The sequence below is a fragment of the Pan troglodytes genome, chromosome 23, assembly GCF_028858775.2.
Source record: "Pan troglodytes isolate AG18354 chromosome 23, NHGRI_mPanTro3-v2.0_pri, whole genome shotgun sequence".
Taxonomy (NCBI): domain Eukaryota; kingdom Metazoa; phylum Chordata; class Mammalia; order Primates; family Hominidae; genus Pan; species Pan troglodytes.
Window position 1 is genome coordinate 31,465,719 of NC_086016.1, and position 142,320 is coordinate 31,608,038.

The 142,320-nt window shown below is 49.1% G+C and overlaps 2 protein-coding genes, 2 long non-coding RNA genes and 1 other non-coding gene across 19 annotated transcripts in view; 1 reads left to right on the plus strand and 4 right to left on the minus strand.

Annotated features, from left to right (window-relative positions):
* Positions 1–5,322: 5,322 nt before the first annotated feature.
* LOC134809663 (uncharacterized) lies at positions 5,323–6,915 on the minus strand. Its single transcript, XR_010155935.1, has 3 exons — positions 6,827–6,915; positions 5,665–5,728; positions 5,323–5,434 (listed from the first exon to the last, which is right to left on the minus strand). It is a non-coding gene; the product is annotated as an uncharacterized LOC134809663 (long non-coding RNA).
* Positions 6,916–9,660: 2,745 nt separating this feature from the next.
* Positions 9,661–70,601, minus strand: AP1B1 (adaptor related protein complex 1 subunit beta 1). 12 transcript variants are annotated; one of them, XM_054675659.2, is made up of 22 exons: positions 70,249–70,405; positions 49,034–49,097; positions 44,826–44,931; positions 41,632–41,767; positions 40,534–40,779; positions 38,220–38,410; positions 36,444–36,665; positions 33,500–33,620; positions 32,965–33,060; positions 31,829–31,944; positions 31,012–31,177; positions 24,084–24,182; positions 23,305–23,564; positions 22,460–22,661; positions 21,558–21,578; positions 20,797–20,940; positions 16,070–16,215; positions 13,592–13,721; positions 13,254–13,338; positions 12,428–12,514; positions 12,183–12,337; positions 9,661–10,700 (listed from the first exon to the last, which is right to left on the minus strand). In XM_054675659.2, exons 2-22 carry the CDS (start codon positions 49,068–49,070, stop codon positions 10,626–10,628), a joined length of 2,841 nt encoding a protein of 946 aa, XP_054531634.1. In that variant the 5' UTR covers positions 49,071–49,097; positions 70,249–70,405; the 3' UTR covers positions 9,661–10,625. The 12 variants fall into 12 exon arrangements, with proteins under 12 accessions (XP_054531634.1, XP_016794407.1, XP_063663724.1 ...); XM_016938918.3 differs by lacking the exon at positions 21,558–21,578 and having other exon boundaries at positions 70,249–70,601; XM_063807654.1 differs by lacking the exon at positions 44,826–44,931 and having other exon boundaries at positions 70,249–70,395.
* On the minus strand, positions 14,968–15,063 carry LOC112206820 (small nucleolar RNA SNORD125). The gene has a single exon (XR_002941289.1). It is a non-coding gene; the product is annotated as a small nucleolar RNA SNORD125 (small nucleolar RNA).
* LOC112206734 (uncharacterized) lies at positions 70,420–98,431 on the plus strand. Its single transcript, XR_002941202.3, has 7 exons — positions 70,420–70,606; positions 89,296–89,360; positions 89,825–89,852; positions 90,368–90,432; positions 90,971–90,998; positions 92,398–92,878; positions 96,654–98,431. It is a non-coding gene; the product is annotated as an uncharacterized LOC112206734 (long non-coding RNA).
* A 2,669-nt stretch (positions 98,432–101,100) lies between these two features.
* RFPL1 (ret finger protein like 1) overlaps positions 101,101–142,320 on the minus strand; it is a 50,313-nt gene continuing 9,093 nt past the window's right edge. The window contains exons 2-9 of one of the 4 annotated variants that reach the window (XM_063807665.1): positions 138,545–138,712; positions 125,194–125,280; positions 124,788–125,078; positions 119,898–120,270; positions 112,070–112,503; positions 107,991–108,281; positions 105,236–105,299; positions 101,101–101,126 (exon numbers count right to left, since the gene is read on the minus strand). In XM_063807665.1, coding sequence (XP_063663735.1) covers positions 105,265–105,299; positions 107,991–108,281; positions 112,070–112,166 — 423 coding nt within the window. In that variant the 5' untranslated portion in view covers positions 112,167–112,503; positions 119,898–120,270; positions 124,788–125,078; positions 125,194–125,280; positions 138,545–138,712 and the 3' untranslated portion in view covers positions 101,101–101,126; positions 105,236–105,264. Of the gene's footprint in view, positions 101,127–105,235; positions 105,300–107,990; positions 108,282–112,069; positions 112,504–119,897; positions 120,271–124,787; positions 125,079–125,193; positions 125,281–138,544; positions 138,713–142,320 lie in introns of those variants that run through there. The other 3 variants (XM_063807666.1, XM_063807667.1, XM_063807668.1) reach the window with 3 other exon arrangements.

Below are 142,320 nucleotides of genomic sequence, written 5' to 3' on the forward strand. Positions count from 1 at the left end.
TGAGGCTCCCACGAAGCCCTGCAAACGTGCCATGTTCCCTAGGAGACTCTCACAGCAGCGTTCCTAGCAGCAGTGCCCATTTATCAAGGGCCTGCGATGTGCCAAGCCTGACCCACAGCCTCACGCTCACTGAGTCTCCCTGGGACGCCATGATTGGGCCACAGTTGCCTAGCAGGAAAATGGCAGCACAGGGGCCGGAACCCAGGCCCTTGGGCTCCAGAGCCTGGCTTTCTGAGAAGCCTGGCTTCATCTGGACCCAGAGGGTTCTCAGGAAGTGCTCAACTGAAGCTCAGCCCCCAGTGACCACTCAGCCCCCTGTCGGGAGGGACTTGGGGAGGCCTCTAGGTCCCGTGGAGCCCCCCATCCACAGGGGCTGAGCTGAGCCCTAATGGGAGTGTGCAGCCCTGTGCCAGGCTTCCTAAAGACCAGCAGGTTGGGGGGCTCAAGCTGCCTGTCTGCCTGGGATGTGGATTTCAGGGTTCTCTCATCAGTCCCCTCATTCCTTCCCCAAGGAAAGGCTGTAGGCCTCCTGCCTGCTGCCCCCCTCCAATCCCTATTCCCCAGGGGCCTCCCGGGCACTCCTTGAATGCCCCTATCCAGGGCTCCAGGGACCACCTGCCAACTATGCACGCATCTTCTCCTTCAGCAGAGGGGACTGGCACTAGGCACACAGTGGCCAAGGTGGTCCTGCCTACCCTCTGTGGCAGGGAGAAAGAGACAGACATGCAGCTAGGCAGGGACGGGTGAAGACAGGAGCTCTGGGCTGGTTCAGGCCTGGGGAGATGAGGAGGCCTAGGGGAAGCACCAGTCCAGCGGGAGTTGAGGGGCTTATACTGAGCCCTGAAGGATCAAGCCACAGATAGTGGGGAGGGCTGGGCAGGGGCAGGCACCAGGTGGGGAATTCTGCTTTCCCCAGTTCATTGCCCATAGGCTCCTAACACCAGCTACCTGGCCTTCACCCATGTGTTTCTTCCCAACTGGGCCTGATTCCAGCCCATCCCTGAAGTCAGGCACCCAAGACTGCATCCAGCTCCCAGGGGGTGTTGGTTCTGGACTCCTTTGCTAGGCCACACCAGTCACCACTAATTATGGTCTGTCCTGGCCACGAATCATGGCTCCACACCACCAGTAACTCACCTCCTGGACCCACGAATGGAGGGATCCTCCACAGCTCACATGCTTGGGGTGTAGTGGGTCCTTGGACATCCTCATGATGACTCCCACTAATCACAGCCAGGCAGCCTCTTGAGGGCTGGGCTGGTCTTCCAGCCATCAGGACACAAGGAGGCTGGGCAGGGCTGGGCTTCCAAGCCTCTGAAAGTTTCTTTTCTTGGGTTTGAAACCTCCTTCCAGGGCTGTGTCATCTGTGCAAGTTACTTAAATTCTCTGCACCTTGGGCTGGGTGCAGTGGCTGACGCCTGTAATTCCAGCACCTTGGGGAGGCCCAGGCGGGAGGATCGCTTGGGCCCAGGAGTTCCAGACCAGCCTGGGCAACACAGTGAGACCCCGACTCTAGAAAAAATTTTAAAAATTGGCTGGGTGCAGTGGCTCACGCCTGTAATCCCAGCATTTTGGGAGGCCGAGGCAGGGGAATCACGAGGTCAGGCATTTGAGACCAGCCTGGCCAACATGGTGAAACCCCATCTCTATTAAAAATATAAAAATTAGCCAGGCATGGTGGCGGGGGCCTGTAGTCCCAGCTACTCTGGAGGCTGAGGCAGGAGAGTCACTTGAACCCGGGAGGCAGAGGTTGCAGTGAGCCGAGATTGCGCCACTGCACTCCAGCCTGGGTGACAGAGTGAGACTCTGTCTCAAAAAAAAAAATTAAAAAACTAGCTGGGTGCTGTAATCCCAGCACTTCGGGAGGCTGAGGCGGGTGGATCACGAGGTCAGGAGATACAGATCATCCTGGCTAACATGGTGAAACCACGTCTCTACTAAAAAATACAAAAAATTAGTCGGGCATGGTGGTGGGCGCCTGTAGTCTCAGTTACTCGGGAGGCTGAGGCAGGAGAATGGCGTGAACCCGGGAGGCAGAGGTTGCAGTGAGCCAAGATCGCACCACTGCACTCCAGCCTGGGTGACAGAGCAAGACTCTGTCTCAAAAAAAAAAAAAAAAAATTAGCTAGGCCTGGTGGTGCACACCTGTGGTCCCAGCTACTCAGGAAGCTGAGGTGGGAGGATTGCTTGAGCCCTGGAGGTCGAGGCTACAGTAAGCCATGATCACACCACTGTACAGCAGCCTGGGTGACAGAGCAAGACCCTGTCTCGAAAAAACAAAAAACAAACAAACAAAAAAACACCTCTGCTTCTCAGCTTCCTTCTCTGTGAAAGAAATATTAATTTTCTTGACTTCACTGAGCTGTGGGATGCAATGAGATGATACAAAGAGAAAAACAAGACAACTTGTTAAGTTTGGGGAGACAAAATTGGTACATATAAAACTTCCATTTTTATATGTAAATGGCTACAAATACAAGACATAATGGAGGCATATGTGTGTATATGTGGGTAAACAGGCACACATATATTTTCTAGCTCTGTCAGCAGAGGGCCTGGAAGAAGTGACACCCAGTGGCAGTGAATACATCCAGCATCTAGCTCTTGGTTTCTGTCCTTTTTATTATTTATTTATTTTTGAAACAGGGTCTCATTCTGTTGTCCAGGCTGGAATGCACAGGCACAAACATGGCTCACTGCAGCCTGGACCTCCAGGGCTCAAGCAATCCTCCCACTTTAGCCTCCCTGAGTAGCTGGGACCACAGGCATATGCCACCACACCCGGCTAAATTTTTGCATTTCTTTGTAGAAACAGGGTTTTGCTGGTCTCAAACTCCTGGGCTCAAGCAATCAGCCTGCCTGGGCCTCCCAAAGTGCTGGGATTACAGGTGTGAGTCACCACGCCTGGCCGCTCTTGGTTTCTTTCTGTTTTTTCTTTTTTTTTTTTGAGATGGAGTCTCGCTCTGTTGCCCAGGCTGGAGTGCAGAGGCGTGATCTCAGCTCACTACAACCTCGGCCTCCCAGGTTGAAGCAATTCTCCTGTCTCAGCATCCTGAGTAGCTGGGACTACAAGGCGCCTGCCACCACGCCCCGCTAATTTTTGTATTTTTAATAGAGACTGGGTTTCACTTTGTTGGTCAGGCTGGTCTCGAACTCCTGACCTCAGGTGATCCACCCACCTCGCCCTCCCAAAGGGCCGGGATTACCGGCGTGAGCCATCGCGCCCGGCCTGGCTGCTCCTGGTTTCTAATATGGTTTTCCAGTGAAAGGAACCACGCTCCTTGGAGAGATGACTGTTTCTAGGGTTGGCGCAGGACCAGTACAAGATGATCCTGGAGCCACTTATGGTGGCAGAAAGGAGGGAAGTGCTCAAAAACGAGGATGGTGGTATGTCACAGGGACATAGGAACCTTCCGGAAGGAGCTCCCAGTGGCCAAACCTGCAACAATTCAGCAACAAAGTAAATAATGTTGTATGGGATTAAGCCCAGATTATAAAATAAATATCCATGAGTCCAAACTGATATAAATGACTGAGTAAATAAATAAATAAATGTGATCATTCAGCTTGCTTGCTCCCAGGGGAAAAAAATACATCTGAGAAGAAACCAGTCTTGCTTAAAGAAGAATTCCAAACACTTCCATGTAGCTACTCCCCCACCCCGCTTTCCAAAGTGTAGGCTGCATTTAGTTATTTGCTTCCAAAGAATAGAGTACAGAAAGGAGGATGGCCGGGCACGGTGGCTCATGCCTGTAATCCCAACACTCTGGGAGGCCAAGGTTGGTGAATCACTTGAGCCCAGGAGTTCAGTACCAGCCTGGGCAACATAGTGAGACCTCCTCTCTACTAAAAATAATAATAAAAAAAATATTGAATGAAATTAGCCAGGTGTGATGGTGTGTGACTGTAGTCCCAGCTACTTGGGAGGCTGAGGTGGGAGGATCAACTGAGCTCCAGAAGTCAAGGCTGCAGTGAGCTGTGTTTATGCCTCTGCACTCCAGCCTGGAGGACAGAATGAGACCCTGTCTTAAAAAAATAAATTAAATTAAAAATAAAGAGGGGAAAAGTAACTTCACAGTAGAGAAAACTGCAAACATGCAAACATTATCTTGGCTAGGTGATCCAGGCAAACGTGAGGTGACAAGAAATGTCGATAGCATGTCACCCTGATTATGATGCGTAGGAAAAGTCACCTGTGTGGTATTCTTTCTAAAAAACCATAATCCCAGGCTGACCATGAGAAAAACGCCCAACAAACCCAAACTGAGGGACTTTCTACAGAATACCCAAGCAGGACTCCTTGAAAACAGTCAAGGTCATGAAACACCAAGAATAGCTGAGAAACTCTCACAGATATAAGGAGGCATGAGTACCACGTGGAATGTGGGATTCTGGAACAGAAGGAGGACACGAGTGCACAACTAGTGAAACACGAATAAAAAACCGAAATGGGCGGCCAGGCATGATGGCTCATGCCTGTAATCCCAGCACTTTGGGAGGCTGAGGCAGGCAGATCACTTGAGGTCAGGTGTTTGAGACCAGCCTGGCCAATATGGTGAAACCCCGTCTCTACTAAAAATACAAAAATTGGCTGGGCGCAGTGGCGCATGCCTGTAATCCCAGCTACTTGGGAGGCTGAGGCAGGAGAATCACTTGAACCAGGGAGTCGGACATTGCAGTGAGCTGAGATCGTGCCACTGCACTCCAGCCTGGCAACAAAGGGAGGCTCCGTCTAAAAAAAAAAAAAAAAAAGAACTTTTACATGAAGAAAACTTAAAATATTACAGAGACATAAAAGAAAACCTGAATCAATGGGAAAGCATCTACTCCTGTTCTTTACATATAAAGATCCAATATTGTTATTGACATCATAACAAGAAGGCCATTCTCCATAAACATTTGATGTGATCCAAATGATACGATCAATTTTTTTTAAGGACAAACTAGTTCTAAAGTTCAAATAGAATGAAATAAGAGGGTACAAGAAGTTATCAAAACATGGCTGGGAGCTGTGGCTCACACTTGTAATCCCAATGACTTGAGAGGCTGAGGCAGGAGGATCGCTTGAGCCCAGGTGTTCGAGGCTGCAGTGAGCTATGATCATGCCACTGCACTCCAGCCTGGGTGACAGAGTGAGACCCTGACTCAAAAAATAAAAAATGATTGGGCATGGTGGCTCACGCCTGTAATCCCAGCACTTTGGGAGGCCAACGCGGGTGGATCACTTGAGTTCAGGAGTTCGAGACCAGCCTGGGCCACGTGGGGGAAACCCTATCTCTACAAAAACCACAAAAATTAGGTGTGGTAGCTCTCACCTGTAGCCCCAGCTATTTGGGAGACTGAGGCAGGAGGATTGCTTGAGCCTGGGAGGTGGAAGTTGCAGTGAGCTCAGATCACACCACTGCACAACAGCCTGGGTGACAGGAGTGAGACCCTGTCTCAAAAATAATAAATGAATAAAAATAAAAATAAAAGTTATCAAAACATGAATAGACAAATTATCTTGTATAGAACAGAGTCCAGAAAAACACCCAGATATATGTGGAAATTTAGAATATGATAAAAATGGCATTTCAAATCTGTGGGGAAAAGATGAATTATTCAGTAAATGGTGTGGAGACAAGTGGGGAACCATCTGGGGAAAAAGGGAAGTTGGATCCCTACCTCATTCCTACAGAAAGCCCAGATGGAACAGGATTGAAATGCAAAAATGAAGAGCAGACAAGTACTAGAAAGAAAAAATTAAAAGAAAATTACATCTTCAAAAGCCCAATTTCAGCATGGAAAAGTAAAAAGCAGTAACAAAATAGGGAGGAATAATGGTAAATCAGTAAGAAAAGGATCAATAATCAGATAGAAAAATGGCAGAAAATGTGAAGACAGCTCACAGAAAGGGACATACAAGTGGCTCAAAAACACATGCAAAGAGGCCCATTGAAAACATAGGAAGGGCCAGGCGCGATGGCTCATGCCTGTAATCCTAGCATTTTGGGAAGCTGAGGCAGGCAGGTTATTGAGCCCAGGAGTTTGAGACCAGCCTGGGCAACATGGCAAGACCCTGTCTACAAAAACATACAAAAATTTACTTGGTGTGGTGGTGCGCATTTGTAGTCCCAGCTACTCAGGAGGCTGAGGTGGGAGGATCACTTGAGCCTGGGAGGTTAAGACTGCAGTGAGTGGTAATCACATCACTGCACTCCAGCCTGGGCAACAGAGACCCTGTCACAAAAAAAAAGAAAAAAAAAAAAAGGAAAGAAAAGAAGAAGAGAAAAAAGGCCAGGTGCGATGGCTTACGCCTGTAATCCCAACAATTTGGGAGGCCGAGGAGGGCGGATCACCTGAGGTCAGGAGTTCAAGACCAGCCTAGCCAACATGGTGAAACCCCATCTCTAATAAAAATACAAAAAATAATTAGCCGGGTATGGTGGTGTGCTCCTGTAATCCCGGCTACTTGGGAGGCTGAGGCAGGAGAATCACTTGGGCCTGGGAGGCGGAGGTTGCAGTGAGCTGAGATTACACCACTGCACTCCAGCCTGGGCGACAGAGCAAGGCTCTGTCTCAAAAAAAAAAAAAAAAAAAAAAGGCAGCTGGGTGCAGTGGCTCACGTCTGTAATCCCAGAACTTTAGCAGGCAGAGGCGGGCAGATCACCTGAGGTCAGGAGTTCAAGACCAGCCTGGCCAACATGGCGAAAATCTGTCTCTACTAAAAATACAAAAATTAGCCAAGCGTGGTGGCGGGCGCCTGTAATCCCAGCTACTTGGGAGGCTAAGGCGGGAGGAACACTTGAGCCTGGGAGGCAGAGGTTGCAGTGAGCTGAGATCACACCATTGAACGCCAGCCTGGGAGGCAGAGGTTGCAGTGAGCTGAGATCATACCACTGAACGCCAGCCTGGGCGTCAGAGTGAGACTCCATCTCAAAAAAGAAATAAAAATTAAAAAATGAAAAAATAAAAAAAAGGCATGAGGACACTCTCTATAATGGGCTAATAATGGAAAAACCTCTGCGATATAAGCCCAACATGTATTCCACGCTACTATTTCCACACAAGAAGGGAAAAAAATCCAATTAGGCACTGCCAAGTCTCTTTGGATAATTACGTTGGTTTCCTTTGGGGAGGAAAATGAGGGAAAGGGGTAGGTTTTTACATCTGTCTTGTCTTTAGATTTTGAGTCATGTGAATGTGTTACCTTTTCAAAACAAGAACTAAAATAGAAAATGCATCTTGGGTATACCCTCTGGTTCAGCAGTTCCGGGGCTGGATCCTACAGCTACGTCCCTGCCCAGGCAGGAGGGTGTATGTGGGGAGTATTCGCTGCAGCATTGCTTAGGGTGCAGAAACAGCCTGAATGCCTCGCAGCAGGGACTGGCTAATGGTGGCCCATTCACACAAGGAAGCCTGAGGCGGTCTGCTCCTACTGATAGGGAAAGAGCTCCAGAAACGACTGTCAGGTCAGAGAAGCGATGTGCTAGCAGTGTCTAGGTAGGCCATCATTTGTTTAGTAAAACTCTATATGGATTTGCTTATACACATGTGCAGAATATCCCTGGAGGAAAATCAAAATCTAGTGACAATGTCTGCCTTCAAGGGAGGAAAATTAAGGACTGAGGATGGGGTGGGAGGGAGAACTTTATTCTCTGGCTGGCTGACCTCACCATGGTCCTGAATTACTTGCTCCACAAAAATGAACGCAAACCACTAGCTGAAAATTAAACAACGTAAAACCAGGTCCCGCAACAGCCTTGGCAGTGTCTGGTGCACAGAGGAGCCCATCGGCCCTTGGGTATGTGTTGGACCCTCCAGAAATAACTGGTTACTGTTGTTGGATTTCCTGATTGGCTGGGAAGGTTCAAGACGCTTGGGAATCTTCCCAAGAAAAGTCTGGGAAGTTCCCCAAGCTGCGGGATGCCAAGGCCTCCAAGAGGCAAGATGGGGAGGCCTGAGCGTGTCAGGACCAGGAAGTGCCACATGAGCAGGAGGGAGGCGGCCTGTGATGACCCTCAGAGGTGAGGGAGGGACAGGGAAGCTGAAGGGCACAGACTGGCTATGCCCTGAGGTACTCTTCCTAAGGCAGGGGCCCAAAGTAGCATCCTGTGTGTCTATTCTCCTGATGCAGTAGTGTGGGGGACTGGGAGCATGAAGGCCCTCCCTGCCTCAGTTTCCCTGCATGTAAACTAAGCCGCATTATATGCTTAGTGCAGTATATGCTGGGTCGCCTTATGCTGAGTGCTGTGGGGGTGAAAGAGGGGCCCAACTGTGGTGAGGCACCGCTCACAATCACCTGAGGCTTGAGCAGACTCATTCAAACACAAGGTGTCTAGGGATGGTCCTCCTTTCTTGCCAGCTCTCCTCACCCGGGTGGCTTGTCCTGGGCCTCCGGTGGGGACAGCGATCCCACACTTGCACTCTTCCGACCTTGCGATGGAGGGGTGGGGAGGTGAAGTGCCAAGCTCCCTGAATGGCTGAGCTGGCAGGCCATGGGCGTGGTGGCCTGTGCAGCTGCTTCCCAGGCAGAGTGCGAAGGTGTTGGGCTCAGGGGAGGCAGACGACATGGCAGGGTGAGAGTCCCTCTCATTAAGGGCTCACCAACCTCTAGTTCCATGGCAGGGCAGGGACTCCAGATGCATTTGGGCAGAGACTCTCAGGCGAGGCAAGAACCAGGGTTGCACAGTCAAGGGCCTTGGTTGGTTCTGGACTCTTTGGAGGGGCCACAGCTGGGCACACAGCTCGAGCCCTTGACCCTGGGGTCCCCAGGGCAGCACAGTGACACCACAGAGGTCAGAGGTGGGGCAGTGGAGGGCCAGGTGCCCCTGTGATGCTCTGCAAGAGGGCAGGCTGTCTCACCCAGCTTCCAGCAGGCAGGAAGGCAGCGGTGTGTGTGAGGTGGGCAGCACGTGGGGGGACTAAGTGCAGACAGAACACGAGGGAGCGGCTGGAGCTGAAACAGGCTGAGGGACACCTGGGCTGCTCCTCCCTCAGAAGCAGGCTGAGGCCCACCAGCCAGGAGGCAGCTCAGCCGACGAAGCCCTGCCCAGGGTCTGGCCACCCTCACTAGGAGCCAGGCCAGTGCCAGGACTGGGGCCACACAAGGTGTCCTCGGTGGCGGCTGGCCTGGTCCACATGCCCACCCCCTCTCCCACGGCTGCCCCTGACCAGGGGATCTCCCACGGCCCCTGGAGCCTCCTAGATGGCAGGGAGCTGGGGAAAACCACAAGGGGAGCCCAGCCTTCTGGCCAGCATCACAAGGCGAGGCAGTGTCAGCTCTGGGGGAGGTGGGATCAATGGCAGGAGAGGGGTCAGGGACAGCAGCAGGCTGCAGCAGTCAGTTTGCCAAGGATAGGATGGAGGGAAGGCGCTATCCTCAGAGTGCCACGGGAGGGGCTGCTGCCGCACATACCAGTGGAGCCTTTGACCCTGGGGTCCCTGCAGCCCGGGACTCCTGCCCAGAAGAGCCTCGGGCCTGACACACTGGCTGGGGACACACTTGAAGTCATCATTTTTATTCATTTTCTCTTTCTGAAAATAAGAGTAAACATACAATATATATTTTCTGATGATATATATTAGATCTAGTTACCGTAGGGTCAGAAAACCATCCCCAACCACTCGGAGGCAGCTTTCAATCCTGACATTCGGTGGAGGGGAAAAAAGTGTCTGTGATTGCCAAAAGCCGAATCTTTCTTTATTATTACACAGCAGTAACAGGAAAACCTAATGCTCTGTCAGACACAACTGAAACCTGGGAGGCCAGGAGGAGGGCAGCAGACACTACAGAGAAACCCCGAAGAAACCCAAACAGGAGGCGCACCCGCTTACCCAGCCCCATCTCTCGGCCCAGTCTTTGTGGCAGGAGGCCTGGGCTCAGAGGCGACACTGAGGAATGTATCACAGGCAGTGACCACCCTTGGGGCAGAAGTGGGGAGTTGGGGATAGTGCAGCTGCCAGTCGGTGGGGAGCCCGAGACAGGGGCTCTGGGAGCTTCTGCCTGGTCTTGACCATGTGGGTCAGCACTCGGGAGGCTGTGGCCCAACTGGCACAGCTGCAGGGCACCAGCCTGGTGGTTGCAAGTGGGTGGTGCAGGCCCTGGGCTCCTCCGAGCCTAGCTCTGCCCCTCTGCCGGCACCTACAGCTCCTTGAGCCCCAGGCCCTAAGTGAGCAGCTCTCCTGGTACCAAGGGGACCCCCTCCCTGCACACCCAGGCCAGGTTGGCAGGGTCCATCCCATGAGAGGTGGCAGTGGAGGGCCCTTTAACACCAACCGGAGAGACCAAGGAGCCAGGGGCTGCCGGGGCTGTGAGCCGGAGGGGCAAGCTCCACACTCACCCTTCAGGCACAGCTTCTGTGGCTGCTCTGGCTCTGTTTCCTTTGGTCCCCACCTCACTTAACCCCACATCACAGCCACAAGAGCAGGGGTGTCCCAGAGCACGGGAGTGCACTGCGCTCTCACCCCAGGAGGGGGTGGTGCCCTACCCCAGGGATCGGGTAGGTTCTGCCATCAGGACCAGGGAGCCCACTGAGTGGCCTGGAGCCCCGCCTGGTCCCTCCTGCGAGGAGGAAGATGTGCTGCCCCCGAGGGGCCTCCTCGATGGGGCGGGCAGAAGGCTGGGGCGGGCGCTGGCCGGGGTCTCAGTTCTTGAGGATGGTCTCGTAGGCCTGGTACACGTGCTGGGACACCTCTGGTGCTCGACACTTCAGGGACAGCTGCAGGGGAGAGAGGGGTCGGGGGAAAGAGCGCTCATCCCTGGGGTTCCTCTCAGGAAGGAAAGGGGTGGGGAAGAGAGCAGGAATCAATGGGACAGCGTGGAGTGCACACAGCCTGGCGGCAGCTGCGCCTGGCACAGATGTGAGGTAAAGCGGAGGGGGCGGCTGTCGCAGCCAGCCGGGTGTGGACCAAATATACTTGCAGCCCACACACCTGCTGTCAGCCCAGTCACCAGAGCCCTGCTGGCGAGCAGTGTGAGTCACGAGCCGGAGGCTGCCAGGGAGTGCCCGGCCCCCACCCTGAGGGCTGCCCGGCCCCCCAGAGTCCCTGAAGGTCTGGGGTCCTCAGGACTGAAGCCTGACAGAAAATCCCGAGGGGGTGCGGAGGGCTGGGAGGGAGCCTGGAGGGGTGCTGGGCTCATTCCTGGTTTCCTGCGTAGGAAGCAGGCACGGTAGAGACTTTGCCTCCGCTCTGGGGCCTGAGCTTGAGATCACAGGCAGAGGAGAGAGGAGCCCCCACCCATCCACTCTAAAGCACTGGTTCTGCAGGGTGCAGTTAGGAAGTGGGAACAATGGAGTTCCGCAGGTCAGCAGCAGCCCACGGGCCCTCCAGGTCTCCTAGGAAGGACTCTGTGCACACTGTGAATGTGTGGAAGTGGGGTGTCAGCACCTCAATCAGGGCCACCTGGCTGAAGCCCCCCGGGTGAGGTGAGGCCAAGAGATGAGGTGCAGACAGGAGACATGGGGTGCATGGGGGCCATGACAGGAGACAAGACTGGGGAGGGCGGACGGGGAAAGAGAAAGCGATCTGCTAACCTCTAAGTCCTGCACCACGGGCACCAGCAGGTAAGGTGACATGCAGCAACCAAACACAGGGAGACGGAAGTTACCACCACCGAAGCCACGCCACAGCCCCCCACCGACCAGCACTGCCAGCAGGACCCAGGAGGGGCAGTGTCTGGAGGGCCATGCCTGCCAGAGACTCAGGGGTGTGGGGGAGAAGCAGAGCTTGGGGCTGTCCGGGGCCCTGGAACAGCGGTGCAGGCCTCCAGGACAACTGTGTGCCCCAGGGAAGCCATTCTCTAACAGGTCTACCTCAAAGGCTGGGAGGTTCAGGCTCTTGGGAACCACTGTCCTCCCAGCTGGACATGCAGGCACTCACAGGACAGGGCCAGGGCCTGTGCCCAGCAATGTCACTTCCCAGTCAGGGGTGCCAAACCAACTGCACCACCTTACAGGGCCCAATTTTACACAATCTTCTAGTCCAACTCACTGTTCCGAGACCCAATTAGTGTCTTATCTGGGTAACCTGACGGGGTTGACTTGGAAGCTTTCTAGAAAGGTCCTTCTCAGGGACCAAACTGATTCTAGTTCAAGCCAGGCTTGAAGGGACGCTTGGACCGCATCCTCCACCAGGGCCACCCCCTGGCATGGGACGAAGGGGAGGCTCCAAGGTTGCAGGGCGGGTGCCGGGGCTCTCACCGTGCAGCTGGGGTTGCCCGGCTGGATCCGCAGCTCCGCCAGCACCCAGATGCCGTTGGTCAGCTTCAGGGACTGGTAGAGCATGTCCTGGCCCTCCACGTTCCTCTTGGCGACAGTGAAGATGTTGCTGCTCTGCAGCTTGCTGCTCGCAGCCTCTGTGGGGTCACATGGCCGTGAGAGGCCCCAGTCAGCGCGGGGGCCTGGGTACAGGCGAGGGGCTGGGGTCGGAGGCTCGGAGTCCTCACCTGCATTGAGGGGGCAGTCTCTGATCTGGAACTGGGCCTCATTCTCATTGGGAATATCCTTCCATGTGGCCAGGAACATCTGCCGGTCTGCGGGGTGAGTAGGGTGGGGATGAGAGGCGAGCCCCTCATAAACCTGTGGGCCCTCTGTAGCTCAGCAGGAAATGGGTCTGGCCTTTACTGTGCCACGTGAAAGCTGACAACAGGCACTAGCTGCCGCACAGCCCTCCTGCTTCCCTAAGGACACCCTCCGCTCTGTGAGGGAGGCCCCAGTGCCGCTTCCAAATGACCCTGGCTTCCTGCCTCCAGGCCTTGGATCTCCCCTCCCCACCCCCACACGCCTTCCTCCTCCTCCGTGAGCAGCTTGCTCGTTAGTCACAGCCTCCCATGCAGGGCTTCTGTGGCAAGCAAGAGATGACATGGGCCAAGGGCTCCACGCAGCCAGGGGCAGGGTGCAGGCCGTCTGTGTGCTGTGATCAACACCCTTCTTGGGGGTTCCAGAAAGGGCACAGAGGAGGGGGTTACCAGGTGTGGGGCATGACCTGGGCTCGCTGCAGCCCATGGGACAAGGCTGAGGAGCGAGCAGGAGAGCCTGGGAGTGGGGTGAGTTCCATGTGGCACAGCCCACCTGCCAGACCAGAACTGGCCACTAAGGCCGGGGGGGTCCTGGGTATACCCCTCACTCCAGGCCCTGCAGGGAAGCAGCAACTCCCTGACTCCATTTACGGGCAAGGCAGTCCATCCGGACCTTGGTAAAGGCACCACCTTGGCCAGGTTCCCAAGCCACAGCCCCATTTCAGGCACCCCAGCGGGCTCCCTCATGACTCACCCATCTTCCCGTCCTCCACAAAGAGGATGTGCAGTGGGTACAAGGTGCTGAAGTAGAAGACATCGATGTTGTTCTTCACGGCCACCTAGGCACAAGGGGGTCCCCAGTCAGTCTCTGGGGCTTGACGCCACCTCTGAGGCCCCAGGAAGAGTGTCACTGAGCAGATTCTCTCCCAGGGCCTTCCCTGGTAAACACACCCCTTCGTTCCCCGACCTGGGCCTCCCCAACACATCTGCAGCTAAGAGCATGACTCTGCAGACACGACCTTCTACTGACCCCAGTGGGGCCCGGCTGGTAGGTGAGTAAGGACTGGGGTGCCTGCCCTGCCCGGAACCCACCTGGAGGTTGTTCAGAGGCTCCATCTTCATGACCGAGCCCACCGTGCTGAGAGGCAGGGAGATCTCCACTGTCTGGTTGGGGCTGAGTGGCGCGTGGACCTGGAGGGGGGCGGCGGGGGCCAGGCCAAAGCTGGGGAGAGAGAAGCCCCACAGGGATGGCAGGGGGAGTAGGTGCTGATGCGGGACAGGTGAGCTCCTCCGACTCAGGAGCTGGGACTGTGGTTGGCAGGGAGCCTCTCACCATGCCAGCCTTCCCATGTTCTGGACCCTGGACAGAAGGATGGGCTGTGGGTCCCCTCCCCCAGATGGCCATCTGGACAGAAAGAAAGAGCCCCAGGCCAATTGCTCTGCTCTGCCCCAGCCTGGCTGCAGGCCTGAAGCCCAGCTCTGTTCCTCTCCTCTGGGCCAGGCACTGGTGGGCCCAGGTAGGCAGGCCTTGCCCTGTCCTGCCCTCAAGGAGCTCTGTCTAATGCCAGGGGCCTGGAGTATAAGCTGCTTCTACCTTGAAAACTCTGGGACCACCCAAGTCTCTGCTGCCAATCCTCAACTCCCAGAAGGGATCTGACCATCCCAAGCAAGACGCTAGATTTTACTCTCTTGGCCAGAACTTGCCAGGTCACACAGTGGCCACAGAGAGATTCAGGAAAGCTCTGCTTCTCTGCAAAGCAGCACAGTGACAAATTAGGAAGATCCTCATGGGTGTGAGACACGCCAGCCGCAGGCTCTTGGAAGGTAAGTCACAGGGCATGGGACTGGGGGCACAAACCGAGGGCTCAGTATACCTGGGCTGCGGATTCAATATTATACCTGTTCCTAGCCTCATAAAAACAGAGCCAGGTACACCTCTTCCTATCCTCTAGATGAGGACACCGTCTCAGGGAGGAGCAGGCCTGTGTCAGACCCCATAGGGTGAGGGCGCTGCTGAGAATCAGAGTTTGGGCTGTCTGACCCCAGCCTGTGCTCTGCCCAAGAAGCCATCAGCCTGCCTGGGACACAGAGGGAGACCATTTGGGGAACCCCAGGTCCGCTTGGTGGCTCAGCACACTAGGCTTTCCTGGGATCTCCACTACTGCTCACTATGTGAGCTGTCCAAGGAGCCCAGGTGTCATTACCTACTAAAAAGGGGTGATGGCAGTGACTTTGCTGGGCCATCAAGTGGCTCAAGTGAGACAATACTCCCAAAGCCGGTGCCACAGGGCCTGGGTGCCCAGGAAGCATTCAGCACACAGTAAGTTTGCTAGAGGCAACCATTGGAACCACCTCTCGGAGCCTGGTGCACTTCTGTGGCCTCCAGGGTCACATGAGGGTAAGTGGTAGAGCCACCCCTAGCCCCGGTCTGCCCAAGGGTCAGGACCTACTGGCCCCCAGGCTTCCTTGGGGAAGCAGCCCCTTCAGTCAACTTCTTAGAGGCTCAGTTTGCTCATCATGAGCGTGCTCAGGAAGAAGAATCATCAGGAGGGGCTGCCAGGGGTCCCCAGGGAGTCCTAGCCTCACTGGCTGGGTCCATGACGCAACCTTCCCACTGACACCCAGTGTAGCGGACCCGGTGGGGAGGGGCCTGAAGCAGCTACCGCTCCCAGAGGCCCCATCTGACACTTTAATCCTCTGCCACAATGGGGAGGCTGGTAGGCAGGCCTACTCCCCACCAGCCTTCTGAGAGCTGGTCCCTAAGATGGGCCCCTCCTATGTGGGGTGTTTGCCAGAGGTGGGCTTCTCAGCTGGAGCAGGGCGTTTCTGTCTGTAAAACACTCCTTTGGACTGTGGAGGCAAAAATAAGGGGGGCCAGGTGTGGTGGCGTGCACCTGTAGTCCCAGAGACCCAGGAGGCTGAGGCAGGAGGATTGCTTGAGCCCAAGGGTTCAAGACCAACCTGGGCAATACACTGAGGCCATCTCAAAAAAAATAAAAACTAAAAAGAAAGACGTCCTTTCCCACTCAGCCTGGTACTTTGGAGTCCATATGAAGAGGCCACTTGGGGGTAAAAATCCCACTGCTTGGCTGAGCACGGTCGCTCACACCTATAATCCCAGCACTTTGGGAGGCCGAGGTGGGCAGATTGCCTGAGCTCAGGAGTTCGAGACCAGCCTGGGCAAGATGGTGAAACCCCATCTCTACTAAAAATACAAAAAATTAGCCAGGCGTGGTGGTGTGCACCTGTAGTCCCAGTTACTCAGGAGGCTGAGGCGGAAGAATTGCTTGAACCCAGGAGGTGGAGGCCGCAGTGAGCCGAGATGGCGCTGCTGCACTCCAGCCTGTGTGACAGAGTGAGACTCTGTCTCCAAAAGAAAAAAAAAACAAACAAAACCCAGTGCTTCAGAGAGTTTTGGCCTGAGCGGTGGTGGGGAACATCCTTCAGAAAAGGGGCACTGCCCTCCCCCCTACAGCCCCCACCCCTGCCTGCAGTCCCCAGAACAGACTCCGAGTGGGTTCTCTCACAGGCCTCCTCTTGAGAGGTGCGCTGGCCTCAGGGAGCTCTCACCTGTTGCGGTTGAACTGGATGGCAAAGTCGGTCATGACCTGCAAGGCCTTGTTGGTCAGCTGCAGGTCCATGGAGATGGAGCCCACCTGGCGGGTGAAGGTGCCTGAGATCTCCAGCCCCTTAGCCTTCATGGCTGGGAGCCAGACCTGCAGGGAAGAGGGTGCGGAGGGGGCGGGTAGGTGCCTCTTCCTGCAGCCGAAACTCAACAGCCCACCTAAGGGTGCTTTTTCTCTCTCTCTCCTGCAGGGGCCTCCCAGATCCAGCACCCCCACCTTTACTGCTAGGGGATGAACAGGTGTGTACTGGGAACAGAACAATCCCATGTACCATCTAGGGCCACCGCCATGATGGGCTGCCTCTCGGAGCAGCTCGGGGTAGGGAGGCACTTCAGCGCTCCAGGGCTGACGTTGAGTCCTCAGAGGGCAATGGAGGGATCACTTGGGAAGTAGGGCTGAGGGAGGCCATGAGCTGGCAATGGAGGGATCACTTGGGAAGTAGGGCTGAGGGATGCCATGAGCTAAGGACAGAGCTCAGTGCCCAATGGCATCCTGGGCCTCGGCCAGAATCTGGGCCTTCCTGGCCATCACCGCCTGTCCTCCCTTGCAGGAGGCAGGGCTGGCCTTTGGCTGTAGAAACTGGTCTGACCAAGGACAGTACCTAAGAGGACCCCTCGCCTGGCAGGCCTTCTGCTGCTTGGCTGCCCTTGTCATTCAAGTCTCAGCTCAAGAACCACCTCCTCCTGGAACCCTGCCCCCAGGCTCCCTCGCCCCAGTGATGTTATGGCAGATAAATATGAGCTTGTGTCTGTCTCCCCTGTACTCAGAGAGCTCGCTGAGGGAAAGGCTGTTTTTCTGTCTTTACCACCTTGGCTCAGAGCCTGGTGTGAAACCAGTGTTTGGGGAGTGTTTGCTGAGCAAACAGCATGAGTTAGAGCCCTGCCATGGAAGACATCCACCAGCGGCATCCTGTGGGCTCACAAACGCCTCTCAGGCGGTTACTCTCCTGTGGACGGCTCACAGGCCCCTTGAGGTGAAAAGGCTCAGACCCCACCGACAGCTTCCGCAGCGCACTCAGTGCCAACAAAGGTCCCACTGTCTCTCAGGTTGCCAGGCCAGAAACCACAGAAACATCAGGCACCAGCCCCCCACCCCACCCTAACCCCCTTGAGACAGTCACGCAACCCAAGTCCTGTGAAGGCCACCTCTTACATCTGCCTCCAGGACCTCCATTTCTCTCCATCTCCAGAGGTGCCACCAGCATCTAAGCTGCCACCAGATTTCCCAGGTAAGACAGCAGCTGCCAGGTGGCACCCCATTTCCACCCTCTCCCCCTTTCCACAGCAGCTGATGTTACCTTGTGAAATGCAAATCTGATCATGGCACCTCGAGAAACTCCTTCCAATCCTGCAATGGCCTCCACGGGCCTTGGCCTCCACAGCCTGGTGCCCATCTGCTCCCCAGGCTTGGCTTGCCCCTGCCCCTGGGACCTCACACTGGCTGTTCCCTCTGCTTTGAAAGCGCCTCCCCACCCCCATCCTGCTCGGTTAACCCTGAGCACGCCCCCGGACAGATCTGTGAGGACAGAAAGCACCCTGCTTTTGTTCTTGGCTGTGCCACGGCGGCTGAGAGAGTATGCAGAAGCTGGCTGAACCTGACCGGGGGCATGGCTCTCTCATGGACAACTCTCCAGGGGCCCCCCCATCAGGCCTCCTTTCCCCTGGCCCTCTCTCAGTCGCCCATGGCTGGGGATGCAGACCACACTGCTCTTGGTCACTGTGGGTTCACGGCGTCTCACACAGGTCCCAACAAAACAATCTTCAATCTTTACTGGATGAACCAATGAACTGTCACCACCAGCAGACTCAAATGGTGAGGAACCCAAAAGTTCTTATGCACAGACAGCCTCATTCCTTAGACCAACATGGTTGGCCAATGTCTGTAACCCCACAAGCAGGGTGTGGAAATGCATGAGGAATGAACAATTCCAGGTGGCCACAGCGCTGTTAGGAAGATGTGGATACCTACTGAGTGATTCTGAAGGGATAGTGCACCCACACCCTAGAACCCTCCCATGACCAAGGCAGTGGGGAAAGTCCTGCCCGTGGCAGAAAAACTCCTCCTCCAGGCAGCCTGCCCTGATGACTCTTGACTAGGAGATCCCCTCCCCTCTCCTTTCCAGCATGCTCTGTTGGATACACTCATCTGACCCTTCACGAAGACAAAGCAGGGATAACACTGGTAAGACAAACACATGGCTGGGCGCAGTGGCTCACACCTGTAATTCCAGCACTTTGGGAGGCCGAGGCAGGTGGATCATCTGAGGTCACGAGTTCAAGACTAGCCTGGCCAACATAGTGAAATCCTGTCTTTACTAAAAATACAAATAATTAGCTAGGCATGGTGGCAGGTGCCTGTAATCCCAGCTACTTCGGGAGGCTGAGGCAGAAGAATCGCTTGAACCCCGGAGACACAGGTTGCAGTGAGCTGAGATCACACCATTGCACTCCAGCCTGTGTGACAAGAGCAAAACTCTGTCTCAAAAAAAAAAAAAAAAAAAAAAAAGATGAACACACAAGCCTAGTGCCAGCTTGCCAAAGGCCAGCTCCAGGCTTACTTTTCCTGGCAGCTCTGCAGTGCCTGGCAAGGGCTGGCACCCACAGGGTTACAGGAGTCTTTGCTGTTCTCTGTCCCTTAGTCCTGCTTTGTATGCCTGTGATATTGGGCTTCTGGCGAGTACGGGTTGGCCTCATGCCTTGGTGCAGCTAATCCAGGTAGTAAGTCAACTGCACATGCTGTACGTTATGCCGCAATTCTACGTTCCCGTGGCCCTGCTGGCCCTGACACCCCACGCATGAAGGCAGGTGCACAGGTGGTTCTCACGCTCTGTGGGGACCATCATATAGGGGTCTGGAGCAGAGGCTTTAGTGTCACTTGCTTTCACTTCCAGACTCTGTCACCAGCTATGCGACCTTAGGCAAAAGCACTAGGATTTCTCAACCACGAAATAGGAGGAAGAGCCACAAAGGGCTGCTGGGAGGAGGACGTGCTGGCGGTGGCTGTGGAATGCTGTGCTGTCCCTACAAGGAAGTGTGCGGCTACTAGTGTCCGAGTTGCTGTCTGCTGTGGGCCTCTCAGTGCCCAGACCCTGCCAGGGGCTCCAGTCACCACCACTGCAGGTGCAGCTGGCATATGGTGGGGAAAGCCAGCTCAGGGGGTGGGGAGGTGCTGGCTCATGGCTCCCTAGTCATGACAGAGCTGTCACTGCCCCTGACCGCCAACTGTATCCTACTTTGGGGTGGGGACCTCAGAAGAGAGAGGGGAGCTCTGGCAAACACAACTTCTGATCTGAGTGTGATGAGGGGATCAGGCCTGGTTGGTCCCCTCTGGCAGCTTCCTTGACACTGACAACATGGCCCACACTGAGCTCTCCTCAGTGCCAGGCCCGCATGTCCTCACTCCCCAAACTCAACTCTCCTTCCCTCAGCCCCGGCTCCTCCCTCCCAGGGAGCTCTCAAGTCTGGCCGCTGTTTCCACCCACAAGAGCCCCCGTGGTCCAGCTGCCCCAGCACTCCTCCTCCCTGCCACGGAATCCCCCGGGGCCGGTGCTTCTGCCCCACCCCTTCCCTGCAGACGCAGCCATCTTTCTCAAGTGCAAATCAGACTGGTTCATCTCTTTGCTTAAAACTTTCCAATGGCTCCGGCTGTGCCAGGATCAAGAAGAAACGCTCAGCCTGGCCCGCCAGCCTTGCCAGCTTCCTCCTTCACTGATCCCTAGTCTAGCCAGGAGTCTTGGGGGTGTGCCCTAGGTGGCATAGTGGGCGTCTGTGGGCATCTTCAGGTGGCATAACATGTAGTGGGCTGGAGTCAGGGATGCTGGACATCCTACCATGGGGACAACCACCCCACAACAAGCAACTGTCCTGCATCCTTCCAGTATTTTCTGCATGGTTTCAACATATCCTGAGACTTCCAGGAACACAATTCTCAGGAAAATCGAGGGAAGCCTGTTCTTTATCTTACTCCAAACCTTACTGGGAGTCAGTGACCACTTCAGAAACAAATGGCACCACTGGCCAAACCATTCACGGGGTCCAGGCTACAAACACCCAGACTGTGGTTGCCACAGTCACAGTGACTTTGCCCTGCAGCAAACACCTGGCAACTTCATGTCTTCTGGGGTGAGCGGGCAGGCGTGCCCAGACGTTTATAACATTGATACATACACTTGTATTCTCTTCCTTTTATGTCTCCTCCATGCAGTGAAAGCATCTGAGTATTTTTGGAATGCTATGTGTAGGTAGGTTACACAGCCCACCAATTGCATTTAAGGAGAGGAATGGTGACAATGTAAAATGTCTATGATGACTAAGGGGTTCTGAGTCTGATGGCACTGAGAACTACTGCTCCCACCTGACAGGCCTCTGCTGATTCCCTCACAAAGGCCGGGGTCTCCCTTCCCTCCAGGCCTTACCACAGACTGTTCCCTTGGTCTGGAGCCCCTATCCGCTTTTGTTCAGCTAATGAGGTCCTGCGACTCCTCTGGAAAGCCTTCCTAGGTACCCACCAAGCTTGACTTAGCTCCTCTTCCTCGGTGCCCCTGTGGCCCCCAGCTTCCCTCATCACTGCTGGCCTGAGCCAATTCCACAGCCGAGGCCATTTAAAGGAGCCCACATGCCAGTCTCCATAACTTCTCTCTGCTCCTGCCAAGACAGAAGACAAGTGACTTACTGCTTTGGGGGCCACATATGATCCTGACAGGGTGCCCACGCCACTGGTCAGGTCAAAGAGGTCACTCAGGCCACTGCCGATGGGTGCTCCAAGATTGGCTGGTACTGCTGCTGTTGGAGGTGCCACGAAGTTGGTGCCCCCAATCTGGAAAGGGAGGGAAAGAGTCAGAGGTGGGCGTCAAGAGGCAAAGACATCAGGGTCTGGGAATGAGTAGAGCCACCTGGCTCTTTAGAAGACACTGGGGGCGGGGGGCAGGACAGCCTCCATATCAACTCTAAATTACAGAAACAAGACAGAGAGAGGTGGGTGGAGAAGAGAGGCTGAGCCCTCCCGTGCCCTGCAAGCCTTGAGCCTTAGGAGTAACCTCTGGGAAAGGGCTGGGGACACTCCCAAATTGATGCTCAGCCTATGGATAAGAGGTCCCAAGACACACGGCTGGGTGGAGACATGCTACGCAGATGGGTGCTCTCCCTCCAGGACATCAGAGAAGGGTTGTGGGACTGAGGGCTGGCAATCCCCGGGATGACAAGGCGACGTGTCATGGGGTGGTGAGGACTGGGCAAGAATCCATGGCTATGGGGCCCAGTGGCAGCCGGATGCCAGGTGGTCAAGACAGAGGCTGCCAGGATGCTGGACCAAGGCAGGGGCTCAGCAGGTGGGGGCTGCTGTGACATCACCCGCCCCTGCCCCTTGGGATGCTGGGCCAGCGCTTTCGGGAGGAGCAAGGATGAAGGCTTGGTGACGCAAGGGTTGAACCATACCCCTTCAGGCTCATCCCCCATCTCCAAGCAGAAGCAGGCAGGTGAAGAGAACAGGCAGCCACATGCAGAGAGAAAAAGCCAGGAAGGAAGACAGAGAAACAAGAGAGAGAAGGGAAAGAGGGAGATTAGTCAACGGTAGCGCCATCCGAGAGGAGTGTGGTGTGAGGTCTGGCGAGAGGCCCAGACCCTGTCTCTATGAAAGGCACTACCCCACACCTTTACCCCAACACCCGTCCTGCACCACAGCCCTTCCTGCCTCACCCTAGCAGCACTGATCACCAGTGTCCTGCCCCCGTGCTGCCACCGTGCGGACCTGAGCCGAGCACAACCAAATGAAGAGGTTTAGGCGCCCCCACACATGGTCCTGCCAGTTGCCTGAGGAAGCCCCAGGGAGATACCCAAGTCAGTCTCACCACTCCCCTCCCTACTGTCTTCCCACTCCCCTCTCTCCCCGGCCTCCCATGCCCTCTCAAATAGGCCTGGATGGGCTGCTATTCCCAGCTGGTGCTGCATAAGGGTAAGTGGACACAAGTCTGATTCCTCAAAGCCAGGAACACCCTAGCCTTACAGGGCAAAGGTGACTGTGATGCCAGGATCAGGGCAAGGGCTAGGATGTGCCTCCCTGCCCAGGGTCTCCTGGGACTCGAAGGTTCAACAAGGGAGTGGAATCCTGTCTGCCTCTCAGGGGCTGTGCGACCTCGGAGGGAAGGCTGCCTGGCCTCTCTAAACCTTGGTTTTCTCATCATAAGTAGGGAGCTACACAATCACCTCCAAGGGTAAATGGTAAAGACTCTATATAATGTACCTGAGGCACTCAGCTGGTGCCTGGCATGGAGGGGCATTCAGTGACTGCTCCTCTCAGGATCATTATCAACATCATCCAGAGGGGGCCCACAACATACCAGGCTGTCAAGGCCACCGCCAAGAAGGTCCACAGCTCCCATCTGCACCGAGGAGGTGGCCAGGGGTGGGCCGCTCACTGGGGGGCCGAGGTCCAGGTTGAGGAGGTCACCCAGCAGGTCGCCCTGGGCGGGGATGACATCTGGCTGCTCCCCAGGAGGTGCTCCAGTAGGGGCTGTCTCAGGGCTCTCTGCGCTCTCACTCCTGCCGGGACACAGAAGTAGGGTGGAGGCATCAGGATGTCTCAGGAAGGTCAAAGAGACCCCAGCCTCCAGGCAGAGCTGTCCCCCAGGACAGGCACTGAGTCTCCTCACTGTCCCCGACAGGGCTGTCCACACGGCCCCACTTCTTCCCCATTCCCATTCCCACAGCAGGTCCATCTTTCAGGTCCTCCGTGAGGATGAGTGAAGGGAGAGGGCCGCCTGCTTCTAGCCCTCAGCCCATGCTAAGAAGAAAACTGGATGCCAGTGCCCTAGGACAGTGCCACCAGGCCACACCAACCACCTGGGAACAACAGAGGAGGAGGCGCAGACAGGGATCTGGAATGAGACAGAACTGGTCTGAGTCCCAGCTCTGCTAGCTGTGAGATCCTGGACCAGTCCCTCAAGCTCTCCTTGTCTCTTGTTCCCACCTGAAGAATGGGGACATCTGCTCTCAGCACTGTCGTTAGGCTGGAATGAGGTCATCTAGCAAATACCTTGTGTACAATAAATAGCTGATAAAAGGTTGTCAGTTTTCCTCAGACTCAGGTCTTGCTGGGGGACAACACGCCAGGCCTGAGTGCCTGTGCTGCTAAACTGGGGAAGCAGAGTGTGGAGGCGCAGGCCGACTGGCCAGTCTCACTCACGAGGCCGTGCGAGGTGGCAGGCTCTTGTGCACGACGCCCCGGCCCCCCTCCACAAAGGCACTGGGAGGCTTATGGTAGACGGAAGCCAGCGTGCCGATGTAGCAGATAAGCTCGTCTAACAGTGTGGGCTCGATGAGGTCCGTCTCTTCAGAGATGAGTGGCTTCTCAGCCAACACCACCTCCTTGGCTGCCACCGGGTCCGTGGACAGCAGGCGCCAGTAGATGTAGCCACGGTCCCGCAGGTCTGGGTTATCTGAGTCCTTGTGGGGGTGAGGAGAAGCCCATGAAACTCAGAGTAGCCAGGTGAGAAGGGAGGAGACCTTCCTGCAGCCATGAGCCAGGTGCGGCACAGGGGTGGCCAATGGGGACAGCAGTCCTGAGTGCTCCCATGAGCCTGCCCCTATACCACCTACAGGGCCATGCCCTGGCCCTGGGCTCATTCCCCATGGTACTCTACTCCAGCCTGGCCATGCCTGTCTCTACTCCCAACCGCCCTCTGTGGCCTGCCCTTCCTGCCCCCAACACACACCCTCAGGTTTCCATGGGCCCTCCTCCTCTGTCTAGTTTGTCTCAACTTCACTACTTGACCTCACTGCACTTTGTGTTCTAAGCGCCCTGAAGGCAGGGAGCTTGGGTAACTCTGGGGCTGGAAGCCAGTCCCACCCACAAGATACCTGTCTTAGGAGCGGGCCTGGCTTCCAGGTCTAGTTCCTGGGACAAAAGTTCCCCTGCTTGAGTGAGGGCTATGCTGGGCACAGCGGGGAGGTTGGGGTACCCACCTGAGTGGCCAAACTGAGGACCTGCTGCACCAGCTCCTGGGTCTCTGTTGGCTTCTTTAGAAAGAGTTTCACAATGGCTGTCAGCAGCTGCAGCTGGACCTGCAGGGAACAGCGGTGACGAGGAGGAAGTGTGGGCCTCACATGGGGATAGAGGGAGAACAAAAAGGCTTGAAGAGGAATAGGGTGTTCGAAGTCCCTGGAAGCCAAGCATAGCTATTCTAGGTTTGGGGCTGTCACGGCACACAGGCAAAGGGCTGCCACAGGTGTTGGTGCCGCTGAGCAGCCAGACCTCGGCATCACTCACTCAGGAAGGAGCTGAATACTGGACTATTTGGCAAACCCAAGTAGGCCAGGGGCCGCTGCCCAGCCCTAGGGTTTTAGAAACCTGTTGGAGCTCTAGAATTCACAGAACTATGAGAAGCTCACATGTGTGGCTGGAGTGCTTCTTATCAGGACCATCTGTCAACAAGTGGCGACAGTCCCATGGAGGCCCAGGGGACTGGGGCAGCAGGGCCCACAGAGCCTGCCGTCAAGGACCTGTGCTTCTACCAGAGGGTTGGAACTATTCCTGGTGGCCCTCCACCGGCCCTTGCCACACGCCTGGACATACCCAAAGCTGCCCTCATCCTGGCCAACACCTCCTCACCCTTCAGATCTCATGCCAACCCCACCTCCAGACCCCCCATGCTTCTGCAGCCTCTTCCACCCCGTCACAGCGCCACCAGTTGCTGGCTATCCTGTGCAGTGAGCCCCCTGTGGGCTGGAGTGATGTCTGTCTTGCTTACTGTCGTGTCACTAATTACTGCCCAATCTAGTGCCTGGTGTATAGCAGGCACTTAAGAAATACTTGCTGACTGAAGAAACATCTATGCGAGAACAAGTCTCTGCACATAATCCTTCCTTAGTCACGGTCTCATTTTTGCTAGTCCTAGGACAAGGGGGCAGCCTGATGCTCCCGGAGTCAGGGGCAGTGGGAGCCCATGGGCTGTGCCAGGGACAGGTCTGCAGCAGGAGGGCAGGAGTGGCAGTGCAGGAAGCCCAGCAGCAGCCGTGCTGACGGCATCTCTGGCACCTGCCCAGCAGGAGGGCACTTGTGCAGGGAAGGCTGACAGCGGCAGGCAGAATGGAGGGCATGTGGTCCTCCAATTCTGGGGTGAACCAGAGTCTGCAATTTGGTTACATTGGGGCCAGCAGCAGATGAGCACTAGGCTGGCTGTTTCCAAGGCAGGAGGCAGCCCAGCATCTGGCTTCCAGACTCTAGCCCTGCCTGGGCAGCCAATGGGAAGCCGTTTACCCCCATCTGTAAAGGAGAGGTGTGGCCTACTTCAGGGATTCTTGTGAGCTTTAAAAACAGCAACTTATGGCAGCTTGCTTGGAGCTGGAGTCAGATCACACCTTATGTGAACTCCAGTTCTATCACTTCTCAGCTGACAGACCCTCGGCAAGTCATTTAGCTTCTCTGAGTCAGTTTCCTAATGTATAAAACAGTCATTACACCTCACAGCGTTAATGGAGAGTTGATGAAACCACAAATGTAAAGAAGTGGCCAGGCGTGATGGCTCACACCTGTAATCCCAGAACTTTGGGAGGCCTCGGTGGGTGGATCACCTGAGGTCAGGAGTTCGAGACCAGCTTGGCCAACATGGTGAAACCCTGTCTTTACTAAAAATACAAAAATTAGCTGGGCCTGGCGGCAGGCACCTGTAATCCCAGCTACTCGGGAGGCTGAGGCAGGACAATTGCTTGAACCCGGGAGGCAGAGGTTGCAGTGAGCCGAGGTCTCGCCATTGCACTCCAGCATGGGAGACAAGGGCGAGACTTTGTCTCAAAAAAAAAAAAAAAAGTAAAGAAGCATTGTGTATTCTGCTCACTACAGAACAGCTATCATCATCACAGTCATTATCACCACTACCATCACACAGGGACTCTTGAAAGAGTTCTTCCCAGTCCAGTCAGCCGGATGCCTGGAATTATTCATCACTGTCAGATCTGCTGTGGTTCCAGTCAGGTATGCCTCAGGCTGTATTGCCAGAGGGAGGTCTGGCCAGGTGCCCAGGGCCCTGGCTCAACAATCCGTTCCAGTTCCTCTCAACACGCTCAACACACTCAGGCCGTTAGCCTGCATATTTAGGGCAGCCTTCTGCAATAATGCCATTGCCCCTGCCATCCAGACAGGATGGGATGGCAGGACAGGGCCAGACGCTGGGCTGATATACCACCCTGGCCAAGATTTTTTTTTTTTTTTTTTTTTTTTTTTGAGATGCAGTCTCACTCTCCTGCCCAAGCTGGAGTGCAGTGGGATGATCTCATCTCACTGCAACCTCCGCCTCCTGGGTTCAAGTGATTTTCCTGCCTCAGCCTCCCGAGCAGCTAGGATTACAGGCACACACCATCACACCTGGCTAATTTTTGTATTTTTAGATGGGTTTCACCATGTTGGCCAGGCTGGTCTCGGACTCCTGACCTAAAGTGATCCACCCACCTCGGCCTCCCAAAGTACTGGGATTACAGGCGTGAGCCCAGCTGCTGACCAAGACTTTTTAAGTCTGCTGTCCATGGCTAGAGAGGCCTAGGAGCCAAGGATGAGAAGATTCAACAAGACAATATAAAATGAGTTCCATAATTGTCAAGCCCGGTGCAGTGGTGCAGGCCCATAGTCCTAGCTATTCAGAATCCTTTGAGCCCAGGAGTTCAAGGCTAGCCTGGGCAAAACATAGTGAGATTTCGCCACTAAAACAAACAAACAAAAAACTCCAAATCGTCAAGCACTAAACAAGTATTCTTTTTTTTTGAGACAAGGTCTCGCTCTGTTGCCCAGGCTGGAGTGCAGTGGTGTGATCTTGGCTCACTGCAGCCTCAACTTCCCGGGCTCAAGCAATCCTCCCACCTAGGCCTCCCAAGTAGCTGGGACTACAGGTGTGTGCCACCACACCCAGCTAATTTTTTTTTTTATAGAGACGAGGTCTCACTATGTTGCCCAGGTTGGTCTCGAACTCCTGGACTCAAAAGATCCTCCTGCCTCGGCCTCCCAAAGTGCTGGGTTACAGGCGTGAGCTGCTGCACCCAGTTAACAAGTTTTGTTTTGTTTTTTTTCTTTTTTCTGAGATGGAGTCTCGGTCTGCTGCCCAGGCTGGAGTGCAGTGGTGTGATCTTGGCTCACCGCAGCCTCAACTTCCCAGGCTCAAGCAATCCTCCCACCTAGGCCTCCCAAGTAGCTGGGACTACAGGTGTGTGCCACCACACCCAGCTAATTTTTTTTTTTTATAGAGATGAGGTCTCACTATGTTGCCCAGGTTGGTCTCGAACTCCTGGACTCAAAAGATCCTCCTGCCTCGGCCTCCCAAAGTGCTGGGGTTACAGGCGTGAGCCGCTGCACCCAGTTAACAAGTTTTGTTTTGTTTCTTTTTTCTGAGATGGAGTCTTGGTCTGTTGCCCAGGCTGGAGTGCAGTTGTGCGATCTCGGCTCACCGCAACCTCCGCCTCCCGTGTTCAAGCGATTCTCCTGCCTCAGCCTCCTGAGTGGCTGGGATTACAGACGCACACCACCATGCCTGGCTAATTTTTGTATTTTTAGTAGAGACGGGGTTTCATTATGTTGGTCAGTCTGGTCTCAAACTCCTGACCTCAAGTGATCTGCCTGCCTTGGCCTCCCAAAATGCTAGGATTACAGGTGTAAGCCACTGTGCCTGGCCCTAACAAGTATTCTTAAAAGAGCTTTGAACTGTGCTGTGAACCAAAGATGCAAAGTGAACAGGCTACTGAATTACATCACACCCCTACTTTACAAACAATGCCCAGCAGTCTTTGCAATAACTGCACTAGAGACAAGGAAATGGGTTTGGTGAGTTCAAGTAACTGTGCTCCAGGCCACACAACAGGGAGGAGGAGCTTGGATCTCAAACTTCAGAGCTCTGTTTCTGTTCACACCACCAGACTCTTGGCTTACCTCTCCCTGTCCAGCTTCTCTCATTCTAGCTTTTTAGCAGGCTTAGCTGCAAAAGACTGACCCTATTATAGGGGCAGAAGCACACCCCTACAGCAGCGGTTCCCAGCCTTTGTGGCACCAGGGACCAGTTTTGTGGAAGACAATTTTTCCACAGATAGGGGATGCGGGTTGGGGGATGGTTTCGGGATGAAACTGCTCCACCTCAGATCAGGCGTTAGGTTCTCATAAGGAACGCACAACCTAGATCCCTCTCATGTGCAGTTCATAATAGAGTTTGCGCTCCTATGAGAATCTAATGCCGCCGCTGATCTGACAGGAGGCGGAGCTGAGGCAGTAATGCTTGCTTGCCCGCCGCTCACCTCCCGCTGTGCAGCCCCGTTCCTTACAGGCCATGGTGGCCCGGGGGTTGGGGATCCCTGCGCTACAGGACATCCTTGCAGTGATCCCAGGCAGGACTTGACTGCAGGAGCAGAACCCAGCATAGGCAAGCTTTGCTTCTGAGACAGAGGGAAGAGGCTGGTATTGCAAGCAAAGGCAGTCTGGAGGCAGGTGGCAGTGGGGGGGGGGGTGACGGTGGGAATTAGTACTGTGATTCTGAGATGGACATCTGTTGTTTTTGCTCACCCAGCATCTATTCTGTCTTCTGGGAACAGAAACACTGGCTTTCCTTCAGAGCCTCGCCCTTCTTTCTGTCCCTTTCAGTCCACACAAACTGGGATCGGTGCCTGAGAGACCTCGCCAACCAGAGTCACAGTGCCTGGCTCAGGATAATGCAAATAGGTCCTGGGACTTTTGCTGGAACTACTGAGGGGAGGGGAAAAACTCTTCCCATGGGAGTTATTGTGCCATAAGGACATAGCCTGGAACTGTTGACTCCTTACAGCTCCCACTCTTGGGAGCCTATCCATGGCAGAAGATAGCTCAATGCCACCATCCAAGCACCCTCAGCCAGGAGTCCCAGAAGAGAGCATGCTACCCACACTTGCCAGCTACCGGAACCAGTTGGTCTCCTTTTTGGCCTGGACTAGTTTGCTTTTGAAACCAATTTGGCCCAAACCAACACTACCATGAACGAGTGTTTATTATGGGCTGGCCATGTGTCAAGGACATTACACAAAGCACCCTAATTTAACTTTCGTAGCAAGAGGATAAGGGAAGATCTAATGATTCTCATTTTACAAATGAAGAAACTGAGGCTCAGAGAGTTAAAGGGCTAAGCATAAAGTTACTGAGCCAGGAAGGGGCAGAGGAGGGGTATGGACTCTGGGATCTCTCATTCTAAGTCCCACACTTGGACCCACGGGGTTACACAACCCCAGCTGGGCAGCAAAAATTTCTGTGCTCACGAACAGACTAACAGACAGTTCCCAGTTAACTGAGAAAAGGGAATACAAATGACAAGGCAGACATTCAGCCTCATTCGTAACAGAAATGCAAACAGAACTACAGTGAGGTACCCCTGGTAGCTACTGGACTGGCAAAAACAAAGCAGAAGTAAGGAGAGGGCAATCCCAGCATCTGAGATAGGAGTCTAAACCAGCACAACCTCCACAACAGGAATCTGGCAACGGCTACCCAAATCTCAAACTCACATGCTCTTTTCTCTAAGCATCCTGCTCCTATGAATGTATCCTCCAGCTATGCGTGCAGATGTGCATTACACAGGTTATTCTCGGCAGTACTGTTTCAATGAGCACAAGACTGGACACCTAAATACCCACCAGGAGAGGCTGGTTAAATAAGGCATAAATGAATGAGAGCACGGTCTTTGCAGGTATTGGTAACAGAAAAAGGCAAGGTGCTAAACAATTTGAATTTACAGAGATTGCTACAGCAGTGTTTAAAAATAAATGAGAGGGCAGTGTAGATACAGTTGATTCTCACTACTTGAGCAATCCATGTTTGTGAATCTGCCTACTTGCTAAAATTTACTTGTAGCCCCCAAATCAAGACTCATGGTGCCTTTGCAGTCATTTGCAAATACGTGCAGAAACGTGAAAGCTTTCAGTTGCCTGACACACACATTCACAGCTGAGGTCAAATAAGGCAACACTCATGTTTCAGCTCTCATCCTGTAAACAAGCATCCTTTCCACCACCTATTTAGTGCCATGTTTTTCACATTTTTGAGCTTTTTGTTGATTTCCTTGTTTAAAATGCTCCCTAGCACTGAAGTGCTTGCCTAGTGTCCCCAAGCACAGAAGGCTGTGATGTGCCTCAGAGAAAACATGTCCTTGATAAGCTTCGCTAAGGCATGAATTACAGTATCCATGGCCATGAGTTCAATGTCAATGAATTGACAATATATATTAACTAAGGTGTTTTTAAACAGAAACACACATTTAAAAAGGTTATTAACTGATCAATTGACAAAAACATTGGGTCTAGATGCTCACAGAAACTGAACTCTATATTTCTCCTAGGAGCTATGGTTCAGTACTTGCTAATTCAGTGTCTGCCATGACTATGGAACAGAAGCACCATGAAAAATAAGAATTGGTTGTATATGTGTGTGTATGTGTGTATAGGAAGGATGGGTGCATGTGTGTGTATCTGTGGGTCTACTGGTGTATTCCTAAATGATCTCCTGAAGTTTCCTAAGAAATCAAAAAAGTGGTGACTTCTGGGAGGAGAATTTGTGTCCTACAAAGTGATGAGAGGGAAACTTTTCACTATATATGCTTTTGTATCAATTTTAAACCAAGTCAATGTATTTCCTACTAAAATATGACTATGGAATTAAAACAAAATGAAGAACTTTTGCCTGCCTTCCACGCACACCACCACAGACTCTCATGTGTCCCCGACTCGACTGTACTGCAGTGAGGAGGAAAAGGGGCGGTGTCCATTACACGCACATCACTCATCTGTCTGTCAGGGCTGTTTACGAGGTAATAGGAAGGGAGGGTTTCATGGCAGTATGGGCCACAGCGGGGCTGAGCTGCCAGTCATGACTCACACCCTGGCCAGCTCGCTGGCTCACCTGTGTGCTCTCGTCATGGAAGCCCTCGAGGAAGCTCTCCAGCAGCTCATCTGCGTTGTCGATCCGTTCCGCGTACTCGCCCACAATCCAGATCATGGCAGCCCGGGCCTCAGGCTCATCCAGGGAGTCCAGATTCTCACACAGTGTGGCAATCACACTCTCATACCTGGGAGACCAGGGCACAGTTGGTATGGGAGCCCTCAAGGAGAACGGGAAACCCAGGGAAGCCAGACAGGGGCCAGGAGGGAAGGGGACCTGCCTCCTAAGACCCCAAGGTGGCAGGTAAAGGGGATCTGAGTTTTGTTTTTTTTTTTGAGATGGAGTTTCACTCTGTTGCCCAGGCTGGTGTGCAGTGGTGTGATCTCACCTCACTGCAACCTCCACCTCCCTGGTTCAAGCAATGCCCCTGCCTCAGCCTCCCAAGTAGCTGGGATTACAGGGACATGCCACCACATCCAGCTAATTTTTTTGTATTTTTAGTAGAAACATGGTTTCACTATGTTGGCTAGACTAGTCTTGAACTCCTGATCTCAGGCAATCCACCCGCCTCGGCCTCCCAAAGCGCTGGGATTACAGGCATGAGCCACCACACCTGGCCTGGGGATCTGAGTTTCATCTGTCACACGTTAGCCCTTATTTTGGCCTGGGGAGCAGAGGAGGGGCAGTGTGGACGAAATAAAAAACAAAGGGTTTCTTTTGAGAATGCCGCTTGTGGCCAAGAAGTAAGGAAGAGGAGATTCCTCCTTCCTTTTCCGCCCCGCCATCCCTGTCCCCAGGCAGAGCTAGATGCCCTCTCCCTAGGAGGGCGGGCACGCACTTGTTGGGGTACTTGCGGAAGATGTCCTTGATGACCACGATGGCCTCCTGGACCACATAGTTGACCTTGGTCTGGATAAGGTCAAGCAGCGTGCTCACACAGCGCTCCGCAGATTGCTGCATGGGAAGAGAAGAGTGTGGGCGAGGTCCCCGCACCCCATTTCCAGTAGAGCCTCTGATGTCCACGCCTCGGCCAAGGGCTGCAAATCACTTCTGGCACACCTTCCTCATCACAGTGGGAAAACAGGAGAACCCTCTCCCCAGGTAACGGGAGAGAACCAGTACCAAATCATGGCCCTAGGATGGTGGGGACATGGGGAATGAGACTGAGGAGAAGCCAGAGGAAGAGTTCCTAAGAGCCAGGAGGGTCCTTGGAGCTCCTCTAAGTCAGGACCTGAGGGCAAGGTGACTACGCTGCAGTCCAACCCCACCTCTCTTTTTACTTGTTTCAGAAAGGGGGCTCCTATGTCCAAAAACACTCACAGAACCTCTGACTGCTTCTGCCTTTACTTCCACACACTGCTCTCACGGCCTGCTCTGAAGGAGATTTCTCAGGACGGCATCATAGGCTCCAGGGTGAGCACGCCTCAAGGGGATAGGTCGGGGGCGACCACCTATCCTAGGACACTGTAGCCACCAGTGGACCCATTTAAGGAGAATCTGGCTTAGTGGTCAAGGAACATCTCCACAGACAGAGAAAGGACGGGGATAAAATGCCAGGACACAGGAGTCTAGAGTGGCCCTGGGACGCTGGGACACAGAGGCACGTGGGCAGCTGAATGATGACAATATTTGCCAAGAAGTGTTCAACAGGCAGGGCCCTTACCCCAGAGCTCTGTGAAGTGAATGCTAAGTCCATTAACTTGTGGCTGCCCCAGCATCTTAACAAATGCTGCAGGAGAACCATGATTATGATGGGTTAATTTGATCGGCAGCAACTCGAAGGCCTAAAGGATACTATAGAGTGAGAAGGAATCCCACCAGATCTGCACAATGCTTGCCATGGGGGCTCCAGTGATGAGCCTCAGGCCTTCCCAGACCACAAGCAAGCTGGCAGATTCTGCTTGAATCAGACTGGTTTCCCGGTTTCAGCCCCCTTTCCCTTCTCCAGCCAAGGACAGAGTCCCAGAGCCTCACCTCCACCTTGATGGCGCAGCGGCCAATAGCACGCACAGCCTTCCGTACAAAGTCCACATCCACTTCTGTTGCGTACTCTTTCAGCTCTGCCAACACCTGTGGCCCAAACAGAAAAGATGGGGCTGGGGGGACCTGATGGGGCAATCTGCTGGAACACTCCTGGGCAGTGAATATACACAGACTCCCTAGGAGAATGGGATTCTGCCTCCTGCTCCAGGTGGAAGGCCCAAGGGAGAGAGCTGGCAGGTGCCTGAAAAGGAAAGAAGGCCTGGACAACCTTGTTTGGGGTTGATTTAGCTAACATATCCAACACCACGTTGTAAGGGATGACAGGTGATAACATGGAGAAACATTCTTTAGTAATAAAAACATCAGTTCTTTTACTTGCTTACGAAGCCCCATGTCCCATGCTAAACACTCTTCATGAGATAAACCGTTAATGGTGAGACTGGTCACCTGGGCCAGAGCCTACAGTCTGGTGGTGGTGGAATGGTCCCACACTGAGCCCGTGTCCTGACCATCACACGCGGCTGACCTGGGCGATGTTGGCCTGAGAGGCCAGGCGGATCATGATGTCCAGCTTCTCCAGCTTCACGTAGATAGGGTCGTTGTACTTCACGAAGAACACCTTCATCTCATGCTTCAGGATCTCAGGCCTGGTGGTGGGGCAGGATGCCCAGAGAGCAAAAAACAAGGCTTAAGCCCTGTGAGAAAATGCCCTCCACATTTGCTGGGACATTTCTGGGGTCTGAGGTGGAGCCTGATGTCTGTGAAGGCAGAGTCACTGCCATGGCTGCAAGCTCCTGGGTAGAGGGCCCAGCAACCGGCCTGAGCAAGGCTGTGACTGCTCCTGTGTGCCTGAGCACGTCGCCGGAAGGGAGACGGAGCGCAGTGAGAGACGGCTCACTCACTCTCCAGAGGCAGCAGGCCCCATGGGACGGGCTTGGGAATCAGACATATCTCAGTCCCAGTCCCAGCCTGTGACCTCAGGCCTGTTTCCTCACCCATGAAATGGGAATGACGCTGTACAGAAACATGTTACTACTGCAGGTCTGGGACTGCTAGCCTCAGAAGGCCTGGCACGTGGCAACTTGGATTTTGAAGTGTTCTCACTGTTCCCTAAATGATAAAGGTATTTAACTGTGCCTAGACCATTTGTACAAAGAATACAGTTTATGCTGAACACATGCTTCCCTACTGGGAATATGGAATTTGTGTAGGTGCCCCCAATAACAAACTTGGGTGCCGAGTCTCAAATAGGCTTTCCTGGGCAGAAACATTACATACATGTTGCTGCATTTTGTTGGGGGAGGAGTGTGCTCTGTATGACTCCCCATGGGAAGGAGGAGGTACAAGGAAGCCTCTCATGGAACCCTCCAGACTCCACCTGTGTCCTTCTCCCCTATGACCCAGCCGGGCAGCCCTGCTCTGCTGCTGATAGATCTTTGCTGTGGGTATAGCTATATGCTGAGTCCTGGCTGGGCACAGCAGCTCACGCCTGTCATCCCAGCACTTTGGGAGGCTGGGGCAGGAGGATTGCTTGAGCCCAGGAGTTCAAGATGAGCCTCGGCAACAGAGTGAGACCCTGTCTCAAAAAATATATATATTTAAAAAATATATGCTGAGTCCTGTGAGTACTGCTAGTGAATCCTGAGCGTGAGGGTGGTCTTGGGACCCCAACACGGACACTGACCTAATCGGCCTGCTGTGAGAGTGAGATGAGAAGCATCCAGCATGATCGATGCCTGCCTCAGAGAAGGCACCGCTAGGCAGGAGCTGTCACTAGCTGAGCCCTTTCACATGTGTCATTGTTCCTCCCTCAAAGGCAACATCCTTCTGCCTTCCGCGAGTATCACCCACCACATTTTTCCTGAACAAGGAAACTTCAGAGAGGGTGAGAGGCTGGTACTAGGTCACATGGCTAATGTCAGTAAAGACGAGAGTGGGGCGAGAATCCTCTGCCTCTGACTCCTACTCCTATGCCCTTCCAGAACAGAGAGGAGGAAGGAAAAGATACGAGGACAGATGGTGAGGAAGGGAGAAGACAGGACAGAGAGAAAGGAGAAAACTGGGTACTCTGTGCTGCTGTGCACACTGCAGGGAGGTCCTGGCCAAGCAAGGAGCCTTTGTCGTGCCCCATGGGAGAGGCAAGACCCCGAGCTGGGTAGCAGGAAGATATTTCTGCGATTAGGACTTGGCAAAAGCTGCCCAGCCACATCTCAGGACCAGGGCAGGGCATGTCTCAGTGACGTGGACAAATTCTTAAGAGATTTACCATGTTAAATATAGCACAGGGAATCCTGCATGCTGATCTGCTCTACTAGTCACTACGCCGCATTAAATCCGTGACCCAAGGGCACTGGCGTATAAAGACCCACACTGCAACCAGGAAGCCCTAGTTTCATCCCTTGGTTTAGGAACTCAGAAGGCTTTCCCATATTTACCTCCCTAATAACCCAATTCGACCAATATCTCTGGGTCCCCCGGGAGAGTACTAAGACCCAGACTGAAGCTACAACCAGGAGGATGTGCTGTCTTCCAAGAGAAAATGACTAATGAGGCCCCAGTTCTCTGTGTAGCCCCACTCCCAGCCACAGGGCCTGCTGTAACATACGAATGATCAATGGTTGCTACTGTCAAGTCCCCACGAATGATCAATGGTTGCTACTGTCAAGTCCCCACTGCTGACTGAGCCATTTGACCAAAAGCTGTGAGGAGAACTCAAGGTCAATCCCCCTCCCCAGAGCTGCAGGGCTCTGCCACTCAGAGCCACTTCAGAGGAAGAAGGGGATCATGCCATGAACCCCTCCGATCCAGCACTGCTCAATGGTTTTTCTGCTCTCGCCTACCCACCACTACCATACCACGTGCCCTGGGAGCAGCAGCTCACTGCTCAGCAATTCTCATGGGAGGGAAGTGGGCGGCACAGCATTTGGAGTGAGTCCGATGTACCCCTCCCCCAGACCTCAAGGTTCCAACCTCAGAGAGTTTGACTAGAGCTACAGACTCTGTCCCCCGAAGAAATGCACACAGATACACAAAACCTGACAGCCCATTTCAGGACAGCTCGTGGACTATGAAGACAATATCTAGTTTAATCACCAAGCTAGTCTTTACATAGCCTGCTTCCTAGTTAGGTTAAGCCAGGGCTTCTCAACCTCAGCACTGCTGACATTTCGGGCTGGACAGTTACTGTGAGGGGCTATTCTGTGCACTGTAGGATGCTGACCAGCACTCCTAGCCTCTGCCCACTAGAAGCCGGTAGCATGCCCCCCTCAGCTGTGAAAACCAAAGTATCTCCAGACACCACCAAATATCCCTCAGGGGGGCAAAGCTGCCACTTTGGTTAAGCTATTCTGGGTTAAGCTATTTGAGACTTCCTGCATGGTGACAGGTCAGTTTCCTTTGAGAGCCCCCATTCCCAGCAGAAGAGGCTCCCCGAGGGGTACGCATGGACGTGTGTGTGGTGACCTCAGTACCTTTTCTGCACGATGAGATTGATGTTGCGCAGGGCCACATACTGCAGCTCTGGCTCGGCTGACAGCAGTGTGACCAGGGGTGGGGCCAGCTTCTTGAGCAGTGTGCCGTAGTAGTCCAAGTCCTTAGACAACATCTCCATGAACTTCATCAGCACCTTCACAGCAGAGAGCACCACAGCGGAGTTGGCATGGGAGAGCCTGGGGGTGACCCGCTCACAGATGCTGGGGTCCGTCCATTCCAATGGGGCAAACAGGAAAGACAAGGGGAAACATTCTGTTTTTAGTTACCAAAATAGCATGTCCAGGCCAGGCGTGATAGTTCACGCCTGTAATCCCAGCACTTTGGGAGGCTGAGGTGGGTGGATCACTTGAGGTCAGGAGTTTGAGACAAGGCTGGCCAACATGGTAAAACTTTGTCTCTACCAAAAAATATAAAAATTAGCTGGGCATGGTGGTAAGCACCTGTAGTCCCAGGTACTCGGGAGGCTGAGACACGAGAATCGCTTGAACCCAGGAGGTGGAGGTTACAGTGAGCCGAGATCGCGCCATTGCACTCCAGCCTGGGCAACAGAGTGAGACCCTGCCTCGAAAAAAAAAAAAAAAATAGCATGTTCAGCCTGGGCGAAATCATGAGACCCTTCTCTACTAAAAATAATTTTACACATTAGCTGAGTATGGTGGTGCATGCCTGTAGTCCCAGCTACTTGGGAGGCTGACGCAGGAGGACTGCTTTGAGCCCAGGAGTTTGAGGCTGCAGTGAGCTGTGACTGTGACACTGCACTCTGGCCTGGGCAACAGAGCGAGACCCTGTCATAAACAAACAAACAAACAAACATGTTTTTTGTAGGAGAAAGATCTAAATCTTGGTTCTGCTGCCTGATAACCCCCAGCAGGTTCAAATCACTGAGCCTCAGTTTCTTCATTTATAGAATCAAGATGATGATGCCTACTTCACAGGGTTGCTAGGGGCTTAACTGACACAACGCATGTAAAGAACAAGGCTGGGTGAGGCTGAGATGGGTGGATTGCTTGATCCCAGGAGTTTGAGACCAGTCTGGGCAACATGGAGAAAACCTGTCTCTATAAAAAATATAAAAATCAGCTGCTCATGTTGGCATGCAGATGTCTGTAGTCCCAGCTATCTGGGAGAATTGATTGAGCCCTGCAGGTTGGGGCTGCAGCTCCAGCCTGCAGAACAGAGACCCTGCCAAAAAAAAAAAAAAAAGAACAAGCACAGTACTGGCATGTAGTACATACTGTATAGATGGCAACTCCTCACTTCCTCCGACTTGGAGGGTATCTTGTTGGTTAAGACCATGAGTCAGGTGAGCCCCAGCCAGGGGACCTGCACTATTCCCTCCACCTCTCTAAGCTGGAGCTCCCTCATCTGGAAAGTGGGGGATGATGATGAAAGTTGCATTAAAGACTCTAAAGTGTGGAAAGCACCCGGCAGAGCCCCAGACACCCAGTGAGAATTCAATGAGCAGTGGCTCTGGCGCTACCCACCTATTGAACTCAAAAGAGGTGCCCTGGGCTTCTGCGCGCTCCAAGGCCAGGCCATGCGTGTGCCCATAGCTGCCCAAGGCAACTCTCCTGTCTACCTGGCTCTGGAGAGGTGGGAAGCAGGCAGGCCTCCCTTTAGGTGTGTCTGAGGGTGGGTTATGGGGCAAAGCACTAGAAAGGGGCCCACTAAGGCCCAAGGCCCAGTGCCTGGTTGGAGCCCCTGAGGACCAGGGTCCTCAAGCTGGGCTGGCAAGCAATGGGCAGCCCGCTCACCTCTGGGCCTCGCGGTCGTCCTTGGGCATATAGTTGGCGAGGCAGTCCAGGATGAAGATCTGGCCCCACTCGGTGCACTCATTGAGGGCTGTCAGCAGCTTGTTGATGGACTGTGGGTTCAGATCGAGCAGGTTGCTGCTGGGGTGAGACTCGGCAATTTCTGAGAGCGCTGCCACTGCATTGGCCACCACCTGGTTGAGAGGGTGGGAGGGGCAGAGGCTGGGGGTGCTGCTCACAGGCCAGGGGGCAGTGCGTTAATGATGCTGGCTGGTCAGAGGTCAAATATCCTGAAAGGAATATGACCCAATGGGCAGGGTCTGCAGCTGCAACGAGACCCACTCCAAGCACTCACCCTGCTTACTCCTCTGCAAACTGGAACAAAACAAGTGTGCCCGCCATTTAGAAAAACAAGAAAGACCTAGCTCCAAGTGCTTAGCCACAGAAAGCATTCCCAGCTTCCTAACACAGCAGCGCCTGTCTACCAGCAACAGCAGCTCACTTCAATGCTTGTCAGCTGTGCTTCTCAGAGCTAGGGGATTCCTGCAGAGCTCCTCGAGGCTACTGGGAGTGGATGGGGGCTTGCCAGGTGAAGCTCCAGGCCCTCAATCCATTTCCACTAGAAAGGTGTTTTTTTTTTGTTTTTTGTTTTTTTTTTTTGAGATGGAGTTGTGCTCTGTCGCCCAGGTTGCAGTGCAGTGGTGTGATCTCAGCTCACTGCAACCTCCACCTCTTGGGTTCAAGTGATTCTCATGCCTCAGCCTCCCGAGTAGCTGGGACTGATTACAGGCATGCACCACCACACTCAGCTGATTTTTGTATTTTTAGTAGAGATGGGGTTTCGCCATGTTGGCCAGGCTAGTCTCAGACTCCTGACCTCAGGTGATCCTCCCACCTCAACCTCCCAAAGTGCTAGGATTACAGGCGTGAGCCACTGCACATAGCCTGTTTTTGTTGTTTTTGAGATTGAGTCTCACTGTGTTGCCCAGTCTGGAGTGCAGTGGTGCAATCTTGGCTTACTGCAACCTCTGCCTCCCGGGCTCAAGCAATCCTCCTGCCTCAGCCTCCCAGGTAGCTGAGATTACAGGCACGCACCACCATGCCCAGCTAATTTTTATATTTTTAGTAGAGACAGGGTTTCACTATGTTGGCCAGGCTGGTCTTGAATTCCTGACCTCAGGTGATCCACCCGCCTCAGCCTCCCAAAGTGCTGGGATTACAGGCATGTAATCCTGTATGAGCCACTGCGCGTGGCCTCAGGCAGCTGTTTTTTTTTGATTTTTTTTTTTTTTTTTTTGAGACGGAGTCTAGCTCTGTCGCCAGGCTGGAGTATAGTGGCGCAGTCTTAGCTCACTGCAACCTCCGACTCCCTGGGTACAAGTGATTCTCCTGCTTCAACCTCCTGAGTAGCTGGGATTACAGGCACATGCCACCACACCCGGCTAATTTTTGTGTTTTGAGTAGAGATGGGGTTTCACCATGTTGGCCAGGATGGTCTCAATCTCCTGACCTCGTAATCCACCCACCTCAGCCTCCCAAAGTGCTGGGATTACAGGCGTGAGCCACTGCACCCGGCCCAGGCAGCTGTTTTTAAGGGTGTTCTGCATTGTTTCCAACTTTTCTCTGTGAACCATCCAGTGCTCCAGTACCCATCCCTGTACTGGCCGCTCAGTACTGTGTATGGCAGTTGCTCAGTGTTTCTGCTCAGAGTGGGGAATGGCTGGGTTTGTGCATTCATTTTAAACAGGCCCTGCCAAACTGCCCTCCAAACTGCTGCCACCATTGTGGGTAAGGGGACTGTGGAGTTCCACATCCAGCTACATCCTGATGTCCTGTCTTCCAGGCTATGCTACTTCAAGGGTGACCCTCTACAACCCAGCAAAGATGGGGGAAGGGAAAAGCACCACACATGCAGCATATTGGCTTGGTGAGAAGACAGCAACAATAACAGTGACTAGAAGGGGAAGGAGGGCACTAGTATTGATGGTGCACCGTTACCAGGCCATCCCAGGCACGTCACCTTCACAGCACTCCTGCCAGCCATGTAGAATGAGATCCATCTCACTGATGAAGAAAAGAGAGCCTAGGCAGCTTGCCCCAGGTTGCGCAGCTAGTCAGAGGGTGAGGAGAAGGGAATCCAGGTCTAGCTCCCTCCAGAGAGGGTGCCTGAACCACCAAAAGGCACAAGAACAACTGGCACCCCTAGCCAGGCTCCGACTTCTAGGTACTCAGGACTGCCTGGTGAAGAGTCAAGCCAATGTCTTCCCAAGCAACCCAGGAGGTGGTGGAGGTGGCACGGTGGGTGGCAGTGGCTTACCATGGGGTTAGAGTCGGAGATGAGGTCTTTAAGGGTGTCCAGGAAGCCCTGGTCCTCCACCAGCTGGGCGTTGATGTCGTGGAGCTTGGCCACGCACACAGCTGCTGTCTTGCGCACATATGGATCCTCGTCCTTCAGGCACTTCCGGAGTGGCTCGCACAGGTACTCTGTGATCTTGTCAACGCGGATGCAGCCCATGGTCCGCACTGCCAGGGCTCGGATGAGGGGGTTGGGGTCCTCACAGTCCTGGGGGAAACCAGCCATCGGCCAGGGCAGGGGTGGGATGAGCCATCTGTGGCTTCATATTCTCCCTGGCCTGCAGCTCTGAGCCCTGCTAGGCTGAGCGACATCAGATGGCTGCTGTGGATCTTCACCAACTACAGCCAACAGCAGCAAAAGTAAATGCTATATAACCAGCACCCATGCCAGCTCTGCACACCGTCTCCTCTGATCCTCACAGTAGAAATACAATACAGGTCCCATTTTATAGATGATGAAACTGAGGCTCTCAGAAAGGCTAGGAGCTCATCTGAAGCCACAGAGCAGAGCCGTGATTCAAACCCACATCCACCTAGCATCACAGCCCTCGGTCTTTCCACTGGGCCACAGAAGCCTCATTTCCCCATATCCGAGCACGGACAGGACTCAGGGGAGCTAAGGTTCTAAAGGTATACAAATTCAGAGGTACTGAACATTAGGAGAAAATAAAATTAAAATATAGGTGCACAGAGCTGACAATTTAATCTGAAGGACAGAAAATGGAGAAAGCAGCAGTCTGTAAGGGGAACAGAGAAGCTCTCGGGCACCTGCTGATTCCTGCCCTGGCAAAGCATGCAGGGCAGGGTCCAATCAGGGCAGTGACAGGATCAACAGGCCTGGCAGGACCTCACACAGGATGAGTTACGCAGGGTCCTTAGCATCTGATTTTCTGGAGAGTGGGAGCCCTCTGCTGGAGGAAGAGGCCTGCAGGCTGGGCGGGCGCGGGCAGTCTGAAGGTCTGGACTCCATCCAGTGCCACAGGGCCCCGCCCCAAAGAGACTGAGGGGAGACAGAGCCTTAAGCACCCAATGTCCCCACGCCCACCAAGCGTCTGCTCACCTTCACAAAGGTGTTGACGGCCATAATGGCCATGTCAGGCTGACTCTTGGCGTAATTCATCAAGTAGAGGTATACCAGCTTCTTCAGCTCCAGGTTGTCCGTCTGCATGCAGTTGACGACATCGGGGAAGAGGGCACTGGAAGGTCAAAATGGTGTCAGCATGGGAAAGGCTGAACAAAGGAAGAGGAAGATTTTCAGGCTGCTAACTAGGGGGTGAGAGGACAGTGTGTAGGAGAGAAAGGAGAGACACACTGGACTTCCTGGTAAAAGGGAGGGTTTCAGGTCTGCTGTTAACAATCAACACCTATTGATAGAAAGGGAATCCCAAAGGGTAATTTTAAAAGCAGGGAAGTCCTTGATTCTTTTCACATAGTTCAAACATGAGTTCTGGAGCCCATCAAACCCACCACTGCCTCTTGCTACCTATATGACATTGGAGAAATTCCTTTGTCACCTGCCCCCTCGCCCTGAGTCTCAATTTCCTAACTTCCAAGAAAGACGCAACAGAAACTCACTTCACAGGGCCTTTATGATAACTGAATGAGACAACATACTTAGGTATCTGGTCCTTGATATCTGGGAGATGCTGAGTAAATGAAAATGATCCTTTCTCCCTCTCTGATACTTAATGTGGCCCCTTACATTAGGCTGCTGGTTCTGGAGGGTCGCAGGGAAGCAGGATGGCTCATGCTGCTTTCTCCACAAGCTCTGGCACCCAGTAAGAACCAGCACAGCATTCATGGAGCACACACCATACACCAGGCTTGGTGCTAAGAGCTTTACATGCTTGATCGCATTTAACTGCCCTTAGAAGTCAGGGGATGATCCCCATTTCACAGAATACTGAGGTTCATAAATGTCAAATAACCTGCCTGGAGGAGCCAGGTCTGAGAACAAGGTCCGTGCTCATGACCACTGGGTGGAACCCTTCTCAACATGGTACCAGTGGTCCCAGAGTCACAGGCCTTCTTAAGATGTGAAATTTGGTTAGAGATCAATTTTCTATCTCTGAAATCATCATATCCCCTCTCAATTCTTATGTATTTACAGTCAAGGACGTGTCAACATAGAGACTTAGGAGGTCAAAGTGAACTTCCTGATCCCCAACAGGCACGAGTCCTGCCAAAGCCAAAATGTATGTGTCACCTTGGAAGATGATGCACCAGGAAGAATGGGGAGGAGGGAGGAGGAAAAACTGCTGATGAGGCCGACTCGCTCTTTGGGGCTTATCATATCAGCAAAGCCAGCTCTTTTGAGATGGAAGAACAAAGATGTTTCTCCTCTGTGAGGAGGTGACAGTGGTGTGCTGGGTGAAGGAGAGCAGCTTTGTCCTGGAAGGAATCTGACTTGGAAGGAGGCCCAGTTGTCCAGCAGGTACCTGTTTCCTTTCTGCTCTGGCTTCCAAAGGGCTCTCTGCAGAGCCCCTTCCCAGAGCTGCTGGCAGGAGGTCCTTTGCTTGGGGGGTGATCCATGGGGACGTCTGGAGCAGTGGGAGCCTATCTTGGGACCTGGATGGGAGCTGCTCCACCTCAGCACCCGGGTTATGAGGCACAGGGCTGGGCACCACAAGGGCATGGGTGAAAGCGGCCTGGATTTGGATTTCAGAAGAACTGGGCTTGAGTCCTAGTTCTGCCATAAACCATGTGACTCTTAGGCAGTCACTTTATGTTTTTATTTCTTTGGCAGTAAAACTGTCATTACCTACAATATGGGAATTGTAAGGAACTACTGAGAAAACAAATCTCAAAATGTTCTGTGCAGACTCTCAAATACTGTGCAAATATCAAGCTGTTTCAAAATCCAGTCTCTGCCTTTGAGATTTTACAATCTGGTGAGCAGGTAAACACAAGTACACATAACAAGAGAACAGTTTCCATTTAGAGCTGGGTGATGGGAACAGACAGCAAATGCTTTGAGTTTGAGGTAGTGGGCTGGGGTGATCAGGGAAGGAAACACAGGGAAGGCAGACCTTGAATGTTTTTTTTTTTGAGACGGAGTCTTGCTCTGTTGCCCAGGCTGGAGTGCAGTGGCGTGATCTTGGCTCACTGCAGCCTCTGCCTCCCAGGTTCCAGCAATTCTCTGCCTCAGCCTCCCAAGTAGCTGGGATTACAGGTGCCCACCACCACGCTTGGCTAATTTTTGTATTTTTAGTAGAGACGGGGTTTCACCATGTTGGCCAGGCTGGTCTTGAACTCCTGACCTCGTGATCCACCCGCCTCGGCCTCCCAAAGTGCTAGGATTACAGGTGTGAGCCACCGCATCTGGCCTCGAATGGGTTTTTAAAGATGGGAAGACAAGCTGGGTCACTGGGCGCTCCCACAGGGGAAGCATGAGCCAAGGTGCAGCAGCCACTCTACACACAACCGGCTTTAGCCATCAGGTGCGACAGAGGCTGCACACCGGTGACAAATTAGAGAAATCCAATCTGCACGTGTGTTTTACTTGCACCACACAGTGTTTGTTTAATATCATCTGGCCACTTAAGACAGGGAGATTTAAAATGAAAAATTCAGATTTCCCATTCTTCTTCGTCTTCTTTTTTTTTTTTTTTTTTTCTGAGACTGAGTCTCGCTCTGTCACCTGGGCTGGACTGCAGTGGCACAATCTCAGCTGAATGCACCCTCTGTCTCCCAGGTTCAAGCAATTCTCCTGCCTCAGCCTCCCGAGTAGCTGAGATTACAGGCATGCGCCACCATGCCCGGCTAATTTTTGTATTTTTAGTAGAGACAGGATATCACCATATTGGCCAGGCTGGTGTCGAACTCCTGACCTCGAGATCCGCCCGCCTGGGCCTCCCCAAGTGCTAGGATTACAGGCGTGAGCCACCGCGCCTGGCCCAGATTTCCCATTCTTTTTAAAAACCAGAAGACCTGGGCACACTGGGTCCTCTTCCCCAGCCAGTACTGATCCTCTGGAGTTTCTGAGAGGGTTCATGCCACACCCACTCCATCGCCTGCTGCCTTTCCCACCTACTCCAGTTAACTCACTCCATCACCACCTGACCTGTCAGTGTCTGGGCTCGTGATTCCTGTGTAAACAAAACCTTCTATTGGGAAGAAAGTTTTATGAAGGGAGCTGTATGAGGGGAGACATGGGTCCCTAGACACCCTAAAGGAGAGACTGAAGTGGACCCAAGCTATAAACCCTCCCCTGTCAGCCAGCTTCTAGCTGCCACCAGGCCTACTCCTGCACACCTGACATCTTTGCCCACGGTCATCGATGCAATCACTTTCTTCACTGCCTCCTTCTTCTTCTCCTTCTTGTCACTGTTGAGCTCTGCCTTCAGCTCGAAGATCTCCCCTAAGGAAAGGAGGCAAGCATGAGTGATCCCTCCCTACCCTGGCAGGGGACAATTCCCAGTATCTAACTTCCAAAAGAACCAGAGGGAGGCACGTAAGACATCCTATGCTGTTGGCTGAGGGAAGCTTCAGGCGCCTGGCCTCAGGTGGGCCAGGCAACAGTGAGGGATGACTGTTAGGACAGGAATTAACAAGATGGAAACTTGTAGGCCGGGTGCAGTCGCTCATACCTGTAATCCCAGCACTTTAAAATGCTGAGGATTGGCCAGCACAGTGGCTCATGCCTGTAATCCCAGCACTTTGGGAGTCCGAGGCAGGCGGATCACGAGGTCAGAAGATCAAGACCATCCTGGCCAACATAGTGAAACCTTGTCTCTATTAAAATACAAAAAATTAGCCGGGCATAGTGGCGCGTGCCTGTAATCCCAGCTACTCGGGAGGCTGAGGCAGGGGAATTGCTTGAATCCGGGAGGTGGAGGTTGCAGTGAGGCAAGATGGCGCCACTGCACTCCAGCCTGGCAACAGAGCCAAGACTCCATCTCAAAAAAAAAAAAAAAAAAAAGAGGCTGAGGATTACTTGAGCTCAGGAGTTTGAGATCAGCCTGGGTAACATAGTGAGACCTCGTTTCTACAAAATAATTTTTTTTAATTAGCCGGATGTGGTGGCATGTGCCTGTTGTGCCAGCTACTCTGGAGGCTGAGGCTGAAGAATCGTTTGAGCCCAGAGATCGAGGTTGCCGTGAGCCATGACACCACTACACTCCAGCCTGGGGGACACAAAGTGAGATCCTGTCTCCAAAAAAAAAAAGTTTAGAGGCCACTCTGGATTGAAGCAACAGGAACCATGGAAGCTACAAAGGTTCTGAGGAAGACAAAAGCATCAAAAACATGATGGCAGGCTCTGCTCAGCCAGGGAGCTAAAAACCCAGTGGAAGGCAAAGCTGTCCTCAGCTACCCTCACTCAACAAAAGACCCTTAAAAGGCTCAGTGCAATAGAACCTGAGTACTTAAGGCTTGCGGGGTGAGAGCAGGATTTGTGGATTCCCACATGGAGGCTTTTCCTGTTTTCCTCAAACCTCTAATTAAAACAGCTTGTTCAGGGTTTCACTTCCTGAGACACAAGTGGTTGGTTGCTCAGCTCTGAAAACAGGAATTCAGCTGCTCCATGAGAGCTCAAGCACGAAATCAACTGTTCTGAAGAACTTCATGACATGAAAAAAACAAATGAGGAAGCAGGGTTGTCTGGCCCTGCCATGGACAGATAGTCAGGACCCTGATAACAGGTTAGGAGGGCAGATGTCATTTCCTGACCCCTTCTCTTTTATTTTTTATTTTTCTGAGACAGAGTCTTGCTCTGTCACCCATGCTGGAGTGCAGTGGCCCCATCTCAGCTCACTGCAACTTCTGCCTCCTGGGTTCCAGCAATTCTCCTGCCTCAGCATACCGGGTAGCTGGGACTACAGGCGTGCGCCATCACACCCAGCTAATTTTTGTATTTTTAGTATAGACGGGGTTTCACCATGTTGGTCAGGCTGGTCTTGAACTGATCTCGTGATCCGCCCGCCTTGGTCTCCCAAAGAACTGGGATTACAGGCATGAGCCACCACGCCCGGCCATTTTTTTTTTTTTTTTGAGACATAGTCTCACTCTGTCACCCAGGCTGGAGTGCAGCGGTGCGATCTCGGCTCACCGCAACTTCCGCCTCCCGGGTTCAAGCAATTCTGCTGCCTCAGCCTCCCAAATAGCTGGAACTATAGGCGGGCACCATCAAACCCTCCTAATTTTTGTATTTTTAATAGAGACGGGGTTTCACCATGTTGGCCCGGCTGGTCTCGAACTCCTGACCTCAGGTGATCCACCTGCCTCAGCCTCCCAAAGTGTTGAGACTACAGGCCTGAGCCACCATGCCCGGCCCCTCTAAGCCCTTCTCTAAGCCTAGTCCCATACTAACTTGTTCCCACACATTTTCTTATTTCATCTTCACAACTCTGCATTTCCCTCCGTTTTGCAAATGGAGGCTGTGAGAGGCTCAGTAATGTAGAGCCAATGCTGGTAGGGGGCCGGGCTGAAACTGAAAACCAGGTCTGCTAGCTCCAAAGCCCATGCTCTCAATCCCTATGCTTGGGCCTACCCAAGATACCCACTTTGCTTTCCTAAACCTGTTTCCTTGTCTCTTTGACTGGAGCATTGAACCCAGGCATGTCTGTCCACACATCTCTCTTCCCAAAAGAAATCCACTAAAAAACCAGACCCCCAAAATAAAAAAAATAGCTGGGCATGGTGGCATGTGCCTGTAGTCCCAGCTACTTGGGAGAATGGCTTGAACCCAGGAGGCTGCAGTGAGCAGAGATCTTCCCATTGCACTCCAGCCTGGGTGACAGAGACTCTGTCTCAAAACAAACAAACAAACAACAAAACCCACCCCTGGGACTCCAATACACTCAGCACTACGTTCACCCTGTGGCTCACCAGGCTCCACAAGACTGATCCCTGTGTACCTCTCCAATTGCTTTCTCTTTTTTCAATTAGTTGCCCAGGCTAGACTCGAACTCCTGGGCTCAAGCAAGTAATCCTCCCACCCAAGCCACCACCTGGGGCGCCACTGTGCCTGGCTCTAACCTCTTCTTGTATCACCCTCCTCGGTAGCTCATGCCCACTACCTTCCTTTCCCCAAATGTGTCACAGGCACAGCACTCACTCCTTCCCCTTCCTATCCCCCATTGATCTGGCCAGCTCCACCCAGAGCTCTCCCACAGTCCCCCCTGGACCCACTACACTTCAGTGTGGTTACTACTCTACCCACTGTCTTCCCTGCTCAACCTTGAGCAACACCAGGTCAGAGGCTCTGTTTCTCTTCCACTGCACATGGTAGGTTCTCAGTAAAAACCAGCTAGACCAATACATGAAATGCCTGATGAGGGGCAGACTTCGGGTCCTGGATCAGCTGATCCAACAACAGACTCTTTTCATCTGGTCCGCAGGCATGTGTCAGTATCACTTGGAAGGAAGGAGGGAGGAAGGAAGGGCTGGCCAGAAAGATGCTTACAGGGTTAAAGCACATTTGTCAGCCACGACGACATCCTCCATTTCCTTAAAAGCAGAAACAACCAAAATACCCAATGATATAAGCCTAGCTTAGCAAATTTCAGTGTAGCTACTCAATAGACTTAATAGTGAGTCATTAGAATTGTTGGGAAATGTTTATGATATCAAAACGTCAAATGAAAAACAGGATTAAAACGATGAAAATACATGCCTGACCGGCCACGGTGGCTCATGCCTGTAATCCCAGCACTTTGGGAGGCTGAGGGGGCGGATCACCTGAGGTCAGGAGTTTCAGACCAGCCTGACCAACATGGAGAAACCCCGTCTCTACCAAAAATACAAAATTAGCCGGGCATGGTGGTGTAATCCCAGCTACTTGGGAGGCTGAGGCAGGAGTATCACTTAAACCTGGAAAGCGGAGGTTGTGGTGAGCTGAGATCAGCACCATTGCACTCCAGCCTGGGCAACAAGAGCGAAACTCCGTCTCAAAAAAACAAGAAAGAAAAATTAGCTGGGCATAGCAGCGGGCGCATGTAATCCCAGCAATTCCGGAGGCTGAGGCAGGAGAATAACTTCAACTCGGGAGGCGGAGGTTGCAATGAGCCAAGATCGCACCACTGCACTCCAGCCTGGGTGACATGAGTGAAACTCCGTCTCAAAAAAAAAGAAAAACACGTGCCCTTGGATAAGGACACACAGATACGTGGATGGACACACACACACACACACACACAACTGCTGTGGGGGTGTTGATAGGATTCTGTGTTTTCTTTCCCCTGGAAAAAAACATAATTATTTTAAGCCATGGGAAATAAAAGGGCACTTTTTTTCCCCACACTTGGAGCTAATATTCTTCCCTTTCTGAGCTCTAAAAGGAGTGGTCAATTTCTTATATCATCAACAGTTCAATTTTCTAGATCTACCACAAGCTCTAGGCCATTCCTGCCACATGTTTCCAGGCCTTCATTCCCACCCCTACTCCCTACCGCCACAGGAGGAAAACAGAAGGGACAGGAAGAGAAAGCATAGGACAAGGCCCATTATTAAACAAGTAATACCTTTCTTGGTCGTGGTGAAATATTTTGAGTCAGTCATTTTGGTCCCTTATCTGTAGCCAGGCTTCTGCAAGAGAGAGAAGAGAGGGGTGACTTTCAGTTATGCTCCATCCCATCTTCAGTTATGGTGCAGAGGGAGGAGAAGGATCCAGAACACATGTGGTACAGGAAAACAGCTGCTTATCTATTTCCTGGAGAAACGAACTTTAGATCATGGCAGATTAGATTTTGAAAAGTAATTCTGAGGAATCTATCAACTTTTTTTTTTTTTTTTTTCTTCAGAGATGGGATCTCACCATGTTGCCCAGGCTGGTCTCAAACTCCTGGGCTCAGCCAATCCTCCTGCCTCGGCCTCCCAAAGTGCTGGGATTACAGGCGTGAGCCACCACACCTGATCCCATCAAATTTTTGAATGTGCCTCTTCTAGAAATCTTTCCCACAAAAATATCTGCACAAGGATGGATGGGCTTACAGCAGCCCCTTTGTGGGACCCACTTTGCTCAGCACTGTCCTAAATGCTTGGCACACATTAACTCATTAGAAGCCTCATCACAGCATCATCAAGGCACGATATTACCCTATACAGTCAAATGAGATTAGAAAATACCAAGCTTAAAAGGCTAGGGAGACTTCTTCTCCCCACAACTTTTCTAAGCTGCTAAAATAGTAACATGCCTGATTCATCTCTGGAAAGGGCTAGAATCTGTACTCTACAGCAGTTCCCAAATCTACCTGGCCAGTTTTCTTAAAGGCTCTCTCAGGACATCTCCTAGCGCAAAGCTCACAGCGTGAAGTACTATTGTAGACAATAGGGGCTGGGCACCACAGCTCATGCCTGTAATCCCAGCACTTTGGGAGGCTGAGGCGGGTGGATCACCTGAGGTCAGGAGTTTGAAACCAGCCTGGCCAACATGGTAAAAACCATCTCTACTAAAAATACAAAAAATTAGCCAGGCGTGGTAGTGTGTGCCTGTAATCTCAGTTACTTGGGAGGGTGAGGCAGGAGAATCACTGGAACCCAAGAGACTGAGGCTGCAGTAAGCTGAGACCACACCACTGCACTCCAGCCTGGGAGACAGAGCAAGACTCTGTCTCAGAAAAAAAAAAAAGACAATAGGACAAAGAAAGTACTGAAGCTCCGCCATTCATTTAACAAAAATCATTTAACAAAAATTTACTGAGCATCTCCTATGTACCTCAGTAGTTCTTCTGGGCAACAGATGAAAGAAAAGAAGTTACACAGGAACCAAGATACCCTAGATACATTTATTAAGAATCTATCATTTACCGAGCCCCTATTAAAGGCAGGGGCTTCGCCCACATTATCTCACTTAATCTTGTCAATAATGTAACTGCTTTGAATCCCATTTTACAAATGATGAAACGGACTCAGGGATGTTACATGACTTGCCCAAGGTCAAATGGCTTGTAAGTGGCTGGGCTGGGAGACCATCTCAGGCCTACCTGAGCTTAGTTCCTATGCTCTATTGAAGGAATTCTGTTTCCCCCTTCTGACAAGGAGGACAGTTCCCTGATAGTGGCTAAAGGATTCAGTCAAAAAAAAAAAAAAAAAAATTGAGGCCAGACGCAGTGGTGCACACCTGTAGTCCCATCTACTTGGGAGGCTGAGTGGCACAAGAAGCACTTGAACCCAGGAGGCAGAAGTTGCAGTGAGCTGAGACTGTGCCACAGCACTCCAGTGTGGTGACAGAGCAAGACTCTGTCTCCCCGCCCCACCCCCGCAAAAAAAAAAAAAACACATTGAGACTTTCAAGTACAGCCTTCCAATCCTACCTGCAGTTTTATGTGGTATAGAAAACCACACAACTCCAAAAAATAGACATTTGAATGGAGAAAACCCACTTCACTTTATCTCTTTTGTTGCGTCTATCGAAGGGACTCAAACAAATAACCCACCAATATCTCCTTTCAAGTCATTACTATACGGGGGCAAGATGAAAGTTACCAGTGCAACAGATGTGAGGGATCAGGAGTCATTTCACAGCCTCTGGAAACCAAGCCAACACAGCACCTCCTCTCCAGCCCAATTGGATTTTTCCAAATTAAGCTTGTATTTATGGCAGGATGGCACTGAGCAAGCCTCCCAACCGAGAGACACCCATAGATTTTGTTTCAGTAATCACTGGGAAACAAATACGTACTGTCTTGGGGTCACCTTAAATCCTTTGTGGATCCTGTAGGAATAAAGGAATAAAGGCTTCACTGACAAAACAGTACAAAAAAAGGCACAATTCTACTTCCCTTTTGCTTTGCAAAGTTGAAAAGGAAGGATGGCACTTTTCTATGGGAGCTGCAGGAAAGAGCAGAAGAGCCCACTGCGTCTGATGTTGCAAGTCCCACAGTGGGGACTCTAAACTTGCTGGTCCTCCCAGCATGAGTCATGGCTGTAGACAGACCCACAAAGGAAGGCCCCGCATGCGCCAGGCTCACAGCTCCCGTTCGCCCTCCTCTTTCATGCCTGGCCCAGGCCCGGCACATAGCAAGTATTCAATTGATAGTTGTTGAAAGAAATGAAAAGGGGCCACTGAAAATCCCAGGGAGCCTCAGCCTGCTCTCTGGCAGCCCTGTTACGTAACTAGTTAGCATTTGTTTCCAACAGGAATTTACTGACATTAAAAACGATTTTTGTTTTTTTTTGTTTTTTTTTTTTTTTTGCACACACATAAAGCCATTTTCTCAAAGAAACCTCACCGACCTAGGGGTTCTTTGGGGACCTCTGAAAATGGGCAGGTAAATCAGATAATGGGATTTCTGTCTTACAATAAAGATCTGCATGGTTCCAGAAGTCACAGACTTGAGAGTGTAACTGCCAAAAGTATCCAAAATAATAGGATAATATCATTTCTCAAGGTTGAGTGTAAGAGGGATAACTGAAGACAAAAGGGGCTAAAACTCACAGGCCACAAAGAAACACAGAAAGTAACACAGAAACCACTCCAACATTAAATCTAAAAAGAAACAAAAGTGGCCGGGCATGGTGGCTCATGCCTGTAATCCTAGCACTTTGGGAGGCTGAGGTGGGCAGATTGCCTGAGCTCAGGAGTTTGAGACCAGCCTGGGCAACATGGTGAAACCCCGTCCCTACTAAAATACAAAAAATTAGCTGGGCGTGGTGGCATGTGCCTGTAGTCCCAGCTACTCGGGAGGCTGAGGCAGGAGAATTGCTTGAACTCAGGAGGTGGAGACTGCAGTGAGCTGAGATCGTGCCACTGCACTCCAGCCCGAGCGACAGAGTGAGACTCAGTCTCAAAAAAAAAAAAAAAAAAAAAAAAAAGAAAGAAAGAAAGAAAGAAAAGTGAATAAAACAAACAAAATACCTTAGATAACTAATGTGAGAGCTGCTCGGAATTTCTTGCCTCTCCAGAAGAAAAAGCTGTCAGAGCCTGTCCCCTCCCCTGAAGGCCCAATACAACATCAGAGGGCCCTAAATTCCCAGGACGCAACCTGCTGGTGACAGATGGGTGCTGTATGCAACTGACCAAGAGGAGAAACGGGTGAGAAAGCCTTTCTTTCTGGGGATTTAAAAAAAAAGTGACAGAGCTGCAGGGTAGCTGGTCAAAGCACAGCTGCAGATACCCCAACAGCGCTGAGCTTTCCGTGACAGTCTTCCTTTTACAGGTGCTAAGCAACTACTCACAAACTTAACTGCCACTCAGTGCACTGGTGCTGGCTGCAGCTTTTTTCTGCAGTATCTGTTTCACATATCCCTCTGCAGAGGGCCCAATGGGACTGATGATGCAGAAATGTATCCCTCTGAAGTTGTTTCATATGCAGGAAATTAAAGTAGAGAAGGGAGGGGATGCGGAGAAAAGTGAAACGCTTTGGAAAGCCACCCCAAAACACAGATAACAAAACAAAACAAAACACCTCGCTTCACCATGAATGATTCCCTACCTACAGCTTAGTGATGTACTGAGGGCAGCTATCTCCTCGTGTCCTTTCTCCATTGTGAGCACCTAATGCTGGGACCTGGTCTTGCAGTTGCCTCTTGGATGGATATCAGTGCAAGAGATTTCTCATTCTCTCCGCAGGAATGGAAAAAACCCTACAGTTCAGTCCTAACGGGGCTCAGACTCATAGATGCCATGAGAAAGACTGGTGCTTTTCCTGGCACCTGCTCGGCTGTTATCATGCACTGTATCCCTACCCCATAGAGGCCAAAGGGGCTGAGACCTTGTTCTCTGATGAATCTGATCGGGTACACGAATCATATTTGAAAGCAGGCAGCGGCTGGGCGCGGTGGCTTATGCCTGTAATCCCAGCACTTTGGGAGGCTGAGGTGGGCAGATCACGAGGTCAGGAGATCGAGACCATCCTGGCTAACATGGTGAAACCCCATCTCTATGAAAAATAAAAAAAATTAGCCGGGTGTGGTGGCACGTGCCTGTAGTTCCAGCTACTCAGGAGGCTGAGGCAGGAGAAGCATGAACCCAGAGGCGGAGCTTGCAGTGAGCAGAGATCGCGCCACTGCACTCTAGCTTGGGCGACAGAGTGAGACTCCATCTCAAAAAAAAAAAAAAGCCAGCAAATTTAGGCAAGAAAAAGCTTAGGGTTTGGATTCCATCTTTGGAAGTGTCAGGGCAAATTTTTTAAAGTGGTTAATTACGGGGAATTTTTGATTCAGAAACTGCTCTGGCCAGTATAATGAGTCACTTTGCTAAGGAGACAGCATTCTGGGCTGGGATCCCCCCTCAATTTCAGCATTTACAGGCCAAGGAATGCCTCAAGGGGATGGCATGGTCAAAATTAAAAGAGGGGCATACCTGGAACAACTGGTTTCACCCTTGAGGAGCCAGTGTGGCTGTCCTCTCTTAATCTTAATATTTCTCACACCCACATTTGAAAGATTATGACTTTGATGTCGCATCCCAGAAACAGTTCTGGTTAACTTCATTTTTTAGAATTAAAGAAAGGGAACTGAGGCTGGGCATGGTGGCTCACGCCTGTAATCCAAGCAGTTTGGGAGGTCCAGGTGGGCAGATCACCTGAGGTCAGGAGTTCGAGACCAGCCTAGCCAACATGGTGAAACCCCATCTCTACTAAAAATACAAAAAATTAGCCAGGCATGCTGGCGGGTGCCTGTAGTCCCAGCTACTCAGGAGGCTGAGGCAGGGGAATCACTTGAACCCGGGAGGCAGAGGTTGCAGTGAGGTGAGATCGCAGCATTGCACTCCAGCCTGCGCAACAAGAACGAAACTGGGTCTCAAAAAAAAAAAAAAAAAAAAAAGAAAAAACAAAAGAAAAGGAACTGAGCAATAAAGCCTAAAATATAGTAGCTTTCTCTCTTATGTTTTCTAGATGTATAAAGAAGCCCTTGGTGAGACTTTTGGAAACAGTGTCCAGGGACAAAGATGTAACATGATCTAAGAGAGGGAAAAAGAGGTCCTAGGTCCTAAGGAAAAAAAAGGGAAGAAGAAAAAACATTTCCATCTAAAGACTTTGGTTTTTAGCTGCTGAAGTTAGGGTTAGGCTTAAAGGAAAAAAAGTTCTCAATATTTTTCAAATTTTGTCTTCATATATCTAAATATAATTTTAGGAACAAGAAATATAGACTATCTTTCTGTGTTTTAAGCTAATAAAATGAATTTATATCTATTTTTAAAACATAAGAAAATCACCTCCTTTGAGAATGAAAAAAATAAAAACATAAGAAAATGGGTACTGAGTATAGTATTTCAATTTTTCTCCAATGTCTCAAAATTGGTGACAACCTTTAAAAGGAAAGTATGCTGAACTGAGTCTACTTCATCTCCATAATTCAATTTCCCTCTTTAAAATGGGGAGATCAAGCTGGGTGTTGTGGGTCACACCTGTGAATACCAGCACCTTGGGAGGCCAAGGCGGACAAATTGCTTGAGGCCAGGAGTTTGAGACTGGCTTGGGAAACATGGTGAAATCCTGTCTCTACCAAATTAGCATGGTGGTGCACACCTGTAGTCCCAGCTACTCAGGAGGCAGAGGTGGGAGGACTGCTTGAGCCTGGGAGGCAGGAGGTTGCAGTGAGCCAAGATCGCACTACTGCACTCCAGCCTGGGTGACAGAGTGAGACCGTGTCTCAAAAAAAGAAAAAAAGAATGGGGGGTGGGGACTGCTGTACCTGCTATTCTGTGTATTTCACATATTTCTTCTGACAAGGGCTAATGTGAGAATGAAAGCACGTTGACAAGAAAAAATGTAAACATCATAAATATCACAAGATTTCATGTGTACAAAGCTCTAAGAGGCAAACCTAAGCTACGGTGATAACAGTCAGGTCAATGGATGCTTCTGGGTGGGAAGGACTGAAAGTGGGCATGAAGGGCCCCTGCAGTAAGGGAAATGATCTGCATCCTGATGCAGATACTGGACACACTGGACACTTAAGAGCCAAGCATGTCACTTGGTGTAAATTAAACAGACATTTCAAAAAATGTGCTGGGCGCGGAGGCCTGTAATCCCAGCACTTTCGGAGGCCAAGACGGGTGGATCACCTGCGGCCAGGAGTTCGAGACCGGCCTGGCTAACATGGTGAAACCCGTCTCTAGTAAAAATACAAAAATTAGCTGGGCCTGGTGGTGGGCACCTGTAATCCCAGCTACATGGGAGGCTGAAGCACAAGAATCGCTTGAACCTAGGAGGCAGAGGTTGCAGCAAGCTGAGGTGGCACCACTGCACTCCAGCCTGGGCGACAGAGCAAGACTCGGTCTGAAAAAAAAAAAAAAGGCAGGGCACGGTGGCTCACACCTGTAATCCCAGCACTTTGGAAGGCTGAGGGGGGTGGATCACCTAAGGTCAGGAGTTCAAGACCAGCCTGGCCAACATGGCAAAACCCCATCTCTACTAAAACTACAAAAATTAGCCGGGCATGGTGGTGGTGCATGCCTGTAATCACAGCTACTTGGGAGGCTGAGGTGGGAGAATCGCTTGAACCCCAGAGGCAGAGGTTGCAGTAAGCCGAGATCGGCGCCATTGCACTCCAGCCTGGGCAACAGAGCAAGACTCTGTCTAAAAAAAAATTTTGTTTTTAAAAAAATAACAAAATAAAACTCAAATCTGGAGAAGAAAGGAAGAATGAAACATTGCATCCAGAGGAAATAAAGTCTTTGGAGTGTGACATCAAATCTGGAAATCTTAAAAGAACCATGAATTCAATTCCATAAAAATTGAGTTTTCCTGCATGGCCAAAACAATAAAAAGCCAAAAGCCGTATGATAAACATACTCACTAACATTTGCATCACATTGCAGACAAGGCCTATTTTCCTATATAAAAAGTGACTACAAATAGGAGAATGGCAGAGGATGTGGACAGTTCACAGAAAGTGAATTAATATAATGGTTCAAGCTTATTTCTAAGAGACACAGAAACTGAAACTACGGTGAAATATAACCTGTCAGCTGCTGAACTGATAAAGAGCCAAGAGTCTAATAACACCCCATGTTGGAGCTGACATAGGTAAATAGGCGCCCTCATTTGAGGCTAGTGACAGTCTGAAACACTACAACCTCTGAAGCAAATCGGTAACAGCCATTAAAATTGCAAAGGTCCTTACCCGTTGACCCAGTAATTCTGCTTCTAGGACTTTACATGTGGAAAACTACATAGATACAAAATTATTCATGCAACATCCTTTCTAATAGCAAAATACTGTAAATGTCCATCCACAGGATTGTTTTAAAAAATGACAGCACAGTAGAGTTGGGCACATCTGTGGCTCCAGCTACTCAGGAGGCTGAGTGGTGAGGATAGTTTGAGCCCAGGAGTTTGAGGCCAGCCTGGGCAACACAGTAAGACCCCAACTCTATACATAAATAAAATGACAGCACAGCATATGGACATATGGAATACTATGCATCCATGCAAAAGAATAGGCAGTTCTGGCCGGGCGCGGTGGCTCATGCCTGTGATCCCAGCACTTCGGGAGGCCGAGGCAGGTGGATCACAAGGTCAGGAGTTCGAGACCAGCCTGGCCAACATAGTGAAACCCCGTCTCTACTAAAAACACAAAAAAATTTGTCGGGTGTGGTGGCACACGCCTGTAGTCCCAGCTACTCGGGAGGCTGAGGCAGGAGAATTGCTTGAACCTGGGAGGCAGAGGTTGTAGTGAGCTGAGACTGTGCCATTGCACTCCAGCCTGGGTGACAGAGTGAGATTCCATCACAAAAAAAAAAAAAAAAAAAAGCATCTCAGATTTCCCCACAGACTTCCTCCCCTAATTTGGGATCTGTCCTGTTGAATGCTGTCAACCCAGTGACTGCCACGATGCCTGGCACATTCTAGGAGCTCACCAAATGTTTGCTGGCAAAATGAATGAAAAGACAGTTTCCCAGAGAAGCTACAAAACCAAGGGCCCAAAACAGATTAAGATGAGAGAGCTGTGACAAGTGCCAGACAGTGATGACTGGGCAGACCAGACTGGGAACATAAGGCTTTGCAGTTAACATGGCAAGGCTGATGCAATGTCAAGATGGCTGCCAGGAAATCTGGCCCTACTACCAACAGCTGTGTGACCCTGGGCAACTACCCCCATCTCTGGGCCTGCCTTTCTCCAAATGTCAAACAAAAGAATATGATTAATCAATGGCTCAAGTCCCTCTCTACTCTTAAACCATTTCAAACAGATAAAAGTGGAACTGTTCTGGTGGAAAGAAGGGTGGGAGGCCTAGAGCCTGGCTCATTTCACTATGCCTACCTCTCCCCATCCTCACCACGGCCCTTCAGACATCCCGTGGTTCTATGGAGCAAAGCTTGAAAACCAGTCTACTGAATGACAAATCTCTCCCACATCTCACATTCTATGATTCTCTGCTGGATGAGGGGCCCATTTCCCTACCAATGAGTGTTCTTCCCAGGTGTCAAACACGAGGAAGTAGAGTATGATCATTCTAAGAACATGACATAAGATGTTTCCAAAGGGAAAAAAAGAGAACAAATTCAGAATGCAGCCAAGGCCAGCAAACCCCATTAGGTCTTCTGTAGGAAGGAAAACAGTAAGAAGCCAAACAACAGAGTGTTTCAATTTCTCCAAATGGCCAGCCAATGTCAGGGGAAGGCCTTTTCTAGTCTCCGGGCAATGATTCATGTCAGAGCAGCCCATGCTCTTCAATCAGATGAGAAGTGTGAAGTTGGTGGTGGCAGCACAAGGCACTGCACACTCTTGGCACTCAGTGAATTAATGAAGGAGACCATCAGTGTGGTGAGATGAGCCAGAGAAAAAGCTTTAGGAAAGGAAAAGGGGAAAGAGACGTTTCACAAGGTCAGATCCAGTTGCATCTCTATCTCTGAACTCAAGGACATTCAAGCAGGGAAAACTGATCTCTGAAGGTCTATGTTGGTGGCTTCCAACTTTGGTACTGGAACTGCCCTGTTAAACACTTCCCTAATGAATGAATAGCTGTCAGAAACCTGCTCCATAGAACCTGTTAGCTCATGGACAGTCAAGAGGAAGTTAGGGAAGAGTGAAAAAAAGGGGCTGGGGTGATGCCACTGTTTCTTCTTCATTTGGAGCAGAAAGGCCAAACTTTGTTCATTCCATGTGTTTTGCTGCTTTGGTTCTGTTTCAAAGGCAGAGGTTAATTCATTTGACAAGTATTCCTCTACTCTGTGCCATGCCCTGGACTGTGTACCTGCTCCCACAAAGCTTAAGAGTTCGTTAGAGATGATGACGCTATTCACCACTCCTCATTTGTCTGACAATCTCCTTTTAAAAAGGAAAAGGGGCCGGGCATGCTGGCTCATGCCCACAATCCAGCACTTTGGGAGGCCGAGGTGGGAGGATCACTTGAGGTCAGGAGATTGAGACCAGCCTGGCCAACATGGTGAAACCCTGTCTCTACTGAAAATACAAAAATTAGCTGGGTGTAGTGGCAGGTGCCTGTAATCCCAGCTACTCGGGAGGCTGAGGTGGAAGAATCGCTTGAACCTGGGAGGCGGGGGTTGCAGTAAGCCGAGACCGTGCCACTGCACTCCAGCCTGGGTGACAGAGTGAGACCCTGTCTCAAAAAAAAAAAAAAAAAAAAGGAAAAAGGTCCTTATAGGTAAATACTTAAGTTCACTTTATAGACAGGGAAACAGGTAAGGCCAGCTGGAAGACTAAAAGGTGAGTCAGCAGTAGAAAAACCAGATTTCAGACTTTCTCTCTGAGAAAACGTGGTTACCAAACTCAGACAGGCTCTTCCAAGTCAGTTCAATCACTATGAGAAAATAATCTGTGTTCTTTAGGCTCAGCATGAAATTTGGAACAAAGGTGGCAGTGGTAGTAGTAATGGTAAATGGATGTGCACCATGTGACAGACACTATGTAAAGACCTTTAAAGTTAGTCCTCGTGGAAAGGCGTGGTGGTTCACATCTATAATCCCAGCACTTTGGGAGGCTGAGGCTGGCAGATCATGAGGTCAGGGGTTTGAGACCAGCCTGGTCAACATAGTGAAACCTGTCTCTACTAAAAATACAAAAAAATTAGCCAGGCATGGTGGCGGGCGCCTGTAATCACAGCTACTCTGGAGGATGAGGCAAGGAGAATCGCTTGAACCTGGGAGGCGGAGGTTGCAGTTAGCCAAGATCGTGCCACTGTACTCCAGCCTGGGTGACAGTGCGAGACTCTGTCTCAAAAAAAAAAAAAAAAAAGTTAGTCTTCACGATAATCCATGAAGGTTTTAATATTATCACAAGTTTACAGGTGAGGAAACTGAAGTACCAGGGAGGTCAAGGCATTTGTTTGGAGTTACACAGCTAGAAAATGGCAGTGCCGGCACTCTCCACTGCTGCCCCCTAATAAGGTCACACATGTCCCACTCTGTCCAGCAAGGCAACTAACTGCTCCTCTCTGAATGAAGCCCTGGCAGAAATATATATGCTCTAGGCTAAAGGGTATGTGAAATGGGTTGCCACACATCCCTGCAGAGTCCCTCAGATGTTGAATTACAGGTTATTTTAGGGCCAGCCCAGCCGGTTTGGACAACAGGGAACGTCAAGTTTGGTCATGTGCCTAGTGAAAGCCTATCTGGATGCGCTTGCCAAGTTATGGGCCTCCTGGGATTTGGATGAAAACTGATTAGTCAAAATCAATCTCCTGGCCGGGCACGGTGACCCACACCTGTAATCCCAGCACTGTGTGAGGCTGAGGCAGACAGATCTCTTGAGCGCAGGAGTTCAAGACCAGCCTGGGCAACATGGCGAAACCCCATCTCTACAAAAATACAACAATTAGCCAGGTGTGGTGGCATACATCTGTAGTACCAGCTACTCAGGAGCCTGAGGTGGGAAGATTGCTTGAGCCTGGGAGGTTGACGCTGCAGTGAGCTGTGAATGTGACACTGCACTCCAGCCTGGGCAACAGAGAGAAAGAAACTCCGTATCAAAAAAAAAAAAGGCTGGGCGCAGTGGCTCAGGCCTGTAATCCTAGCACTTTGGGAGGCTGAGGCAGGCGGATCATGAGGTCAGGAAATCGAGACCATCCTGGCTAACACGGTGAAACCCCATCTCTACTAAAAATACAAAAAATTAGCCGGGCGTGGTGGCGGGTGCCTGTAGTCCCAGCTACTCGGGAGGCTGAGGCAGGAGAATGGTGTGAACTCAGGAGGCGGAGCTTGCAGTGAGCTGAGATCGCGTCACTGCACTCCAGCCTGGGCAACAGAGCAAGACTCCGTCTCAAAAAAAAAAAAAAAAAAAAAGTCAGTTTCCTGAGGCCCACTAGCAATTAAAGACTTCAGAATGAAAAGGAACTAAAGGCAGACAAATGTCACATGCAAACGTTCTTATATTGGCTTTGAGTCTCTAGAACTCCATTCTAGAATCAGGTACCAGTTCTGAACTGATCTATAAGCAGTAATGTGCGGAAAGATCTGCTGTGAAGAAAAAAAAGTGATGGGCGCAGTGGCTCATGCCTGTAATCCCAGCACTTTAGGAGACCGAGGTGGGCAGATCACTTGAGGTCAGGAGTTCGAGACCAGCTTGGCCAACATGGCGAAACCCATCTCTACTAAAAATACAAAAACTAGCTGGACATGGTGGCTCGCACCTATAGTCCCAACTACTCAGGAGTCTCAGGCAGGAGAATCGCTTGAACCTGAAATCGCACCACTGCACTCTGGCCTGGGTGACAGAGCAAGACTCCATCTCAAAAAAAGAAAAAGTTCCTCTGGACTTGAAAATAAAGTAAGTAAGGCTTCTTCTGAACAACTTAAATTAATCGAGATGAGGAGAAAGAGGCCAGAGACTACAGAACAAGGCTCTTTGTGATCTCGGTTTTCCCATCTATGTAATGGGAACACTTTCTGAAGATCTGTCAAATTAACAGTGTAGAGCACCATCCGCTCCATGCCTGGAACTGTGCCCCACACGGAAGCATGCACACAGTAAACAAAGGACAGTCTTTTCTCACTGAGCTCTTACAGATTTAGAGGCCAGGTAAAGGACTGCAGGGGAGGCAGTGATCATGCCTCCAGAGGAGGAGGGTTCTGAGATAGGTGGAGCAGCAAGGGAAGTTCTCTTAGATGAAGAGGGGCTTGGCTGACACAAAAAGACAGGTCAGATTTAGAGAGGCAAGAGTGGAGGTGGCAAAGAGACGCACCACGAAATTGCCAATGTGACAACGGAGGGAACTGACAACAATTAAATCAACACTAGCTGGGGAACGGCTTCTTGCTAAGTGATTTACAACCCTTCTCATTTAATTCTCAGGGTAATTCAGTTAAAAAACGAGGAATTAGAGACACTGAGAGATGAGTGATTTACCTAAGGCCAAAACAAGAAGTCTGTGAGCCCCGCTGCCTGGCTGAAGGAAAGGACCTGGAAGGGAAAGGAGCAGACGAGGCTAGGGAAGGAAGAATGAGATTCAGAAATGGTCCTGGATGCCAGGTGTGTTGGGTCCTGCCAGCAGAAGACACAATGGTCATGTCAAATGACAAGTCTCATGCTGATAAGCATTTGACACTACTGATCACTCCCTCCTTCCTGAAAACCTGTCTTCCCTCAAATGCTAGGATGCCATGCTCTCTGCCTGCCCTCCTACGCCACTGTCTGCGCCTTCTCAGTCTCCTTTGCTTGTTCCTCTCCTCCTCCTTCAACACTGTGTGCCCCAGGGCTCAGGCCTGGTACCTCTTCTCTTCCCCATCTATGCTATTTTGCCTCTTTGGTGGATCATCCGGTATCACAGCTTTACATACCATCCACATAGCCCAACCTCTCCCCAGAACCCCCGGCACACATGTCCAAACTGTGTAACTGACATCTCCACATTACTGTGGAGATGACTAGCAGGCAGCTCAAACAATGGGATAAAAACTGACCACCTGCTTCCTTCCTTTCCCCAACTGGCTCACCCTGCAGTCTACATCATCTAGTTCCTGCCAGCACCATCTTTAAGAGGGCCTCAGGCTAAAAACCTGAGTCACTCTTAACAACATACTCTCCTTTAAATCTATCGGCAAATCCTATTGGATTCCGACCTTCAAAATGAATCTAGAATCCATGAGCAGCTTCTCACTAGCTCCATCACTAACCCCAGCTCCAAGCCAGCATCACCTTCCATTTAGAGTGCTAACAAAGCTGCTCCCACACTGCTTTGCTGACACCCCATCTCAGCAACAGCCAGGATGATCCTCTTACAGTCTAAGTCAGACAGTAGCACCCCTCTGCTCAACGTCTTCCAACAGTTCTCTGTCTTACTCATAGTAAAAGCCAAAGTCCCTACCATGGCCTCATAGCCCACAGGTCCTATAAGAGATGCATGCCCCTCCTCTCTCACGCATGCACCCTGCTGGCCATTACCCTTTGAACTCTTCTCCCCATCATTCCCTCAGCTCCAGCTGCACAGGCCTCTTTACTGATCCTCGAACACAACATGCATCCACCCCAGGGCCTTTGCCCGTGCTATTCACTTTGCTAGGAAGGCTCTTTCTCCAGAGAGCCTCATGGCTCAGTCCCTCACCTCTTTAGGTCTTGGCTCAAATGTCATCTTCTCATTGAGGCCTTCTTTGACTATTTTATTTAAAATTGTATACCCCTCCCCCATAATCCCCACCACTTCCTAACCCTCTTTGCCCTTTTTCCCTTCGAAGTACTTATTACCTACTACCTACACACTGTAAAATATACTTATGTTGTCTATTCTTTCTCCCCCTATAAATTCCCTAATGTAAATGGGGGTAAGGATTTTGTCCATTTTGTTCACTATCATATTCCTGACTCCTAGGCTGGTACCTGGCAAACAGGTGTTCAATAAGTAGCTGAATGACCAGTGCTCAACTCTCTTCTTGGGCAAATTTCATGTTTTGTAAACCAACCTCTGCTAGAGCAGCTTCTCCATGTTCCATTCACGGGGTTATCCAGGATCAGAGATACATCTGCTCTGATTGTCAAGCTATTCTAACTATACTGAAATTGAACATGCCAGACCCCTAGCACGTTTACAGCCAATAAATGGAAGTTAAGTGAATAAATTATGAGAGAGAGAAGAAATGGCAAGGGTAGAAGATCAGGTGGCAACATCTCCAGTGGGAGAAACGTTCAGTGAGGCCAAGTCACTCTCACCTGCTCCCATAGGTATCAGCTCAGAGTGACAGAGCTGCAGAAGGTGGGGGGCTCTGGCACAGGATATAAGTACCAGGTCCTTGCCTCCAGGCCCACATGCCTTCTTTGTTCCTCTAACAGCCAACTCTTCACTATCTCTACCCTTGCTGATCCTTCTGCTTGGATTATCCTCTCCTAACTGCTCCAATTTATCCTTCAAATCTCAGCTTAGATGATCTCATTTCAAAGATAACTTCCCTTCAGCGTGATACCTCTGATGCTTAAAAAAAGAAACAAACAAAAAAAAATACCTTTCCTACATGTACTATCTTTTTTGTTGTTGTTGCTAGAGACAGACAGTCTTGCTCTGTCACCCAGGCTAGAGTGCAGTGGTGTGATCATAGCTCACTGCAGCATCAAACTACTGGGCTCAAGCAATTCTCCTGCTTCAGCCTCCTGAGTAGCTGGGACTACAGGCGTGTGCCATGCCCAGCTAATCTTTTCAAGTTTTTTGTGGAGTCTCGCTAAATTATCCAGGCTGGTCTTGAACTCCTGGCCTCAAATGATCCTCCCACCTCAGCCTCCCAAGTAGCTGGGATTACAGGCATGAGCCACGGCACCTGGCCATGCATGTACAACCTTAAGAAGGTATTTCTCTGTCCACATCCCCCAGTGTTCTTATTCATATATTTCCTGAGCATCTTTCATGTACCAGAAACACTTCTACATGTTGGGAATGCAGCAGTGAAAGAAACAGACAAAAATCCTTCCCTACATGGAGTTTATGTCCTAATGGGGGAAAGAGACCGTAAGCAAGATAAGTGAGTAAAATACATAACATCTTAGATAGTGATAAACACTATGGAGGCAAAAAAGAGGAGGGAAGGAGGATAGGGAGGGGAGAGGGGAGGAAGGGAAGTTAAAATTTAACTAGGGTGGCCATAGAAGGCCTCCTTGAGAAGGTGACAGGTGACACTGTCTGCGAAAGAGCCTGCCAAGCAAAAGAGATCGCCAGTGCAAAGGTGAGTATGTGCCTGGCATGTCTGAGGAACAGAAGGGAAGTGAATGTGGCTGAGTGAGCAATGAGGAAACAGTGGGTCAGGAAGTCACAGGAGAATGCAGGGGGCCTTATGATCAAGCGTGAGGTCTCTGGCTTTTACTGAGTGAGCTGGAGCCACTGGAGGGTTTTGAGCAGAGGAGTCCTGACATCTGACCTATATTTTAATAAGTTCTGGCTGCTATGCCTTTTGTTTCCCTCGTGGCTTATTGGTTTTTCTAATCATTGCATTTTTTTCTCTACTTCTTTGTCTCTCTCTCCCATTAAAATGAAGTAAGCAACTAGAGGGCTTATTTGAAGCCTGAAGCCATATCTGGCCTGCTGACCTATCAGCATAGGCCAGCACCAGGCATTAGCAGGCCTCGATAAATACTGAATGAATACTGGACTTAGAAAGTCTCTGTCCTCAGTGTCCCAGCAGCCAGCCACCCAATACTCGGAGATCGGGCAATGAAGACCACCACAGCAGCAGACCCAAGGCTGGCTCTACTGAAATTGTGTTATTCCGCTCCCAATAGGCTTAAGATCCTAAATGTAAGGAGGGTGTGGTAAAAAGTATCTGCCACCCAAGTCTATTCCTCTACGGAACTCAGCTACTGAAATGCCAAAAATGAACACTGAAGGTTCAGTTTTAAAGCTTTTGAGACCTGGGCCGGGTGCGGTGGCTCACGCCTGTAATCCCAGCACTTTGGGAGGCTGAGGTGGGCGGATCACAAGGTCAGGAGATCGAGACCATCCTGGCTAACACGGTGAAACCCCGTCTTTATTAAAAATAGAAAAATTAGCCGGGCGTGGTGGCGGGCGCCTGTAATCCCAGCTACTCAGGAGGCTGAAGCAGGAGAATGGCGTGAACCTGGGAGGCAGAGCTTGCAGTGAGCCGAGATCACGCCACTGCACTCCAGACTCCGTCTCAAAAAAAAAAAAAAAAAAGCTTTTGAGACCTGACTTTCAAACCTACCACCTTCCAGCTCCGAGTCCACAGGGTAGACTGTGGTAATTGGTGGTAACCTGGGGGATCAGTGACTAAGGCATCCCAGTAACTGATGAATTCTGGGCCTTGTGGGGTCAACCCAGAGTTAGGCCACACTCATACCACAACTAGGAGAGGCCTCCCCTCCTGACAGAGGTCAGAGGTCAAGTCGAAGGCTAAAGACCCAGACAGCATGAGGCGTAGGAGTGTAGAACCATAGCCAAGTCCTTCCTCAGCTCCACTATATAAGAGGGGACAATCTAAACACAAGGAGTGGGTAGGTGAAGGTAGCCATTGCAGGTAGGACAGGGGCTCTCCCAGGTTCTACAAAGCAAACAGGCACAACTGCAGCACAACTGTAAAATGGGAACTACAATGTTACATGCCTGAAGGGTTTGTGAGGCTAAAACAAGTCAATACATACCTAGCCCTTAGCAGTGCCCGGCCCACAAAATGCCTGATAAATGTTAGCCACTATTACTACTACCGAGAGAGAGAGAGAGAGTTTACCACTTCCCTGCTCCGTACCAGATTCCCAGGTCTCTGGAAGCCCTGAAACACCCTGATGGCTGTCTGGTGGTACCAACTGTAGTTTGAAAGTAGTCTCAGCACTGATCAGATTTCTCCCTGTCTCTATGAGGTGACATGAGGATGGACAGGAGATAATCTAGAAAGTGCTTTGAACCCCTTAGGAGTCAAGGAATCCTAACAATTCAATGCAATATTCATTCATTCACTCATTCAACACCTGCTGAGCACCAACTATGTACCAGACACCTCACTAGGTGCTGGAGACATAGTTAAGGCAGGTCTTCGTCAAGGATTAAAAGCTATTTACTGGCCAGGCACGGTGGCTCAAATCTGTAATCCCAGCACTTTGGGAGGCCGAGGCAGGCGGGTCACTTGAGGTCAGGAGTTCGAGACCAGCCTGGCTAACATGGTGAAACCCCATCTCTACTAAAAATACAAAAATTAGCCAAACATGGTGGCAGGCGCCTGTAATCCCAGCTACTCTGGAGGCTAAGGCATGAGAATTGCTTGAACCTGGGAGGCGGAGGTTGCAGTGAGCCAAGATCGCACCACTGCACTCCAGCACGGGCGAAAAAGCGAGACTCTGTCTGGAAAAAAAAAAAGAGCTATTTACTTAGAAGAGAGCCAAATAAACAATCACAACCCACTGTGACCCTTGCCAGAGGGCATCAAGGAGGGGCATCTAGCTCAGACCTAGGGGTGATGATCAGATGGGAAGAACCAAGTAGCACTCCAGCTAGGCAGGTAAGGTTGGGAGAGCAGGAAATGGTGTTCAGGCAGAGGGAAGAGCACAAAGCAAAGACAGAGAGGTATAAAGAGTTGGGAGGCCAGGTGTGGTGGCTCACGCCTGTAATCCCAGCACTTTGGGAGGCCCAGACAGAAGGACTGCTTGAGGCCAGGGGTTTGAGACCAGCCTGAGCAATATAGCAAGACTCCATCTCTACAAAAAATAAAAACAATTTGCCAGGCTCAGTGGCACCCATCTGTAGTACTAGCTACTTGGGAGGCTGAGGCAGGAGGATCGTTCAAGCCCAGGAGTTGGAGCCTGCAGTGAGCTATGACAGCTCCACTGTACTACAGTCTGGGTAACAAGCCAAGATCCTGTCTCGAAAAAAGAAAAAGAGTTGGTGCTTGCAGAAGTAGCAAGTAGCTGAGGTTGACTGGAGCTTGGGAAAAGGTGAGTGTGGAGCAGGAGAGATGACAAAAGAGAGCTAGGCAGGGGTCAGAGTCCAAAGGGCCTTGAATGCCATGCTAAGGAATGTGAGTTTTAGCCCAAGGGCAACTAGGAGCCACTGATGAATTTTCAAGCAGAATTTTCTTTAAGGATTCCCCAACTGCTCTGTTGACATTTTTTCTCAGGAGTATTTGTTCCTCTCCATGTGAAGACATAAAGAACAGAAAAATCACTTCTGGGCTGTGATAATATCAACGATGTCTCTTAGGCAAAAAGACCTGCTGAGAAAAAGAAATGTCTGCAAGGCACAGATGTCACCTCAACCTTCAGAAACACAGTGAAGTGCAAAACCCAAGCCATGTTTGCTTACTGTCAGCATGTCAGGCTTTGGTGCCAGACACGGGAAGTTCCTGGGAAGTAGTTAAGACATGCAAGAGTTTCAGAGGATGACTAGAAAAAGATGCAAGCCCAAGCTCAAAGCCAGAAGGACCAACAAATTGAACTTGTTCTGAACTACTTTTAGGAAGTGAAACAAGAAGGGTGGAAAAAGTCCTGTGTACATTAAGGTCTCTGTTTGCAGAAGGAAGTAACGCTCCAGAAGCCAAGGTTGGCAGCCTTCCTCAGACACAGGCCCCCAGCAGGCATCAGTCTGCCTAGAGTCAAAGCACCCAAAAATCACAGGCCCTGCACAAATTTTCCCATCTAACCCTCACACAAACCAGGGGTAGAGGAGTCAGAAAGGGTGGCCAGTATTATTTTAGAACTGAGGTAAAGGAGGGCCAGCCTATGTCAACGGTCCAGGTCAGGTCACACTGCCAGGAAGCTGCTGAGCTGGGGTTGAACCCAGGGCTTACTGACTGGGAGTCGGGTGATCTTTCCATCATACCTCTGGGCTCTTGAAGCAGCTCAGGGTGAAGCCTCCACTGACCTACACTCAACAGATGATCTCCACACAATCTCTGAGGGATCTGACTCTTTGAGACCTACTCAAGCTGCTCCTCATGACAGTTTCTAAGAGGTCAGAGGAGACTGGTGGGCTCAACTCAGGACAGAAAACCAGAAGCTCTGAGCTCTGCTCATGTTCCTACCCTCTGTGACAAGTTGCTTCATCTCAAATCCTCCCTTGGAAGGATGGGAATATAAGGTGACAATATTCAGTTTCTGTGAATTCAATGGAACTAGGAGAATAGATCACATAGCTTAAAAAAAAAAAAAAAAGGTATTACAGTAATATTTATATACAGCTTTCTTCAGAAGCCATGTGGAAGCCTTCACGGGTTCATTCACAGGTTCATACCCCTAGGAGCAGACAGGAAGGCGGCAGGTCTTTCTCATGTTGATGTCAGGGAAACTGAGGCAGAATTGAAGCAAGTGAATATCCGCAATGGAATGAGGCTTAGATTCATACAGCCTAGTCCTCCAGCCACCAAACCGTCTCACCACCTCCCAAGTAAGACGTGCTCTGCTCTGGCAAGAAGCCATGGGGCCTGCATATTTCTCAGAAAGGCAAAGATTCTTCCTCTGGGTACCTTCTTCCAGAACCTAGGACCAAAAGATCCCCTAGAGGTCATGTGGTTCCTCTCTTTTTAGACCAAAACGAATGCAGCTCAACCACTCTGAAGAGAAGTTCTCGATAATCTTCAAATAGTTTTCACAGATAGCCTGTTTTGTGTCTCACTGTTCCCTAAAGTCAGGAAAATCTTAGACTCTTGCCCTGAAAGGTATCACTAATAGCAACAGCCTGTAGGATTGTTTTATCCTAAAGAAAGTAAATCGAATGCCCCTTATGAAGATCAGACAAAAAGCAATAAGGCTACATCGTGACATAAATCCAAATAAATACAACGGCAGCTAAAAATCTTTTTTTTTTTTTTTTTTTTTTTTTGAGACGGAGTCTCACTCCGTGGCCCAGGCTGGAGTGCGGTCGCACAATCTCGGCTCACTGCAACCTCCGCCTCCTGGGTTCAAGCGATTCTCCTGCCTCAGCCTCCCAAGTAGCTGGGATTACAGGCATACGCCACCACGTCTAATTTTTGTATTTTTATTGGAGACAGGGTTTCACCATGTTGGTCAGGCTGGTCTTGAACTCCTGACCTCACGATCCACCCGCCTCAGCTTCCCAAAGTGCTGGGATTACAGGCGTGAGCCACCATGTCTGGCTAAAAGTCTTAAATATCCCCTACACCCCAACCTTACTCCAGTCTTTCCTTTGTCTCTGTACTTTGCAGGTCTCTGACAGCCTGGCAGGAAACCTGGCCTTGCCTCTACTACCCGAATGACCTTACATGTGGGATTTAACCTCTCTGTGCCTCAGCGTCCTCATCGATAAAATAGGGATATTTAATCCCCACAAAGGTTGCTGTGAAGTTTAAATGTGTCATTGTAAGGAAAGTGCTTAGCACAGTGCCCGGTACACAGAAGGGACTCGATAGCCACTAGCAAGCATCTCCCTCGTTATTTTGCAGCATTATCACCGGTGTCTCCATTCAGTTAACTTGTCTTAGAGGCTCCAACAAACAAGACCAAGCCAGTGCCTAGCCGGAGGCGGGCGGCAAGGGACCGTTTTCTAGTTTTTTTTTCTTCTTTTTCAACCTTGGCAAAGAGATAACGCCCTGAACAACGAGGAGGCCTCAGGATGGCCATGGAGGTGAGTCCGAAAGAGGAAATCAGAGCCCGAAGAGTTTTCCCTCAGGCCAGTGGGGAATTCCTCGGGGCCTAAGTCCTGTCTCTCCGGGCGGAAGCCCCAGGAGGTGCTGCGGATAAGGGGCGGCCGAGGAACAGGCCGGCGGCCAAGTGGGCGCGAATGAATGAACGAACCCTCAGCCCTTCCTCCTCCTCTGGCTGGGGACGTCGCTCGCGCCCCTGCAGCGCCGCGTCCTCTTCATGACCTCTGACCCCGCAAACCCCTCACCTAGGACCCCTGACTCCTCGCCCCACTTCTTCTCCTGGCTCGCCCGGGTCCCCGCTTCCTCACCCGCAGGTCCCAATAGCTCCCGGCGCCCCGGCTCGGTTCGGCTTGGCACCAAAATGTCCGCGGCCTCCACCTCTCGCTCTCCCGGTGCGTCCCGGCTGCCGGCGGCTCGGAGCCCCGCGGCTGTCACCTGCCGGGCGGAAGTGAGCTGCCCGCGCGCGGGTACTTCCGGTGGACGCAAGGCCTGAAGGCGGGGTCAAGGGTACAACCCTGGCGGGGGTGGTGCCCGTGGGGCGGGGCAAGAAAAGGGGAAGAGCCCAACGGTATTAACCCCTCGGCAGCCGCGGCGCTGCTATGCTGCAGTCTCCCGCAGAGCCCTTGGGAAACCATCCCGCTAGCTAATTCAGCGTGAGGGGGCCGGGTAAGGTCGTAGGGACTTTGAAGTCCATCTTCTGTGTAAAGACGGCAAATCTGAGGTTCTAAGAGGGGCAGGGTTTTGCTCAAGGTCACTCATTTTTTGTTTGTTTGTTTGAAACGGGGTCTTGCTCTGTTGCTCAAGCTAGAGTGCAGTGGCTCGAAGATCTGGGCTCACTGCACCCTCCGCCTCCCAGGCTCGGGTGATCCTCTCACCTCAGCCTCCCAAGCAGCTGGGACCACAGGTGCGCAGCACTACGCCCGGCTAATTACTTATTATTTACTTATTTATTTTTTGTAGAGAGAGTCTCACTTTATTGCTCAGGCTGGTCTCGAAATCATGGACCCGAGAGATCCTCCCGCCTCGGCTTCCCAAAGTGCTGGGATTACAGAGGGGTCTCTCTCTGTCCAAACTAGGTTTACAGCTCTAGTTTGGACCCCTCCATTCTTAAGATGAGTGACCTTGAGCCAGACACAGTGGCTCATACCTGTAGTCCCAGCTACTCGGGAGCCTGAGGCAGGAGAATAGCTTGAGCCCAGGAGGTTGAGGTTACAGTGAGCTGTAATTGCAGCACTGCACTCCAGCCTGGGCGACAGATCCAGACCCTGTCTCAAAAAAAGAAAAAAAATGGCCGGGCATGGTGGCTCACACCTGTAATCCCAGCACTTTGGGAGGCCGAGGCGGGCGGATCACAAGGCCAGGAGATCGAGACCATCCTGGTTAACATGGTGAAACCCCGTCTCTACTAAAAACACAAAATACTAGCCGGGTGTGGTGGCAAGCGCCTGTAGTCCCAGCTACTCAGGAGGCTGAGGCAGGAGAATGGCGTGAACCCGGGAGGCAGAGCTTGCAGTGAGCCGACATCACACCACTGCACTCCCGCCTGGGTGACAGAGCAAGACTCCGTCTCAAAAAAAAAAAAAGAAAAAAAAGAAAAAAACCATCTGCAATCCCACTGACCTAAGACAATCACTTTTAATATTTTGGTGAATATTCTTCCAGACTTGATAGATCATTTGTTTTTTTTGTTTGTTTGTTTTGAGACAGGGTCTCGCTCTGTTGCCCGGACTGGAGTGCAGTGTCGTGATTTTGGCTCACTGCAACCTCTGCCTCCCAGGTTCAAGCGATTCTCCTGCCTGGGCCTCCCAAGTAGTTGGGATTACAAGCATGCACCACCGTGCCCAGCTAATTTTTGTATTTTTAGTAGAGGCGGGGGTTTCACCATGTTGACCAGGCTGGTCTTGAACTCCTGACCTCAAGTGATCTGCCCACCTCAGCTTCCCAAAGTGATGGGATTATAGGCATGAGCCACTGTTGGTATTTTTTAACTCACCAAAATATTGGTAAAAGTTTCCCAAAATAGTAAATACATTTCTACTTGGCACTTTCCAGTATCTGCATAGTATTCCATTAAGTGGATGGTACGGCTAATCTCAAAAACAATCCCCTGAGGTTGTTATCCATCTTTTTTAATATTATCAAAAAGTTGTTAATAAATAAGCTTGCACTTACTGCTAAGTGCACTTATTGCTAAGTCTCTACGTCCTATCTAATATAGATATTACTGGTTTTTATATTTAATATAATTTTATGTTTAATCAGCCTCAAAGCCTTTAAAAGTTATTTTTAAATAATTATAGACTTACAGGAAATTGCAAAATTAGTACCAAAATTGAGTCCCATATACCCTTCACCCAGCTTCCCACAATGGTGACATTTTATATATCTGTAGTATAATAGCAAAACCAGGAAATTGGTGGTGTTGGTAAAATACCGTTATCTAAATTACAAACCTTATTCCATTTTTATTTATTTATTTATTTATTTATTTTAGACGGAGCCTCGCTCCATCGCCCAGGCTGGAGTTCAGTGGCTCGATCTCGGCTCACTGCAAGCTCCGCCTCCCGGGTTCACGTCATTCTCCTGCCTCAGCTTCCCGAGTAGCTGGGACTACAGGCGCCCGCCACCACGCCCGGCTAAATTTTTTTGTATTTTTAGTAGAGACGGGGTTTCACCGTTGTTAGCCAGGATGGTCTGGATCTCCTGACCTTGTGATCTGCCCGCCTCAGCCTCCCAAAGTGCTGGGATTACAGGTGTGAGCCACCGTGCCCGGCCACCTTATTCCATTTTTAAACCTTTTTAAAAGTAGTCAGGGAGGCCATCCTGGCTAACACAGTGAAACCCCGTCTCTACTAAAAAATACAAAAAATTAGCCGGACATGGTGGTGGGTGCCTGTAGTCCCAGCTACTCAGGAGGCTGAGGCAGAAGAATGGCGTGAACCCGGGAGGTGGAGCTTGCAGTGAGCCAAGATTGCACCACTGCACTCCAGCCTGGGCGACGGAGTGAGACTCTGTCTCAAAAAAAATAAAAATAAAAAAGTAGTCAGGGAACAAATGGAATTTTTTTTTCTTTTGGCTTCAACAATGGAATTTATTTTCTCACAGTGCTGGGGACTGGAAGTCTAAGATCAAGGTGTTGGCATGGCTGCTTTCCTCTGAGGCCTCTCTCCTTGGCTTGCAGATGGCCGCCCTCTTGCTATGTCCTCACACGATCTTTCCTCTGTGTGCCTGGAATAATTTTATGTGTATGTATGTGCCATGCAGCATGTGTGATATGCAACTTTCTGGAGGAACTGCCCTTCTCTGATGATAGATGTTGGTAAATGCCACCCACCTCAGTGGAAAACAAAATTTCATTGGGAATGTAACATCAGAAGAGAAAAATTATCCAACAAAACAAACCAACAAACCTAAAGGTATCAAGCTGGAGAGCTTATGTGCAAGTGGCAAGTCAGTGGTTGAAGGAGTCAGAGCTTTAAGATTTCCAAGGAGGGAGAGGTCACAGCACCGGGTGGCTCAGGAAGGACTTCCTGGGGAAGATGGCATTTGCACTGTCTTGCCGAATGAGAACAGAGTTGCGTAGGCTGAGAGAGAAGGAAAGGGTAATCCAGAGAAAAGAACTGTGCCGAGGCAGGAAAACCTCACGGGCCCACCCCCACGCCCAGTGCAAGGGAGCCAGGTGTCTGAGTCCTGCAGAAAGCATTTTCCAAGCCTCTGGTTTCAGCCAGGCCCTGGGCTGGGTGCTGGATAGTCAGATGGGTGAGGCTAAGGCCCTGCCCTTGCTCAGCCTACAGTTTGCAGGGAGAGGGGGTGACAGAGGAGCAAGTCACAAGAGTGACTGATGCTGTGAGAGGGGACATACTGGGAGGCTATGGGAGTCCAGAGCTAAAACTGAAGTTCCTTTGGGTTGGAGGGACCAGGGATGCCTGGACAAGTAGAAGGTTTTTGTTGTTGTTGTTGTTGTTTTGTTTTTGGTGAGCTGGGGTCTTGCTCTGTCCCCCAGGCTGGAGTGGAGTGGCAGCAATCTCGGCTCACTACAACCTCTGCCTCCCGGGCTCAAGCAATTCTCCTGCCTCAGCCTCTCGAGTCGCTGGGATTACAGGCGCCCACCACCAAACCCAGCTAATTTTTGTATTTGTAGTGGAGATGGGGTTCCAACCTGTTGACCAGGCTAGTCTTGAACTCCTGACTTCAGGCGATCCGCCCGCCTTGGCCTCCCAAAGTGCTGGGGTTATAGGCATAAGCTACCACACCTGGCTTTTTTTTTTTTTTTTTTTTTTTTTTAAGACAGAGTCTCCGTCACTCAGGCTGGAGTGCAGCTGTGCAAATTTGGTTCACTGCAACTTCTGCTTCCCAGGGTCAAGCAATCCTCCTGCCTCAGCCTCCCAAGTAGCTGGGACTGCATTTGCACCCCACCATGCCTGGTTAATTTTTGTATTTGTAGTAGAGATGGGGTTTTGCCATGTTGGCCAGGCTGGTCTCAAACTCCTGACCTCAAGGGATCCACCTCCAAAGTGCTGGGATTACAGGCATGAGCCAACACACACGGCCAAGTAGAGTGTATTTAATCAGGAACTGCAGAACAACAGTGAATGTTTATGGAACATGTAGCGTGGCAGGTAGTGTGCAGAAAATCTCATTTGCTCCTGACATCGGCCCCATGAGGAAGGGGTTGTTTTAGCCCCATTTCATCTTGCGGGGAACTTCAACCCTGAGAACTTAAATCAAATAGCATGTGAGTGACAAGGCTGAGGGCCTGGTCCCAGAGCCCCAGCTCTCATGAGTTTCATTCATTCACCTAAAATATAATCGTCACTGCCACCTGAGGCAGGAACACTGGGATGCAACAGTGAACAGGGTATGGCACAATCCCCCCTTGGGGGCTCACTGTTGAGTATGGGAGAAAGACAAACAATGGGACAATTATAACTCAGAGTGGTAGGAAGTACTAGGGAGGCACAGGGGATGCAGGCACCAAATTCAGCCTGGGAAAGTCAGGGAAGTCTTCCTGGAGGAAGTGACACCCAACCTGAACTGTGAAAGGTGAGACTACTACTAATAGTTAACCATTAACCAAGCACTGTGTGAAGCGCCTCTGCATATTAACTCATTAAACTTTCCCAATAATTCCATGACAGTTCCATGACTGTCCCCAAGTAGAGATAAGGAAAAGACCAGTGGGTAGAACTGATTTCTCCTCTACTTCCATGAGGGCCTGGACCTGCTCTCCCACAGCATGATCTGGCAGGAGAGCTAAAAATATACTAGTAAGAGGAAGTACAGTTCAAAGTCAAAGGCTGGATAATTACAGCTTGCAGAGGTGGGTGACAGAAGTGGGGAAGGGAGCATCTAAGGGAACTTCCCTCTCTGCCCCCACCACTAAACCCACCTAGCTACACTGCCTGAGTTATCCACACCATCAAATGCTGACAGCTACAACTGGAACCGCCACACCTGGGGTACATGTGGGTGCCCTGGCCCTCTGAGACCCCAGGCCCAGGAGAAGCTCCTTGCCCTAGGATGGGGGGAGCAGAGCCAATGGTAGCCAAGCCCACCTGGAGAGAGAGAGAGAGAGAGAGAGGGCGCTGGCTTCCTCCCAAGAAATACATACTTCCTGACAATAATACTACCTCCTGGCTAGTTTTTATTTTTATTTATTTATTTATTTTGAGACAGAGTCTCACTCTTTTTGCCCAATCTGCCTACCACACCCAACTAATTTTTGTATTTTTAGTAGAGATGGGGTTTCACCATGTTGGCCAGGCTAGTCTCGGAACTCCTGACCTTAAATGATCTGCCCGCCTTGGCCTCCCAAAATGCTGGGATTACAGGCATGAGCCACCACGCCCGGCCTATTTTTATTTGTTTTAGAGATGAGGTCTCACTATGTTGCCCAGGCTGGTCTCAAACTCCTGGCCTCAAGTGATCCTCCTGCTTCGGCCTCCAAAGTTCTGGGATTACAGGTATGTGCCCCTGTGCCCAGCCAGGACATTTTAAAACTTTTCTCCAAGCCCCAGTGTTTTTATACCCTGCCCGATTTGAGCTGGCTGGTGGAGACAGGGCTGTCCAGTTCTTTGTTTTTGAAACAGAGTTTCGCTTTTGTTGCTGCAAGCTCCGCCTCCTGGGTTCAAGTGATTCTCTTGCCTCAGCCTCCCGAGTAGCTGGGATTACAGGCCTGTGCCACCACTCCTGGCTAATTTTGTTTGTTGTTGTTTTTGTTTTGTTTTGTTTTCTTTTGAGACGGAGTCTCGCTGTGTCGTCCAGGCTGGAGTGCAGTGGTGCGGTCTTGGCTCACTGCAACCTCCACCTCCTGGGGTCAAGCCATTCTCCTGCCTCAGCCTCCCGAGTAGCTGGGATTACAGGCACCCACCACCATGCCTGGCTAATTTTTGTATTTTAGTAGAGAAAGGGTTTCACCATGTTGGCTAGGCTGGTCTCGAACCCCTGACCTCAGGTGATCTGCCCGCCTTGGCCTCCCAAAGTGCTGGGATTACAGGCGTGAGCCACTGCACCGGGCCTGGCCAGTTCTTTGGGCCTCAGTTTCTCTTCTCTGCGAACTGTGCACCCACCATGGGCCAAGCATCGTTGTATGCCCTTGACATCCATCACTTCATTTAACTCTCACCGTTCTCAATAGGTAGATGCTAAGATAACCCCATTTTACAGATGAGGCCACTGAAGTCCTGAAATGTTGAGGGACTTTCCCAGCTTCCCAAAGCAGCAATGGGCCTAGCGGAGAGTCAAGGCCAGGGCTGATGACGGCAGGCCTCATGCTTTCTTCTCCACTCACCCTTACCTGCTTCATGAGGTTTCATCCAATGCCAGGAAGGTTGAGAGTTCGTGCGGTCTCATGAAATGACCCACTGTGACCCCTACCACTGGCATTCTGTGACCCTCAGCAAGTCCCTTCCCCTTTCTGATACTCAGAATCTCAGAGCAAAGTCCTTCCCATCCTCCCTCCACAATGAATGGGTGCATAAATACATGAACAAATTAAGTATTCTTCCCCTCTGCGCCCACTAGAGTGCGCACAGGTGCCACCAACCGCCATCGTTCCCTTCAATTGCCATCCTTTCACAGGGGCCGCTGTGCCTTTCTATATACATTCCCAGCCTTTCCGCGCTCTTGTTCCTCTGTGATTACTATTCCTCTACTCCAGTCTCTGTTTGCTTGCTGGTTTTTGTTGTTTTCATCCTGCAAATCTCTAAAAGTTGCCACAGAGCCTTTCTAAAAGGAGGCAGGAGGTGGCTTTGTCCACAGCCTCAGGAACACCAGCCTCCACCTGCTTGCTAAGGGCAGGCAGCTTCCCATCCCTCCCGCCCAGCCCAGGCCTGGCACAACCCCCAGGGCAGAGAGGCCTAGAGCTTGCCAGGGATCCCAGCCTTTGCCTCCAGCTCTCCTTGCTGCAGATGTCCTCAGTGCACCATTTCTAGTCTTCCCAGTAGCAAATTCCTGCTCAGCCCCTCCTAGCTGTACACCACAGGCTCCCTCTTGAAGAGCTCTGCTCTCTCAGGTACCCCTGTGCTGAACTACCCTCCGCCGATGCATCGAAAAAGCCCAGGCTCTCAGATGGGCACAGTGGCTCACACCTGTAATCCCAGCACTTTGGGAGGCTTAGGCAGGTGGATCACCTGAGGTCAGGAGTTCCAGACCAGCCTGGCCAATATGGTGAAACCCTGTCTCTACTAAAAACACAAAAATTAGCTGGGGATGGTGGCGAGTGCCTGTAATCCCAACTACTAGGGGGGCTGAGGCAGGAGGATTACTTGAACCTGGGTGGCAGAGGTTGCAGTGAGCTGAGATCATGCCCGTCCACTCCAGCCTGGGCAACAGAGCGAGACTCTGTCGAAAAGAGAAGAGAAGAGAAATAAGAGAAAAGAGAAGAGAAGAGAAAGAAAAGAGAAGAGAAGAGAAAGAAGAGAAGAGAAGGAAGAGAAGAGAAGAGAAGAGAAAAGAGAAGAGAAGAGGCCCAGGCTCTCAACCCCACCTGGGCTCAGATCTTCAGCTATGGGACTTCAGTTTCCAATCTGAAAAATGGGACTTGCTATGGTTTGAATGCATCCCCCAGGAAGCACATGTTGGCAGTCCCCACTGCAACAGTGTTAGGAGGTGGGGCCTAATGGGAGGTGTTTGGGTCATGAAGTCTGTACTCTCATGAGTGGATTAATGCCAATCACGGAAGGGCTTGAGGCTGTGTTAGATCTCTTGCACTCTCTCTCAAGGAGGCCCCCACCAGATGCCGAGCAGATATTGGCACCATGCCCTTGGACTCTGGACTTCAAGAACCATGAGCCAAATACATTTCTGTTTATTATAAATTACCGAGGTATTCTGTTAAAGCAGCACAAGACAGACTAACATAGGTTGGTTGTGCCTTCTTGCAAGGTTGCTGTAGAGATTAAATTGTAGAACTAATGTACAGTGCCTGGCATCTATAAGTCCCCCTTAAATGGGAGCTTTTGTATTAATTTAATTTGTATTAATTAAAAAAAATAGAGGTTGGAGGGAGGTCTTACCATGTAGTTCAGGCTGGTCTCGAACTCCTAGCCTCAAGTGATCCTCCTGCCTTGGCCTCCCAAAGTGCTGGGACTACAGGCACGTGCACCACACCTGGCTAATTTTTGTATTTTTTGTGGAGACAGGGTTTTGCCTCATGTGCTCAAGTGATCCACCCACCTTGGCCTCCCAAAGTGCTGGGATTACAGGTGTGAGCCACCACACCCAGCCTGAAACTTCCTAAGTAGTTCCCACAATGACATAAGTTCAACACCTGAGACAAATCTCTTAATCTATATGCCCTGGTGTTTCCGTTTCTGTGCTTGAACCCTGACTGAATTGGGGGGATACACTGATTCAGGTCTTCAACTGGTTCACCTCTAAGGCAGGTCCTTAGAGCGCAAGGTCTCCAAAACCCATCAGCCTTGGGTCCTCCTGGTGGGACTTGCTCAGAGTCCAGTTTTCCTAACCGCCCTGTAGCTACCAGTGGCTGGACGAGGACAGACTTTTCCCAAGCCAGTGCCAACAGCAAGAAACTGCAGTTACCTGACGACCCATGGGTCAAACAGAACAAAAGAAAACCCAGGATTGGACCTAAAAACCAGATCTTCTGTATCAATAGAGAGTCTTTTGATAAGTGGGCATCTTGGAACTGGGGCACTCTGGGAACAAAAGTGGTGATGGGACTCTGAGTGAGTGTTAACCCCCATTCTCCTATCGGGATAGGAGAATGCTCCCAGGAGTGGGGTTTGGGTCTCTGCATGCAGGTTGGGACCCTGCTTGAGTAGTGCCCACTTCTAGTTGGGTAAAGAGGCATGTGGAAGCTGAGCTTCCATCTGGGGCCGAGCTGGACTTCATGACACCCAGACTCTCCAGCCCGGGCTTTGGCTAGTTCCCAGGGGGCTCTGAGGCCATGTCCAAGGGGACAGTGATGGCCCTCAGTGTGACAGGGTGGCTGGGAAGTGGGAAGAATCCATGGAAGGGGGGGTTGGCATCTGGCTTGCCCGAGGGGTCTCCCACATCGAGCAGGGCAAATTCCCCACGCAAAGCAGCCAGCTGCACCTGTCAGAGCTCTCAGTGCTGTGGCTCATCCGCTTTACCCTGGGCAGCTGGTGGTACGAAGCTGGTTTGTGCCATCTGAGACCACCACTGGGGCTGCACTCATGGGGGTGTGGGAAGGCTGGAGATGGCAGGCCTCAGCCTCATGAAGATCTCTGTTACTCCTTTGCTAATTACCAACAGTGATCCACTGACCCCAGTTCAGGCCTCAGTTTCCCCATCTGTACAAGGGGACTGGACTGGATGATCACTCATTTGGCTTCCAGCTAGGACTCGTAATAATGATGATGATGGTGACGATGATGGCGGTGCCATTTACCAAAAACTCACCATGTGCCAGACTCCATGCAAAAATCATGAAACTGGACTGGCTCCCTTAATCTGCAAAATATCCCCACGGGGCAGGCACAGTTGTTATCCCCATTTCGTAGTTGAGGGCATGCAATCCTCGTGCAGTTGGAAAGGAGCTGAGCTGGGAGGAAGATAGGACAGCCACATGGATCTAGGTCGGGACCCAGGTTCTGCTGTTTCTAGCCATGTGACCCTGAGCAAGTCACTTGCCCTTTCGGTGCCTCTGTCTCCTCTGATGCCCATTCCTCGGGGCTGCTATGTGGCCTCAAGGAGGCAGTGCACTATGCGTGGTGCACAAAGAACACACCATAGTCATCAATCATTGTGATGATTATGGTTTTTCTTTTAGTCTCCCGTGTAGCTAGGTATGGCCATATGACTAACCGTTAAGCCAATGATTTGTAAGCACTGTGCTATGTGGAACTTCCAGAAAATCTTCCTTCTTCTTCCTGTCCTCCATCCTGCTCTCTGGAACGAATATACAAAAGCTGAAGATCAACAGCCACCCTAGACCACAAAGATAGCAGGGATGGGCCACACTGTCTCTTGACTCCCTTACTAGAAGACAAGTTACACAAGAACAGAAATCTTGTTTATCTTGGTCAAAGCGACCTCCAGAACACTTACAAAGTGTGTGTCATGTGCTAAGGGCACAGGTATTAAATGACTATTGAATGAATAGGTGAATAAATAAATTTACTCCAGACTCACCAATAAATAAGGTTTCAGCTTCCTTCACAGAATTAAAGTATTGATTAATTTAAGTCACATTACTTCTATTTGCTTTCCTTTGCTCTCCCAAACTTGCACCTGTCATAGAAGGATAGTGTTTTGTTTTTTTAAATGTGCTCCAGAATTCCCCTCAAAAAAAAAAAAAAGTTTTAAAATCTATTTTCATGACAATGCTTCCCAGTATAGTCCTGCTTAGCAAGTTTAAAATTCTTCAGTTTTCTTGGTCACGGATACGTATTTTTGTGTACGTCTGTTGTTAAATGGAGGCACTGATTTGAAACAAAATAGACCTCACCTCAAGTCCATAAGAATCATCCAAAATGGTATCTAATGACATTCCTGGGACCTCAGCCAATATTATTATTGACATAGAATGCAGTCACTGGGTCCTGAGGATTTCATCGGATGTTGGTTGCTGAAACTGAACTTTATCGGGTCTTTTCCCCTTCCACTGTGGTTTTCCACATTTCAACATGTCACCTAACTGTCCTCAAACTTTACTTAAATCTTTTCAACTAAATGGAATCTTTATTACCCCCACTCCTCTGCTTTTTGAAGCAACTCTTTTCTTCCTGTGATAACACTCCCTGTGGTCTCTTTTGTGGTCACAGGGTTTGTAAACATTCATACTTTTTGCAACTACATATACTTTTATTCTTATTTTTCACTCTTCTCACAGTTGTTGCTTTTTCTTTTAACTCTTTGAGGGAGTTAATTAGCCCCCTCTTCAACTTTTCTGATGCACCTATTCATATTTGAGCCTCTGGGTTTTTGCTCAAATTGCTTTTCAATTTACTCACTGTTGAGGAAAGCCATTATTTGTGGATTGTAAGGTGTATCAAGTTTTTCTAAAAGGTAGACTTCTCTATACATAATTGCCTCTTTCCTAGAGTAGTTATCTGACAAGTCTATTCAAACAGAGAGCTGGTCATGAAAAGAGCTTTTAGTAAACCTCTCCTTTAGAAGAAATGTCTCTAGTCACACAGTGCTTTCTCCCTTCTTGATTTTGTATCAGTCTGAAGCTAATCTGTCCTCACTCTGGATTGCATGAACTTGTGCCTTCTTGGGCATCATGTGTTATTCATTCTCCCTCTCTTCCAATTGTAAACGTGTTTCCTTTATTGGTTCTTACCATTTAACATAAAAGTATACTCATCTTTATGGGGGGGGAATGAAAGCTTTCTTAACCATATATCTCCCTTTAACTATTCCCACATCTCTCTTTTCAGCCAAACTTTTAGGAGGAGAAGCCCTCAGTTGATGTCTTTACTTTCTCACCTCTAGTTCACTCTTTCCCCACTGCTGACGCTCAGCTTACTCACACACATCCCCAGTCACTGAGTTGCCACAGGCAATGGCATCTGTGGCTTTTCTGCCTTCTTGGCAAAATATGACTCTGTTCATTGGGGTATTAGGTATAAAGTACCTACTGACCAGGCACTGTGCTAGGTGAGGCCATTACAGAAATGAGAAGCAGACACCACCTCCATTCCGATGAGACTCACCAGATCAGCCATTGCTGATGAACACTCAGGTGCCTTGACTCTCACTTTTCACTTTTGCAGTCTTTACTTCATGCCACGTACATTTCCCTATTCCCCAAGCCTCCTTTCTCTCCAAACCCCTCCCCTTATTAGACACAGCCTTTTAAAGCAGTCACGGTCATACCCATGGCTTCAATTGTTTTCTATATGCTGTTATGACAATAGAATTTAAATGTTGTTCTTATATAACAGTTTTATTTTACGTGACACCTCATTCGCTACAACCATAAATTCAAAGTTTCCCTAAGAAAGTAATCACTAAAAAATTGTCATATTCTTAGTATGTAAATTTTAGGAAATTTCCTTAATGGTTTGAGTTACTGTGTGTGTGTTACTTTTGAAAACATGAGTTGGGATGTCACAGAATGGACTTAGCCTACAGAGGTTTATATCCAATTTTCAACCAGATGGTTCCATTTCAATGTGACACTTAAAGAGTTCAAAACTGTCTCATTCCCCACACCTCTTCCTCGTCCTGCATTCTCTGTCTAGGGGAGAATCACTGCTATTTACACAGTCCATCAAACTAGGGCCTTAGCAGCCTGTTTTTCCTTCCCCTCTTCTTCCACGTCTAATCACCAAGCACTTCCTCTTCTATCTCCCAACTGATCACAAAACTTTTCCTTCCACTTCAGTCACTGCTGCTGCCTTTTTAGCCTTACTGTTCTCCAGATGAACATAGAGTATCTTAATTAGCCCCATTGCTTTCATCAAGCCCTCTCCATCGCGCAGAGTGACGTCACTGCAAACACATCGAATAGAGACTCTTCACCCTTGTGTGGTTCAGTGACTCTCGTTTCCAGAATAAAATTCAAACTCTACCCCAGCATCTAATTTTGGGTCAGATAGATCTGCGTTTTCATTCCAGGTTGATTCACTGTCCAGCAGTGTAGCCTCAGACAATTGAATCCTCTAAGCCTTTGTTTGCTCATCTGCCTGAACTCACTGAGGGTTGGGACTGTTTCACACATGCAGTATTGGCACTTAGACTTAATGTTGAATGAAGGGGAGGCATTTTAAAATCCACATCAAAAAACTGTTATTCTTTAAAAAAAATACTAATCTACAAGGTCACTGCCCCTCCAAGCATGATGTCTACCTTTACTTTCTGATAATCATGATCGGCTTGTGGGGATCAAGATTACTCAGGATTAAATTCTGGCCCCATCTTGAGCCGTCATGGAAACTTGGAGAAAGCTACTTAACTTCTCCATCTAGATTGATTCTGTAAAATCCATAAAATGGAATGGTTTCTGGGGGTTAAATTAGTATACCACAGCTGGAACACTGTCAGGCTTGCCAGATATTTACTATTCATCTTCATCAAATGAGGACAGTGGTTCTCAATTTTGTATAAGAAAAACACGCTTTATGCATTGTTAGTAAAAGAAATATCTGAATATCCCTGCCATGGAAGAAAGAAACAGAGGGAGAAAAGAGAGTTGGTAGGTCCTAGCATTTCAGAACTGGGAAGGATGAGTTCAGTCCCTATTTTATAGACAAGGAAGGGAAAGTGTGATGTGTCCTAGGGTTTCATTCAAGTCACAGTCATCACGCTTTATCGAGAGTGGGACCAGGGCTCTAGGAGTTGCTATGGTCAAGTTGAAGACAAAAACTAACACTTGTAAGACAGGAGAGAAGCATTTACTTACAAAGCAGTCCAAAATTTGTGTGTAACTACATTTGGTGAGCAAATGAAAGCTGCCAGACTCAGAAAAACAGAGATGCTAATGGAACTGACTTTAGTAACCAGGGTTTTCTATTGATTTCATTGCCCAGGGTGACTTCCAATAACAACCCCCACCCCCCTGCACTTTTCTCAGGACTGGAAATCTCAGGCAGCCCAGGACGAATAGTGCAGTCACCACAGAGGGACAGGGTGGCCACAAGGTGGGCAGCAGCAGGGAGGTGTGAGCCACAAGGTGTGAGCCATTGGGTGGGTCTGTGGGGTCGGCCATTGTGAGCCACTAGCCTGACTTGGTTGTTTCCTGGTAACCAGGTGACATAGGAGGCTTTGTGGGTACTAGCCATTGGGCAGGGCCAGCAGCCTTCAGTAGCTGGTAGTGGAAGGAGGAGCTCTGACTACACTCTCACGACTGATTTTTGCCTCTTGGTTCTTGTTGTGTCCCTTTCTTTTTGAAATAAGACAGAAGGTCCCCACCTTCATAGACATAGAGAGATCCCATCTTATTTGTTTTTAAAAATAAATTGAAAAGTGAGGCGGAGCCTTGTGAGGATGATGGGAGAGGGCTTCCAGAGAGGAATTTCTTCTTTGGAATTCCTGAAATGGGAACAAACTTGTTTTGGGAAAAGGACAGAAAGACACAAAGGTGGCTGCAGCAAAGTGAAATGAATATGATGGGCTAAGGCCTTGCACACGTAGTGAGCATTGACAAAGAATATGGACTTTAGTTGAGATGGGAAACCACTGGAGGATTATAGCCTGGGGATTACTGTTAATTCTCCAAGAAAAAGACTGACCAGCGGCTCTGTGAGAATATACTGTAATGCAGGCAAGTGTGGAAGCAGGGAGACCAGCTAGGAGGCTGGTGGCGTAGTTCAGGTGAGAGTCAACAGTGAAGAGACAAACAATAATGACCTGAAATAGGCTGACTTGAGAATCTTTAGATTCAAGTGATCCTAAAAGTAGGTAATAAAGTGATAAATAGAGAAGTCACAGAAAAAGAAATGCAGATGATCCTTAAACACATCTTCACACATAAGAGAAAGGCAAATGACAACTATACTGCAGTGTCTCTCCTATTAAGTGAAATTCCAAAAACGTGGCAATACATTCTTCGGTTTGGCCGTAAGGAAAGTTGCATGCATATATTGCTGGTGGAAATGCAAAATGGCTCGACTCCACGAAGGGGAATTTGGCACAATCTCACAACCTTGCAAATGCATTTAAACCGGAAATCCTACTTTGAGGCATTTTATCCCGAGGGTATACTCCATAAATATGAAACAACCTATGCACAAAGTCCTTGTTGCATTATTTTCAATAGCTCAATATTGGAAATAACTGAAATGTCTAGTAAGGGACTAGTAAAATTAACTGGTACTTCCACCTAAAGGAGAACTATGGAGCTGTAAACAAGGGTAAGATGTCTTTTTACTGCTATGGAGTGATTCCCCAGATAGGTTACACAGAAAAGCAAAAAGGGAGAACATGCAGTAATATACATGAAAGAAAGCAGGGGGAATAATGTGTGATTATTAAAACAAACAAAAAAACAATGCTGGGGAATTCTTGATGCTGACCTGTGACTGTTTTCTCCTTAACTTCAGTGGGTAGCCAAAGTGCGTGTTTTCTCAAAATGTTATTTTGCTATGGGTTTTCCAAAGGATGTTAACTGTTTACTTTTCACCCAGAAGCTTTGCTTTGTAATTGATTGTGCATTATGTAGTAAATAGACTGCTCTTGCATTTTATTTGATCCTCTCAATGTTTTAAGTTAGGTGTAATATGGGAATTTTCCTTGTGTCACATATGAGAAGGCTGGTTCTAAGAAGTATAAGGTGAGTTTTTCAAGGTTTGAAAAAATAAGAGTCAGATCAAGAATGTAAATTCTAGACATGGCATATAAAACTAGAATTTATTACAAGGTGCATATGAGCTGCTTTGGATACTACCTCTTTTAAAAAAAATTTCCTTTAGTTTATTAAAGTAGTTAAGCCTCAGGATTAAAACAGTAACATTAGATAATGAGAAATAAAATGGAGATACTTGTAACTCAGTAATGCTTTTTATCTTTAAGAGACAGGGTCTTGCTTTGTCACCCAGGCTGGAGTACAGTGGCCTGATCATAGCTCACTGCAGCCTCAAACTCTTTGGCTCAAACAATCCTCCCACATAAGTCTTCCACGTACCTAGGTAAACAAGAGCTCACTACCACACCTGGCTAATTTTTAAAACATTTTTTATAGAGAAGAGTTCTCACTATGTTGCCCAGGCTGGTCTCAAACTTCTGACCTCAAGCAATCCTCCTGCCTTAGCCTCCAAAAATGTCAGGATTACAGCCATGTGCCAGGACACCTAGCCCAGAAATGTTCCTAAAACTCTGAAAAATGAAGTTAAATGCTATTAACAAATCTATAAATGGATAAAAATATACTATATCAAATGTCACAGCTCAGTCATGGTCACAACATTGATTAAAACGTTAAACAGTTTAGGCAAGTCTGAGAACTGAGAGGGAAATACAGGATTGCTTTGGAAGCCAGAATTAGGATTGTCGGAGCTGGGAAAGCAGAAGCAAGGCATTGAGTGTGCACAGGACTGGGGCACGCAGCAGCTCCATGGTATGCTGTGTGTCCTCCTACATGGCAGGCCACCTCCAGGCCAGCAGATGAGAATCACCTGATGGGTGATTTAGGTAAAATCACCCAAAATAGAGCGGATTTAGGTAAAATCCCAGACTGTGCATCATAACTGAGAGACTTTAAATGTTTGTCTTATGGGTCATAAAGCTAATCAAAGTGAAAACGCAGGGATAATAGAGCAGGTGAGTAAATGCAGTAAGCCACCTGCCACCTCTCCAGGGCATCAACCATCCCAAAGAAATATTGGGGCAGCAGGATTTGACAAAGCTTTTGAGAAGAGCTCTCAGTTCAGGGTCCAGGGCATGATCTAGAGGACTCAGATGTTCCTGGATCTCTGTCCCCAGGGAACCAACTACATTCTTGCCCCACATCTTCATGCCTCACTGTGGTAACTCTGGGCAAGTCACTCAAAACGTCTAAGTTTTAATTCACTGAATTGGAAAATACGGGTTGTAGCCCCTGCTCTGCCCGTCCCTCGGGGCTAATGTGGGGATCAAAGAAATAACACATCTCTTTCATGAGCTGGAAAGCATCATGCCCATGGAAACAGTGAAGTCACTTTCCACCCTCCCCTGCCCGGGGGCCATACATGCTCCCTCTCTGTATTCAACCACTACCAAGTATCTGGATTATTCTTCCAGACATTGAATGATTGAACACTGTTGGGCATTTACAACCCACGAGTCTTCTTAAGGCTTTATCTGTATCTCATCCTTTTTAGCCCTGTAGATCTTAGTAGGTCTATAGCATAGATCTACTAACATTCCCACATCTCAGAATAGGGAACTGAGGCACAGAGGGGTTCATTTCACTCTCCCAGGTATGTGCAGATTCTAAGTACGATTTGAACCCAGGCCATTCTTGGTGACTTGGATCTGCTGCTTTTCTATATTGTCTCATCTAAATAAAGGTATCTGCCTGCACAGTCTGTTTTAAGTGCAACGAACCTTGCAAAATCTTCCTAGAACCCAAGTCTAATTCAGGTAGAGTTGAAAAGCAGACGGTGCAAACCGGGATCAAAACTTTCATCTGTGAATAAGTTTTTACTAATTTCTCTGCTATCCTCTGCCAGCAACATGTCAAGCACTGTCTTTATTATAATACATTTCCTAGAATCTATAAGAAGTCTGCTCTACCTTGCATGTTTTGACACCTGCTCCAAGCGCTGTTTAAAAATAATATGGAGACGGCATGGAATTTGGCCTCTAGAAAATATAGGTAATGTGGAAATTAAATCATTAAGTTCATTTAAGCAAATAATTCCAGTTTATTCATTCAGTGCTCCATATTAGAGAAACTCAGTAAATACTATGTCATGTTCTTCATTTATTTCATTTGTGCCAATTTAAATGCATTAAATCAATGGTAGATGATACAACTACACAAGTAAAGTAATATTGACAACTTAGAGTTGTTCTTTTGTGTGTGTGTGTGTGTGTGTGTGTGTGTGTGTGTGTGTGTGTGAAAAGGTCTCATTTGTCGCCCAGGAGTGCATTGGTGCAATCACAGCTCACTGCGATCTTGACCTCCCCAGGTTCAGGTGATCCTTCCACCTCAGCCTCCCAAGTAGCTGGCCATAAGGCACGTGCCACTATACCAAGCTAATTTTTTTTTTTTTCGTAGAGATGGGATTTCACCATGTTGCCCAGGCTTAGTTCAACTTTGATAGTAAAGGACATCTCAAATATTTAGACATTTGCTTTCAGTTTAGTCAATTATGAATACAGCTATTATAAACCTTCCTGTGTCTTGTTTGGAAACACAATTTTTAAAATGTAACTGAGGAAATACTTAGGATTATGATTACTTGCTTGTATGGTAAGACTACATTTTTCTTTGTAAGAATTTCGGTAGAATTTACCAGTGAAATCATCTGAATATAGTGTTTTAGTTTTTTGAAAAGATATTAATCATTGATTCAATTTCTAAAATAAATATAGGCCTATTCAGATGATCTATTTCTCCTGAGTTTTGGTCTTCTAAAATAGATTTTAACAGTTAGCCCATTTCATCTACTGTATCCAATTTTCAGCACAGATGTGTTCAGGATATTCCTTTATTATTTACTATTTTTTGATTTGAGTCTTCTTAAACAGATATTATTAGTATACTGTGACTTCTTTCTTTCCTTTGTGGGTAGCCAAGGTAGAGGTTTATCAATGTTACTGATCTTTTCAAACAACTGACTTTTGGTTTTGTTGATTTTCTCTGAGGATTTTCTGTTTCCTATTCCATTGTATTCTGCAATCGTTATTTATTTTTCCTCTGTTCTATATTACACTGCTGTTTTTCTCTCATTGCCCAAGTTGAAGCTAAGATTATGAATTTAGACATTTCTCATTATTGACACAGCATCCTGAATGTAACTCATTGAATGTAATCTCATTAAAATGCACACTTAATAATTAAAATGATAAATATGCATGCTTCACCACAATTTGAAAAACACAACAGGGTAGATGATCAATGTAGTGGCAGGATATGTAGATCCACAGAAGTTAAATGATCTTGTAACATTTCATAAAATTGGGGATTTGCCTGGACCTTCAAATGGGGAGGAGGTGTGATGAGATGCTGGCGCTGAACCATACGGTGCCTTTCTCTATTAAACTGTCCTTAAGGTGACATTGATGAGGTTGCCCTAGCTGGAAAGCCAAGGCTCTTTCATTTCTTTCTGCCCCTCTTCTTTGCCTTCCTTCAACACCAAGGAGAATGGTCCAGCAGCAGCTCAGTCCATGCCTGTCAACCGCCCACCTCCACACTCCAGACCCAGTCCACATCCCCCAGGGCTCCTTGTGGGATTCCTCAGCAGCACCAATGCACTGACTGTCACTCTATGTTCTCCTAGGTCCCATTGAAGATGCGCAGGCGTCTGCACACGGCGGTGTGGAGGAGAATATGACATCAGATATTGTAAGATGTATTTCTTTCTCTGGAAGAGAAATGCTTTTTGTTTTTTCTCGGGCTTCTAGAATATCAAGTGAGTATCATTTTTGACTGCCATCATGATTCAGGCCTCAGTGTCATGGGCTCTAGCGACCGGTCACTGGAGGTTATGACCAGCTGAGGCCTGATTGAAAATGGCCGTCAAAGGACGGCATCACTTACAAACTGTTTGGTAGTGAGTATATTTCTCAGTAGCAACCTTTTCTCCTTGAAAAATAATTTTGTATTTGCCAGCCAACATGGACACTTGCTAAATATTCCAAGAAAACCCACTGCATTTTCCACAAGCATCCTCTATGCTTTATTTGGGGGCCAGTGACTTGATCACTGTTTCACATCCGGTTTTTTATTTCACCAAGTGAATAAAGGCCTTTGCCAACAGAACCCAGCATGATCTGATCCTCATGGTGTTTTTTTTTCTCTTATTGCAGAGAAAGTCGAAAGCCCAGCGTCAAGTCTGTACGTATACTTTTTTTTAAAACAGCTTTATTTAGACATAATTGACATGCAAAACAACTCACCCATTTAAAGTACGTGATTCAGCGTTTTTACTCTATTTACACGGTTGTGCAACCATTGTTACAATCTAATCTTAGAACCTCTTTATTGCCCCTCAAAGAAACCCCACTAGTAGTCAATCCTCTGTTTTTCCCATCCTCACGCCCCTGGATCTAGGCAGCCACGAATGTACTTCCTGTTTCTATAGTACAGTGCTTTTCTGTATTAACCGGTTCTTAAGGTGACTATTTCGCATTGATGAAGTTGCTCTAGCTAGAAAGCCAAGGCTCTTTCATTTCCTTCTGCCCTTCTCCTTTGCCTTCCTTCAACACCAAGGAGAATGGTCCAGCAACAGCTCAGTCCAAGCTTGTCAACCGCCCACCTCCACACACTCCAGCCCTGGTCCACATCCCCCAAGGCTCCTTGTGGGATTCCTCAGCAGCACCAATGCACTGACTGTCACTGTGTTCTCCTAGATTTGGTCAAAGATCTCAGTGAACACCCATCTGTCCGTCTTGAAGACCTCATGACACCAGAGATGGTAAGATGCATTTCTCTGTCTGGAAAAGAAATGTTTTTTCTGGGTCCTCTTGCCTTATTAATGAAATGAAGATATAAAAATCTGACCATGTATATTATAGAAGACAAATACAATTTTTTTGTTGGCTGGAACATCAAGGGAATATCATATTCGATTGCCATCGTCCACCAGGTCTTAGTGGATCATGGACTCTAGCGACCGGTCACTGGAGTTTATGACCAACTGAGTCCTGCTGGATGACGGTAGTCAAAAGTGAGCGCATCACTTACAAATTATCTGGTAGTGAGCATATTTCTCAGTAGCAACTTTTTCTTCTTGAAAAATAATTTTGTATTTGCCAGCCAACATAGACTTGCTAAATATTCCATGAAAACCCATTGCCTTTTCCACAAGCATGGTCTATGCTTCATTCAGGGGCCAGTGACTTGATCACTGTTTGACATGTTGTTTTCTACTGTCACCAAGTGAATAATAGACCTGTGCCAACAGGGCCCAGCATGATCTGATCCTCATGGCGTTTTCCTTTCTCCTATTGCAGGCAAAGGAGAGACGCGAAGATTACCTCTGTAAGTATATCTATATCTATATATATATAGATATATATATTGTAGATATATATATCTATATATATAGATATATATATGTAGATATATATCTATATATAGATATATATATGTAGATATATATCTATATTTATAGATATATGTAGATATATATATCTATAAATATAGAGATATATGTAGATATATATATCTATAAATATAGATATATATGTAGATATATATATCTATAAATATAGATATATATGTAGATATATATATCTATAAATATCGAGATATACATGTAGATATATATATCTATAAATATCGAGATATATGTAGATATATATATCTATAAATATAGAGATATATATGTAGATATATATATCTATAAATATAGAGATATATATGTAGATATATATATCTATAAATATAGAGATATATGTAGATATATATATCTATAAATATAGAGATATATATGTAGATATATATATCTATAAATATAGAGATATATATGTAGATATATGTATCTATAAATATAGAGATATATGTAGATATATATATCTATAAATATAGAGATATATATGTAGATATATATATCTATATATAGATATATATATCTTATATATAGATATATATATTGTAGATGTATATAGATATATATATCTTATATATAGATATATATATCTACTATATATATCTAGATTATATATAGATATATATAGTAGATATATATATCTATATATAGATATATATATAGTAGATATATATATCTATATATAGATATATATAGTAGATACATATATCTGTATATATAGATATCTATATTGTAGATATATATATTGTAGATATATATATCTATATATAGATATATATAGTAGATATATATATCTATATATAGATATATATAGTAGATATATATATCTATATATAGATATATATATTGTAGATATATATATCTATATATAGATATATATAGTAGATATATATATCTATATATATATTGTAGATACATATATCTATATATAGATATATATATTGTAGATATATATATCTATATATAGATATATATATTGTAGATATATATATCTATATATAGATATATATATTGTAGATATATATATAGATATATATATTGTAGATATATATATAGATATATATATTGTAGATATATATATAGATATATATATTGTAGATATATATATAGATATATATATTGTAGATATATATATCTATATATATAGATATATATATTGTAGATATATATATCTATATATATAGATATATATATTGTAGATATATATATCTATATATATAGATATATATATTGTAGATATATATATCTATATATATAGATATATATATTGTAGATATATATATCTATATATATATTTTTTTGAGACAAAGTCTTGTTCTTTTCCCCTAGGCTGGGTTAACATGGCACAATCTCGGCTCAATGAACCCATCAGCTCCCAGGTTTGAGGACTTCTCCGGCTTCCGCATCCCGAGTAGCTGGGATTACGGACGCCTGCCACCACACCCAGCTAAAATCATTTTATGAATGCATATTTCCATCTGGGTGAAAAAAAAATCACAAGCCTCTCTCTCTTCCTACTGAGCACCTGTGAACAGTGACCTGCAGTTTGTGGCTGCAGCCAGTCCTCATGGAGCCTGCTGTTCTTACATTTCATTCTGAGGCTCACATTCTCAGTCACCATGCAGGAGAACACCCGCCCCATCCTGGGTCATTACAGAGTGGGCCAATCCATCTGCTGCATCTGAGGAGCTGGGTCCAGCTTCTACGGTGAATCCATATATTTCTGTATTTCCTGGATAAGGAAGAGGAAAGGAGCTGAGCTGGTGGAGGAAGAAGAGCTAATATTAACTGACTCCTTATTTTGTACCAGGTACTGTGCTAGTTACATATTTTATCTCATGTAATTCTTATCAAATAGTAAGGGGGTTGGGAGTGATGGAGACAATATTGATGTTATCTCCATTTTAGGGTGAGAAAATGAAGGCTCAGAAAGGTTATATTACTTGCCCAAGGTCACTCAGCTGCTAAGAGCCAGGATATGAAACAGAAGTTTTACATTAGAAGCGTTCAAATTTATTTTCAATTTCCCTGCTCCATTCTGAATAGGTATTGGCATTTACCCTTGGGCTATGTAGAACAAGTGCTTTGTCACCAAAACACCTATTGTGAACTCTTTCTGCCCTAGTAGGATTCATGCATTTTATCTTCTTCAAAGTAAAAACCTTTAAGAGCCAGGAATCTGCCACACTGACTCTCAACTTAAATCTCAGCCACTTTTACCTTAAAATTCAGACTTGTGTAGATATCTCTAGAAGACTTGGTGGACTAATCTTTAAGAGTTAATTTGCATGAGGGAGGAAGAGGAGCCCACATTTGCACCAAAGACATGCCTAGAATTCGGAGCAGGAGGGTCAGCAGGAAGTCTGTTTCTTAGAGTTCCTCCAGCCCAGTCTGAGTGGTAGAAATCAGGAACTGAAAATAAATCTGAAAGTTGTTTGAAATGATGGTAAGACATGGGTAACATAATATATTGGGGGTTTGTGTTATAAATGAGGCTATTTTCGTATGTTTAGTATTTTGTAATTTTAGTAGAGATGGGGTTTCACCATGTTGGCCAGGCTGGTCTGGAACTCCTGATCTCAAGTGATCCCCCCACCTCAGTTGGAGTGAGCAGGACCTGGCCTTCCTGTCTGCTGAGAGTATGGTGTGAACATCATCCTAAGTGCCTCGAGAAAGCAGCTTCCTTATTGTACCATGTCTTCCCTATCTCTTTGTGTGATGATGGCAATGACACCAGCAGAAATTGGTAAGAGGGGCAGAACAGGAATCAGGTCCCCACTTTTCTGACACAGAGCAGACAGGACACGAGTCAGTAGGGATGGACTTCAGGGTCAGGCCAGACACAGAGAGGTCCCAGACCTGATCTTCCTGGGTCTGGGACAGATAAGTTTTCATTTTTCACCTCTTCTGGAAGTCACCTGGGGAATGGTCCTTCAGTAGACACTGTTGGCCAATGGTTGTCTGGCCCAGAAATATGTTTCAACTAGATGTAGCCCCCCAGTTCTTGGCCAGGGCAGTGGCAGCGCTCCCGAGTAGCAGGGGAGGTGGGGAGGGACACGAGTTCCAGGGCAGGGTGAGCTCAGCAAAGGGGTGGGGACTGACCCTAGGGTCCAGGTCATCGAATCCGCAACACCTCAGTTTCCACTTACTTTGGAGATGGTTTAACATCTTCAGTATCGAACTTGGGGTCTTCCCCCAGATGGATAGAGGAACCCTGGCCATGGGTGTTTACTGCCAGGGCAGTGACTGTCTCTTCCTCATTTGTTCTTATCCCAGAGCTCAGTCCTGGGGAAGACACATTAGGCCCCATGGATGTTTTAATGAACACACCCCAGGGATGAGTTCTAGATCACCCCTGGGCTGGTATCTAGTGCAGGTGTGGAAAGGTTTTCTTCACAGCCTGTCCAGCCTATTGAGCCCCACACTCATCCTGGAGCCTGCCCAGCTTATGATTCAGGGTCCCTGGAGATGAGGGTGAGCTCCTGAGGACAGCGAGTTGCCCTACCTCTCTGCTCCTGCCGCTGTGATCTTGTCTAGACAGGGTGTGCAGGGCCATGCTCTTCCACTGGCTGCAAGAGCGCCCCCTGCTGGAATCCCTCTGGACCTGGATATTGTCCTCATGGTCATATCCCCAGCCCCACACAGTGACTGGCCCTTATGCAGATGCCCAGGAAGTAACCTTAAATGTATGCTAGGATCAGAGCAGCAAACGATTCTGCAAAAAAAAACACCAGGATAGGGGAGTCTTGTCTTCCTCATTTCTGGATCTCTGGAGCTGTCCCATCTAGTGTGGTTCTCAGTCATATATGTGCCTCTTCATGGTTAAATAAATTTAAATATATACAATTAAAAATTCAGAACCTCATCAACAGAGACCATGCAATGGCCCAGCAGCCACATGTTTATACAGCTCGAGTTTTCCTTCTTTCCACCCTTTGATGAGAACATGATCTTCAGGCTGGTGCTGGTTTACCAGAAATTCTCGGGGTGGTACATGTGCTAAAAGACTTTTAGTTTTGAGGGAAAGGAAAGTGGGAGATAAATCAAGTATATAATTTTTAAGAAATGGACCTTTTATTTTAAATGTAGGGACATCAGCAGTGGACTTTATAGTCCTTGGTGCCTTCTTACTGAGAAATTTCCTTTAGCACCTATTTTTATTAGTTTTTAGACCAAAGAAAGCCAAACACCATTTTATATTTGACAATGCTTCCTGTATGTTTATACCAGATAAGCTAGATTTCACCTTTATATTAGTGTTATTAATGTTAAACAGTTTTAATAAAACTTTGTAGACATATTTATTCAACTTTTAATGTCTGACCATAAGATTTTTATAGGCTTTTTTAACCTTTTATAATTTTTGTCAAAGAGCAGGTTAGCGCTTTAAGAAAAACCCTTTGTGTTTTTATTTTAATGTCCAGTTCACAGAAAAACTGGATGATACCCCTTTAACTTTAGCCAATATGTTTTACACACAGAATTTTCTTTACAATTAACATTTCAAAACTTGCTTAAACCTTCAAAACTATTTTTGTAACCTTTTAATGTAGGTAAAAATTCATATTCTTATGCTTCCTTATAATCCTTTTACCAAAGGCATATTTTACTTTCCTTATACACCTTGCACATAAACTGTTTCTTCAACAGTTTTACATTCAGGAGGACTAATTAATTTAAATTATACAACATTTCTTGCATAAATTTCTTTTTCTAACACTTTTTTTCTTGACTTTCACAGACAATTCTTCGACATGCCTCAACTTTCTGACTTATTGGAAACATCCCTTTCTTTAAACAACTAGTTAATTTATTTCAGGACAAGAATTTTCCATACAACATTCCTTTTTATATAAATTCTGCACCCCCACTTTTTTCTTTTTTCGAAGATGATAACCATTCTTTTCCAAAGCAAACTTCCTTCATGTCTGTGGACTAGACTGTCTAAGGCCACAGATGAGAAGTTACCATAATACATGTTACACTGTTAACTTTTAGCAAAACAACTTTACTTTTGTTGAAAACCTTGTAAGTGTGGGATTTCAATTATCCTTTGCTATTAATAAGACCTTGCTTAGTCCAAATTAACTTAGAATTGGTATAGATGGCTTTTTTTCCCCCTGGTTCTGTAAGTACTTCAAGGCTTGGCTGAGTGGCAAAGTTGAGCAGACCAATTATTAGGCAATTTTCCTAACTCTGCTTCTACAAGAGTTTTCCTCAATTACAGAATACTCATTGTGTTTTTTTTTTCCTTAATCACCTGGGAGGAACTATCTATCATCCTGTCCTGAAGGTAGTTCCTCCTAGGTCTGGTCAGACCTTTGTATGGTAATTAAGATTTAAATCCCCTGTTAGGAAATCTGCCGGGTTAAGGGAATTTTCAGGGGTTTATGTTAAATTTTCAGGGGTTTATGTTAAATCATCTTTTTCTAATGGAATAGCCCCATACTTTAAGATTTTTGAGTTATGAAGCTACCTTTTTGCTTTTTTTTTTTTTTTTTTTTAATTAGGATACTTCTGAACTGGTGAGGTGTGCTCACAATGAGGTTTCCTCTAAAAGTTATTTTTCTACTTTCTTCTGTCAGCAAAGCAGTTGCCGCTACAGACTGAATGCATTTGGGCCATCCGTGGGTTAGTGGGTTCACGGAATTCACATCAAATCAGAATCAAAACCAAAACCAAACTGCAGATAAAGGCACGCCCGTTCCTCAAGCAATTTAAACCAAGTGAAAATCAAAACCAAAACCAAAGTGCTGATAAAGGCACGCTGTGGGTGATCAGGCCACGCTTCCACCCAAATGGAGTGGACAAGTTCCCAAGACCGGTCCTGTCAAGCAATTCAAGTCAAAATCAAAACCATAACCAAAGTGCCGATAAAGCCACGCCCATTTGTCAAGGAATTCAAACCAAGTCAAAATCAAAACCAAAACCAAAGTGCCGACAAAGGCACGCCCGTTTGCCAAGGAATTCAAACCAAGTCAAAATCAAAACCAAAACCAAAGTGCCGACAAAGGCACTTTTGCCAAGGAATTCAAACCAAGTCAAAATCAAAACCAAAACCAAAGTGCCGATAAAGGCACGCCGTGGGTGATCAGGCCACGCTTCCACTCAAATGGAGTGGGCAAGTTCCCAAGACCGGTCCTACCGTATTCCAGATATCTGGACTCCAAGCGCCAGTTCCTTCCCGGTGTTCAGCCACTGCGTTGATCCTCTGCTGGGGCCTGCCATGCACTGCTCTGACGAGGCATTCCACCGGGGCAAACGCCTACCCAGGAGCACGCTCAGGAACCGCGTAGCTCAAGCTGGCCGGAGTCCCCTGCAGGGATGCTCCACAGGGCAGGCCTAAGCCGCCTAAGAGGCTGCCTCGCTTCCCGGTCAGGGAACCAAGAAATGTAGCAGGATGAGCCACAGACAAAACTCCTCAGACACCGGGTTAAACAAGGAAGAGGCTTTATTCGGCCGGGAAATCGGCAGACTTGCGTCTCAAGAACAGAACTAAGCTCCCCGAAGAAAGAGTTCCTGGCCCTTTTAAGGGCTTACAACTCTAAGGGGTCCAGGTGACAGGGTCGTGATAGACTGAGCAAGCATGGGGTACGTGACTAGGTGGGGGTAAGCAAGGCAAGTATTTCTCCACACCATTGTCTGTGATCTATAGATAGCACAAGCGATTAGGGTGGGGGTTAATCTTCAGCCTACAGGCTAAAGCAACACCAGAGAGGATGGAAGTGAGACCCCTGGAGTTGTGGTTGTGCTGAGATTGGACCTTCCCATGGCTGCTGAGACCCTGGGGCATTGGGGACACCTGAGGATGCCTCCCTGCTCTTACTTTGTGGTCACCAAGAGATTGGGGTTACCACAACCCTATAACGTAGAGAATCCCTGTCCCCTTCCATGCCACTTCACTCCTTAGGGAAGCAAACGCCCTCCCAGGAGCTCATTCCCATTCCTGGGCCACAGTCAAAGGGAAAACCTGATCCAGACATGAATTTCCTTGGGCCTCTGCATTTCCAGACATCCTGTCATTGCATGCATGGGGCTGACTGTCTCATCTCAGCTTCAGAAGGGCAGGCAGAGTTGTGGACACCCTGCTGAGCAAATGCCCACCGGAGTCAGGGGTTCAGCTTTCCTGCATCACTGCTGCAGGTGGGGGCTGGGGAGGGGGGCATAGGGGGTCCTAGGGAGTAGTTTTTGTATGAGCCTGTGTCACAGCGCTTGATGTTTAGCAGAGAGACCCAGCTGACCGTCCTAAAGAAAGATGCAACTGAAACTCACTTCCCAGGGCCTTTATAACTGAATGAGACAACATACTTAGGTATCTGGTCCTTGATATCTGGGAGATGCTGAGTAAATGAAAATGATCCTTTCTCCCTCTCTGATACTTAATGTGGCCCCTTACATTGGGCTGCTGGTTCTGGAGGGTCGCAGGGAAGCAGGATGGCTCATGCTGCTTTCACCACAAGCTCTGGCACCCGGTAAGAACCAGCACAGCATGCATGAAGCACACACCATACACCAGGCTTGGTGCTAAGAGCTTTACATGCTTGATCGCATTTAACTGCCCTTAGAAGTCAGGGGATGATCCCCATTTCACAGAATACTGAGGTTCATAAATGTCAAATAACCTGCCTGGAGGAGCCAGGTCTGAGAACAAGGTCCGTGCTCATGACCACTGGGTGGAACCCTTCTCAACATGGTACCCGTGGTCCCAGAGTCACAGGCCTTCTTAAGATGTGAAATTTGGTTAGAGATCAATTTTCTATCTCTGAAATCATCATATCCCCTCTCAATTCTTATGTATTTACAGTCAAGGACGTGTCAACATAGAGACTTAGGAGGTCAAAGTGAACTTCCTGATCCCCAACAGGCAGGAGTCCTGCCAAAGCCAAAATTTATGTGTCACCTTGGAAGATGATGCACCAGGAAGAATGGGGAGGAGGGAGGAGGAAAAACTGCTGATGAGGCCGACTCGCTCTTTGGGGCTTATCATATCAGCAAAGCCAGCTCTTTTGAGATGGAAGAACAAAGATGTTTCTCCTCTGTGAGGAGGTGACAGTGGTGTGCTGGGTGAAGGAGAGCAGCTTTGTCCTGGAAGGAATCTGACTTGGAAGGAGGCCCAGTTGTCCAGCAGGTACCTGTTTCCTTTCTGCTCTGGCTTCCAAAGGGCTCTCTGCAGAGCCCCTTCCCAGAGCTGCTGGCAGGAGGTCCTTTGCTGGGGGGGTGATCCATGGGGACGTCTGGAGCAGTGGGAGCCTATCTTGGGACCTGGACGGGAGCTGCTCCACCTCAGCACCCGGGTTATGAGGCACAGGGCTGGGCACCACGAGGGCATGGGTGAAAGCGGCCTGGATTTGGATTTCAGAAGAACTGGGCTTGAGTCCTAGTTCTGCCATAAACCATGTGACTCTTAGGCAGTCACTTTATGTTTTTATTTCTTTGGCAGTAAAACTGTCATTACCTACAATATGGGAATTGTAAGGAACTACTGAGAAAACAAATCTCAAAATGTTCTGTGCAGACTCTCAAATACTGTGCAAATATCAAGCTGTTTCAAAATCCAGTCTCTGCCTTTGAGATTTTACAATCTGGTGAGCAGGTAAACACAAGTACACATAACAAGAGAACAGTCTCCATTTAGTGCTGGGTGATGGGAACAGAGGCAAATGCTTTGAGTTTGGGGTAGTGAGCTGGGGTGATGAGGGAAGGCAGGAATGCAGGGAAGGCAGATCTTGAATGGTTTTTTTTGTTTTTTTTTTTTGAGAGGGAGTCTCGCTCTGTCATCCAGGCTGGAGTGCAGGCTCAGCTCACTGCAGCCTCTGCCTCCTGGGTTCCAGCAATTCTCCGTCTCAGCCTCCTGAGCAGCTGAAATTACATGTGCCCGCCACCATACCCAGCTAATTTTTGTATTTTTAGTAGAGACGGGGTTTCACCATCTTGGCCAGGTGGTCTTGAACTCCTGACTTCGTGATCCACCCTCCTCGGCCTCCCAAAGTGCTAGGATTACAGGTGTGAGCCACCGCACCCAGCCTCGAATGGGTTTTTAAAGATGAGAAGACAAGCTGGGTCACTGGGCGCTCCCACAGGGGAAGCATGAGCCAAGGTGCGGCAGCCGCTCTACACACGACCTGCTTTAGCCATCGGGTGCGACAGAGGCTGCACACCGGTGACAAATTAGAGAAATCCAATCTGCACGTGTGTTTTACTTGCACCACACAGTGTTTGTTTAATATCATCTGGCCACTTAAGACAGGGAGATTTAAAATGAAAAATTCAGATTTCCCATTCTTCTTCGTCTTCTTTTTTTTTTTTTTTTTTTCTGAGACTGAGTCTCGCTCTGTCACCTGGGCTGGACTGCAGTGGCACAATCTCAGCTGAATGCACCCTCTGTCTCCCAGGTTCAAGCAATTCTCCTGCCTCAGCCTCCCAAGTAGCTGAGATTACAGGCATGCGCCACCATGCCCGGCTAATTTTTGTATTTTTAGTAGAGACAGGATATCACCATATTGGCCAGGCTGGTGTCGAACTCCTGACCTCGTGATCCGCCCACCTGGGCCTCCCCAAGTGCTAGGATTACAGGTGTAAGCCACTGCGCCTGGCCCAGATTTCCCATTCTTTTTAAAAACCAGAAGACCTGGGCACACTGGGTCCTCTTCCCCAGCCAGTACTGATCCTCTGGAGTTTCTGAGAGGGTTCATGCCACACCCACTCCATCGCCTGCTGCCTTTCCCACCTACTCCAGTTAACTCACTCCATCACCAGCTGACCTGTCAGTGTCTGGGCTCGTGATTCCTGTGTAAACAAAACCTTCTATTGGGAAGAAAGTTTTATGAAGGGAGCTGTATGAGGGGAGACATGGGTCCCTAGACACCCTAAAGGAGACACTGAAGTGGACCCAAGCTATAAACCCTCCCCTGTCAGCCAGCTTCCAGCTGCCACCAGGCCTACTCCTGCACACCTGACATCTTTGCCCACGGTCATCGATGCAATCACTTTCTTCACTGCCTCCTTCTTCTTCTCCTTCTTGTCACTGTTGAGCTCTGCCTTCAGCTCGAAGATCTCCCCTAAGGAAAGGAGGCAAGCATGAGTGATCCCTCCCTACCCTGGCAGGGGACAATTCCCAGTATCTAACTTCCAGAAGAACTGGAGGGAGGCACGTAAGACATCCTATGCTGTTGGCTGAGGGAAGCTTCAGGCGCCTGGCCTCAGGTGGGCCAGGCAACAGTGAGGGATGACTGTTAGGACAGGAATTAACAAGATGGAAACTTGTAGGCCGGGTGCAATCGCTCACACCTGTAATCCCAGCACTTTAAGAGGCTGAGGATCAGCTGGGCACGGTGGCTCATGTCTGTAATCCCAGCGCTTTGGGAGGTCGAGGGAGGCAGATCACGAGGTCAGGAGATCAAGACCATCCTGGCCAATGTAGTGAAACCTCGTTTCTAATAAAATACAAAAAATCAGCGCGGTATGGTGGTGCAAGCCTGTAATCCCAGCTACTCGGGAGGCTGAGGCAGGGGAATTGCTTGAATCCGGAAGGTGGAGGTTGCAGTGAGCTGAGATGGTGCCACTGCACTCCAGCCTGGCAACAGGGCATGACTCCATCTAAAAAAAAAAGAGAAACTGAGGACCACTTGAGCCCAGGAGTTCGAGATTAGCCTGAGTAACACAGAACATAGTGAGACCTCGTTTTTTAAAAAAAAAATTTTTTTTAATTAGCCAGGTGTGGTGGCATGTGCCTGTTGTGCCAGCTACTCTGGAGGCTGAGGCTGGAGGATTGTTTGACCCCAGAGGTCGAGGCTGCCATGAGCCATGACACCACTACACTCCAGCCTGGGTGACACAAAGTGAGATCCTCTCTCCAAAAACAAGAAAAAAAAGAAACTTAGAGGCCACTCTGGATTGAAGCAACAGGAACCATGGAAGCTACAAAGGTTCTGAGGAAGACAAAAGCATCCAAAACATGATGGCAGGCTCTGCTCAGCCAGGGAGCTAAAAACCCAGTGGAAGGCAAAGCTGTCCTCAGCTACCCTCACTCAACAAAAGACCCTTAAAAGGCTCAGTGCAATAGAACCTGAGTACTTAAGGCTTGCGGGGTGAGAGCAGGATTTGTGGATTCCCACATGGAGGCTTTTCCTGTTTTCCTCAAACCTCTAAGACAGCTTGCTCAGGATTTCACTTCCTGAGACACAAGTGGTTGCTCAGCTCTGAAAATGGGAATTCAGCTGCTCCATGAGAGCTCAAGCATGAAATCAATTGTTCTGAAGAACTTCATGATGTGAGAAAAACAAATGAGGAAGTAGGGTTGTCTGGTCCTGCCATGGACAGATAGTCAGGACCCCGTTAACAGGTTAGGAGGGCAGATGTCATTTCCTGACCCCTTCTCTCTCTTTTTTTGAGATGGAGTCTTGCTCTGTCACCCAGGCTGGAGTGCAGTGGCCCCATCTCAGCTCACTGCAACTTCTGCCTCCTGGGTTCCAGCAATTCTCCTGCCTCAGCATACCGGGTAGCAGGGACTACAGGCACGTGCCGTCATGCCTGGCTAATTTTTGTATTTTTAGTAGAGATGGGGTTTCACCATGTTGGCCAGGCTGGTCTTGAAATCCTGACTTCGTGGTCTGCCCTCCTCAGCCTCCCAAAGCCTTGGGATTACAGGCATGAGCCACCGCACACGGTTTTTTTTTTTTTTTTTTTTTGAGACAAAGTCTCACTCTGTCACCCGGGCTGGAGTGCAACGGTGCGATCTCGGCTCACCACAACCTCCGCGTCCCGGGTTCAAGCAATTCTCCTGCCTCAACCTCCCAGATAGCTGGAACTACAGGCAGGCACCATCATACCCTCCTAATTTTTGTATTTTTAGTAGAGACGGGGTTTCACCACGTTGGCCCGGGTGGTCTTAAACTCCTGACCTCAGGTGATCCACCTGCCTCGGCCTCCCAAAGTGCTGGGATTACAGGCGTGATCCACCGTGCCCAGCCCCCCTGAGCCCTTCTCTAAGCCCAGTCCCATACTAACTTGTTCCCACACATTTTCTTATTTCATCCTCACAACTCTGCATTTCCCTCCATTTCGCAGTGAGCAAATGGAGGCTGTGAGAGGCTCAGTAACGTAAACCCAATGCCAGCAGGTGGTAGGACTGAAACTGAAAACCAGGTCTGCTAGCTCCAAAGCCCATGCTCTCAATCCCTATGCTTGGGCCTACCCAAGATACCCACTTTGCTTTCCTAAACCTGTTTCCTTGTCTCTTTGGCTGGAGCATTGAACCCAGGCATGTCTGTCCACACATCTCTCTTCCCAAAAGAAATCCACTAAAAAACCCCACCCCCAAAATAAAAAAAATAGCTGGGCATGGTGGCACGTGCCTGTAGTCCCAGCTACTTGGGAGAATGGCTTGAACCCAGGAGGCTGCAGTGAGCAGAGATCTTCCCATTGCACTCCAGCCTGCGTGACAGAGACTGTCTCAAAAAAAACAAACAAACAACAAAACCCACCCCTGGGACTCCAATACACTCAGCACTACGTTCACCCTGTGGCTCACCAGGCTCCACAAGACTGATCCCTGTGTACCTCTCCAATTGCTTTCTCTTTTTTCAATCAGTTGCCCAGGCTAGACTCGAACTCCTGGGCTCAAGCAAGTAATCCTCCCACCCAAGCCACCACCTGGGGCGCCACTGTGCCTGGCTCTAACCTCTTCTTGTATCACCCTCCTCGGTAGCTCATGCCCACTACCTTCCTTTCCCCAAATGTGTCACAGGCACAGCACTCACTCCTTCCCCTTCCTATCCCCCATCGATCTGGCCAGCTCCACCCAGAGCTCTCCCACAGTCCCCCCTGGACCCACTACACTTCAGTGTGGTTACTACTCTACCCACTGTCTTCCCTGCTCAACCTTGAGCAACACCAGGTCAGAGGCTCTGTTTCTCTTCCACTGCACATGATAGGTTCTCAGTAAAAACCAGCTAGACCAATACATGAAATGCCTGATGAGGGGCAGACTTCGGGTCCTGGATCAGCTGATCCAACAACAGACTCTTTTCATCTGGTCCGCAGGCATGTGTCAGTATCACTTGGAAGGAGGGAGGGAGGAAGGAAGGGCTGGCCAGAAAGATGCTTACAGGGTTAAAGCACATTTGTCAGCCACGACAACATCCTCCATTTCCTTAAAAGCAGAAACAACCAAAATATCCAACGATATAAGCCTAGCTTAGCAAATTTCAGTGTAGCTACTCAATAGACTCAATCCAAGGTGGGTGGATCACTTGAGGTCAGGAGTTTGAGACCAGCCTGGCCAACATGGTGAAACCCCATCTCTACTAAAAATACGAAAAACTGCCAGGTGCAGTGGCTCACACCTGTAATCCTAGCACTTTGGGAGGCTGAGGCTGGTGGATCACCTGAGGTTGGGAGTTTGAGACCAGCCTGACGAGTATGGAGAAACGCCATCTCTACCAAAAATACAAAATTAGCCAGGCATGGTGGTGCATGCCTGTAATCCCATGACTTGGGAGGCTGAGGCAGAAGAATCGCTCGAACCCAGGAGGCAGAGGTTGCAGTGAGCCAATATTGGTGCCATTGTACTCGTGCCTGGGCAACAAGAGCAAAACTCAGTCTCAAATAAATAAATAAATTAGCTGGGCATAGTGGCGGGCACATGTAATCCCAGCTATTCCAGAAACTGAGGCAGGAGAATCACTTGAACCTGGGAGGCAGAGGTTGCAGTAAGCCAAGATCGCGCCACTGCACTCCAGCTTGGGCGACAAGAGTGAAACTCCATCTCAAAAAAAAGAAAAACATGTGCCGTTGGATAAGGACACACAGGTACATGGACGGAAACACACACACACACACACACACACACACACACACACATACACACACTCTCTCTCTGCTGTGGGGGTGCTGATAGGATTGTGTGTTTTCTTTCCCCTGGAAACAAAAACATAATTATTTTAGCACTTGGAGCTAATGTTCTTCCCTTTCTGAGCTCTAAAAGGAGTGGTCAATTTCTTACATCATCAACAGTTCAATTTTCTAGATCTACCACAAGCTCTAGGCCATTCCTGCCACATGTTTCCAGGCCTTCATTGCCACCCCTACTCCCTACCGCCACAGGAGGAAAACAGAAGGGACAGGAAGAGAAAGCATAGGACAAGGCCCATTATTAAACAAGTAATACCTTTCTTGGTCGTGGTGAAATATTTTGAGTCAGTCATTTTGGTCCCTTATCTGTAGCCAGGCTTCTGCAAGAGAGAGAAGAGAGGGGTGACTTTCAGTTATGCTCCATCCCATCTTCAGTTATGGTACAGAGGGAGGAGGAGAAGGATCCAGAACACATGTGGTACAGGAAAACAGCTGCTTATCTATTTCCTGGAGAAACGAACTTTAGATCATGGCAGATTAGATTTTGAAAAGTAATTCTGAGGAATCTATCAACTTTTTTTTTTTTTTCTTCAGAGATGGGATCTCACCATGTTGCCCAGGCTGGTCTCAAACTCCTGGGCTCAGCCAATCCTCCTGCCTCGGCCTCCCAAACTGCTGGGATTACAGGTGTGAGCCACCACACCTGATCCCATCAAATTTTTGAATGTGCCTCTTCTAGAAATCTTTCCCACAAAAATATCTGCACAAGGATGGACGGGCTTACAGCAGCCCCTTTGTGGGACCCACTTTGCTCAGCACTGTCCTAAATGCTTGGCACACATTAACTCATTAGAAGCCTCATCACAGCATCATCAAGGCACGATGTTACCCTATACAGTCAAATGAGATTAGAAAATACCAAGCTTAAAAGGCTAGGGAGACTTCTTCTCCCCATGACTTCTCTAAGGTGCTAAAACAGTAACATGTATGATTCATCTGTGGAAAGGGCTAGAATCTATAGCAGTTCCCAAATCTACCTGGCCAAATTTCTTACAGGCTCTCTCAGGACATCTCCTAGAGCAAAGTTCATGGTGTAAAGTACTATTGTAAGACAATAAGGGCCAGGTGCTATAGCTCATGCCTATAATCCCAGCCAAGGCACGTGGATCACCTGAGGTCAGGAGATCGAGACCAGATGAAACCCATCTCTACTAAAAATACAAAAAATTAGCTGGGCGTGGTGGTGCGTGCCTGTAATCCCAGTTACTCAGGAGGCTGAGGCGGAAAAATCACTGGAACCCGGGAGACGGAGGCTGCAGTGAGCCAAGATAGCACCACTGCACTTCAGCCTGGGAGACAGAATCCTGCTTTGTCTCAGAAAAAAAAAGACCATAGGACAAAGAAAGTAGTGAAGCTCCGCCATTCATTCAACAAAAATTTACTGAGCATCTACTGTGTACCTCAATAGTTCTTCTGGGCAACAGATGAAAGAAAAGAAGTTACACAGGAACAAAGATACCCTGGATACATGGCCAAGGCTTCTAGGATGGTTCTAAGATTTATTAAGAATCTATCATTTACCGAGCCCCTATTAAAGGCAGGAGCTTCACCCACATTACCTCATTTAATCTTGTCAATAATATAACTGCTTTGAATCCCATTTTACAGAAAATGAAAAGGACTCAGGGATGTTGCATAATTTGCTCAAGGTCAAATGGCTTGATAGGTGAAGCCGCCAATTCTCATGGAGGAGGCAGGTGAGCTGGCCTAAAGAAAATTAATTGTCCAGAGCATTCTGAAAAAAAAATCTACAGAACATATGATCCTTCAAGTCAAAAAACTGATAGGATCACCAATATAGATTTTATAGATTACAGTAAGACTTGAGGAGATTGATTGCTGTTTGATGGTGAATTAGGGAATGAAATGAGATGAGTGGACATGGACAAGGAAGGAGGAAGTGGGTTCCAAACATGACTTAGGCAGGGTGAGTCTGTCCTCCATATTTCAGCAGAGACACAGTCAGGTATGGGTAGGTGGATGAGTAGAGATCATGGGTGTCAGGGCAGAAGCCACCACTGTCGGGGACATAATAGGGGCCCACCACCATTTATAGGTGTAATTCTTTGCCCAGGCTGACCATAACCTCTTCATTTAAATGTCCCTTTTCCCCGGAGTTATGGAGAGTGATAGTATTTTCTGTAGCCAGGACCCCTGTTGAAGCCCATGGCACACCGATGAGGAGACCAGCGTCTGCAACTAGCCCCACTCACAGAAACAAACACCATAGGTGCTCCATTCCCAACTCTTCCCAACCCTGGGGTGAGGTTGTTTGGTACAATGGGTGCCAATATTCACCATGCATTAGAATTACCAGGCCCATTTAAATGTCAGAGTCCTGGGAACCTTTGCTAGAGACAAATTCAAATTAAGTTACTCTGTGTTTTTGCTACTCAGCAAAGTCCCCAAGCCAGCAGGATCAATCCTGAGACTTCCCAGTTCAGCATCTGCATTTTAACAAGATCCCCAGGTAATCTGAGCACACTAAGTTTAGAGAATCCTTTGTCTAACCCATGACATAGACATCAGGTTTTTTTTTTTTGGAGACGGAGTCTCACTCTGTCACCCAGGCTGGAGTGCAGTGGCGCAATCTTGGCTCACTGCAAGCTCCGCCCCCCCAGGTTAATGCCATTCTCCTGCCTCAGCCCGCGAGTAGCTGGGACTACAGGCGCCCACCACCACGCCTGGCTAATTTTTTGTATTTTTAGTAGAGACAGCGTTTCACCGTGTTAGCCAGGATGGTCTCGATCTCCTGACCTCGTGATCCACCCGCCTCGGCCTCCCAAAGTGCTGGCATTACAGGCATGAGCCACCATGCCCAGCCAGCCTCTTTTTTGGAGATCACCAGGTGATTCTGTATGTTGTCAGGGCTGAGAATCTGATGATGAAGAAGCATCTCAATTTTAGGTGCCAGACAGCAGCTAATCCCCATATGGAATGAGGGGCCAGTTGCACAGATGATTTTTCCTGGTCTGGTCGTGGGAAGGGGGCAGGGTATACAGATCCCTTACCTTGGAACTTCCGCATCCTTGGGTTCATCTGCAGAATCTTCTTCAGCTTGGGCTCCAGTTCCTTGATGTGGGAAGCCAGCCTCTCTAGCTGCCGATTGGGCCTGATTTTGTTCTTCTGAGAGACCATGGAACAGCAACAGCAAAGTAGATCCTCCCCATGGGGCTCCTTCTGCAGCGAATTGATGCACTTGAAGCAGACGGCGCATCCACACTCCAGGGACATTGGTTTTTCCAGATAGTCTGAGCAGACGGGACAGCTGCTTGCTTCTTGGAAGAGTGCAGCCATGTCCACTGCCAGGGGAAAAGTGCACAAGGGAAGAAAATTTCCGTGAGGTGAAAGCCTGTTAGTTGTGACAAGTGACAACCTTTTCATGCATAGAGGTATTGTGTTCCAGCTTTGTCACTTCTAGAACAAGACCATGAGTACAAACACTCAAGCACATCCCCCCACCCCCCGTCTTCAGAGATTTGAAGTTCTATTGGGAAAGAAAGTCACGAATCATCACTGTGCTCTGAGCTGAGGTGGAGGAAGGGTCCATTCTACTGGTGACCCAGCAGCTGAGCCTGAGCCAGTGACACGGCAGCACCCATGTGAGGAACAGCGAGCTGGGGTCATTTCACCTCCTCCTAGGGGAACCCCAGCAAGAGATTGATTGATGAACATAAGAGGTCAGGAGTTTGAGAGCAGCCTGGCTAACATGGCCAAACCCCTTCTCTACTAAAAATACAAAAATTAGCCAGACGTGGTGGCGAGTGCCTGTAATTCCAGCTATTTGGGAGGCTGAGGCAGGAGAATCACTTGAATCCGGGAGATGAGGGTTACGGTGATCTGAGATCATGCCACTGCACTCTAGCCTGGGCGACAGAGCAAAACTTCATGTCAAAAAAAAAAAATTATTGATAATCTTTATTTAGGTTTGTAATGATGTATTTTTTGTCCATATTTTTAGAGACACGAATGGAATATATAGACTAATAGATATGATACCTGCAATTTGTTTCAGACAACTGTATAAAAGAAGTTATTTGAGGCTGGGTGCAGTGGCTCACGCCTGTAATCTCAGTACTTTGGGAGGCCGAGGCGGGAGGATCGCCTGAGGTCAGGAGTTCAAGACCAGCCTGACCAATATGGTGAAACACTCTCTCTCCTAAAAATAGAAAAATTAGCTGGGCATGGTGAGTGCCTGTAATCCCAACTACTCGGGAGGCTAAGGCAGGAGAATTGCTTCAACCCGGGAGGTGGAGATTGCAGTGAGCAGAGATCGTGCCATTGCACTCCGGCCAGGGTGATAGAGCAGACTCTGTATCAAAAAAAAAAAAGTTATTTGATTGTGGGTGGGTCAACATTAGCTGTATTATCCTCCTGTTTCCTTATTTTTGTCCTGTCAGTTTTCTATAATATCTTACAAGGCAGTAAAGAGAGGGCTTAGTCTTGGGACAGCACCCAGGGGGACATCGAGAGAGGAGTCTGGCGTTCTACCCAGCAGGGCCATTGAGAAGGTGGAGACGAACATGGTTCTCTTTGCTACAGAGGCTCAGCCTTTACATCCATGAAATGGGGCCAGAAAGAGTGGTGAGAATCAGGACCCTTAAGTTTCCTTCCAACTTGTAGGTTGTGATTTGGGGTTGGGGTGGCTGTGATTAAGTTCCAAAAGAACACATTTATCTGCCGCAAGATGGCTCTGTCCAGGCCTGACCTGGCCACCCAGCAGCTCTGGTGAAGGCACCTGTGCTGGAAACACTGAGGGGGGGGGCCTGACAGTGCCCAGGACTGATGAAGAGGGCTGGGAAGTGCATCTCCCAAAGCCACCTCACCTGCTGACAGGTACCCTGGGATGAATGTGTCTCTGACCTCAGGCTGTAGGGGCACAAGGTGGGGGCTGAGCCACATGAGTGAGGGAGAAAGTAGGGCCTGGTGAGATGGGGTCTAGGGTAGCTGAGTCCTGTGAAAGCCTGTTCCTGCCTGTAGCCCTCAAGTCACATTTACCCTGCCTTGACCTAGTGTCACCTGGCCCCGATTCCTAACTGAATAGGATTCTGACACAGCCTCCATCAGACAACCAATGGATGCCCATTCTGTGCTGGGGAAGGTGCCTTTCTCATTCCAAGACTAGAGATGATTCAACAGCTTGTGATTCTCCCTTATTTGGAATCCCACTGGGCCCAATCTGTTTTCCATTGCCAATGCCCTGCTGCTAAAAGTATACCATATCAAGCATCCTCCCTAAAGACTGAGGGCCCATCGTGGAAGAGGAGGGCACATGAGATTGTAAGAGCTGGACTGGGGGTGGGGGTGAAGGGTGGAGGCCAAAGCAACTGTATCTTGGGTGCTGATATTTGCCGTGTTGGCCTCTGATGAACCCCTGTTCCAGGAGGCCTCTAAGAGTTCCAGTTTACCTGTTGTTCTGTGTAAGAGCAGGTACTTGCCATGAATCCTGCCCTTTGGTCAAACAACCTTGATGTTACTCTACTTCAATTATCCTACACATCCCTTGTAATTCACCCTTTCTATATGGTATATAAGCCCTAGAGGGTCTGGGGGATAATGGTGCAGGGATTCACTATCTTCTCTTACCACAACCGGAGACATAGACAGGGCTTCTGTTCATAAGTCCCTATTAAATGTTTCTAAGAAAGTGGATTTGTCAGCTTTCTTCAGCCTCTCAGCCTCCTGGGACTTTCAGGGATACGTTTTCACAGCCCTGTCCCCTAAGAAACAGGGATTCATTGCTAATGTTGAAAAACGAAATGTTCACCAAAAGCATGCAGGAGTAGCTACACTTGTGTCAGACAAAATAGACATTAAGTCAAAAAACATAAAAAGAGACATAGCAGGTCATTATATAATGATGAAGAGATCAAAGCAGCAAGAGGATATAACAATTATAAATATATATGCACCTAACTCAGGAGCACCAGATATAGAAAGTAAATATTATTAGAGCTAATGAGACTCTAATACAATAATAATTAGGGAGTTCAACACCCCAGTTTTAGAAATGCCTAGATCATCTAGGTAAAATAAAATAAAATAATGTAAAATAAGTCAGATTGAAGCTGCATTATAGGCTAAGTAGAGCTAACAGATGAACAGTTGCAGAATCTACATTCTTCTCCTCAGCACATGGGATCCTCTCCAGGATGGACCACATGTTAGGTCACAAAGCAAGTCTCAAAAATATTTAAAAATTGAAATCATATTAAGTAATCTTCTCAGACCACAATGAAATATAACAAAAAATCAATAACAAACAGAGTTTTGGAGCCTACAGAAAGATATAAATTAAGTCACATGCTACTGAACCATTGGGTCAATGAAGAAATGAAGATGGAAATTGAAAAATGTCTTGAAACAGATGAAAATGAAAACATAATATACCAAAATCTATGGTGTATAATAAAAGCAGTACTGACAGGGAAGTTAATAGCAATAAATGCTGACAGCAAAAAAGTAGAATGCTTTCAAATAAACAAGTTAACAATGTACCTCATAGAACTTGAAAAGCAAGAACAAACCAAACCCAAAATGAGAAGAAAAGAGATAATAAAAGATCAGAGCAGAACTAAACAAAATAGAGACTTAAAAAACTCACAGTGAAAGGAAAAGTTGGGTTTTTTGTCTTTCATTTTTTTGTTTTAGATAGGGTCTCGCTCTGTCACCCAGTCTGGAGTGCAGTGGCATTATCATGGCTCACTGCAGCCTTGGACTCCAGGCTCAAGCAATCCTCCCACCCCAGCCTCTAAAGTAGCTGAGACTATAGGTGCACACCATCATGCCCTGTGAATTTTTCTATTTTTTGTAGAGACGAGGGTCTTACTATGTTGCCCGGGCTGGTCCTGTACTGCTGCAAGCAATCCTCCTACCTCAGCCTCCCAAGTGCTGAGATTACAGGCATGAGCCACTGTTCTCAGCCAAGAAGTTGATTTTTTGAAAAGATTAACAAAATTGACAAACTGTGAGCTAGGCTAACTAAGAAAAAAGAAGAAGAAGACCCAAATAAATTAAGAAATCAGAAATGAAAAAGGAGACACGAGAGATTTGACGTGTCCATTTGTGTCCTGGGCTCCCCTCGCTTTACCTGTGGCCGCCACTACTGGGAGGTGGATGTGGGAACAAGCGCAGAATGGGACCTGGGAGTCTGCAGAGAATCTGTTCACCGCAAAGGGAGGATCCATCTGACCACAGAGCGTGGATTCTGGACTGTGAGTTTGAGGGATGGAAGCCGCCTCTCTGCCAGCACGGTGCCGCTGACTTTCCTCTTCGTAGACCGCAAGTTACAGCGAGTGGGGATTTTTCTGGATATGGGCATGCAGAATGTTTCCTTTTTTGACGCTGAAGGTGGTTCCCATGTCTATATATTCAGGAGTGTCTCTGCTGAGGAGCCACTGCGCCCGTTTTTTGCTCCTCCAAGTCCACCTAATGGTGATAAGAGTGTCTTGAGTATCTGTCCTGTGATGAACCCGGGCACTACTGACGCTCCAGTCCATCCTGGGGAGGCCAAATAAGCCCCCACTGCAAAAAAACAAAAAACAGGTTAAGAAAATTACTTGGGTGGGCAGACTTAGGAACACTCTACTCGGTAAAAGCGTTATACAAAGTCATAGGAGAAAAATATGGGACAATTCATGATTATACTTAATCTAATTTGATTAGTTTATAAATTGAGTCCTAAGTATTAATTATTGCCACCATCCAACTCATTGAGTCTTATGGTTCACATCTTGTTTCCTATAGAAATATTCTGTATTCTGGGATCAATTTCCAAATGCTTTTTTATTTCTGTAAGTTCAAATTAATGTATTATAGAAGTTATGAGTTAAATAAACATTGGAATATCACCTAATGGATTATGTGACTTTCTTTCCTCAGCCTCCTGAGTAGCTGGGATTACAGGCAACCGCCACCACACCTAGCTAATTTTTTGTATTTTTAGTAGAGACAGGATTTCACCATGTTGGCCAGGCTGGTCTCGAACCCTTGACCTCATGATTCACCCACCTCAGCCTCCCAAAGTGCCGGGATTACAGGCGTGAGCCACTGCACCCAGCCGGATTATGTGATTTTCTAAATGATAGGAATACGATAGATTTTATTCATAGTAAATGCGTGAGCATGTGTATGTGTGTGCGTGTGTGTGTGTGTGTGTGTGTGTGTATTTGGACAGAGAGCTGGATAAATGCCTATGTCCTATCCAGAACTGAAAAAACAAGTTGTTGCCATCATTGCTCAGTATTGGTAACATTTTCCTGGATGTGCGTTCATCTACATTAACAACGATAATTCCCAATTAATTATTATAATTATTAATTATAATTGTTACAATTAATAAACCTCTGCAAGCTAACAAAGCAAAAAAAAAAAAAAAACACCACACATTACTCATATTAGAAATGAAAGAGGGGCCATGTCTACCAAACTGTTGAGCATTAAAAGGATAATCAGGGACTGTTATGAATGACTCTATTCCCACAGTTTGATAACCTAGGTGAAATGTATCAATTCCTTGAGAGACATAATCTTCCCAAGGTCACACTAGAAACAGACAATCTGAACAGCCTCTGCCTATTAAGTGAACTGACATTAAGAACATTCCAAAAAGACAACACCAGAACCAAATGATTTCTCTTATGAAATCCACCAAATTCTTATGAATCCTAACATATTTTCACAATATAATCCAAAAATTGTGCTCCTAGGTATGTACTCAGCTGAAATGAAAAGTTATGTCCACACAAAGCCTGCACAGGAATGTTTACAGCAGCTTTATCTATAACCACCCAAACTAGAAGCAAGATGTTCAAGAGGTGAATGAAAAAAAAAATCATCCATAAAACACAATATTATTCTGTGATTTAAAGGAGTTCTCCAACAAGGCATAGAAAAGACAATGGCATGTATCAGAAAGACTGTGAGGGCATGCCTTCATTGGATGAGACACACAGAAAGGCGGCAGAGCAGGGTGACTTTATGTTAATTAGTGAAGTAAGTTCATCTGAAAAAGCTACATAATACTGGGTTGGTGCAAAACTAGTTGCGGTTTCCGGCATTTAAAGAATGGGAAAGCCGCAATTACTTTTGCATCAACCTAATACATGACTCCAACTACATGACATTCTGGAAAAGGCAAAACCAAGGGGACGGTAAAAATATCAATAGTTGGTAAGGTTTCTGGAGAAAGAGGACAGAGATTCACAAGTAAAGAAGAGGGAAGTTTTGGAGCCGGGAGAGTATTCCTCATGAGATCAAAATGGTAAACATAACATCATAAATATTTCAAAATTCATAGAAATGTGTAACAGGAAGAAAGAACACTATGTGAATGACAGACTTTAGTTACTAATGTATCCCTTTGGCCTTTCTCTTCAAGGATCCCTGAGGAGACAGAGCCCCAGTGCCCTCAGGCATCCATGCTTAGAATGAAGCCACACCCCACCCCTGGTATCCAGAATGATCCGGTTCCAAACGTCCCTGGGAGAACTGTGAGCAGAAGGTCCTGTGCGGCAGAACCCCAGGCCGGAAGGGTGGCAGGGCTGACCCTGCACATCCAGCAGTTCTGTTTTCCCTCCCTCCCACCCCAGGCTCTTCTCCTGTCATTTCCCTGCATCTCCCTGTTTCTTCCTGTCTGGATCTTTCTCCTTCCCTCCCTCTCTCTCTCTCGCGTTGAGTGTGCGTGGTCTCTGTCACTGCTGCCTTGGCCACCTGCAGACGTCTCTCTCTGATTCCACCCCTGGGTTCACTGACATCCGACATGGGATGCTCTTGGTGCTTCCTGGCACACCAGCCCAGTCCTGAGAGGGAACTGGCAGCCACAGGCACACCGACTCATAGGGCACAGGAGCCTACGAATACATGGCCCCCTCTTCCGAGCTGCAAGTGGACCATTCTATTTATTTTTTTTATTTTTTGAGACGGAGTCTTGCTCTGTCACCCAGGCTGGAGTGCAGTGGCCCAGCTACTTGGGATTACAGAATTGCTTGAATCTGGGAGACGGAGGTTGCAGTGAGCTGAGATCACACCACAGCACTCCACCCTGGGTGACAGAGCAAGACTTCACCTCAGAAAAAAAAAAAAAAAAAATTAGCCGGGCATGGTGGCCACACCTATAGTCCCAGCTACTTAGGAGGCTGAGGTTCACTTGAACCTGGAAGGCAGACGTTGCAATGAGTCAAGGTCATGCCATTGCACTTTAGCCTGGGTGACAGAGTCAGACTCATCTCAAAAAAAAAAAAAAATCTCCTTTAATTCCCACAACCACCCTACGAAGTAGGTATCATTACTTCCCCCATCTTACAGAGGGAAAGTGAGACTCAGGGAGGGAGGGGATTCACCCAAGATCACACAGCTGGCAAGAGGCAGAACCTGGCTGCCTGGTTCCAAAGCCCATACCCTTAGCTGTCATGCAGTACAGCCTCTGCCTACTCCGAGCTCCTCAGGAACACAGACGACATCTTTCCTGACTGTGGGTGCCACTCCCCAGCATGAGAAGTGTTTGCCAAATGAATCCGTGAATGGTCGTGCAGAAGAAGGTGCGCTCCAAGAGGGCACAGGCTATATTGTTTTATTCCTGTGTCTCAGCAATATCCAAAAAGAGCCAGGCACAGTGAGTGCCCATTAGACATCTACTGAATGGATCAAAAAATGGTTTGGGCCAGGTGCGGTGGCTCACAGCTGTAATCCCAGCACTTTGGGAGGCTGATATGGGAGGATTATTCGAGCCTAGGGGTTCAAAACCAGCCTGGGAAAGATGGAAAGACTCCATCTCTACAGAAAAATTTATAAAAAATTAGCCAGGTACAGTGGAGTATACCTGTAGTCCCAGCTACTCTGGAGGCTGAGGCAGGAGGATCACTTGAGCCTGGAAGTTCAAGGTTACAGTGAGCAATGATCGCGCCACTGCACTCCAACCCGGGAGACACAGTGAAACTTTGTCTCAGTAGAAAATAAATAAATAAATAAACAAATATTTTAAAAACTTAAGAAAATGAATGGTTTGGGGGCTCAGTGAGGTGGTGGGACTTGTGGGACATCCAGATGAAAGAGCAAACCTGAAAGGTGGCCCAGAGGCCAGGACTAAGGATCAGGGAAGCCACAGGTGGATCCAGGACAGTGGATGAGACACACGAGGTGGATGGGAGTGGGGGTGGCAGAGTTGAGTGGGGGACAGGAGACCAAAAGACAACCGCAGTCCCCCCCATTGTCCTTGGGGGATACATTCCAAGATCCCCAGAGGAGGCCTGAAACCATGGATAGTACTGAGCCCATATATACTATGTTTGCTCCTATACACCCATACCCGTGAAACAATTTCATTTATAAATTAGGCACAATAAGAGATGAACAACAAGAGCAACCAAAAAGGACAATGATAACAACATCACGTTCATAATTTCACAGATAGATTTGTTCTTACCATAGGTCTTAGCAACCTCAGCATATAATTTTTTTCTTTTTTTTACAAATTCAACTTTTATTTAGTTTCAGGGGTACTTGTGCAGGTCGGTTCTACAGATAAATTGCATGCTTGGTATACAGAGTGTTTTGTCACCCAGGTAGTAAGTACCATACCCAATAGGTAGTTTGTTTTGGTTTTTGAGAAAGAGTGTTGCTCTGTCACCCAGGCTGGAGTGCAGTGGCATGATCTCGGCTCACTGCAACCTCTGCCTCCTGGGTTCAAGCAATTCTCCTGCCTCAGCCTCCTGAGTAGCTGGAACTACAGGCACTCACCACCACACCTGGCTAATTTTTGTATTTTTAGTAGAGATGGGGCTTCACCATGTTGGCCAGGCGAGACTCGAACTCCTGACCTCAGGTGATCCGCCCGCCTTGGCCTCCCAATGTGCTGGGATTACAGGCATGAGCCACCCAGCCAGGCCTCAATAGGTAGTTTTACGGCTCTCTCTCTCTCCACCTTCAAGTAGGCCCATATCTATTGTTCTTTGCATCTTTATTTGCGTCCCTGTGCACTCAATGTTTAGCTCCCAGTTCTGAGTGAGAACATGTGGTGTTTGGTTTTTTGTTCCTGCATTAGTTTGCTTAGGATGACGGCCTCCGGCTCCATTCATGTTGCTGCAAAGGACATGATCTCATTCTCTTTTACTTTTTTCCCTAGAGTGCTCAGCAGATTTTCTTTCTTTCTTTCTTTCTTTTTTTTTTTTTTGAGACAGTCTTGCTCTGTTGCCCAGGCTGGAGTGCAGTGGCGTGATCTCAGCTCACTACAACCTCCGCCTCCTGGGTTCAAGCAATTCTCCTGCCTCAGCCTCCTGAGTAGCTGGGATTACAGGTGTGCACCACCACGCCTGGCTAATTTTTTTTTTTTTTTTTTTTTTGAGACAGAGTCTCACTCTGTCGCCCAGGCTGGAGTGCAATGGTACAATTTCGGCTCACTGCAACCTCTGCCTCCTGGGTTCAAGCAGTTCTCTGCCTCAGCCTCCCGAGTAACTGGGATTACAGTCACCCACTACCATGGCTGGCTAATTTTTTATATTTTTAGTAGAGATGGGGTTTCACCGTCTTGGCCAGGCTGGTCTTGAACTCCTGACCTCGTGATCCACCCACCTTCACCCCAGAAAGTGCTGGGATTACAGGAGTGAGCCACCGTGCCCAGCCTAATTTTTGCATTTTTCAGTAGAGATGGGGTTTCACCATGTTGGCAAGGCTGGTCTTGAACTCCTGACGTCAGGTGATCCACCCACCTCAGCCTCCCAAAGTGCTGGGATTATAGGCTGGAGCCACTGTACCCGGCGATTTTCTTCTTTTCTTATTGAGAACCTTTACCTTTTCATTTAAAGGAAGCGCTTCACAACTTCTCTTTGGCATATCTGAATTGCCAGCATCACGAATCTTGCTCTTTGGGGCTATAGTTAAGTCAGATAAGGATTTCTTGAACACAAGCACTGCAAAACTGTGATGGTTGATTTGATAACTGGGAGGGCTACTACGTGATTATGGGGTAGTGAAAAATAGCGTCGGTACATTGGACAAAGGGAGGATTCACACCCCAGTCAGCTGGAGATTTCATCACACTGCTCACAATGGGGCGCAATTTAATAAGTGCTTGGTAAACATTTTAATGATGGGGTTAGTAAGGGGTGGAGCAGGGACTCGAACCTGCATCTGTAAGGCTCTTTTCTGGCTTTTAACAGCCACCCCTAAGCTATGTGTACCTGGCCCTCCCATGTCACTGTGTGCTCTTTTTTTTTAGAGACAAGGTCTTACTCTGTCACCCACCCAGGCTGGAGAACAGTGGCATGGTCATAGCTCACTGCAGCCTTGAACTCCTGGGCTCGACTGATCCTCCTGCTAATTTTATTATTTTTTGTAAAGACAGGGTCTTGCTATGTTGCCCAGGCTGGTTCCTCATCTCGTGATCTGCCTGCCTCAGCCTCCCAAAGTACTGGGATCACAGGTGTGAGCTATGCTCCTGTCTTAGTGGTTGGAAGCTCAGGATCTGGTTTTGAGAACAGATAAATAATGACAGGTGAGCTGAACAAAGAAATGGTGAAAAAACAGCAGCTCAGGGTGGTCAGGACTCAGAAATGCCTGTGGTGGACCCACCGTGGGAGCTACAGGTAGACAAATGTACACACTTTGGGATGCGCTCAGACACCCCCTGGAATGCCTGCTGAGATGAATTCTGAGTATACGCTTGGCTCCTGCTAGAGGGTTGAGCTGGACTTCCTGACTGCTCACCAGTCCCATGCCAGGCTCTATCTGATGCATTTCTTTTTATTTTATTTTATTTGATTATAAACCACCTTTTGAAAATATCTAATGCATTTCAAACCCCAAAAATGTGCTGAGCTACCCAGGGCTACCCAGCGCTGCCACTGCCCCTTCAGCTCTCTCTACCCTGGCACCCTCTCTCCTTCACTCCTGTCACTGGCTCGCCTGGGCCCTGCCTCCCTGGCCTGGGTGGCATTAACAGCCTCCAACGGGCTTCTTTGCCACCAGCCTCCCCATCTTCCTGGCCAAAGGAGTGAGCCTTCCAGTAGAGCCCCAACCAGATGCCCCTCCTGCTTACAACCCTCTCATGGCTGCTGAAATCCCTGGATAAAGTGCAAAGCCCTCTCTGAGGCCTCAAGGCCCCTCAGAACACAGCCCTGTGCCCCATCTGGCTTCATATCTCCACCATCCCTCCTGGAGCCAGTCCCACCATGATGAAGACAGTTGGCCCCACCACACTGAACTGCTTGCAGTGTCCCCACACACATCACCAAGTAGAGGCAGGCCCTGCCACTCTGGAGTCCTGTGATATAGGCCCACAATACTTACTTCTCTGTGCCTCAGTTTCCCCATCTGTAAATTGGGGGTAATAACAGAACCTAGAGGCAAAGTTGCAGGGAAGGCTTCCTGGGCCGATGCATGTGAAGAGCCCAATTGGGTGTGAGCTCTCAGTACGCCTGAGCTGCTGTTATTAGTAACTCTATTATCACTGGGTTGGTGCCTACTTCTCAAGGTTTTGAGGGAGAACAATAAGAATTAGTACCAGGGACTAGGTGCCGTGACTCGCGCCTGTAATCCCACCACTTTAGGAGGCCAAGGCAGGTGGATCACCTGAGGTCAGGTGTTCGAGACCAACCTGGCCAACATGGTGAAACCCCATCTCTACTAAAAAGACAAAAATTAGGCAGGTGTGGTGGTGGGTACCTGTAGTCCCAGCTACTCGGGAGGCTGAGGCAGGAGAATGGCGTGAACCTGGGAGACAGAGCTTGCAGTGAGCCAAGATCACGCCACTGCACTCCAACCTGGGCAACAAAGCAAGACTCCATCTCAAAAAAAAAAAAAAAATTAGTACCAGGATCTCCGGGTATCCCCACATGCAGGGCACGAAGAGGTTAGCCTCAGGCAGGAAGGCAGCACAGGCTGGCTCCAGGGGATAGGTGGGCAGGCGGCCAGGTAGCTCTTACCTGAAGCCCAGGTGCTTGTGCGTGTGCTTAATGTAGTGTCCATGGGATGAAGGGGTCTAGGTGGGCTTCAGACGTGTTGCATGATGGGCAGAGGGTGTGCTACCCTCTCGTGGCTAGCTGAGCAGCCATCACTCTGGCATAGATGAGTGGGATGCTGTGCAGGGTAGCCTGGCTGGGCACCACCGAGTGGGTCTGTGGGGGGAAGCGATGGCATCGGAGCTCTGATGTCTATGGGAGAGGTGGTTCCATGAAGGCCAGCAGGGCCCATGGAGGCAGGCTCCACTGTGCATGGGATGGAGCATCCCCCTTAGCTCACGCAGGCCTCCGGAGAGTTTACCCACATGGTCCAGCCACACAGCAGATGGGTATATGCCTGAAATGCAAGGATATAAACATGGTTTACTAGCACGAAGAGATGTTTGCCACACATCGTTGTTAAGAAAAGAAAAAAGGGCCGGGTGTGGTGGCTCATGCCTGTAATCCCAGCACTTTGGGAGGCCGAGGCGGGCAGATAATGAGGTCAGGAGTTCGAGACCAGCCTGGCCAAAATGGTGAAACCCTGTCTCTACTAAAAATACAAAAAATTAGCCGGGCGTCGTGGTGGGCACCTGTAATCCCAGCTACTCAGGAGGCTGAGGCAGGAGAATGGCTTGAACCCGGGAGGTGGAGGTTTCAGTGAGCCGAGATCTCGCCACTGCACTCCAGCCTGGGAGACAGTGAGAGACTCTGTTTCAAAAAAAGAAAAGAACAGAAAAGAAAAAAGTAGGTTTGAAAACTTTACATACAACATCCAAAACGTGGAAACAACTCAAACACCTGTCAACTAATAAATGGACACAATGTGGTCTATCCGGACAAACGGAGGATTATTCAGCCTTGCGAAGGAATAAAGCACTGACACATGCGACAACATGGATGAGCCTGGAGGGCATTATGCAAAGCGAAAGAAGCCAGACACAAAGGACAAATATTGTGTGATCCCATTCATATGAAATGCCCGAAGTAGGTAAATCCATAGAGACAGGAAGCCCATTGCCAGGAAGTGGGGAACAGAGGGTGGGAAGTGGCTGCCAACGGGAACAGGGTTCCTTTGGGGTGATGAAAATGTTTCACAACTAGGGAGGTGATGGTTCCAAAATGTTATAAATGTCCTCAATGCCATAGAGTTGTACACTTTACAATGAGTACTTTCATGATATATGAATTTTACTTCAATTTTAAAAAATTAATAAATAGGCCGGGTGTGGTGGCTCATGCCTGTAATCCCAGCATTTTAGGAGGCTAAGGTGGGTGGACTGCTTGAGCCCAGGAGTTCAAGACCAGCCTGGGCAACACAGGGAGACCTCATCTTTACAAAAAATTAGCTGGGCGTAGTGGCATGTGCCTGTAGTCCCAGCTACTTGGGAGGCTATGGTGGGAGGATACCTTGAGCCTGGGAGGCAGAGGCTGCAGTGAGCCGAGATCACACCACCGCACTCCAGCCTGAGCAACACAGTAAGATCCTGTCTCAAAAAAAAAATTAATACATAAAAGCCGAGACCATGCAGTGTAATTCCAGTTTTGTTAAGTACACACAGACAAACACAGACCCACATGTTAGCAGGAGTGGGATCATGGATAACATCTATATTCTTTTTTTTTTTTTTTTGCTTATATACATTTCCTAAATCATCCACAATAAACATGAAGAAGGAAAAAAAAAAAGTTTTAAAAATATTTGGCAGAGTGCAGTGGCTCACGCCTGTAATCCCAGCACTTTGGGAAGCCGAACAGGGTGGATCACTTGAGGTCAGGGGTTCAAGACCAGCCTATAATCCCAGCACTTTGGGAGGCCAAGGCGGGTGGATCACTTGAGATCAGGAGTTCCAGACCAGCCTGGCCAACATGGTGAAACCCTGTCTCTACTAAAAATACAAAGATTAGCTGGGTGCGGTGGCGTGCACCTGTAGTTCCAGCTACTCAGGAAGTCAAGGCAGGAGAATCTCTTGAACCTGGGAGGTGGAGGTTGCAGTAAGCTGAGACCATGCCACTGCACTCCAGCCTGGGCTACAGAGCGAGACTCTGTCTCAAAAAAAAAAAAAAAAACACACCAAAAAAAACAAATTATAGAGTACCTACTGTATGCCCAGCTTCATGTGAATCCAAGCAATAATATCTGATATTGGCACAGCCCTTGACAGTCACAGAATACCTTCAACACCTCAGGAAGCCATTTCTGCATCCTCAGTTTCTAGGTGAGACAATTAAGGCTCCATCAAGTAAAGTCACTCTGGGCCCTAGGCCTGGACACCATGAATGCATGGACAGGTGAGAATAAAGAGACACCCCCAAGAACTACAGATGCAAAGCAAGATTGCTTTCTTTTTCTTCCTCTTTTTTTAGAGAAAGAGTCTCACTGTGTCACCCAGGCAAGATCACAGGTCACTTTAACCTCGAACTCCTGGGCTCAAGTGACCCTCCCATCCAGACTCCTGAGTAGCTGGGACTATAGCGCATGCCATCTCTGCCATCTCACCCACGTGCCCAGCAGTATTTCTCTTTTCTGTTTCTTTTTTCTCTTTCTTTTTCTTTCTTCTTTCTCTCTCTTCCTTCCTTTTCTTTTTTCTTTTCTCTTTTTCTCTTTCCTTTTCTTTCTTTCTTTCATTCTTTTTTCTTTCTTTTCTCTTTCTCTCTTTTTTTTTTTTTTTGACAGAGTCTTGCTCTGTTGCCCAAGCTGGAGTGCAGTGGCACGATCTCAGCTCACTGCAATCTCCGCCTCCTGGGTTCAAGCAATTCTCATGCCTCAGCCCACTGAGTAGCTGGGACTACAGGTGCGTGCCACCACACCTGCCTAATTTTTGTATTTTTAGTAGAGACAGTGTTTCAACATGTTGGCCAGGCTGGTCTCGAACTCCTGACCTCAGGTTATCCAGCCACCTCGGCCTCCCAAAGTGCTGGGATTATAGGTATGAGCCACCATGCCCGGCCTATTTCTTTTTGTTGTTGTTGTTGTTGTTGTTTTTGAGGAGTCTCACTCTGTCACCCAGGCTGGAGTGCAGCGCTGTAATCTCAGCTCACTGAAACCTCTGCCTCCTGGGTTCAAGTGATTCTCATATCTCAGCCTCCTAAATAGCTGGCATTACAGGCTCCCACCACCACGCCTGGCTAATTTTTGTATTTTTAGTAGAGACAGGATTTCACCATGTTGGCCAGGCTGGTCTCAAACTCCTGACCTCAGGTGATCTGCCCACCTTGGCCTCCCAAAATGCTGGGATTACAGGTGCGTGCCACCACGCCTGGCCCCCAGCAGTATTACTTATAAGCCTCTAGTGCATACTGGGCCCTCCTGGGACAATCTTCTTATTCCCAACAACAGCTCACACTCATGCACACTTATGAGCCTTTTTCTAGGCTGGACAACTGGCCTGGAAGGTCTCTCTGCCGCTCCCCACCGCACCTCACCCCCACCAGCCTATGAGCTTCCCCATCTGGGAAGCCTGCCCTGCTTTGAAGCCAAGAACACTGTGGAAGGAGTTTCTCCCAGCCCTAAGGATGGGTCTAAGAAAGGAGGTGTCTAGGAGAGGTCCCCACAGGCAGGAGGCCTGCAGCACCCCAGACTCAGCTGGGCTCCTGCTAACCATTTCAGAAATACAGATTTTTAGAAAAAGTTTGTTTTTCCTCTTAACTATAAAAGTGACACATGCTTGTGGTTAAAAAAAAAAAAAAAAAAAAAGCCGAGCGCGATGGCTCACGCTTGTAATCCCAGCACTTTGGGAGGCTGAGGTGAGTGGATCACGAGGTCAGGAGATTGAGACCATCCTGGCCAACATGGTGAAACCCCATCTCTACTAAAAATACAAACAATTAGCCGGGTGTAGTGGCGGGCGCCTGTAGTCCCAGCTACTCAGGAGGCTGAGGCAGGAGAATCACTTGAACCCAGGAGGTGGAGGTTGCAGTGAGCCGAGATTGTGCCACTGCACTCCAGCCTGGCAACGGAGTGAGACTCCATCTCAAAAAATAATAATAATAAAAAAAGGTTCAGGCCGGGCTCAGTGGCTCACACTTGTAATCCTAGCACTTTGGGAGGTCGAGGTGGGTGGATCACCTGAGGTCAGGAGTTTGAGACCAGCCTGGCCAACATGGTGAAACCCCATCTCTACTAAAAACACAAAAAATTAGCTGGGTATGGTGAGATGCACCTGTAATCCCAGCTACTCGGGAGGCTGAGGCAGGAGAATTGCTTAAACCCAGGAGGTGGAGGCTGCAGTGAGCTGAGATTGCGCCACTGCACTCCAGCCTGGGCAACAGAGCAAAAACTCCGTCTCAAAAACAAACAACAAAAAAGGTTGAAACAGAACAAAACCCCTCTGCTCTCATCTCGCAGAGGTCATCCCTGAGTCAGGGTGGCAGTCCCTCCCCGGGGGGCAGAGGAGAGTGCCTATGGTTGAGGCTGGGGACTCTGCAACTGGGGGTACCAGTATTAAATCAACACCTGCTGATCCCATGGGCCTTGGACAGGTTTCTTGGCTTTTTGGGGGCCACTGTCAAGTGGCAAGTATAAAAGCACCTCCCCACAGCAAATTAAAATCTGGCATGTGCACACACAGTGCTTGGCGCAGGGCTCACATGAGAAACCTGCTTTCTGGGTGGTGGCCGGTGTTCTTGGTAAATCTTACATCCTCCCATAGCAGCTAGAAAAGTCCTGGGCAGTCTGAGATCCATAAAGCCTGCTCGACTGCACAGGTAATACTCAAAGTGACAGTAACAAAATGTAGCCAAGTCCTGTGTTTGGCACCCTCCCCATGGTCTGTGTGCTAGGTGTGCCGGGGTCCTGGCCCAGAGAGTACACTCTCTCCCCTGCCCCTCACCCACCCTTGTGCCCCAAGCCCGTCCCTCAGAGGCTTCCCTGACCCTGGAGCAGGCCCACGGCAGGCGGGGCGCTGCAGGCAGTGTCCTCCCAAGTGCTGCAAGAGGCTTTTTCTCTGTAACCTTCCCAAGCTCCCGGCGGCTGTAAGTCTTCTCCGGGCAGGGACTGCAGAGGCTCAGCCTGGTGCTTGGGCAGGGTGCCTCTCTTGTCCTCCTTCTGGCTCTGCAGAATGCAGCTCCTCTCCAAGGCCAGGGCAGGATGCCCAGGGCCAGGCGACTGCAGCATTCTTGTCCTCATCCTTCAAGGCCAGCCCGAGGACTGAGTCCCTTCCCCATCTGAAATCAAGGGTCTTGGGTCTGAATCTTTCCTAAGATTCTGATGAGAATCATAGTCACTATTTCTAAAGAATGCTCACATACACACAAAACACAATTTTGCATAAAACTTTACCAGCTACTTCTCCCACCAAGTTTGTCATGAATCAGCCAGGTAAAGAATTTCCACATTTCAGGAGCTACTGCTATTTGCAAAAGCAAACTGCAAAACAGAATGTATAGTGTTAATCTTTTAAAAATATAAATGCATAGAAAAATCTGAAAAAATCTGTGTAAGTGGCTCTAATGCTTATCTGTAGACAGTGGCTTTCAAGAGCTTTCATTGTATACCTCAGGCATTTTTGTATATGAATTTTTTTATTTTTGAGACAAGGTATTGTTCTGTCACCCAGGCTGGAGCACAGTGGTGTGATCACAGCTCACTGCAGCCTCACCCTTCTGTGCTCAAGCAATCCTCCCACCTCAGCCTCCCAAGTAGCTGAGACTACAAGTGCACAATGACACGCCAGCTAATTTTGTTCTTTTTTTAGAGATGGGGTCTCACCGTGTTGCCCAGGCTAATCTGGAACTCCTAGGCTCAAGCGATCCTCCCACCTCGGCTCCCCAGAGTGCTGGGATTACAGGCAAGAGCCACCGTACCCGGCCTTAATATAGTTTTTTTTAACATGTGTGTAACTTTTAGGAATTTCTTTCCCATTTAAAATAGAATCCTATAATGTTATCACCAACTATCTCAAATTCTCCAGGCCACTGATCCTTCTGTTGAGCAAATAGAGTCGACCATCACCCCAGAATAGTAATGAGGACTCCAGCTTCTGAAGTTCAATCTACAATTGATCAATCTGACATTTACATTTACCACTGGGTTCCTCTGGGAAAGGTATTAACCTATCTAGGCCTCCGATTAGCCTTTAAGGTGGATTAGTTGCAGCTCCTAAACTTCAAAGGGTTTTTCACTTCGGTAAAAAGAAAAAAAAAAGATCAATGTGGTTTGTTAATTTTTTTTTTTTTTTGAGATGGCGTCTCACGGTGTTGCCCAGGCTAGAGTGCAGTGGTGCAGTCTCGGCTCACTGCAACCTCCGCCTCCCGGGTTCACGCCATTCTCCTGCCTCAGCCTCCTGAGTAGCTGGGACTACAGGCGCCCACCACCATGCCCGACTAATTTTTTGTATTTTTAGTAGAGACGGGGTTTCACCATGTTAGCCAGGATGGGCTCAATCTCCTGACCTTGTGATCCACTCGCCTCGGCCTCCCAAAGTGCTGGGATTACAGGCGTGAGCCACCGCGCCCAGCCTTGTTTTTTTAATTTTTAAAGAAAAGACTCGAGTAAGTCAGGCTCTCAAGGACCCTGCCTGAGTCCGCAGTGGAAATGGTTCATCTTAGGGCTGCATCATTTGCCCCAGCCAACTTCTTACCAACTGGAGGGTCTCAAGGTGGGCCCCCAGAAGGTCCTGCAGGGCTGGGAGCCCAGAGGACAAATATGGCTAATGGAATCCAGCCTGGACTCTTACATCTGGCACCAGTTCAGCAAATGAGGATATAAAAAACCAGACATCACCTCATCGCTGTCTCATCAAAAAAGGAGACTTTCTTGCTGCACATTCCTGCAGAGGACAAATTCCTGCTCGTGTATTGCTTGGGAGGGAGCAAGAAGAGCAGAGTAGGGAATCTGAGGAGTTCTCCCCTTCTTGGGAATGGGAGAGCAGCCCAGGTCATCACAGCAGCCCTGAGACTGGCCTCTTGGTAACCATGACAACCTCAGCTCCCAGGCACTGTGTGGACATCTGACATCCTCCACTCCTTCCTACAACTCTGAAGAAGAACCTGGTTCTGCGAGGTGAGGGGGCTTGTCTGAGGTCACTGAGCTGCGGCTGGGACTTGCCCCTGTCTGACGAACTCCAGCGCCGATGCTCTCAGCTTCCCAGGAGCCAAGAGGCCTGTGGTCTAAGCGCAGCTCTTCTCAAACTGCGTGAGTGAGCTTGGGCAGGTCTAAGACCCCTCCTGAGTGCTTCAGTATCCCTCTCAGGATGTCCAGAGGAAAACTCCAGCCTGCCCCACCTCTTCCTCCAGGATAGTCTGTCATCAGTTTACACGTTGGGCTTTCCTGGAAAATTTAGAACACAGGGCCTGACAGTGTCAGAAAGATAACTAAAATGAACCAACACAACCCTCACAGTTGCGTTAAGACCAGACAGTCTCTAAAAGCTACAACAGGCGTGGTGGCTCATGCCTATAATCTCATCAGCACTTTGGGAGGCCGAGGCGTGTGGATCATGAGGTCAGGAGTTCAAGACCAGCCTGGCCAAGATAGTGAAACCCCGTCTCTACTAAAAATACAAAAATTAGCTGGGAGTGGTGGCAGGTGCCTGTAGTCCCAGCTACTCGGGAAGCTGAGGCAAAGAACTGCTTGAACCTGGGAGGCAGAGGTTGCAGTGAGCTGAGATCGCACCACTGCACTCCAGCCTGGGTGACAGAGCAAGACTGTCTCACACACACACACACAAAAGCGACAATAGGAAGGTCCCCACAGTTCCAGATCCCCAATGTGCTCTCTCTAGAAACTGATGGCCCCATTGGATCCCCTGGCCCTGCCTGCTCAGCCCACCTGCCTCAGGGTCCTCATGGCTTCTCCTCCTCTGATCCCACCCTGAAGGATATGGGGTCCCCTCATGCCCCTCACCCTGTAGGCTTCTCAGGACTCCTCAGCAGGGCTCCCCAAGGACAATGTAAACAGCAAAACTAGGCTAAGATGGTGGGCTCAAGGGAGTGGAGCCTTTGGTGTTTCAGGAGAATCTATAAATCCAGATTTTTATGCTAAATCGCCCAGTCATTTCATGTTGACAACTATAACCCTCATTTGCCATATGATGTTTTTTCTTTTTTTTTTTAAGAGTCAGGGTCTTGCTCTGTCGCCCAGGCTGGAATGCAGTGGTGTGATCATAGCTCACTGAAGCTTTGAATTCTGGGCTTAAGCCATTCTCCACCTCAGCCTCCTAGTAGCTGGGATTACAGGTGTGTGCCACCATGCCTGGCTAATTTTTTAAAATTTTTTGTAGAGATGAGGGTCTTGTTATATTGCCCAGGCTGGTCTCAAACTCCTGGCCTCAAGTCATCTTCCCGCCTTGGCCTCCCAAAGTGCTGGGATTTCAGGCATGAGCCACCATGCCCTGCCTGCTGTATGATTTTACATCCATTTGCTGTCCCTCCTCTGCTCACCATCTGGAAAGGTGGGGGAACTAACCCCTGCAAACTACATTTCCCAAGTTCCTTTGCAAACCGGCGTTGATTAGGTCCAGCCAATGGGAGGCACTTAAGGGAGACTGGCAGATAGAAGAGGCCCAGGTTTTTCCAGCCTTTGGGCAGTGGCTGGGTCTTCTCCAAACTTACAATTCCCTCCAGATAGACCTCTGTGGTCCCAGGCCATGGGTTTGGGTAACCCACCTCTGTCCAGCCTCCTGTTTGGCTTTTCAAAATTTCCCCCACTGGACCCCCTAAAGTGGGTTCTGTTTTTCTGACTAATAGGGCAACTAATTCAAATCCTCTTTTTTTTTTTTTTTCCATATTTAAAATGGCTGTGTAAGGCCGGGCATGGTGGCTCACGCCTGTAATCCCAGCACTTTGGGAGGCCGACGCCTGTGGATCACTTGAGGTCAGGAGTTCGAGACCAGCCTGGCCAACATGGCAAAACCTCGTCTCTACTAAAAATACAAAAATTAGCCGGGTGTGGTGGTGCATGCCTGTGATCCCAGCTACTTGGGAGGCTAAGGCAGGAGAATTACTTGAACACGGGAGGCAGAGGTTGCCATGAGCCAAGATCACGCCACTGCATGCCAGCATGAGCTTACAGAGCAAGACCCTATCTCAAAAAAAAAAAAAAAAAAAAAAAAAAAAAAAAAAAAAGATGGGCAAGGAAAAGAAACAAAATCTATAACACAAAACTGCCCATTTTTACCATTTTAAGTGTACAGGCCAGTGGTATTAATTATATTCAAAATATTGCACAATCACTACTACTATTTCCAAATCAAATCCCTTTAATGTCCTCTGTGGTTCTGCAGGCCTGTGGATGCCTGCTTGCCACCTCTGATTTGCAGATGGCAAAGATCCCCAGCCAGGTGCAGTAGCTCATGCCTGTAATCCCAGTAATCCCTACAGTTTAAGAGGCTGAAGCAGGAGGATCACTTGAGGCCAGGAGTTCAAGGCAAAGATTCTCTCATGCATTCTCTCCCCTGAGCATCCCAAATCCCATGAGGTTAATGGGGAGAGGGATGATCACCCTAATTTCATAGAGGAGGGAACTGGACTCAGGCAGACCCAGGGCTCCTATGTAAGAGGGGAACCCCAAAGGCCTGGTTCCTAGCCTTGTGCTCTGTCTGTGCCCCACCCAGCCTCCTGGTAGCCTCCTCCCCACCCTCCAAAACTGTGCACATATTCACTGCTGCCCTGCCCTCCACCAAAGCTACCCCGGGCAACAGGGTGGAGGTGGGAGTCCTGGTTTCCTATTGGACATCATAAGACTGGACACCAATAAGAGTAACAACAACAGGGCTGGGCGTGGTGGCTCACGCCTGTAATCCCAGCACTTTGGGAGGCCAAGGTGGGTGGATCACCTGAGGTTGGGAGATCAAGACCATCCTGGCTAACACGGTGAAACACTGTCTCTATGCAAAATACAAAAAAATAGCTGGGCGTGGTGGCACATGCCTGTAATCCCAGCTACTCAGGAGGCTGAGGCAGAAGAATTGCTTGAACCTGGGAGGCAGAAGTTGCGGTGAGACGAGATTGTGCCACTGCACCTTAACCTGGGCAACAAGAGCGAAACTCTGTCTCAAGAAAAAAAAAAAAAGAGTAACAACAACAATCCCCCAAATATTTATGCACACAGGGGAAGGGACTGGGTCAGAGCCCTGAGCACAGGCCCCAAGGGTCTTGTGTCTCTGCTTTTCAGGGGTCACAGGGAAGTCTAGGGTGGTGGAAAAGCCCGGAGCCTCCCTAACTATAACACTCCAGTCACCACTTTTGGAACGCTTACTGCATTCTCCAAGCAATTCCAGGTACTGTCTCTTAATCTTCAGAGAAAAGAGGCTGCTCGGGGAGCTATTATGCCCACTCGGTTCCCAGCAGAAAGGGGTGGAGCCAGCATCCCTGCCCTGCCCTGCCACGATGTGCCCTGTGTGCCCCGCCTGCCCAGTGCCTCCTCACTCTGGCCCCTGCCTTTGCTGGGCTTGTTTCCCCACACTGGGCCCGTTCTGTGAGGAATAATGAAAGCAAGTGTCAGACTGCCTGAAGGGAGGCCCCCTCAGCCCAAAGCAGCCCTTCACCATTGTAGCCCTGCCGGGCTGTGGGCCTGAGCCCAGCCTCTGCTGCAGCCTGGGGAGCAGAGCCAGGCAGGCAGCTCCATTGAGGAGGCACAGCAACAGCTGGAGGGGACCTGGGACAGGGAGGGGACCCAGGATGGGGAGATGGAGGCCTCTGGTGGCCCGATATCTTTGCCAGGACATGGTGGGCCCTGTCCCAAGCCCTGAGCAGCCCCGGGTGAGATGGGCATCCCACAGGCCTGGGTTTAAACCTGGTTCTAAATAACACATGCTGGGTTTGTCTGGGAACACACACACTGCTGAGAAGGACACCTGAGAATCAGATCACCCCGGCTGCTTCCCTAGGAGGATTTGGGTGGCTGGGGACAGAAGAGAAGGGAGATTTTTCACTGTCTACCCTTTGCGCCTTCAGACTTTTGAACCATTAATAAATAATTCAAAAAATTTAAGCCCTGGTTTGGTAAACCCTTCTAGGAGCTTGTTCTGAAATGGAGGCCATTCCAACAAATGCCAGCTCTGTCACCACTAGCTCTGTGAGTTGCGAAAATCATGTCACCTCTCTGTGCCTCAGTTTCCTCCTCTGTGAAACAGATACTAGAACTTGTCCACTATTCACAAGGTTATGAACGATCAAGATTTGGTCATCTGACCAGGCATGGTGGCTCATGCCTGTAATCCTAGCACTTTCGGAGGCTGAGGCAGACAGATCACTTGAGGTCAGGAGTTCGAGACCAGCCTGGCCAACATGGCGAAACCCTGTCTCTACTAAAAATATAAAAAATTAGCTGGGCATGCTGGCACACATCTATGATCCCACCTACTCAGGAGGCTGAGGTGGGGGGATTGCTTGAACCCAGGAGGCAGAGGTTGCAGTGAGCCAAGATCATGCCACTCCAGCCCGGGCAACAGAGCAAGACTCCATTAAAAAAAAAAAAAAAAAAAAAAAAGGCCGGGCATGGTGGCTCACGCCTGTAATCCCACCACTTTGGGAGGCTGAGGCGGGTGGATCACCTGAGTTTGGGAGTTTGAGACCAGCCTGACCAACATGGAGAAACCTTGTCTCTACTAAAAATACAAAATTAGCCAGCTGTGGTGGCGCATGCCTGTAATCCCAGCTACTCGGGAGGCTGAGGTGGGAGAATCACTTGAACCCCGGGAGGCGGTGGTTGTGGTGAGCTGAGATTGTGCCATTGCACTCCAGCCTGGGCAACAAGAGCAAAACTCTATCTCAAAAAAAAAAAAAAAAAAAAAGATTTGGCCCTTCAAAATTCCCCAGTGATCTCCTCTGTACCACAAATGGTGCCAGGCACAGTGGGTGTCAAGGTGAGGACGAGGGGCTTACAGTCTGGTAGAGGAGGTAAACACATGAACAGATGCTTGCAACAAGATGGATGAGTGCCGGACAGGGGAAACTGAGAGAGGCCAGTGGAGGAGCCTAATTCAGCCTGGGACAGGAAGGGCATCAAGGAAGGCTTCCTGGAGGAGGTGATGCCACAGCTGAGTCTTATTTTTTTATTTTTCAAGACAGGGTTTCACTGTTGCTGCCCAGGCTGGAGTACACTGGTGCAATCTCGGCTCACTACAGCCTGACCTCCCAGGCTCAAGTAATCCTCCTGCCTCACCCTCCTGAGTAGCTGGGACTACAGACGCTGACCACCACACCTGGCTAATTTTTGTATTTTTTGTAGAGACAGGGTTTCAATCATGTTGCCCGGGCTGGTCTTGAACTCCTGACCTCAAGTGATCCTCCCACCTCAGGCTCCTAAAATGCTGAGATTACAGGTATGAGCCACTGCACCCAGCCATACAGCTGAGTCTTGAAGGCTATCAGTTTGTTGTTCAATCAGAGGAGAAAGGGAGTCAGGAAAGGGGGGGGTGCGGTGAGCAGCAAGAGCGAAGGCCAGAGCGGGGATGCAATGCTGCTTCCAGATGAGCAGGAAGCAGGCTGGTGCTGAGGGCAGTGCGAAGCTGAGAAAAGGCGTTTGCCATGGACTTGAAAGGATGGCCCGGCTTCAGACCCTGATTCTACCATTTATCAGCTGTGTTACCTTGAGCAAAAATGATGTGACCAGTGCTTACCCTGTAGGGTTGTCGTGAGGATAAAAGCAAGTTAATGCATATAAGGTGCTTAGAACGGTCCTCTGCAGACCCAGGTGCAGAGTGGCCATCAGGAAGATGCTGGCTAGGCCAGGTACGGTGGCTCACACCTGTAATCCTAGCACTTTGGGAGCCCGAGGTAGGTGGTTCACCTAAGGTCAGGAGTTCAAGACCAGCCTGGCCAACATGGTGAAACCCCATCTCTACTAAAAATACAAAATTAGCCGGGCATGGTGGCGTGCACCTGTAGTCCCAGCTACTTGGGAGGCTGAGGCAGGAGAATCGCTTGAACCCAGGAGGCAGAGGTTACAGTGAGCTGAGACCCAGCCTGGGTGACAAGAGTGAAACTCCGTCTCAAAAGAAAAAAAAAAAAAGAAGAAGATGATGCTGACTAAATATGTCTGAGTGGATGCACACATGAGCAAACAGGCCACTAAGCTCTCGACAGTTCCACGCCCTCCTTGCAGATACCCAGTGTTGGGGACCACTGTGGCCTCCCCACTTCCTGCTCATGGATCAGACAGATGACCTGGAGGCACAGTGATGACTGCCACCCCCACCCCCACGCTGGCCACAAAATGCCCAACCACAGCCCATGCTCCCACTGTCTGCAGTGGCCTGGACTTGGCAGCCCCTGGGAACCAGGCTTGAGGATGCTGAGCCAGGCCTGGAAGGGAAAAGAGACCCATACTTATTGTCACCCGCTCAAGCTGTGTCTAGCACAGGGATCCACCTGCAATAGCTCAGGTCCGACTCTCCCTATTTTATGGATGGGGCTCAGGGAGGCAAGAGAGTGGCCTGGAAAAAGCCAGCGGTCCTGCCCAAGGCTGTGGGGCTCCAAAGATGGGTGTCTCCAGTACCTATCACCCACCCAGGCCTAGTTCGTTCTTGCTCACCTGGCCTGGTTGCTGGGGTCTCCATTTAGACACGTGGAAGGCCCAGTTCCAGGCCAGACATGGTGGTTCACGCCTGTAATCCCAGCACTTTGGGAGGCTGAGGTGGGCGGATTACTTGAGGTGAGGAGTTCAAGACCAGCCTGGCCAACATGGCGAAAGCCCCTCTCTACTAAAAATACAAAAATCAGCCAGGCATGGTAGTACACGCCTGTAATCCCAGCTACTTGGGAGGCTGAGGCAGGAGAATCTCTTGAACCCAGGAGGCGGAGGTTGTAGTGAACAAAGATTGTGCCACTGCACTCCAGCCTACGCAACAAAGCAAGACGCCATCTCAAAAAAAAAAAAAAAAAAAAAAAGGAGACTCAGTTCCAAGGCAAAAGACTTGGGAGGCAGTGTGGGGCCATGTGAAGGAAACTCAGAAGCATGGGTATCAGTGAGGATACCTTCAAGATCATTCAATGTGCAAACAGCAAACCTGAGGCCCAGAGAAGTTCCATAAGCCACTTTAGGCCATCCAGCCCACCCATGGCAGGGCTGGGATGGAACTTTGTCCTTCTTCTCAAGGCACAACCTGCCCCGATGTCCCAGGTGCCCGGTGGTTGGGGACTGGGGGTGTGGTGGGGTGGGGCTGCAGGCTGTGGCCTGAGGCAACCTGTCTGCAAACCAGGACCCAGAAAAGAACAGGCCAGGAGTGGTTTGCAAGCAGTTTTGCTGGAGAGAGCCCAGAGGGAGCCATAAATCAGGCACTGTGGCTACTGGTCAGGAGCAGGGACTAGCATCCAGCAGGGATGCCTGCCCCCCATCTGGGCCCTTCGTCCACCACAGTGACAGGGATGCTGCAGAGGCTGTGGAGGCCCAGGCCAGGTCCCCAGCCCTGCTGCGGCTCTGCAGGTGGAGGAATGCGGGAGGAGATTCTGAGTTGGGCTCAACTGGCTCTCGCCGCAGAGAGAGTAGAACGCCCAGAAAGGCTGGCTGGGGGTGGCCTGTTGACCTTACCCTGCAGCCAGGTGGAAGGAGAGGACAGGACAGGAGGGAGGCTTCAGTCTCGGGCTGGCCAGAGGGTCATGCCTTCTGCAGCTGGGCCTGAAGAAATGGGGGCAGGAAAGGGGCCTGAGCCTCACTGAGGAGCCTACAGCTTCTTTGGGTGCGTGGGCTGGGTCTGAAAAGGGAGCATCCAGGCTCCACCCTGGGAGTTGGTTGATGCTCTGGGGCAGGGACAGAGACAGGAAAGCTAGCCCTGACATGATTCACCATGCGACAAGTTAGCCAAGGGGAGGGGGGGAGGGGACAAAAGGCACCTGATGGCTGATGATCATATTGATAGCCATAGTGACGACAATGGTTCCTGTGCATTTACTATAGATGCTATGCCAGCCACTGTGAGCCTCAGCACGACCCTAGCAGGGAGGTACCATTTATTCCCCTTTTTACAGATGAGGTAACTGAGGGCCAGAGTGATGAAATGATGGCCTGCACAGCCAGCGGTGCTCCCATCAGCCCTGGCAAACCCTTGCGTGTCCCTTTTCCGGGGCTCTGAGCTCCAGGCAGGCTGGGGCACAGGCTCTTGCGGTCCCTCCTCCATCTCCTGCATGGTGCCTTGCTCACAAAACACACTCGGTATGCAACCATGAGCGGATGTGTGAAGTCAGCCCCTCTGGGTGCAGATGGAGAGAACATCCAATCCCCCCACTGCCCTTCTCTACAACTGGCCATGTAACTATATCTAGCAAAGCCCATGGTCTGATATGAGCAGCACAGTGTCCAAAGAGGTGGCCAAGACCTGGAAAATCCCCCCCACCCATTTCACAGATGAGAAAACTGAGGCTCAGGGAGGTTATGTAGCTTGCTTGGGGCCCCTAGCCAGCTAGTAGGGGCCCAGGCCCCTTCCCCTTCTCCCGGAACCTATCAGCCCTCTCTGGAGGAGGGCTGGAAGAGCTGCCAGGAGTAAATAACACCAGTGACAGCCAACATTTAGGGAGCGTGGAACATCTCATCTGAACCTCTTGGTTTTTTAATAACAGCCTTATTGAGAGATAATTCACATCCCATACAACTCAACCATTTAAAGCAACAATGCCATGTTTATGGAGTTGTGCAACCATCACAATCAATTTTAGAACATTTTTATCACCCCAGGCCAGGCACAGTGGCTCACACCTGTAATCCTAGCACTTTGGGAGCCCGAGGTAGGTGGTTCACCTAAGGTCAGGAGTTCGAGACCAGCCTGGCCAACATGGTGAAACTCTGTCTCTACTAAAAATACAAAATTAGACAGGCATGGTGGCATGCGCCTGTAGTTCCAGCTACTTGGGAGGCTGAGGCAGGAGAATTGCTGCAACCTGGGAGGCGGAGGCTGCAGTGAGCCAAGATTGCAACATTGCACTCCAGCCTGTGTGACAGAGTGAGCTCTGTCTCAAAAAAAAAAAAAAAAAAAAAAAAAGAAAAAGAAAAAAAGAATATTTTCATCACCCCAAAAAGAAACCTCATACTCTTTAGCTATCACTCTCCAAGTCCCTTATCCTCTCAGGTTTAGGTAGCCACTAATCTATTTTCTGTCTCTATAGATTTGCCTATTCTAGACATTTCATATAAATAAAGTCATATAATAGCCAACAACCTTTTGAATGTGGTATGATTATCACCCATTTCCCAGATGGAAGTAATGAAGCTTAGACAGATGAAACCCTTACCTAGGGGTCCTTAATGAAGCAATGTCAAAAAGGATTCAAACCGAGGCCTTCCTGACCCCAAGGGCCTGCTCTTTGTCACCAGTTAAGAGAGCCTTGGAGCAAAGGGGCAGCTCTCCCCGACCCTCCTTCTCTCCTCCCTGAGCCCAGGGCCCCATCCCCACATTCCTCCATCACCCCCAGAGGTTCTACCAGAAACACTTCGGGACCAGGGAACCCATCCAGTTATTTCCCCACTCTTGCTCTCAATCCTTCAGGTTGCAGCTATGCCACCTCCTTTGGGAGGCTCTCCCTGGCTGCTCACCTTTCTTGGTACCCCCGCTGCTCATATGTATTTGTCCATAGAAGATCAGGCAGCCTGGCCTCCTGTGTGTGTGGGTGGGAACCTAAGGCCCTCGGTAAGGTGTCTGGGGTTGGCCAGTGAGGCCAGGCAGAGCCCTGAGGCCCAGGGCCAGATCTCTGACTTCCTCACCAGTGTTCTTCCTCTGGCCTGTTTCAAACGGGAAATGCTCCAGCTCCAACAAAGTATAGGGAGCACTGTGCTGTGAGCCTGGGTGCCCGGGTGGTGTCCTGGCTCCATGGGAGCCGACACACAGCCACATCCCCTTTGAGGAGGCTCCACCAGGCCCGCATCTCCTCCATCCTCACCCCATTCTGTCAAGTGGTCCCATCAAGGAGAGGGGGGTAAACTGAGGCTCAGCAAGGCTAGTGGCCTACCCAAGGCCACAGGCACTGAGCCAGGACTCCCCTGCTGACTCCCAACTTGCCCCCCACCACATGCTGGGTCAGGAGCCCCAGTTTGAAGCTCTAACAACCCCTGGACTTGCCCCCTCTATCAGTTCTTACAAAATTGGCCCCAAACTTGCTGGGGAGCTGGGAGCCTGTCTTCTTCATGGCTGTATTCCCAGTGCAGGGTGGGGCCTGAAACACATCTTAGGAAATGTCTGTTGAATGGATGAGACAGAAGGAGGGAAGGGCCAGGTGCAGTGGCTCACACCTGTAATCTCAGCACTTTGAGAGGCCAAGGTGGGAGAACTGTTCGAACCCAGGAGTTCGAGACCAGCCAGGCAACATGGTGAGATGGGGTGTCTCTACCAAAAAATAATAATAATAAAATAACAAAATTAGCCAGGCATAGTGGTGTGCACCTGTTGTCCCAGCTACTCGGGAAGCTGAGGATGAAGTGGGTGGATCGCTTGAGCCCAGGAGGTCAAGGCTGCAGTGAGCTGAGATTGCACCACTGCACTCCAGCCTGGGCGACACAGCAAGTCTCTGTCTCTAAAATGAACGAACAAATGAACAAATGAAAGAAAGGAAGGAAGGAAGGAAGGAAGGAAGAAGAAGGGTGGAAGAAAGGGAGAAATGGGGATGGGATCTAGTGAGCAGGTCTTCTGACTCCTAAATCAAGAACTCTTTTGACATTTTTGGGTCTTATGCCTCTGGAGAATCACCCACACAATCCTGCACAGTTTTGGGGGTTCCTGATCCCTTGTACAGGTCCGCAGTAGTCGAATCCCTATACTGCTCGTTGAGAACCCTGTATCCTATGCCACTCAACCCTGTCCTGAGGACACAACTGATGCAAATGCACTTCATAAAAGCCCAAAGCACGGCACACACTTCAGTTAACTCATCTGGAACCACAAGGATGCGCTGAACCATAGTCCCCGGCACACACTGCAGGACTCCTAACACCATTCCTCTGCCTCCCTATTCTCAGCGGCCACTGCCCCTCCCCAGGAGCTGCTGCCAGCTAGGGACGTGCTAGAATGCCCATTAATGCCACTTTAGGCCAGAAGCTGGTGTTGGCAACCTCAGAGGTGGGGGCTGCCTGAGTCCTAACTCTGGATCCTCCACTGACTCAGCAGGATCCTGCCTCTCCTCCCCTAAAATCATCTTAGGGCATAGAGGATGGGTGGGGTCCAAGGCTTAGGAACTCCCCCAGTGCCCAGACTGGTGCTGCCCAGACTGGTGCTGCAGACACAACTAGTAACAGTTGTGTTTACTGAGAATTTTCTAGGCCAAAAAAATGGTGTTAGGTTTTTCCCCCTCATGTTTACTCACCAATTCCCAGATGAAGCTGGTACCATTAGCATCCTTTTGTTTTGTTTTTGTTTTGAGAGGGAGTCTTGCTCTGTTGCCCAGGCTGGAGTGCAGTGGAGCAATCTCGGCTCACTGCAACCTCTGCCTCCCGGGTTCAAGCGATTCTCCTGCCTCAGCCTCCCTAGTAGTTGGGATTACAGGCGCCTGCCAACACACCTGGCTAATTTTTGTATTTTTAGTAGACATGGGGTTTTACCATGTTGGCCAGGCTGGTCTTTAACTCCTGACCTCAGGTGATCTGCCTGCCTCGGCCTCCCAAAGTGCTGGGATTATGGGTGTGAGCCACCGTGCCCAGCCAGCATCCCATCTTATACGGGGGAAACTGAGATGCAGAAAGGAAAGGTCACTTGCCTGAGATGCCTTACCGAGAAGTGGAAGTGTTGGCGTTCAGCTGTGGGTCCGTCTGACCTTGGAGGTGACTTCTGAACTATTAGGGGACTAAGCCTCCCCAAGCAGTTACTGCTGATTGCTCGAAGGCAGCTGCTCCCCTTCACACAGAGGGTCTATCCTTGGAAACTTGTGCCAGGGACATTCTGAGTAAGGTAGCAGATTTACGTTCATTAGACTTTCTCAGAGGATGCAGTTTGCTGAACCGCCGGTTGTCTCTTCATCTGCAGTCATAAAATATTCAAGCCAGAAGGCACTCTGGTGATTGGAAATGCTAATCTCTGTAATTTTTTTTTCTTTTTTTTTGAGACAGGGTCTCACTCTGTTGCCAAGGCTGTGGCGTGATCATGGATCACTGCAGTCTCAACCTCCTGGGCTCAGGTGATCCTTCTGCCTCCACCTCCCAGATAGCTAGATAGCTGGGACCACAGGTACATGTCACCATGCCTAGCCAGTTTTTTGTATTTTTCGTAGAGACAGGGTTTTGCCATGTTGCCCAGGCTGGTCTCAAACTCCTGGGATCAAGTGATCCTCCCACCTCAGCCACCCAAAGTGTTAGGATTACAGGTGTGAGTCACCGTGCCCAGCCCATTTTCTTTTTAGAGACGGGGCCTCTCTCTGTTGCCCAGGATAGAGCGCAGTGGCATGATTATAGCTCACTGCAGCCTCAAACTCCTGGGCTCAATTGAGTATCCCACCTCAGCTCTCCAAGTAGCTGGGACTTCAAGCATGAGCCACTGCACCTGGCTAATTTGAACTTTTTAATTTTTTTTTATTGTAGAGACAGGGTCTTGTTTTGTTGCCCAGGCTGGACTCAAACTCCTGGCTTCAAGCAATCCTCCTTCCTCCTCAGCCTCCCAAAGTTCTGGGATTACAGACATGAGCCAACATGCCTGGTCTAGTCTTACCTTTTACTAATGCGGAAACTGAAGCCCAGAGATGCAGAGATGTGCCTAAATTACAATTAGGAACAAATGTAATCCTCAAATCCAGATCTCCAACATTCATGTCAAAACTCCCTAAAATCAAACAACATCGGCTCGGGAAAGAACATTCAAAGTCTCCCAGTCCAAGCCTCTCATTTCACAGTAGGAGAAAGCTTGACTCAGAGAAGAGTGGAATATGCCTAAGAGTGACATGCAGGCAGGCAGAATGCACCATCAATGAATCGAAAAGTTAGTTTTTTACTATATGTGCCCTAAGGCACATAAAGTGACTTCTCCGAGCTTCACCTTTGAAATGGAAATAAAATTTACAGTATAGGGTTCACTGTCAGGAGGATAAATGATTCATGAAATGCCCTTGGGCCAGCACCCAGCACTTAGTGGGTGCTCAATGCATGGTATCTATTATTAATACTGCTAGAACCTTGTCATTTCCCCCTCTGCCATTCTGCCTTCCAGGTCAAACCTTTCTCAGTACAGTATAGTAGGTAAGACTGGGGACGACTGCTTCAGCCACTTGTCAGCAGGGTGACTTTGGACTGGTTACTACCCAGCAACTCTGGGCCTCAAATGCCTCATCAGTAAACTAGGGACGGAATAGCAGTACCCACAGACAAGGCTGTGGGAGGGGGAAATAATGCATGTGACTGGCCTTCACACAAAGCCAAGCACATAGTCAGTGCTCAATAAATGCGGGCTACTACTGTTACCAATTACTTCCACAGCCATGTCTCATGTCTGTCACCATCCCAGACTGCAGGGAGTCTGGTCCACCAGCAAGTGGCCAGTCCCCAACCTCCAGGGCTCTCCAGTCTCAAGAGTGCTGACGCGCAAGGGAAGGAGCTCCCAGTACATCCACACCGGCTCTCCTGACTCAGCTCTGATTTCTCAGGTGCCTGTGTAGGGCCGAGAATTCTGAGCATGCTGGACGAAATCCCGATTTTTGCATTCATGTAAGAGTCTTGGAAGAGCCCCCATTTCACACGTGCAGAAACTGAGGTCTGGGGAGGAGGAAGAGGCTGCTGCCCACGGACACACAGGTGCCAGGACCAATGTCCGGGGAGGAGGAGAAGGGCGCTGCTCACGGAAACACAGGCCCCAGGGCTTGATGCACCGGTGTCCTCGCTTGTGGCTGGGTCCTTCTGGGACGATCCCCTTTCCCAGGATCCCGCCCCTAGGAAGAGCACCGGCCATGCCCCTACCTGAGCCCCACCCCCTGAGTTCTTTGAGCACCGCTGCCCCCAGGCCGTTACGATGAGGGAAGCCACGACAGCCAAGGCTACGGCTACCTTCCTGCAGCCCCTGGGGATGCCACTGATGCGACGCCGCGGCGACCAAGGCGGGGCTGAAGGCGGCGCGCCCCGCTTCCCTGAGCCAGGCCCTTTGGAGGAGCGCTCTTCAATCTTCCGAGGCCGGATGAAGCATTCGGGCGTTCCCACTGCGGAAGGGCGGGGATGGCTGTGACGCAGGCGTGCCCGCCGTCGCCTGCAGGGGGCGCTGTTGCTGGCGCGATTCTATCAAGCGCAGAGCCAGCCGAGGCAGTATGCCAAGGCAGAGAAACCGGTTCTGCAGTCCCAGGGCCTCGGTTTCCCCCTCTGGAGAGTGTTTCTTTGTGACAGGGTCTCGCTCTGTTGCTGAGGCTGTAGTGCAGTGGCGTGATCTCGGCTCACTGCAACCTCCGCCTCTCCGGGTTTAAGTGATCCTCCCACCTCAGCCTCCTGAGGAGCTGGGACCACAGGCGCGCCACCACACCCAGCTATTTTTATTTTATTTTATTTTATTTTTTGTAGAAATGAGGTTTTTCTGTGTTGCCTGGGCTGGTCTCGAGCTCTTGGGCTCAAGCGATCCTCTCGCTTGGCCTCCCAAAGTGCTGGGATTAGAGGTGTGAGCCACTGCACCGCCGAAAGTGGGTTTGATGACAAATGTTGTGAGGCTACAGTGGAACCCAGATAAATTTGTGAAAGGAACCAGAAGACACTGATAAATAACCAAATTACTTAACCTCCCTACACCTGTTTGTTGATCTGTAAATGGGGATAATTGCACCTCCCTTCCCTGTGGATATGCAAACGTGGAAAAACACATAAAGGGCCTGGCACCTTATAAGCACCTAGTAAAAGGCAATGACTGTGATCACGGGCAAAGCACCCTGCCAAGCCAGAAAACAACATCCAAGTCCTGGTTCCTGTCCTCACGGAGCTCCAGTCGCAGAACAAGAGGCGAGGCAGTGAGAACCAGGCCTGCCCTCGGTTTCCTCATCTGTACCACTGATGGTCTCTAAGGCTCTCTGAGCCCAGCTTTCTTCAATGCTGGCTTGTGAAATGCAGCCCAAGATGGATTACAGTGACATGAATAACATGGAGTAGCATCTATGGAAAGTCACCGCTGAATCGCATTTATTCATTCAACAAGCTTTACTAATACTCTGGTACCAGGCCCTAGGAATACAACATTAAATAAGAGATGGCTCTTGCTCTTACAAAGCTCCCAACAGTCCAGTTAGGAGAGAAATAAATAGCCCTTCAAATACCGTGTTGGGATTAGAACGAGCAACTGTGGGAGCCTAAAGGAAGCAGTTATCACAACCTTGGGGTTAGCAAAGCTCCTGAGGGAGCAGGTAACCTGGAACGTCTCAAGGATTAAGAGGAGTGGGCTGAAGAGTCGGAGAGTGAATACTGGGGCAGAGAAAGGATTTCAGACAGAAAGCCAGGGTGCAAGAGAATGTGGCAGAATGAATAATTTCATGGCGGTGGACCCAGAGAGTAGAAGAGGTTCAGGTAGGGAAGGACACAACTGCCCCCTCTGCCCAG

Coding starts and splice junctions, on each gene's coding strand:
- AP1B1 (XM_063807650.1), bottom strand. CDS start 49,070: ATGACTGACTCAAAATATTTCACCACGACCAAGAAAG. Junction 21,579..22,459: donor GCGGTGGCCTTGACAGCCTG/GTATGTTGTGGG, acceptor TTCTGCTTGGAG/ATGGGGGATGAGCCTGAAGG. Junction 12,515..13,253: donor TGTGGAGGACGGGAAGATGG/GTGAGTCATGAG, acceptor CTCACCCCGCAG/ACCGGCAGATGTTCCTGGCC.